The sequence below is a fragment of the Periplaneta americana genome, chromosome 6, assembly GCF_040183065.1.
Source record: "Periplaneta americana isolate PAMFEO1 chromosome 6, P.americana_PAMFEO1_priV1, whole genome shotgun sequence".
In the NCBI taxonomy this organism is placed as follows: domain Eukaryota; kingdom Metazoa; phylum Arthropoda; class Insecta; order Blattodea; family Blattidae; genus Periplaneta; species Periplaneta americana.
The window spans coordinates 164,684,171-164,828,349 of NC_091122.1; the positions used below are offsets into that span (position 1 = coordinate 164,684,171).

The 144,179-nt window shown below is 34.1% G+C and overlaps 1 protein-coding gene across 2 annotated transcripts; it reads right to left on the reverse strand.

The window, feature by feature from the left end:
- Window positions 1-11,128: 11,128 nt before the first annotated feature.
- On the reverse strand, window positions 11,129-92,879 carry inaE (inactivation no afterpotential E). Of its 2 annotated transcripts, XM_069829478.1 has the most exons (14): window positions 92,673-92,879; window positions 82,232-82,333; window positions 72,082-72,259; window positions 69,848-69,932; window positions 67,579-67,713; window positions 66,646-66,848; window positions 63,721-63,946; window positions 60,804-60,881; window positions 57,213-57,436; window positions 53,983-54,124; window positions 48,494-48,726; window positions 43,174-43,197; window positions 39,743-39,875; window positions 11,129-20,699 (listed from the first exon to the last, which is right to left on the reverse strand). In XM_069829478.1, the coding sequence occupies exons 1-14, from the start codon at window positions 92,863-92,865 to the stop codon at window positions 18,708-18,710; spliced, it is 3,948 nt and encodes a 1,315-aa protein (XP_069685579.1). In that variant the 5' UTR covers window positions 92,866-92,879; the 3' UTR covers window positions 11,129-18,707. The 2 variants fall into 2 exon arrangements, with proteins under 2 accessions (XP_069685579.1, XP_069685580.1); XM_069829479.1 differs by lacking the exon at window positions 43,174-43,197.
- Window positions 92,880-144,179: the final 51,300 nt, after the last annotated feature.

Here is a 144,179-nt window from a genome sequence, read left to right on the forward strand (position 1 = left end):
ACGATCTTCGCACAAAATAATGTACGATACACGAGCGGTATGTTTGTTTTCATGTTCTCGGAAATTAAAAAAGCTCAACTACGTTTCTTTTCCTCGAACATGAAAACGTCAACATACCGCTCTTGTAACGCATATTACTATTATCACGAGCCGCCACTGGTTAATACAATGCAATATAAGTACTCGTATGTAGGTAAGAGAAATTCCATTTCCACTGCGTAACTCAAAAGCAGATCATAACGCAATAACATAGACGGTCTTAAATCTCGTATATCAAAACTCATCGTCGAAATGTTTTGACGTTAAAAATTACTATGCAAAAACAGAAATCTCGTTGACCCGCGTCTGAGTCCGTAATCCTGGAAGCAGAACAGTTCACTTAACGACTTGTAACAGGATGGGGACGGCTGTCAGGCTTCATTCAGCACAACAAGTCCAATTAAAATTTGGGCTCATATGTATAAAACCTCTTTTTGTAGCGGCATGTCACGAGTAGCTGGGCCGGCAGCAGAGTTGAACGACACCTCCCGAACGTTACCCACGTATTCCAGGGCTGCCCTAGGGGCCTTCCACGACCGCCCAAAGAGTCGGTCCCGGAGGTATGGGTCTGCGGACGTTCCAGCGCTCGGATAAACTACACTAAAGTATTAATCACTCAGGACTGTCCAATTATAAATTACCACAAATTCCCGCGCCCCTTCCCACGACCGACGTAAATATTTCTGTATTTAGCGGAACGGTTTCTTTGTCCGTGGTTTTCCTAAGGCGTAAGACAAATGTCGGGATGAGCCCTATAAGAAATGGGCCACGGACCTATATGCCCTTCCCCATATATATTCCCCTTTATAAACGACGTATGCCCTAGTTCAGAACCTATAAATTGTCTATTAAATATACGAGGTCACTCAATTAGTCGCAATTTGAAAGGACAGGGACCTCTCAAATTGCAGATTTAGATTTCACGGCGCTTCTTCCGAAGACCTTCACATGCTTTGTCGTCGAACAACAGATGACAGCGTCTTGCTATCCTAACGGCAAACACCAGCCATCTCCTCCTCGCCCCGTTCCGTGATCACTTGATCAAATCTCAGTCCCCCTCGCGTATGTGGTACCTAAGAGATTAGTCCAATTTCGGCTTCCCCTTCAAAATTTTTTAGAGCTCCTTCAGTGGAGCAGCGTAACCCGGAGTGAGACTAGTGGACAACAGGCTTGGAGCTCACATATTTAGTTTTGTAAAGCCCCCAACCCCTTGATAGGACGCGTTTTGCGTACCTTTTAAATTTATCCTCCCAATTCTCTTTCGATTTTCTTCTGTCACTTCCTAACAAAGTGTCTCTTCCACCTTTCTCCGGGTAACTCCTGTTAGATTGATTCATGAAGAACTATAAATTTCGACAATTCAAGAATATATTTCAAATCAAGCCTTCTGCACGTACACCAAGTCGTACAGCAGCACAAACCCACTAATTTCTACACTAGGAAATTACAACCCTGCATTAGACAAACATAAAAGACCTAAGAGCGTACTCCACCCTCTAGCTTGGAACGACAACGTACAAGACGAATATCAACTTGAACACTAAATAACCACTTGACTCTACACATAGACAAGTCTATTAATGCACTAATAATGTTATTTCTCTGTTTCAGGGTCATCACGTTATTAGCAGCATAGATGCATTGTTCTTATTGTAAACAATTTTTATGTACCTTTAATGTATTTGTACTTTGAATAATGATTAAACCAAAACCTCCCACCTGAACATATTCCGACCCCACTATAGCCAATTGGCTTGTCGTCAGCACGACATCTTATCCTGATCAAGGTTTTTCCATGGTTTCCCTTGAGCAATAAGACAAATGTCAGGATGAGCTCTAAAAGAAATGGGCCACGGACCACTTCCCTCCCCCCACTCTTTCTCTTCTACTATCACAAAGAACTTGCTAATTTCTTACATAACAACTCTATATTATGATAATAGAGGAAAATAAATATACTGTAAGTTCACAGGGCTAACGGCTTCGAAGCTGGGTACCTGGTTCTAATGAAGTGCACTGGTAGCAATATAAAACATGGGGGCATGAGATAGTTACTCTGCCTGCCATTAAAATTCACTTCAACTAAATCCCCAAGGTAAAAAAAAAACACCTTTCTCCGGTCTTTCTTAAGCTTTCCTTCCCTCCTTTTCATACTTCGCCTTTATTTTTCTCTTTCCTTCTGTCTTCTTTCTCCTAGCTTCTACTTCTTCGGTTTGTTCTCTCATTTTGCCTCCATACTTCTCCTTCCCCCCCCCCTTCCCCCTTTAGGCCCGTAACACACTTGCAGAGTTTTCACCAGCGAGAAAAGTGTTGCGAGAAAATTAAAAAATTTATAACATGGATTCAAATGGACGTCCACACACTGGAAGAGATTCTCGCTCAAGGCAAAAACCTCGCGCGAGTTTCTCGCTGGAATCGGTACCTCAACGAATTTTCTTGACACATTTATCAAAGATTTTTCACATTTATACACTTTATGACGATTGAATGTAGAAAAAGATATCACAGGTGGCGATGAATTGTATTGTTTTTATTTAAAATGAAGAAAGATGGCTGATAATTGCAGTCTGAAACTTATCGAACTTGTACGATGTCACCCGTAGGGCTATTTATGATACACGGGATGAAAACTATAAAAACACGAAACTTAAAGAAGAAATCTGGAGACAAATATCAGATTATCTGAAAATAAACAGGGCTATATTTTATTTTGATGAGATTTTATAGTATTAATTAAACATTTTAAATAATGTATCTATATGTCTTAACAGTTTATATAATTTTAATCACAACATAGCAAAGAATCCTCTTATCATATCATGAATGGCAAAAAACTGAGGTCCATTCAACCTGGAATAACGCCTAAACGTATCATCATTCAAATCGAAACCAGTGTCAAAAACTCGTCCTTATATTCGTGAGATACAATGTGATTTTTAGATATTTCTGGCTTTAATGTTAGGCCTACTTTTTCTTTTCATTAACAAAATATGTTCATGTAACTCCATTTCCTCATCATCTGAATACTCAGATTCAACACAGCGTTCGTACATAATTTGTAACGTATGACAATATCCTTACAGGTTATATATTTAAGTAAGACAATATACGTAAATACATAACCTATAATATTTCCCCCAACGAGTGATTACTATAATCAGAAAAATGCTTTCCGCATGACGGCAGTGTATAGATGATCATAGCGAGGTGTGATCTGTGATAGTGAGAACTCGCCATGTGTGTGGAGGAAGGCTCTTCGCCTCTTTCTCGCAACACATTTCTCGCTAGCGAAAACTCTGCAAGTGTGTTACGGGCCTTATTCTTCATCTGCTTCTCACTTCTCCATTCTCTAATTTTCTTTCCTCTTATTCGTGTTTCATTATCTTTTTCCTTACTCCTATTATCATTTCTCGTCTATTTGTTACTTCTTCTTTTCCTTCTCTCTTCTGCTTATCTTTCTGTTTGGTCGTTTCTACTCTTTTTGTTCTCTTCTGTCTCACCTTCTTTTCGTCCTCTCTTCATTCTTCTCTCTTCTTGTCTTTTACTCTTTTCCATCTTTCGTCATTCTTCGTGTTCTAAATTTCTCCTTTGTCTTTCTTCTCCGCTTATTTTCCCTTCTTCCCTTTTCTCTTTACTTTTATTTCTCTTCTTTTCTCCTCCTTCCGCCATTTTCTTTTTTCTCTCCTTTCTTTCATTGCCTTTTCTCCTATTTCTCTCCTCTTCATTATCCTTTTTCTCCATCTTTCATTTACTCTACTCTTCTTCTCTTTATCCTTCTTTCTTCTTCCCTGCTTTTTCGCCTTTCTTCTCCGTATATCTCTTCCCTCTTTTCTTCTTTATCTTTTATTCTTCTTTATTTCTTATTCCTCTTCCTTTATATTCCTTTTCTTCTCCTTTCTCTTTCTATCTCCTTTTCATAATTTCTTCTTGTTTTTTTTCTCTCCTTTTCGCTGTTTCTCACTCTTCTTCCTTCCTTTTCTTTCTTTCTCGTTGTTTCCCGTTCTCTTCTTTTTTCCCCTTCTACCGTCTTTTTATTTGTCTTTCTCTCTCCTTTTCATCTTCTTTCCTTCTCTTTTACTCCTTTTCGCCATTCTCTCTTTATTCCTTTGTCTTTTCTCTCCTTCCTCATTCCTGTCTTCTTTTCCTCTTGTCACTATTTCTCTACCTCTTTCTCCTTCTTTCTCTATCTACTCTTTTCTATCTTTCTCCTCGCTCTTCCTTAACTTTCTTCTCTTTAGATCTTCTTTTCCTCTTCTTTCTTCTCCTTGTTCTTCCTTCTCGACCTCCTTTCATCCCATTCTTCCATCTTTTGTTTTTTTTTCCTTTGCTCCTCTTTTACTTCAACGTGCTCATAATTTGTGTGTACGTTTTGTAAGCAATGCTCGTAAATATGATTATATTACCCCATCCCTGGAAGCAATAGGTTGGCTTAAACTAGATAAGAAAAGAAATTTACATTCACTTCTCCTTCTCTTCGAAATCTTGAACTCTTCTATTCCTTCGTACCTGTCGTCTCGCTTCACTTACCTTTCTTCCCACCACAATCTGAACACACGCTCTCGTCATGAAACAATACTAACAATACCATCCCATCGCACCTCCTCATACTCATCCTCTTTCACAATAGCCCTGCTAAGACTCTGGAATTCGCTACCTCCTAGCATCAGGGACTGTCGAAATAAAATTGAATTCAAACGCAAACTTACTAGGCACTTGGTCAGTAATTGAGACTCGTTCAGACATGGTTTCTTGTAAATAGTTCTCTTATTCTAGCACAAAATATTTCAATATCCGGTAATTTCATCGCTATATAATTTTATTAACCTAGGTTTAATTTGTAATTCAGTAAACATAAAATATTCTTTATTCTTCTATGATAAATTATCTAGCTTTCCTTAGTCAGGTATAATCTTTTCGTACTTTGATTTTTATTGTAATTGTAATTTTATTCTTCATATTATAGTTGTAATTCCCTGGTAGAGGGGCAGAGAAGGCCTTATGGCCTTATCTCTACCAGGTTAAATAAATAAATACTAATACTAATACTTTCCCCTTCTCCTTCATATTTTTACTCGTATGATGTCTCCTCCATCTTCCTACGTCTTCTACACGTCATACTATTATCTTTGAGGCTTTTATCGTAACATAGGCTATATCCTGCCCTCTCTTCACTTGAAGCATCCACGGCCTTCTTTTTTCAATGCTTGGAAAGATGTTTATTTTTATTTTTTTAACTTTATTTATACACGCTTTAACATATGTGGTCATATCGCGTGTTTAGGATATGTGGGTATACCAGTAGGCCGTTGTTACTACTGTTGAGTTCCTGTTTCTATTGTGTATTGTTGACAGCTTGTGTTCATGTAACTGATTTTAGATTTTGATTAATGTTTATGATACTGGTGATTGAGGCAGTGATGAATCATGATATGTAAATTTCCAATTCGGCATTTGCCTTTGTGACTGAGAAAAAACATGGAAAACTCCAGCCAAATTGGCTACCATGGGGTTTGAACCCGGGATCTCCTGAATGCGAGTTTCAAACACTACAGATTGATCCAACTTGTTCGGGTGAAAGATGTTTATTGTACGAATATTTTCATAGCATTAATACACGCCAAAAAAAATGACTTTCATACTCCATCGGCAAGTCTATCGTGCTACCAAAAAGGAGTGCGTTATATGACAGTAAAAATTTTTAATAGTCTCCCTATCGATATAAAAAAATGAAACTCAAAACATAAGATTATTTAGGGCCAAATTAAAGAAGTACCTAATTTCTCACGCCTTCTATCCTGTAGGTGAATTCATGACATTCAATAACACTTCATGAAATTGATACTAAAACTATGTGTTGTACTAGTAGACTATATTGTAAATCTGGTCTGTATATACTTCATCTAGACTGTGACTATAAATTAAGACTTTATAATAGTATTAAGTTTTTTGACTTGTTCCATATTCTAGCTGTAAAGCAATGTATGAATACCATGGAATGTTAATAAATACAATACAGTATAATACAATACAATAAAATACAATACAATTATTATTATTATTACTTACTTACTTACTTACTTACTTACTTACTTACTGGCTTTTAAGGAACCCGGAGGTTCATTGCCGCCCTCACATAAGCCCGCCATTGGTCCCTATCCTGAGCAAGATTAATCCATTCTCTATCATCATATCCCACCTCCCTCAAATCCATTTTAATATTATCTTCCCATCTACGTCTCGACCTCCCTAAAGGTCTTTTTCCCTCCGGTCTCCCAACTAACACTCTATATGCATTTCTGGATTCGCCCATACGTGCTACATGTCCTGCCCATCTCAAACGTCTGGATTTAATGTTCCTAATTATGTCAGGTGAAGAATACAATGCGTGCAGTTCTGTGTTGTGTAACTTTCTCCATTCTCCTGTAACTTCATCCCTCTTAGTCCCAAATATTTTCCTAAGAACCTTATTCTCAAACACCCTTAACCTATGTTCCTCTCTCAAAGTGGTCCAAGTTTCACAACCATAAAGAACAACCAGTAATATAACTGTTTTATAAATTCTAACTTTCAGATTTTTTGACAGGAGACTGGATGATAAAAGCTTCTCAACCGAATAATAGCAGGCATTTCCCATATTTATTCTGCGTTTAACTTCCCCTCCCGAGTATCATTTATATTTGTTACTGTTGCTCCCAGATATTTGAACTTCTCCACCTCTTCAAAAGATAAATTTCCAATTTTTATATTTCCATTTCGTACAATATTCCCGTCACGAGACATAATCATATACTTTGTCTTTTCGGTTTTTACTTCCAAACCTGTCTCTTTATTTGCTTCCAGTAAAATTCTCGTGTTTTCCTTAATCGTTTGTGGATTTTCTCCTAACATATTCACGTCATCCGCATAGACAAGAAGCTGATGTAACCCGTTCAATTCTAAACCCTCTCTGTTATTATTATTAGTAATATTACTATTAATTGTATTTTTTATTAACTGTGTTTATTATTAATTGCCATTATTGAGTGTAATTAGTTACCACTGCCACCGGGTATATACCCATTTGCAGTGTGAATACATACATACATGAATCATTAACTTTGTTCCAATTGTTTCCGGGTAATTAAAGTCAGTTTTGCGCATGATATACAAGAATTGGTAATTATTAATGACTTCTGTGTTAAAGCAACGATTTGTGATTACAGAATGGAAGAAAGGGAAACTAACACTGATTTTGTTACGCAGTATAATCCAGATTTCTTAACTGTGAAGTGTGTGTGATCTATCTCAAGAGAATGAAACAATCTTTAATCTATATCTGTGTTTGTTTAATCTTCCTTCAAACAGAGTTCACCGATGGCAGAAGAGCAAGAATTGTGAAAGGGAATGCACTTAGAGTCGGAGATTATCCCTACGCTATCTTCATTGTGGGTTATTCGGAACTTGTACTGATTTGCACGGGAACATTGATTTCCAGAAGCTGGGTGCTAACGACGGCACGATGTACTCAAGGAAAGCGCAACAATAGAGACTTACGACCTTACGAATATAAGTTGCATGCCGGTGGAGTCAAATTTGACAAAGCCAAAGTTTACGTACAGACAGTTCAAATTCGGAGAGCTAAAAAACTAGCAAGTCATCCAGATTATCTTTCAATTGAAGCCTACGAAGCTACAACAGCATACAACGATATCGGTCTCATACAGGCACACAGACCATTCCAACTGAATGAATATGTCAACACTGTTAGATTATCGAAAATGAATCCAATTGGCAAACCTTCCATAGGCAACGAAACATGTAAAACGATTGGATTTGGTGATGACGAGCATGGCAGCTGGGGAAATTTGAAGGCGATGGACATAGAATGTAATTATCGATGTAGTGAGATCCCCGATGAGGAAGTTAACAAGTTATTCGGTTCTGACAAATACATCTGCCCATATTCGGGACCTCGCACCTATCTCTCTACTGGAGATGAGGGAGCGCCGTTACTCTGTAGGAATAATAGTCAAATGGGAGTTAACTTTTGGACGAAATTTATATCGATTGCAGCAGGTCGTATATCGATCCATACGAGAATTGATAAGTATATAGACTGGATACAGCGTTACGTGAAAGAGAATTCTGATGAATAAGTAGTATGGATGACTCCAGAAATGTATTTGCACTTTCTCCACAAGTGAATTTGGAAAGAAGAGGTGAGAAAGTTTACAGACTCGTTCTAATTCATTTTGCCCAACTATACGCCACTATTTTTTTTATTTGAAATAAGATTTAACTTGTTTTTCTGGAGCTTTGATTATATTATATACACAGTGAAACCTCTCATTTACGGACATCGAAGGGACATCTACTGGAGATGAGGGAGCGCCGTTACTCTGTAGGAATAATAGTCAAATGGGAGTTAACTTTTGGACGAAATTTATATCGATTGCAGCAGGTCGTATATCGATCCATACGAGAATTGATAAGTATATAGACTGGATACAGCGTTACGTGAAAGAGAATTCTGATGAATAAGTAGTATGGATGGCTCGAGAAATGTATTTGCACTTTCTCCACAAGCGAATTTGGAAAGAAGAGGTGAGAAAGTTTACAGACTCGTTCTAATTCATTTTGCTCAACTATACGCCACTATTTTTTTTTTTATTTGAAATAAGATTTAACTTGTTTTTCTGGAGCTTTGATTATATTATATACACAGTGAAACCTCTCATTTACGGACATCCAAGGGACATCTACTGGAGATGAGGGAGCGCCGTTACTCTGTAGGAATAATAGTCAAATGGGAGTTAACTTTTGGACGAAATTTATATCGATTGCAGCAGGTCGTATATCGATCCATACGAGAATTGATAAGTATATAGACTGATACAGCGTTACGTGAAAGAGAATTCTGATGAATAAGTAGTATGGATGGCTCCAGAAATGTATTTGCACTTTCTCCACAAGCGAATTTGGAAAGAAGGGTGAAAAAGCTTACAGACTCGTTCTAATTCATTTTGCTCAACTACACGCCACTAATTTTTTTTATTTGAAAGAAGATTTAACTTGTATTTCTGGAACTTTGATTATATATACAGTGAAACCTCTCATTTACGGACATCGAAGGAACGTAACAATCTGTCCGCATCTGGGAGGTGTCCTTTATTGGGAGGGAGGCTCCCCAATATAACAGTAAATTTATAATATGCATTATGTACCCCTTCGCGCTTTAAATGAAATGTATTGCTGTAGTTTAATTCTAAATACAGTATACTGTATTACAGTAAATTCTTTGCAACTTTGAACTACAGTAGATAAGACTGAAAAAGGAAAATACAGTACTGTGCCATGCAATTTTATTCTAGGTCTACAGTTATACAGTATTGTAATTTAATCTTTACGTTCAGGTGCCATGTCTCTCGAAACAGAACAACTGATTGAAGTGAAGAGAATAATCCTACTAACCCTATCATGTGTCGAATTTAATTTCATGATCGCGGAAACCTGGACCCATCAGACAGGTTAAATTTTATGACTTTGTTTATCCACCCGCTTCCAGCTAACAACGGTTAGCCGACTGGGCTAGTGGTACCCTACGAGACCCTTATTGTCTTCTTTCATGTTAAGGAATTTCTGTACAGTTCAGAAAACTAAATTTTTCATTTTTATAACACATTTGGTCTTGAAATCCAAGTTCTGTCAGCAATCAGGAGGTAAAGCAAGCTTTAGGACTGTGAAACAGCTGTCCATGTCCGTGCCTGAGAGTGTCCGTAAACGAGAGTTAAATGTATCATTATTTCTATATTATTTAAGTTCGGACATAAAAATCTGTCCCTATATGAGGAGTGTCCGTGTCTTGGAGGTGTCCGTAAGGAGAGGTTTCACTGTATATATAAAGTAATAAATGTCCTAAAATTACGAGCATATATTATTTATTTGGGAGAGAAAAAAATTCATTAATTAAAAAATATATAAATTATATTTTTATATTTTAAATATTAACATAAAAAAATGATACTATAGTGGCCAGTAACGAAATTAAACCAGTCACATTTGCTCTCACAACAAACGAGATTATACATCCTGATTACACAACTTTTAACACTATATCACTTCGGAAAACGTATTATGTGTCCTTTCTCGTGTTAAATTTTATATTACCTCGTTAATAGGCTGAAACATGTTAACCAGGTAATGTAAAATTTAACACGAGAAAGGACACATAATACGTTTTCCAAAACGAGATTAAATAATTGATTAAATGGCGATCTTACTCGTGTTAATTGTATAAGCATGTGCAGCTTACAGCTGTTTCAATTTTATTTATATTCAAGTGTTAAAAGTAGTGTACGGAAGATTCAACATGGAAAACGAGGCATGATAATAGGAGTAAGGAAAAAGATAGTGAAACACGAATAAGAGGAAAGAAAATTAGAGATTACACAACTTTTAACACTATATCACTTCGGAAAAGGTATTATGTGTCCTTTCTCGTGTTAAATTTTACATTACCTCGTTAATAGGCTGAAACATGTTAACGAGGTAATGTAAAATTTAACACGAGAAAGGACACACAATACCTTTTCCAAAACGAGATTAAATAATTGATTAAATGGCGATTTTACTCGTGTTAATTGTATAAGCATTTGCGGCTTACAGCTGTTTCAATTATTTATATTCAAGTGTTAAAAGTAGTGTACGAAAGATTCAACATGGAAAACTAGATTGTTTCAGTTACAGATAATTTTGTGGTGTGACAATTTCTTTGGAAATCAAGGAAATTTAATAAGATAATTTTATAATTAGTGCAGTTACAGAGCAAAAAGCAGGAAAAAGTAGAAGATAAAAGAAAAGAATGTGAAGCATGAAAAATGAAAGAAGAAAGGATCAGAACAGAGGTTCCATACTTGCCCAACCTGTCTCTGAAACAGAATGAGCAGTCTGCATCATGGCCACTCTAGTCTTGAAGTTTTTATCAAAGAGAAAAACTGCTTTCCTTCTTCTGGAATGAAAATCACAACCTTCCAGCCCAAAATCATTTGCACACTCTATTGACATCTTAGATCCTAGAGAAAAATGACAGAATTAAAATATTCAGAAAGTGTAATTTTCAAGCATGTATTTTATTTCAAATAAATATATAGATTAATTTTGTAACTATGTTACATCATCCAGTATTTTTATAACCCTGGTGTTCTGCTAATATGCTTTTCTTTAAGTAACAATAGAAGGATGAACATTTTTAATGAAATTGTATTGCAATGTATAATAAATTTCTTTTGTTTCATTTAATGCTTTTTTTTTTTCTGAATTGCTGCCGCTCGAGTTTCATTTACACTCAAGATGGATCAGATCAGTGGTTCCCAAACTGTGGTGTGTGGAGGCAGTGCAGAGGTACATGAGCTATTTTCAATATCATTAAACTGGATCTTAATACTGTTTGTTATTATTGCATATTCGTTTTTATATCCTTAAACACGTTGTGGAAAAAGTGAAAACTAGTAATAAATTATGTATTTATACAAATCGGTGGAAAATCGAATTACAAAATGAAACAATGATAAAAGTAACAAAGTATATTCTTAATCCTAGAACTGTTGGGAACCACTGGAGTAGTTGGAAAACAATGATAAAAATGTACTGTTAAGGTAAATGTGGCATATCACCAACTATAAATCCATACTCAAGTAACGTAGGGCCATATTTATCTTTAGATCAACTAAGACATAGCATGTAAGTTAACATTTCTTTGTAAAAGTTTTCCTACAAGCATAATCCTAAACTTTTCAGCAATAATTAATTGCTTGTGCTGCATCCAGTGTGAAAAAAATGTAGTATGGAATAAATATAAGACTTTCTCGTGTTAATGAACTAGTCAACTAAGGTAACTTTAAACCTAGTTCATTAACACGAGAAAGTAATAGATATGTAAATACTTTATATTCCTCAGTGATATAGTGTTAAAAACTGTGTAATCAAAATGTATAAAATTTAATATTTTAAAGAAAATAATCTGAATAAATAAATTCGCAAATATCTGACAATATTTTCTAAGAGAGACTTACATAAATTATTATATCAAATGAATTTCATATTCACTCCTTCATTTAGCTTTAAAATTCATTAAATGAAAATATTACTTATCAACAAGACACGATATTAAGGTGAACAAATTCTATGACTAGTACCGATATACTGTTAGATTTTCGCAAGAAAATCTTCAAACTAAATACAAGATTTTGTTTCTTATCTTTTTGCTAACAACGGCTTCATGCAAGGCAATAATACTCTTGTTAGGAGATATTAAACGAGCTGTGCCTGAATCTATATTTTCAATTTCTAAGAATGAATGATTCAATTACTGACTTAATATGTAATATTTTATTCCAATTTAAGGAAGCAAAGTAAACAGCATACTTTCACAAAGAGTCAATCTTGGGGATTGAAACCCAATTATTCTTGTGATAGAGCAATGTCCGTTATGTCTCTAGTACTAAAGATGGCCCTTTACACGAGTGTTGGTACAGTACAAATGACTGTGTGTTTATTTGGTCTCATACAGCTGTAGAAAAATGCCACTTCTTCAGTTTATCATTCCCCTGCACTCCAAGGAAACTTATCACTTGCAATGATCTGTAACAGTTGTATATATATAGTTGCTGTTCAAAGTAACAATACAATATAAATACTTAATATCCACCGCAGTGTTCAAACATTGGCACTTCTGTCAAAAGACCTCTGAATAAACCATTTCATTTAATTTTTCAACATCAACCAATACATATTATTTCTTTTTTTTACAGAAATACTTTATATTGTATTTCAAAATCTTCCTTTTCATATAATTTATTTTTACAAGTTCCAGACAAACCAGTAATATGGGAAACCAACACTGACATGATGTGCCCTGAGTCTTGAATAACCTTACTGTTCTCAACATAGATTACCAGTACGGTACAATCAATAATTAAAATCTGTAAATTTTATTTTTGTGCATGAGTTAGAGATTTATGGACTAACTTCATCTATCTTAAAATAAATCAATTTCAGATGCGAATGACGATATTTGAATTGTTTCATTTGTGTAGACAGCCATGCTTGAAATGTTATTAATTTATTTCCAAATTAAGTAATGATGATTTTAGGAAATAAAAGTGTGATCATAATTTAAATGAACAGCTTTCTTAATTACAGATCTTATGTAAGATTATTGTAATTTTAAGAGTAAAAGAAATATGGTAGATATTCTGTGAAGGCATACATGGGCACAATTTTCGGTTACGTGAGGCACTCGATTTGAAATAGTTTGTTTACTAGGAGAGGAGACTGCAGAGTAGGATGGGAAATATAAACTGCTGTGACCTGCGTCACCTTATCGTAATCGCTAAGGCGGTCAGTGGCGAATTATTAGGAAAGCGCTTGGTTAACGTGAGAGACTCGAAAATTTTTATTAAATTTGGCAAATTAATTCGGCAGCTTCAATCATAAACCTCTTTACTATTTCTCCATCATTGAATTGATTTAAATCACAGGCGAGAAATTGCGTAACTAGCCAATAGTATTCCATCACGTTGTCTACGTTTATTTTCTTGAATATTCTGGCGTTTATCAAGATTACTTAATAGATTTGCACGTTCTCGATCTAAAATAATTTCATATTTCGTTTTCTACGCACATTTGATATTTTTTTTATAAATTTATTTTGGAAATAATACGTACAAACAGCATTTAATTCCTCGTACCTTTTAATGCAGCGTGTTTAAGGTATACTGTCGTATTTAGTATACTATGCAAATGTTAAGATCATAAATTTTCTTCGTAATAGTACGAAAAATAACATTTAATTTGTCTTACCTTCTAATTGAGCATGTTCTTTATGACATAAGGAGTAATGTCGTTGTATATTAAATTTATTAATGCCTAATAGGATTTTCTAGCATAACATGCATCGTATGTTCTCCCTTTCTAAACAGCAAAAAAACTCTTCCTCCCATTTCTCATGAAATAATCGTTTTCTAACGCGTACACACTGCTTTGATAATGCCATTATGCCACCACTGACATTGCTTATGAAACTGATATAGAACCTGCCCACACTTAGGAGATGCATGAGGGAGAAACGAGGACTGTGAAGATGATGTCACTCAGAGTGATAAGCTCTGTGAAGGTCAGTGAAGCATTATTTCTCAAGTGAGGCACGACGCCCATCCATGTGTGAAGGTAAGTATAACCTATTTCTTTTTCGGATGTAGCCTAAATATTTCCTGATTATTTTATTCCTTTGTTTTGATCACCGAAATCACATATGGATTTTTTTTTATCATCAAGAAGATAGTATTACATGTTAGTATTGTCTGAATTCTTGCTCTGCTTAATTTCTTCCAGAAGTTTCAGATAAGTACCGTAGAAAAAAATGTCACTGAGATAGTTTTAGCATATGATTAGCATACTATTAAAACTCTGTAACAATGAACTGTATTTAGAAAATTAATCATAAAAAATTAATAACTATTAATAGCAGAACATAATTTTTTAACAAATTTTATGGCACTGTTTACTTTCTTCTGATTCTAATTCTTTAGAATTATGAAAATTTAGAATCTTTTCAGTATTTCAATGTAAATGAAGAAGAAAAGATTAGCAAGAATACTTCCTGAAGTACTTTAAGAATAAGAAAATCACTTTATATTATTATATAAATAATAACAAACAAATCGATTAGATTTCCATTGCTTAAATACAGAAAATATTATATCATCATCTGATTATCCTGCCAAATGTGATTACTTAAGCAATGTCATGTAGATGAAGTTTCTTTAAAGGTTACAACAGCTGCAGAATCAAAGTATAAATTATGATAAGTAAAAAGATACCGGTAGATATAGAGAGAAAAGTCCAGCACATCAAAATAATTGTGCATGTAAATTATATCAAAGTTATTTTAATTGTATCTCCTTCCTCAAGATGGCATTATAAGACAACGGTACTGACAACAAATTAGAATCTCTGTCTGTCGTGTCATAAGAAATCAGAAGTATAGCTTTATTCATTGAGGAAATAAAATGCAATTTTTCCAGGAACAATGAACGGATTTTCATTGTTGAGAATTATTATTGTCAGTCATTTTTAGAACTTTTGCAGACGATTTTCATCGGAAATATTCTGATTCTTCAGTCCCTAACAATTGAACTTTTTACCAGAATAATTGAAGGATTTCAAACCAGACACAACCAATCAATAAATGAGATAGTTTCAGAGATATTCAAGGTCGAAGTTCAACTGTGAATGTCCATATGCTGCCAAACATAATCTCATAATTCTCGCGTGAGCAGGCAAAAGAGTTTAAGTCATTACTTTTTGTAATATAAAGAAAATCATGAAATAGCCGGAACATATCTCTTTTCGGATTTACAGCAGTTGTTTAAATCTTTGAAAATTCCTCCTGTAAATTTTGCATAGAGTGACTTAAATTCTTTTGCCTGCCCACCAGAGAATTGTAGCCAACAGTAGTTACGGAAACAGTTATTCATGCTTACCAAAAAGTAGATCGAGATAAGTTGTGATTAAAATAAGAAACTTAATTTTTGTGATATTGTGGGATAGTTACGTCTTGGATTGAAACCCTTCAATTAAGTGTTTTAGGGAATGTGGTTCAATAAATTGCAGAAGGAAAAGGTCTAGGAAACCGGCCATTTTGACAATATTGCTAAACTGTTACCTGCATATAAATATATATTTTTTTCCTTTAGAAGTATCTCAAAGAAAATATCTATAAAAATAAAAAATATACACACACACACACACACATACACACATACATACAAACACGCACACAGGCATCAAACATGATAAAAGAGCTAGCATATTAACTCATGAACAATGAAGCCATTTTGAAATATGGTATGTTGCAGATTGTGTTTTTCTTATATAGCCTATTATGAACTTTATCAGTAGCCGTTATATTTTGAGTATTTATACATTAACCAAGCAAAACATAATTGTTTACTGTGATGTACATCACTGTTATGTTTTTAGGTTCATGATAATTTTTCTGTTACGGTATCACAATATTATTAGAACTCTTTAAACTTTATTCGTGCGACATTAATACAGTCAAATGTCGTTTTAACGAATGCCAGTTAACGAATTTGTCAGCATAACAAAAAAAAATTATATTCCCCTTCCTTAACTGTGTCAGGTTCCATGTTAAATTATTTCAATTGTTGTTGTTTTCTAATGCCAGGCGTTTGACAATAAAGTCATTTGACCTCTTGCACTCCAATATTTTTCAAAGATATTATCATGACCAGCCAATGAAGCACAGATTTTGAGGTGTTCCGAATCCATTTCTTGGTTTGAGTTGCACAATGGGCAGTTAGGGGACTGATATATTCCAATTCTATGCAGGTGTTTGGCCAAACAATCATGGCCTGTTGCCAATCTAAATGCAGCTACAGACGATTTTCGTGGTAAATCGGAAACTAACTGTGGATTTTGATGCAGAGAGTTCCATTTTTTCCCTTGGGATCGTGTTATCAAATTTTGTTTGTTGAATTGTTTATTTCAATCGTTTGAATGTCAATATAACGAAAATTTCACTACAACGAAAACAAAAATTTCCCTTTCTTGATACATATGATCATTACAATGAAGATATGTGAGAAGATTAACACACCTACAGACGTGAAACCAGAAGATTTCATTGTTATCGACAGTGCAGTGACTGTTGAAACGGAGGTTACAGAAGAGGGCATTGCCAGTAATGTAATCCAAAATGAAGGTGGTGTGAGTGAAAGTGATGGAGAATCTGTATGTAGGGACAATGATAGTGAAAAAAAATGTCTCTTGCCGAAGCTGTAAATGTTATTATGATTTATGGCCATTTTTGGATGGACAAAAAAAAAATTTACCAGACGTTGTGACAAAAAGTGCAAGTGTTATTGTAAATTACCTAGAAGAATCACTTGTAAAATATTCAGTTCAGAAAAAAAAATACAGACTTTTTCTCAAAGTAAAACATACAGTTATGACATTTGTGTAAAAAAGTAGTATTGATCAATTTTATAGTATAACAAACTTTCAGTCTATAACGAAAATGTTGACAGACACTCTAGAAATTCATCAAAACGACATTTGACTGTATTTAGTTTAGGTACTTTAATAGTTTATCACTTACAGAATCTCTCTTATGGATATGTCTTCATTAAGCACCACAAACACTATTTATTAAGGCAGTTTTATGCAGAATTTCTTTCACGAAGCATATATTAGCATATACCAGATGCATTTATTATCATACTCTTTTTATTGCGGATTTTATTTAATTTTCGTATTTATTTTCTTCTTTTTTATTATTATTTTATTACATTCCATTTTGTTATATATTCTTCCTTACGTTTTCCATATCTAAAATACTAAATTAGTTGCTTTTATTATATTCCAATGTATTTTACTTTCCTTTTTGTATTATGGTATTATTTTCATGTTGTTTAGTGTCGATTTTGTTATGCTATTATTATTTTTTTTATAATATGTTAGTACTCTGTTCTTTAACTTTTTGTTAAATTTTCACTGCTTGTATACTTTGTGACCTGGTAGAGTATAAGAGATGGCCCTGTGGCCTTAATTCTGCCAGTATAAATAAATAAATAAATTATTATTATTATTATTATTATTATTATTATTATTATTATTATTATTATTATTATTATCAGCGCTTTTTTTCAGCCGGAACAGTCCGGAACGCGTTCTGGTAAATTTTTTGCCATTACAAATTCCAACGAGATATATTTTATAACCGAAATTGAAAATTAAAATTGCCGCCACTGCCGAATCCAAGAGTTTACATTTTCTCATTATTATCGTTGGTACAAAAGTAACTCATGCAATCTAGTGCTGCCATCTTCCGTTATTGATCCTGAAACTATAGCTCGAAATCGCAAAATTTCCGTTATGCTTAAAATCGATAAGCTCCTTTTGGAACTTATTGTAATGGTATGTAGGCCTAATATTTTTAAACCTACGTTATTGTTGTATAATGTGATCGAGTGATAGAGTTCTGGTAAACTTTTTTTCCAGAAAAAAAGCACTGATTATTATTATTATTATTATTATTATTATTATTATTATTATTATTATTATTATTATTATTATTATTATTATTATTATACCTTAACATTTTCATATTTTTCCTTTCCATTCGTGCTATTTATTGAATATGTTTGTAGCTACAATATGAACAATGACAATGTCAAACTCTCTATACTGTAATTGTAAACAAATGTATATAAAAAAGAAAATAATACGTCGTGAATCAACTGTGGAATATTTTATTGTCCATTCTTTCATTTTCCTACCAGTTCCTCCATTTTACCTTCATTAAAACAGATTCACACTTTCTGTTATTCCCATAGCATGCATCATTAACTCAGAGTAACAGAGAGTATTTTCTTTCGCATAAAAGAAAGAAAGTTTATATCAATATTTCGAACACAAATGAAAAATTCTTCAAACAGACAAATGTCGTAGCCATTAATTCTCTAACCATGCACAGTTTATGTATTGGTAATTAGTGAAATGAATAATCGTGAACTTTTATCAACTAACAAGTTTTAGATAATGATTTCAATTTTTAAATTATATTCCTTGTAACTTAATCTGTAGATCAGAATTTTGTAATAGACTCATACACTGCTTTCCCCCTTACCAACGGAGGTAATGGGATATACATATTTTTTCCGAGCATAAGCTGCTTTATCGTGAACCTCCCCAATGTTTGACAAAAGTGGGAGAGATTCCATTGCCTGAAGATGGCCTGTAGTCATATCATGCCCTGGAATGTTTCTTTTAGAACCCGCTACTCCAGACGAACTGGAATCTCTTACGTGTCTCAATGTTTTACCTTGTTCTCTGGATGGGGAAGACATAATGTCACCATTCTGTTTCTTAAACACAATGTTTTCATTACTGGCAGCAGGAAGCTGAAAATCTCTTATATTATTATTTCCAGTACTGCTGCTACAGAAACTGTTGTCGTCTGTTACCGGACTTGTGTCGGCAGAAGAAAAACTCGGCCTAAGAGCATCAATGCTATCGTCAAAATACATAATGTTCTTATTCACTATTTCCGCACCTTTCTGTACATCCTCTTCTAATGGGACTTCTGGAAGGGTCTGCCGGTTGTTGGCAGCTTTCCTTCCAGCAGCTGCTCTGCCACTATAAAGTTCTTCAGAAGGAACGTCTTCGGACGATCTACCTAGGCGCAAGACCATTACACCTTCTAGACTAGCTGTAGGATCATCATTTCCAGGTAGAAATGTCCTACTGTCCTCGACAACCGATCTCTTAGATAAAACTAACATGGTGTCTGGTTGGCAGCCAGGTGTGTCTGGTGCTTCTGCTCCAGATTCGTCACTCGTGGAATTTTGTGGCGTTAGGAATTTCACTTGTTTTGGTGATGAACTGATTACCACCATAGAGGCGTCCGGTGGGGAGAGAACGTTGGTCAGGGACGAAGGCTGTAGGAACCGTATGGAACTGCAATGCTGAGGTCGAGGAAGAGGTGAAGAAGCAGGTTTGACCTGAGAGTGAGACTTCTCATCCTGGTGAACGTCTACATTGACAGTAACTGAGTCCGCAGATGAAAACGGCGTTCCCTTAACACTTACAAAAACTTCACTATTCGAATTGTTACCGTTATCAGGAGTGGAGTTCCCGTCATCACTAGAAATATGCTGCTGGGCAGACTCGAAGCTGAGGTCCTCATCTCCAGACGAGGAATTAGCCTGTCTCGCACAAGTAGCATCCACACCCGACTTCACAGCTCTGGAATTAATGCTCACTAGACCACTCACGCCATTTGAAGTTCTTCTCAAGAACCTTGGCGATTTCGAGTTCAGGTAAGAAACACCGCCATACGCCGACGATGGGGAGGAAAGTCCCCCACTACCGTCTACTAATCTAGAGCCGACATAAGATGGCAAACATCCCCTGTGGTGACCGAACATGTCTTTCAGAGTTCTATCAATGTTCAGCATCAGACTGCTGGCTCGTGAACTAATACTAGAAACTTCAGACAGTGATTCTGGTGTTGCTAGCGGAGCTAGGCCAAACCAATCATCGTGAATTAAATCGACTTTCGTTTTTTGCGAGTCCGTCAATCCTCCATTTGCACCAAATATATTAGACGAATATGGACCACTACTAGCACCACCACCACCACAGATGTTGTTACTGTTGTGAAAGCTTGCAAGTAGCTGCTCTTCCAGAAGTGATGCATATTCCCACGACAGGACTGGATGAAGTGCGAATGGAGAAGTGATGTGAGGATGTCCGTTATTGAATGACTTAGCCAAGACTCGCCCGTTAGTCGTTCCCACGGTGTTGTAGACGTTCTGGCTACATGTCGAAGAGTTGAGGCTGGGATTCTGATGAACATCAGAGGATGGACTCTGCAGGGACGTGAAGCTGGTTTCCAGACACAGTTTGTGGGGCGGAGTAGCTGCCTTTGGAGATCCTGGCACGGCAGTGTTTGTGGTGGCTGTGGTTGTGGTGGTACAGTTAGTTGCTAGCAAATGGCATCGCTCGGAATCCAGGTGTTCAGCAGATGTAACTGTTGAGTTATTGTTAGATGACACAGCACGCTGAGGTTTCGCAGGGCCAATAGTTGTTATAACCTAAAAACAGACGCATATGTGTAAATAAATTACAACCTACTGCTATTGAAATACATGAATCTTTACAAATACTAAACTACAGCAAGGAATCTTACATCATAATTCATAATTATACTGAGATCAGTCAGAAATAGGCCTATACTTACAACACCCATTACTTTAAAAGTGTCACTGATTTCTGCGACAATTTAATTAGGCCGTGTCTCAAAGCTACATTTTCAGCTGAAGTGAACTAGATTGTTGACTAAATAGCCGGAGTGACATCAGAAGTTACGATCCAAAGCTACGTAATGAATAGCAATCAAGTCCGTAGTAGCTAGTTAAAGAAAATGCTTGCTTGATTGTTGACTTGTATACTAAACAAACATGGATACCTCATTAACAATTGGAGGTTATGAAATCTAATGATGCTTTGAAAATAAAATGTGAGTTCAATGTAGAATAACACGTTAACTTGGAACATTGACATTGTTGGTAGCTGCGTTACATTTTTTTAATATTGTAATATTTCAGGCCCTTACTTTTCCACATTTATTTCGATTGTTGATAGCCAAACGTAATTTTCATAGATATGTTTTGAACATCTTTTACAATTCTACATCTTTCTAAGTTTCTTTTCCAGTGTCTCAGAAAATTACTATTTAGGCCTGTCTCAAAGCTATAATTTCAGTTGAAGTGAACTAGATTGTTGACTAAATAACCGGATGTGACGTCAGAAGTTACGATCCAAAGCTAAATAGTGCATAGCAATCAAGTCCGTAGTAGCTAGTAAACGAAAATGCTTGCTCGATTGGTGACTTGTTCACTAAACAAACATGGATACCTCATCAGCAATTGGGGTTATGAAAAATGAAAATGCTTTGGAAGTGAAATAATGTAAATATAATGTAGAATAACACGTTAACTTTGAACACTGACATTGTTAGTACCTTCTGTACAATGTTTTAAACATTATTGTAATATATTAAGCTCTAATCTTTTTCACAGAATTCGTAATGAAACTGCATTAGGACACTACCTTCTTAATTCAGTGCTGCACCGTGATGTCGTGGTTTTTAGAGAAATAGTCTATGAAGAAGGCCATGTTTCAAGCATACATTTCCAAAGCTCCCTAGTGTATAGTTTACAAGTCACCTAGTTGCTAGTCACTAGTGTATAATATGGACTTGAGCTTTGAGACACGGCCTCAGTTCATAAACCTGAGAATTAAGTTTCTTGAACTGTTTACTGGAAAACTGTTTATAAACAAAGAGTTCGAATTTCCAAAAAATATCAGCTGATAACTCGTAATTAAACTGCATTGGGACACTGCCTCCTTAATTTAGTGCTATACCGTAATTTCATGCCTTTGAGAAAAATAGTCTATGAAAAAGGCCATGATTCCAGCATACATGTTCAAAGCTCCCTAGTGTGTAGTTTACAAGTCAGCTAGTTGCTAGTTCTTAGCATGTAGTATAGACTTGAGCGTTGAGACACGACCTTAGCTAACGATATGTTTCCTTTCAGCGATGGCGTCAATTTTTTTAATGCTCTTGTTTCCTACTAACATACGGTATTCCCTAAAATCAAATCCATAGCTTTTCGCCTGGTATGATCATAAGACATTGCGATAAAAAAAAACTCGTAACTGTCACTATTATAGCCTACCTGTAGCTATCTTCACTAGACAACTACAATCTGTCATAGTCAAGAAATTAATAAAGATGTAAATTCACAGAGATGTTAAACTCAGAATCTAACCATGAGCAATATATCAGTTTATACAATATACATGATACCAGAAACCATAAAAACTTCCATCTTTTCAATGTTTAAAATGTAAGAGCTACAAGAAATTGAAATTGTATTACTTCAACATTCAACAAAATTTATAGTTCGTATTACGACTGTAAAAAATGAAATATCTTAAGAATAGTTTTGATGAGTAGTTTAAAATAATTGCAAAACCAGGTTCAACTTTACATATATATTTTGAATTTCTCATTCATAGAAATTAGCATTGTATAAATGTTTTTGCCTTCTATATTTTATGTTTACTGTATAAATTTTTACAAACTGAAAATATTTATTTAAATATTAAAATGTAGGTATATATTTTTATATATTATATTACTGATAACAGTTATGTACTTCTCTCATATTTTTATAAGAAATTTAGACTTAAAATATTTATCTTAAAATTCATTATAGCCTACTGGTATTTTTCCGATGCGTTTACTGTATATTATAATACTTGATCAATTAAATATGTATTTCAGTCTAATGACTTATCTGAGTTTTACAAAACAAATATTATTAATATAATAATTTGTTATTGTATTCTATATCAAATTCTGGAAGGTCCGGGGTTCGATCCCAGGTGGCGACAGGATTTTTTCTCGTTGCCAAACTTTCAGAATGGCCCCGAGGTTCACTCAGCCTCCTATAAAATTGAGTACCGGGTCTTTCCCGGGGGTAAAAGGCGGTCAGAGCGTGGTGCCGACCACACCACCTCATTCTAGTGCCGAGGTCATGGAAAGCATGGGGCTCTACCTCCATGCTCCCCCAAGTGCCTTCATGGCATGTTACGGGGATACCTTTACCTTTACCTTTAATCTATATCAAATTGGAAAATTTACAATACTGTAAATTGGCATCTTGTAAATTATGCCTGAAGACGCCAATCGGCGAAAACGTTTACACACGATATAGAATGCAATAACAAATTATTATATGTTATGATATTTGTTTTGAAAACTTAGATAAGTCATTAGACGGACATACATATTTAATTGATCAAGTATTAAAATATTTAGTTACGAGCTAATTGATATCTTTATAATAGATATTTTCAAGTAAATAGCTGAATAACTATTTCTACCAATTTAGTTACCATATTAAAAATATTAAAATATTAGATATATTGCACATGATAATAAAATATATAAAACTCATTTTACCTTTATACATTACAGCCAAAATATTCCCATTCCTTCTGTAATTTGAAATTTTTCCTTAATAAAGGTTGATACCACAAAGTGTAAGTAGCCTATTTTTGTTCTTATACTATTCTAATTCTGTTATCAATAATTTATATATAATTTCAACAAGCTAGATCTGCAACTATACACAGGGCTTGAGGTTGGGCAGAATTTCAAATTTCAAATTCAAATTTATTTACAATTTACATTTGAATTGAATACATATGAATAGATTACATTAGATTCCCGAAATGAGCATATGTTCGTGCTCGGGTACAGTCCAGTAGTCTACATAAATTTTACAGGGTTCAAATACTAATGCTGATGATATGGCATCCCAATTCCTTTTGAAATTATTTAAAACCATCCTGTTACTTAGCACTTTTTAGTATATGATGTATGTGTGACTATATTAATGCATGCTATTTAAACTACTGTAACATGTTGGTAGGTCTAGGTGAAACACAGATTACATCACATGGTTTATTTTCATAACTCATGTCTAAGAATTAAAAGTGGGAAACCATCCCGGATCTTTATTTATTCAATCTCAAGCATGACAATACATCTACACTAAAATTGAAATCAATCTAAAGAATTTCAATTAATTAGAAGGTACCGGTAAGGTAGGTTATTACTTGGGTGAATTTAAGATACTAGAAAACAGTTACTCACATTTTCCCTATAATTCAATAATTCAAATAATATGTTTTTTACAGTTTCACTGTATAATCTAGAATAAGGTTATATTATCTTAGGTATCAAAATCACATGACATGAAAACCAGTGGACTTCAAAATACAATGTTTATTCAACTGCACTATCACTTTTTTCCACCTACAAGACAGCAATAGAATCTCGGTCAGTCAGAAATTAATTGTGAAAAGCAGAAACGTAAACAGAGACAGTTTATCTTTGTTATGTATCTAATTAATTCCATTTGGTTCTTTGCACAATATATAAACATACAAAAATGTGACAGAGGATTCACAGGATCCTAATTGCGTGAATACAATTTTTGTGTTTTTTTATCATTAGGGATATGGTTTTTTATTGTTTAATAGTTTTCTTATATCTATCTTTGGTTATTAAAGATATGATTGATTTGCTTATTGCATAATTCCCATTACTTATTCATTAGCAAGTAAATTACACACCACTCAACAGATGGCAGCATGCATATGCTTTGGCATGTGCAGCATCTAGCAGAGACTTGTTGAACTACGTGTTACGCTAAAAATGTGGCACTGTCTCATCAATTGAACCAAGAACAAAGATGTAATCACCTCTCTCAACCCTAATTTAAAAAGAATGAGGCCTTGCAAACGCTAATGGTGACTCTGAGATGACTGTGGTTCAGATTTAGTTCCTGCTGATGAGTGAAATATTTGTTGTGAGGAAGATCGAAGAATTAGAGTTTTCCCAGAATTCTCGAATTCCTCTCAACTTCACAAATTTCATTCCACCAACATTCTGAATCTGACTTTACTCTTCTCTTCATTTCAACTCTATCATAAAAGAACATTGTGCTGGGTGGAGTAAGAGCTTCGGAAATACCAGATGGATATGTCCAGACAGATACAGTTTTCTCTGTTTCACATTCACGACCATGGACCAATATCAGTCAAGGACACCAACAGCAAGATAACTAAGAGACCATGTTATGGAAATAACTATATTCCATTGTTAAAATATCTCAGCAAGGAGGTTTGGCAGACTGCAAAAAAATCAGCAGTTAAAAGGTTAAACAAATTGCGGATGTAGTCTTAGTATTTTATTTCAATTTTTAACAGGAAAAAATGAGTATAATTCCCTTCCCTGGGCCTAGTCTTCATATGTGGTATGGACTGCAGTCTGGATGACCAAATGTAGGATCACTCACTGCCAGCTATACTAACCAGTAGGCCTAATTTTAGTGTAAAAATTCACATATGTTAAAGAATGTACTGGAAGAATTTATTTTCATTCATTACAAATCTTTAGCACTTAAAATAATATTTCATCATTATTCGAAGAAATGAAACAGGTATATACACAACTTAAATATCTGAAGGAGAATATCTGACAGGAAGTCTGAAGTATGCAGAAAGTATAGAGAGTTCTAGTATAGCCCAAACGTCCAATTAATACCCAAGCGGAAGGCTTTGTGTTGGATATCTTTTTCGCATGCATCAATACTTGTAATGTCAAGCGGTGTTGTCACATTACACTGCAAAGATATTCCTGGTTACAATTATTTTATACCTATAACAATACATTGATTTCTACCACCACCATACACAGAGAATAAATGTTAAGCTATATGATTACTTTTAATTGAAATTGAAATTAAAATTACTAACCTTTTCAATTGTCCTCAATCAACTCCAGATATGACAACACTGGTTTTTACTCCACGTGGAGTAGATACGAGGACGTCAATTATAATTGCTAATGCATCATTGGTAGACATATGTTACCGCTCCTTGTTCTTGGAGCGGCATCTGAAAAGCTCTAATCAATAAACTCTTATCTTATCTCTTCAAAAAACAAAAAGATCACTTTGACATCACCTGGGTATTAAATGAACGCTCAGACTATACCTTAAATGTCAACAATTCTGCATCATTATTGTTAATCTTTTCAGGGGTCTCTTACCCCTGGCTTGATATTGTGTGAGTATCTACCTAGTGTGTCATTCTTTAAATATGCTGTATCCAATTTGTTTCGTATTTTTCAATTTTATTTAGAACAGGTGTAATTTATAAGTCCTGTAGTCCACACCTGTGGAGTAACGGTCAGCACGTCTGGCCGCGAAACCAGGTGGCCCAGGTTCGAATCCAGGTCGGGGAAAATTACCTGATTGAGGTTTTTTCCCGGAATTTTCCCTCAACCCAATACGAGCAAATGCTAGGTAACTTTCGGTGCTGGACCCCGGACTCATTTCACCGGCATTTCACCTTCATTTCATTCAGGTGCTAAATAACCTGAGATGTTGATACAGCATCGTAAAATAACCCAATAAAATAAATAAAATAAGTCGTGTAGTGTAACTTCATTTATTTATGGTCCATTAAAGTAAATTCCGTTGTTTTCCTGAGGAATTTCATTTATACTGTGGATAATATTTCTATTCTGTTTTCGAATTATTCAAATTTCACTTCCATATTGTATATTGTTTGAAACTCCCATCACATCGCGTTGTTGATTCAATCTGGTTGTTTGTTTTACTAGACTGGATCTCAAAATATTATTTAATAAAAACTGTGATTATGAGAAATTTTGCAATTCTGTCTTGAATATCTTTTTATCCTTCATTATGATAAGTTGATTTTGTCTTATAAAGTAATTATTAAGTATGTTTGACATACAACCCAATTCTCAGTGACTGTGCATACAGGTATAGCCAATTCTTAGTGACTGTACATACAGATATATGTCTGATAGACAGTAGATCCGCATATCAATCAATCAATCAATCAATCAATCAATCAATCAATCAATCAATCAATCAATCAATCAATCAATCAATCAATCTTCTTAATGTATTCAGCTGTTTGCTGACAACATAAAGTCCACTATAGTCCACTGTAGTCTATTCAGTTGTTGTTTTTCAGGAGAAACGAGGGGTATTTTGATCGGTGTTCATTATAGATCCCTGTTGCTAGTAGCCAGAATTGGGGTGTAGTCAATATATACAGTAATAAGCAGTGAAAAATATAGTGGGACTGTGTTGGAGTTAATGCAGCTTATGTGGATAGATCCGCATATAACTGAATATCCTCTAGTGAAGAGTGTTTAGGCTACATGAAGACTTCAAGGTAAAAAAGGTAAAGGTATCCCCGTAACATGCCATGAAGGCACTTGGGAGGCATGGAGGTAGAGCCCCATGCTTTCCATGACCTCGGCACTAGAATGAGGTGGTGTGGTCGGCACCACGCTCTGACCGCCTTTTACCCCCGGGAAAGACCCGGTACTCAATTTTATAGGAGGCTGAGTGAACCTCGGGGCCGTTCTGAAAGCTTGGCAACGAGAAAAAATCCTGTCACCACCTGGGATCGAACCCCGGACCTTCCAGTCCGTAGCCAGCTGCTCTACCAACTGAGCTACCCGGCCGCCCGAAGACTTCAAGTAGTTACATAATTATATTTATTTTAGTTTGATGTCTTCGACATTATGAAGTATAATGGAAAAAAATTACCTACAGAGAGACCTATTCCACAAAGGTATGGTGCTGTACATTACAAGTAAATTCTCTAGTAAGTAGTAAAAATACTAGAGTACCTGTTCCACAAAAGACTTTTCTACAGTAGTACTTTACAACTCCATACTTACAAATTACCAGGGAACGGATTTATATGGACTAAAAATATATGAAATATGTAAATATATATGTAGTTATTTTTACCAAAATATGGAATTAAATATGGATTTTTACCAAAATATGGAATTAAATATGGACTTAAAATTATAAAAAAATGACTATGTACGTTAAATATTGGTACATTTTAATCAAACTAAACAAAAAATATAATGGACGTACCTTATCTTCCAATGTAGTTTCAACAAAACACAATTTTTATTGTCTGTTACCATAACAATAGGTTACAAACATTTCTTTCAAGTGCTGAAAAGTGAATCTTCTTCTATTGTCTCTGAGGATAGATTTATACTGACTAAAAGAGCGTTCGACGTCACAAGAAGTAACTGGTACATAATTCAATTTCACAATGTCTGCTGGGGATAAGTCCAAGTTAATCTTCACTGTTGATTCACCACTCATCACAGCAACAACCTTTTGTAGTTCTTCATATCCAGGGTTTTTTGAAAGTACAGTGTCCACCTTAGCTCTTACTGCATCTGCAACTTTACCTCTACCACGATTCAGTTGTTCCACAGTACTATTTATAATTTCAAAACTTTCAGATAGTGAAAGGTGCCTATTTTGGAGACTTTTGAGCGTTTTTATGATGCATGAAAATGTATGCTGAATGTGAGCTAAGTCATTCTTCACACTTATGTCACAGGTAACTGTTTTCGCAGTATCAATTGAGACTGCATCTTCAGAGTCCAATGCAAGGAGAACATTGTTAATAGAGTCTATATGTTCGGCATAATATTCAACTGCTTCTAGCCATGTACCCCATCTAGTTAAAATTGGCTTTGGTGGCAATGGAATTTCAGGGTACATTTCTTTCAACACGTTAACTCTACTGGGAGCTTTGAGAAATACTTTTTTCACTGATGAAATCAACAAATCTACTTTAGGGAAATTGTCTCTGACCACTTCTGCCACACGATGAAATGCATGCGCCACACAAGTAAAATGAGTCAATTTAGGATATACAACAGATAATGCTTGTCCAGCTTTGACCATATAAGGGGCAGCATCGCTAATAAAGAATAACACATTATCGTACATAATACCCTTTGGCCACAGGATACCCATAGCTTCGTTGAACAGTTTAACTATAGTTTTGTTATTGCACTTTTCTAGAACATCACAATGTAAAAGAATTCGTTCAGAATATTGTTCACTTAACAAACCGATAACTACATTACCAACAAGTCTACCTTCTTTGTCGGGAGTCTCATCAATGGAAACCCAAATTGAACTATCTTTAATTTCATCTCTTATCTTCTGTATTGTCTCATCGTATATGGATGGAGCATACGTCTTCCTAAGTGTTGACTCATCCGGGATTGTATGTTGAGTATATTTTTCAAGGAATTCCCTGAAGACCTTATTCTTTAATTTGTAGAGAGGAATATCAGCAGAGATGAGAGAACGGCACAGGTCGATGTTAAACTCAGATCTTACATTCGATGTTGTTGGTTGTGTTAAAAACAATTGTCTCTGCTTGGAATTTAGTTGTTTGTTGGCCTGATGTTTACTAGTTGTAATGTGTTGTTGCACCAGGAACTTTTGTGTAGATGATACTGCACACTGACACAAATTACAAAATAATATTTTATTGTCAGTTGATAAACCATCTTCTTTAAATTCTGAAATGTAACTTGTTAGTTTTGATTTTAAATTGACTGAATGACGTACTTTTGGCATATTTACCGTCTTTATAGTATGATTTACAAAACTGAACCTATGTGTACTCTGACTGGCATTTAACTGTTGAGCTGCACAACTGAAGTCTGTTAAAAATTTTAAATTAAATTAATACAGTTTTGTAACTTACTTTCCCATTGTTGATAGGACTGCTAATTTTCAAATAACTCTGATGTTAAAGGGATTACTGAACATGTGTTTAAATCTCTATTGTTGAAATGTATTTTTAAAAGTTAATGGAATTTTGTTTTGTTTTATTGTTAAACCTAATATAATATGGACTGTTTTATATGAAATATGGAAAATATATGGAAATTAACGAAAATATGTACTAAACTCTAAAATATGGAAAAATATGGAAAATAAAAGTAGGATTTTTCAACCCTACACATTGTGAAACATAAAGATAATGCAAAATATAAATTATATTAGCTTTATAAGTAAATATGTATTTACATATAAATCCTTTCCCTGCAAATTACCAATGAAGTTTCATGATTGTGTTCCACAAAAGTACTAGTGTTTGTAACTTACTAGTGAAGTGTCTGATATTCTCTATCACTGAAAGGAGACTAATACATACATGTACTAATGCGGTTTAAGTATATTTATTTCATAATATTAAGATGTATTTTGATGAATATGTGCTATAGATTCTGCAGGATATCTTTTCTTGCTTCTACTTCCTTCAAAAGAAATTATTTCATCTCCTTTGACACCATTTCAATAATTTTGTACCGGTAGTTTTTGTAATTTAGTAACAATTAAGTTTGGAAGTGAAGATTGTTATTAGTGGCATCTGTTGGCTAATATGGGAAACTATCAAGAAGCATTATGCGAGGATCTGGAAGAACATGATGATAATAATGAAGTAAATTTTTCGTTATTAAAGAAGTAAACTAAAATAAATATAATTAATTGATGAACTAGTGGACTTACTCGTGTTAAATTATTATATTAAAGTGTTAAAAGTGGTGTACGCAAGATTCAAAATGGATTAAAATAAATAACATTGCAGGGTTACAAAATTCATAGAATCTACGAAACTTTGCTATATAACCTACCTTAAAATACATTAGCTACGATTAAAGAAACAAACATAACTACATTAGATGTATGAATTACGAAAATAACCAGCTGCTTCATGTTATGATGTAGTATGTTATTGATATATCACTTGTAGCGATTCACTGGTAATGTATAATACACTATAATTCTTTCGTTGGAACAGAAAGATACAACTCCATACTTTACAACAACTTTCATCAGTAATTTGTAATGTACAACCCCATATTTTTGTGGAATAGATAAATAAGATAGATAAATTTTATTGTCAGAGGCAAATATTCATAGACATTGCCAATAAAATACACCAATACATTAAAATTACAATAAGCCAAAAATAAAATACATTATGCAAGAGTTCAAAGACCCCCACATGTGCATCCTCTAGACCAGAGGTCTCCAAAAAGTGTATCGTCATTCGTGCTCTCGATGCTGCCTGCCAAACACAGTGTGCTGTAAGGCTAGAGAAGGGGAAGAGACTCGTACCTCAACAGATGGGAGCGATCAGAGGGGGATCGTGGCAACGGTGTGCTTATGTTTACAAATTTAATAATGTCATCAAAATAATAAGAAATATCATACGTTTGTATATTATTTTGACATACTATGAAGCTGGAGCCCTGTCTGTTGCTATAGACACAAGCCATTGCAAATTCAACCTCTTCTGTTCTATGGTGCCTTTCAGTGCCTGGAAAAGATCTTCTCCAGTTGTATTTTGTAATTACATCTAGAAGACATTCAGACACAGTAAAATGTTCATTAACTCCTCGGATGAAAATGGCTAGGCAAGCTTTGTCATTTCTATCTGTGTTTTCGTCCAATGCAAGTGAGTAAGCTACAAACTGGTTAATTGTGGTTTCGACTTCAGATTTAATTACATTTACAATCTTGAAATTCCTTCTCTGAACTGTAATTGGAAACAATTTAATTTTCTTAAACTTTGACTTTGTTTTGGACACAGTATTTTAATAACGTCCTATATGCACTATTTTACAAATGATGCTTCTGTAACGGGCTTCATTGATTTTCCAATATTCCAAGCTAGAACATAGCTAGCAAGAAGCTTTTTCTGTTTCAGACTGAGGACACGTGTGTGATTTGTGTTTGTATTTTCTTGTTTTATATTTATCAAAATATTTGTGGGCCTATGCATTACACCCAAAATGAAACGAAAAACATATGTTTGTCATGCGGAACTGAGTGTAAACGTATTGTAATATACTGATTATTATGTATAACCAACAATTATACAGATAGCCCCAAAATAAATTATTTTCACATGTCCAACATGCCTGTAATTGTATGATATTCTTTCTGAAGAGTCGAGTATTGTCGTTGCATATTGAATTTTAACACACGCTTAAGAATTTTCGAACAAATTAAGCATTTCACATTCTCCCCATTAACACAAAAAATTTCTCTTCCTATTCATCCTTGAATGTACTATGTCCATGATTAGAAGACATTGTGAAACGGTGCAACACTCCGACCGACACAATGATAATGGCAGTCCGCCACTGCTCTTCTTTTGCGTATAACATTGAGTACAGTACAGGTGGGGATGGGTGAGGCAGAGCGCGCTCATTACGTACTGGCTTCGGTTCCGTTCAGGGGCTTACTCGCGAGTAGGCTTTTGGAGACGTCTGCTCTAGACTGTAAGGACGCAAATGTATTAATTTATTTTTTATATACTACCTGAATTTAAGAGTATTATTTGTATATTTAATATCCTCAGGCAAGCTAGTGTAAATTTTAATACCAGAAACCATATAAGTTCTGCTAATATTTGTAAGGTGGAGTACCAGAATACTTAAACTAAACGAGGCTCCCGACTTCGTGAATCTCTAAAGAAGTATGAAATAAATAATGTATTTCTGTGTAAAATACACTTAATGACATATATACAACAGTTTTATAGAGACAATATAAACTATGAGTCGCTCAATTCTTGTATTTGTGAAGTTATACATAAAACAAGGAGTAAATAGACACAACAAGTTGAAAATGTTTACTCTAACATTAATGCTTGTTAGACGCCATGTTTGTTCAATATGTTTTTATTATTGCTAAATGAACTGAAAACAATTACATGCAAATCACAGAAGAAATTAGATAATCTACTTGTAACAAAGATTAAGGAAGCAGCTAATACAAACAGAGAAAAGAAAGCAACAGGAGTACATTCAGAAAGTTAGAGTGGAATTTCTTTTCACAGTTAGAGGCAATTTTCAGCATAGCCCACTTATAATACAGGAAATTTTAGTAATTGAGCAAGTAAGGTTACTGAAGAGTACTCATAAAGATAGCATAACCTTATTTCTAACACCTACATTACAAATGGGCTTTGCTGCACTGAGAAAGGAATGCCGGTGTGGTCGTACCTTGTGTCATAGTAACAGGAATTATTTGCTTCACTATGAACGTAAGGCTTCACTACCTCGGCATTGAAACGCTTCGAATGAGATACGACCTACAGAGCAACAAACGAAAAAGAGCAAACAAAACCATATCATCCAGAAGTCAATATCAACCAATCACACAATAACAATGTTAGAAATAAACAGTAAAAGCAAAAGAAACCATAGAAAAAATTGCATATTAAAAGCAAGTAAGCAAAATAATTCCTTATTTTTTAGATATAAGCATAGAGTACACATTTAATGTTTTTTCATCTTAAGAGAGACAAGAAACCACACTATTAGAATGAAGTATTAAGTAGAAAGAAAGCATCTGCTTTTCTTTAGTGTTTTCACTTCCAGTTTATTAAATTTCCGTATTGGTCCGAATCTAGTACGATGTTTATTTTATATAGTAGCCACGTAAAAACTGTACTCGTGTTATAATCACAACCTAGCTCTTTTCTGTTGTAAATGAAGTATACTTTACAGGATGTGCCACTGTAAGTAATTCTGAAATAGAAAACCTTCTAAACAACACATATCCTCTGTGTTACGAGAACAGGAGAAGGGCTGTTCATTGAAGAATTGGGGGCTGATTGGCTTAAGGGGGATGATAAAAAAAATTATATTTTTCAATTTATTTCTTTCTTTATAGAATACACATTTTTTATTTCTCATGCTGAACAAATTTCTTTGATATCTCTAATAGTGTCCGAGATATGCCCTTGAACATTTGAACATATCAGTTTACCTGTCCCTTTAAATGTATCCTTTGTTGCTATATACTTAAAATTTTACAACAGTTTTCCCCGGTACCTCAAAAGTTTTTGAGTTATTTTAATTAATCTTTGCATGCCTTATGTATTTTTTTTACATCTTAACAACATGGGAAAATTCAAATACCTTGGAGTAACAGTAACAAACATAAATGACACTCAAGAGGAAATTAAATGCAGAATAAATATGGGAAATGCCTGCTATTATTCGGTTGAGAAGCTTTTGTTATCCAGTCTGCTTTCAAAAATACTGAAACTTAGAATTTATAAAACAGATAAAACAGTTGTATTACCAGTTGTTCTTTATGGTTGTGAAACTTGGACTCTCACTTTGAGAGAGGAACAGAGATTAATGGTGTTCGAGAATAAGGTGCTTAGGAAAAATATTTGGGGCTAAGAGAGATGAAGTTACAGGAGAATGGAGAAAGTTACACAATACAGAACTACACGCATTGTATTCTTCACCTGACATAATTAGAAACATTAAATCCAGACATTTGAGATGGGCAGGGCATGTAGCACGTATGGGTAAATCCAGAAATGCAATAGAGTGTTAGTTGAAAGACCTGAGGGAAAAAGACCTTTGGGGAGGTCAAGACGTAGATGGGAGGATAACATTAAAATGGATTTGAGGGAAGTGGAATATGATGGTAGGGATTGGATTAATCTTGCTCAGGATAGGGACCGATGGCAGGCTTATGTGAGGGCATGAAATTCCGAGTTCTTTAAAGCTATTTGTAAGTAAGTAAACAAGTAACAATATAAACTAAATTCTTAGCTATAGTATTTATTTAATTTGTTTAAATAATATGTATCATAAAAATATTGTAGTATTAATGACTGTATAAATATATAAATATTGTATTGCACTGTATTTTGTTAAGATAATTAATTAAGATTAACTTTTATATAAAGTTTTATATTAAATATATATTTTGGCTTTGACATTTCAACTTCTGTGCCTTTATATTTTAATATTTATATTGTATATCATTAGATTTGTTTTTGTCTCCATTTATTGTACCGGTACATCTGACATACATTTATTGAATGTATATTTTTATATTTATAAATCTGTGACATTTTATAAATTTATAAATATACATTTGTAAAACGTTTTTGTAGTAAATAATTAATATTGTTGTAAACATGAACGCTATAATTGGGTTATTCTGTAAATGTTCATATCTTGAAATGAATGATTATGCAGATATGGAAAGAATACAAAAATAAACCAAGAAAAGAACTTGTGGCCATATTTTGCCTTACCGCTAGGAATGACTATTAGCAGCCCATCTACAAAGAGTGAATTAACATCTTTACGTCTACCAGATGCACTATAATGATTTAGAATTCATCATAAATACTGCTCACCTGAAAGTGCGCAGAAAACTTACCTTCAGCCAAAATAAAAAAAAAAAAGATATTGTTCAATTATACTGGGAAACCAGGAGACTAATGGATTAAACCCAATGGATAGTTCGCCATTATAAACAGCAGCATCTAAAAACTTGGGGCTGTATCCGAGATCATACTAGATTTGGACCAATACGGTACATAAGTGATCTCATTCCATTAATAGTTACTAAAAGAACAGTGGCGCCAACTTTTGAAAAACTTTGGGTGGGCTCAAACAGTTCAGTTAAAAGTTCACTAAACATTCTCATACATCCTCCCCTTCGTGTATCATATAAATTTTCATAATACTGATGTAATTACGGATAGTAGGCTATATAACCAAAGATATAACATAGAATGCTAAAAGTAATAAAATGGAAATCTCAGAACGATTTTGAAATGTACCGGTATGAGATTAATATAAAGTTCAGGGTTTATGTTCTATTTACTTGTAAGTAACACACTTCTGTATTTTTTGTAAATACCACACCAATTCCTACTATCAATAAAGCTTCTTCCCCATATTAGTAACTATAATTCTGTGGTCGGGAGGAAGAAGGTCTTAAGTCAATTTTTGTGAAAATGAGATTTTTATATATTCTGAAAGCGGAAACAATTGACATGGGAAAGGTCGTAACTGCCAATTTTTTCATTGAGAAGGTAGTAAATGGCCATGACAATGGCACAGAGAAGGCAGTATGTCCGTATGTAATGAAACGAAGTTGGAAACGTAGTCACTAGATGTTGTAAGTTGTATGTGCACAGCTGTTGGCGCAGAGAAGGTAGTAACTCCTTTTACAACATCAGAGTGTGTCTAGACAAATATAGGCTGATAACTGTGCAGGGCAGAATAAGAATTGAGTGATTCTAATGGTCCTGATTTACATTATTGCCAAGAAACATTTTGATTCAGTGGACTTGAAATTCCTGGTTTCAGAACATTCCTACATGCCATGTGATAGGGAATTTGGCATCATAGAGAAAATAAAAAAAAAGATGCAAGACCATGGTTCCAGAAGAGGTAAGGCCTAATAATGTAATAATGATGAAGGATGAGGATTTCTTCGACTTTTCTGCAGAATGTGACAAGTTTTTGAATACAATTCCTATCAAAATCAGCACCCTCAACTGGATTAGACTCTCAAGAGCTGATTTTCCTCTAATAAAAACAAGACAGTCATTTAATGACCTTGAAATGTGGACAGAGCACAGGATTTTTAAGAAATGACAGTCCTTAACGTCAATCACTAACTTGCAGTGCTTGCAACGCCTTGAAAGAAGACCAGTCGTCCCTGATGCCAAAAAGAGAGACTTGTTATCTATGTTAGACTTCCTCGATGAAAAGTATCATGCTTTTTACCGAAAAATTTGTTCATAATGTATAAATTACGTTAATTCTCAGTTTGGCTAAGGAGTGATTTCAATGTTGTATTTTCATAAAATAGGATTTCACAGATAAATCTGTGCTGTACTTTTCAAATTTCATATGTAACACAAACATGTGTGTATGCCTTTCATTTAAAGCAATTTCTGTAATAATGTAAGTGAGAAAGTGTTCATAAATTTGTTTTTTGCTTCCCCTGAAAAATTTTGTTTTTGGCAGTTACTACCTTTCCTCTGTCAGCGCCTCAATTCTCTACAATATGGTAAAACGGTTAAAGTCAAATAAGACTCCTGACTAGATTTATAGAGCATTACCAAATGTCCTAAGTACTTTTTGACTCGAGCACACACAGAATAAAGGACTTAAGAATATTTAATACTTTATTCCTTACAAACATCACATGTTTACTTTCCATGCTTCACTATTAAAAAGGTCTAATATGTATTTTAGCTATTTTATCACATACTGATACCCTTTCCTTTTAAAACTTTAAGCACCAGGTAAACAGTCCTATATTGTTCAAGACCTATTTTGCATTCCTAATAATTTAAATTTCCCATTTATTTTGACATGAAAAAGGTCTTATGTTTAAATAGTCCCTTCTTCTCAGTATGAGTTGTACTCTTAAAAGGGCTTAAGTGCGGCTATTTTTTGAAATAATCAAGAAAATTGTTAAATGAGCAACATTACCTATTTAAGAATAAATATAAACAAATAATATCCAGGAAAAACCTCTTAATTAAAAGAACTCTGTAATTGACACAAATTTCAATCTTTCTACTGTTCTCCTGAAAAGTATAAAATTATTACTTAAGACTTTTTTCCTCCCGGCCACAGAATTATATACAAAACAATCTCAGCATAATCTTGTGAATGATTATCCAGTTATAGTAATTAAATAGAACATTGTAATTATATAAACTTTTTTTTTTAATTTGGGGAATTCACTTCTTTTGTAAATAACAACGTTGTCTCACTATTATGTAGTGTTGCAAATACGTCTATCCTAACTGCACTTTCCCGCACTATAAATTCGTCATAATCATCTTCTAAATTGAACTCTTTAGCACTATTCTTAGGTCTATATGGTACCGATTAGTGTAGGACTGGTACGAGAGACAAATGAAGTACACACGAGCAATGCATCCTTACTATTTTTAAAATTTTTTTTATTGATTTCAGTAGCCAGTCCACCACAAATCACGATAACGGATAATAATAATAATAATAATAATAATAATAATAATAATAATAATTAATATGATAAATTATTGGATGGGTCCATATAAGTTGGCGCCAGTGTAAAAGAATACCACAAAAAGTGTTTAATTACAGATCAAAGAGTAGGAGATAAACGGGAGAACCATATAAAAGACGGAGCGAATAGTTTAAAGTGAAGTGTTGAAGACAGAACAGGCCTTGAAGAGCCTAGTCTTTGTTGAAATGATGACCTCACGCTAATAGATCTGAGTGTTGTGTACATACACATGTAGGTAGAATTTCAACACTTCCATTTTAAGAAGTACCTTGACTTTGTCAACAATTATTTGTAAATTATATATCGGTACACAGCTTTATACTAAAAATAATTTATTTAGAAATTAGCTTTGTAAAATATTAATTTATGATATGAAAAACGTGTATGTTTGTAATGTTTATGTTGTTTTTTTTTGATAATATATAGGCCTATACATACATATTCAAATTCAACAACATGATAACGTTTTAGAAGAAGAGGTTAAGTTCATAATAGGTATTTCCATTGTTGATGAATTATAGAAAACACAATATTTAAAAGATTATGGTGGTCTCTACATGAAAAGAGGAGAGAATGTAATAGAATCCTATATGCTGAGCCATTTGAAATGTGTAAATCCGGTGTCAATCAAGTAGAGTTATTTTCAGGTCAAGACGAAGGTAGATTAAATCTTCAAAACTTTGTGTTATCAATAATTCAACAGCAATGTAAGAAATTCTACGTAAATCTCGTCTCCTGAACAAGCAAATGTTATTTCCTTCTTCATTTAAATCAATGAAGACGCTGGCATCTTGTTAAAAAGGGAGAAATCAAATATTGGTAAGTGTTCACTGTCAGAGTTAAAGATGACAATATTATATTTTAGAATGAAATGGCAGCACATATGTTATTAGATTAGTCAATTTCTTCATTTAAACTACATTTGTTAAATTTAAATATTTAAAAACACGTCATTTTATAAATAGAGAGACAAATGCAGTTTCATCTCTATGATAGTAAATTTTATTAATTAAATATTCCATGTTGAATCTTTCGTACACTACTTTTAACACTTGAATATAAATAATTGATTAAATGGCGATCTTACTCGTGTTAATTATGTAAGCATGTGCGGCTTACAGCTGTTTCGGTGCTACTTGACACCATCCTCAGAGCCTACAAGATCTTGGCGCTATCTCATACATATGCCGAACACATAACTAATGCTAACCACACATACAATAACATTAATACAGACATGGAAATCCTACACATACAACCAAAAACCAAAAACTCAACACACTAGAACAATATGAAATATACAGACACACTAAAACACACCCTAATCAAATTCTCAACACACAGATCAATTTCAGAACACACACACTATTTGACACAACTCTTCATCACACGAACGCACCCACACAACAGGCAGCGAGTTGAGATAGTGCCGAGATCTAGTAGGCTCTGAGGACGATGTCAAGTAGCACCGAAACAGCTGTAAGCTGCACATGCTTACATAATTAACACGAGTAAGATCGCCATTTAATCAATTATTTAATTAAATATTATTTGTATAACTTTCAGATATTTAAAAACACTGTGTCATTCTATAAATAGAAAAATGCAAATATTTTAGACAGTCATTTGTCCCTTTAGTTATTGAATGACCCATGTATTCACTATCCACAAAAATAAAATTGTCACATATACATTCTTTCACTTTTTTAAAAAATCATCCTAAAAATATATTTTAAAGTTGCTTTAACTTTCTGCATTACCTTATTAAGTGCGTTGAGAACGTTGTCGGGCATATGATCTTGAATCATAACTGGTGAGATGAGAACCTCGTCGAAATCTGTATTGTTTGCCCACACTGCTTGGTATACTGGCTCGTGTTTATTTAAGACTTGCCTGCCGATAACAGAAAATAATAAGAATTATTAGTTACTAGCTACCACAGTAACAATGAAATTACAAATTCTAAATATCAGCTAATAAGTCCTCATTTGTTTCAAGTATGTAACCATTTATATTTTCACACTTGTACAGAATTAGCTTGGACTCATTCCCAGTTTCGTGGTGAAACAAAAAATGGCAGAATTTCAAATGCTTATGGCAATAATACTAAGAACCACAGCCGAATTCTAATGCTATTAGCAGTTATGCCATGAACCAATGCAATTTGTGTGACTATGCTTAAACACGCTACCTTCCGTCACATGGGCATAAGAGCTAATATCTCGGCATCGAGAGCAACTAAACATTTGCGACCACTTGTTTGATTTGTAATCGCGAGTTCTACAATATGTTGTTATAATTTATATGAGGTTGCAGTTAACTCATATCAATAAATTTTAAATTCTGAAAACAGTCTTAAAACCATGCAACACAGATTGAACCTCTACAAAAAGAAATATGCAACGAAATATAAGGAAAGGGTTCCTTTTTACAATGAAATTATTAATAAAACATACCACATTAATATTAATTGTATTTATAATTGTAATTGTATTCTTAATATTGCAGTTGTAATCCCCTGGTAGAGGAGAAGAGAAGGCCTGATGTCCTTATCTTTACCAGGTTAAATAAATAAATAAATAAATATAACTAATAAATAAATAAGTAAATAAATAAATAAGTAAGTAAATAAGTAAGTAAATAAATAAGTAAGTAAATAAGTAAGAAAGTAAATAAGTAAGTAAATAAGTAACTAAGTAAATAAATAAGTAGATAAATAAGTAAGTAAATAAGTAAGTAAATGAGTAAGTAAATAAGTAAGTAAATAAGTAAGTAAGTAAATGAGTAAGTAAATAAGTAAGTAAATAAGTAAGTAAATAAGTAAATAAATAAATAAATAAGTAAATAAATAACATGTCCAGGACCATCTGTTAATTAGGCTGCTCACTGACTGCCACCATAATTCACAATATAGAGCTTAATGGCTCTATTTATGAAATTGCTCCACTAGATGAGCATGTATGAGAAACAAGTGAAAATTGTGATTGTTAGCTGCATGACAGAGCAATCATCACACTTCAGTACCTCACTGGACTGAATGGAAATGGAAACAAATATTGTGTTGCAGTTAAAAAAATTGTTGCTCAAAGAATGAATTGAAATGATATTGGGAGAAGTAGCAATTCAATTTTGTTTCAATTAAAAGAATATAAATGAAGATGTGATTACGCAAACCTACAACCCGGGCAGAAACCATATAATCAATTGCTTAGCAGTTTGTAGAAAGTACCAAACCATTTAATTAAGGATAATGAGATTACAATATATTATAAAATAAATAGACAGTAAGTTAATTACATTTTTTTAAGGATTCAATATTAAGTTCGAGTATACCACTATACAAAGCTTCATAACCACCACAGCAGTGACAGCAATACACTCCATGCTACTAAGTGGTGTACCCTAGCTTAACTTTCTTCTTTTAAGATGTAGGAAAAAGGAAATAAGAGGCAGAAAAATTGTAAAAAAAAAAAACTAAACCTTTCTTTTTGCAAACAACTGTCACCAAAACACAATTTTCCAACTGAAATTACATGAATCACACTATTTTCATAACATCAAAAGGCAAAACATATTACACTTATTGGGAAATAATCTTGAAAACTGTAAAAATGCAATTCTTCAAGCCAATGTAGGCCACTGGGCACAAGTTTAGCTTAGGTATTTTCTTCTTCCCATTCAAATCACAACATGGTTATGGGATAAGATTTACGGGGAATATATACATTACTGTACAATGTGAACATAGCATGAAAACTGCAGTACCTTGGACACAATCAGTAACCTGCAATGGCATACACAATATTTCTGCATGCTGGAAAAGAAAACTTTCACAGCAAAACATGGGCCGATGTCACATACAGCCAGTCATGCAGGATCACTACGTTGCACGATGCTGGAACTACTACAATAACTTTTGTTATGATAAGGTTGCACAACTTGATCTCCACGTGACCTGGTTCCACTTCAATAAATCACTCATTGTGTTCTACTGAATAATATAAACAAAAAAAAAAAAAAACATATTCTCGATGAATTTACTATAATGTTTCTATTTTATTTTGTATTCTATTTAACAATATTAGGCTATTATCTGTTCTGTTTAATTCTGTGAAATCTCCGAGTAAATTTTGTTGTCCATGGAGAATTACCAGTTCCTTGCATATATGATTTTTTGTTCAGATACCCATCCTTCAGGTGGGTTGCCTTCGTATGGACCTAGGAATCTCACTTATTCCATTTCATATTCTTTCAGAAGCAGGTTAGCTAAATACAGTATTGTCTCAATATAGTGAATTTAATCGATCAATCAATCAATCAATCTTATTAATGTATCCAGCTGTTTGCTGACAACATAAGGTTCACTATAGTCTTTTCAGTTCTTGTTTAGCGAATTTAAGTGTAAGTACTTTTCAGTTTTAGGTAGCCTACATATTTTAAATTCTCCACTAATATTCCATACATTATAATGCAAAGATATTTCATTTTTACATTATAATTACTTGTAAGCATTTCATTATTACATACGAAAATGTTACAAATCTTTTATCCAAGAAATTTGTTATGTAAATATTAAATCAATCTTCTTAATGTATCCAGCTGTTTGCTGACAACATAAAGTCCACTATAGTCTACTGTAGTCTATTCAGTTGTTGTTTTTCACGAGAAATGAGGGGTATTTTGATCGGTGTTCATTATAGATGCCTGTTGCTAGTAGCCAGAGGTGGGGTGTAGTCAATATATACTGCAGGGCTGTGTCTTCTGCAACTGGTACTGATGATTTTAATTTACTTCTTTTGTGGTTTATGGATGGACAGTATAGAAGAATGTGTTCCAGATCTTCATCATGATTATTACACCACAGACAAGTAGGATTATCAGAAATGTGAAATCGGTGTAGGTACAATTGAGTGACAATGTGACCTGTTCTGGCTCTTGTTAAAATGTTTGAACATGTCTGGGCAAGTTTTTGTACATTTCCAGGTCATTTGGTTTCTTTTGTACAGACTGTAAAATTTGTTCTTTGTCAGAATGTAAATATTTAAAAGGAACATAAAACAAAATGGAAGATCTTGTCAGGTGGAGATCAAATAACAGATCAAATGCCTACTCAGGTAAGGCTTATGCATATCCTTCTTCTGAAATACCAACATCACAACACCAAGATTATACATTTCAACTGCCTACATACCTCCATCTTTTCTCGTATTTCTGCCTACAAGAGAAAAAAATGAATAATCTCTTGTAAAAGATGTACTTTAATAATACCTTACCAATGTTTTTCCGAATATAAGAGAATTTAATTCCTATCTCTCTAAATTATTTTTACTCATAATTCATAGTTCTTACAGTACGACATAGTAATACTAAAAAATGTACCATTACTTAGGAGTATTAAATTCTGTGCAATGATTAATCCTGTCCTATAGGACCACTATAGATAAACAGGCAACTTTTTTTATACAAGAGATCGCATTTCACAACAAGGAAAAGAAAATAAACCAATAGTAACAATTATTGCTTTATTATAAATGCTAACACAAAAAAGGAATTCTGTCAAAAGAAACTGAACCATTCAAACGTGTATATACAGTGTATTCAACTTTTCTGGCAATGAGAAAAACATTTCTTCTGTCATTGGTTGAGGAGGCTACATTCCGGAACTTACAGTGGGCCTATTAGTCTGACACTCAACAAATCTTTTATCACTGTCATACTGACATTTGCTGTGTGGATAGTAGCGGAATCCTTCTAAAAATTACTACTTGCCTTTCTTCTTCGGTAAGTGCGTCAGAAAATGAGTTTAATATTTGCTCAATATAGAGGTCGGATATAAAGGTATGCATAAAAAAATTATGGGAAAAATTATTCTCTTTAAATTTATTATACTCCAAATATTAATGTTCTCATTCTTATTGTAGTTCACTTTATAACATTTAATAAAATACAAAAACTTGAAACTTTAAAAGTGTTAAAATTGTTTTTTAAGGGAAGAAGATGGCATTTTTTGGTGAAAAATGAGTAAATTTTCAAAAAAAAATTTTTTTCTTTAAAATACTCTGTGATATGTGTGGAATGCATAGCATAATATTTTGTGGGTATTTGTGCCCTTATCAGATGTTGAGACGCCATTTTTAAATTTCCTGCGTTATGGATTTTTAAATCACTCGCCCCCTTTTATTGTTGTTTCCGGTAAATTGAATTTAAAAAAAAAAAAATTTTTTTTTTAAATACTCTTTGATATGTGTGGAATGCATTGCATAACATTTCGTGGGTATTTGTGCCCTTATCGGATGTTGAGACGCCATTTTTAAACTTCCTGCGCTATGGATTTTTAAATCACTCGTCCCCATTTATCGGTTTATGGTAACTTCATTTTTTTGCTACATTGCCAGACAAAAATGGATATAATTTCAGAACTATTAAAGATACACGCATGAAATTTAGAACACACATTCTCTATAACAGAATTTTGTTATTGGATTTCATTTTAAAACTACGTCCGTTTGTTTGCAAGAAAGGAATTCAGAAAAGTGTTATTATATTTTAATTGTTTATTTTACAAACGTAGGGACTAATATCAAAATTCTGTTACAGACAGTTTGCAGAGCATGCTTTTGCAAGTACATTGCAAAAACTGGATCAATCTACCTTTAAAAATGGTTTAGATATATTGGTTTTAGTAAAATCCTGCATTTGGTATATATTTTTTTTTCAAATCTGGGCCTCCAAATAATTTTTTTCAAAATATTTATTTTTGATTGAGTTGCTATGGTTATGAACTCTCTACATGGAAAAAAGTTAATATTTAAACCAAATAGGAAAAAAGTTTTAAAAAATACCATCCTCTCCCCTTAATAAAGATAATGTACCTTAGATTGCTGTACAGTCCTGTTTCAGAGAGGTGATCGTCTTCGTCAGTGATTAGCAAGTACATCATTTCAAAATGGGACCATATGGTAACTCAAGGTACATCACCTTTTTTTTTAAAACAAAGTTTCAAGTTTTATAGGTCAAATGAAATTTCATTCATTATCTAGGAGTTTTCTGCAGTCCAAAATTAACTGTAATGTGAATCCATATATCCATGTAAAGAAATTTTTATAAAAAAATAACATCAATTATTCTGGGTCTCTTGCAACATTATGTATCTGTCTCAAAAAGTGGCTGCAATAATATACTAGCTCAGCAGAATCATGTTATCTATTGTAAGAACATGTCAAAGCTTTTTTTTTTTATTCAATTCCCATCGATTCAAAACTGCTCACGCATTGATAAAGTCTTTCTTCTCAGTATAGATTTCTCCAGATATACTCTTCAGCATTTCTGTCGCACTTTTCAATTCTAATAGATATTATAAATAAGCACTCGTTTTTACACAGCCTTTAACTAACCTCAACTGGTCTTCACACAATCACTACGGATCTATGACATGATATTGCCAACCATGACAGAGAAATTTCCTAGCACTTGGCAATAGTCTGCTATGCACCCAACTAATGACAGTTGCCAGAAATGTTGAATGTACTTATAATAATTATGAAGCATGGTTAATTATTATAATCAATTAATTGCTATATACAGTATTTTTTTTATATATTTTTAAAATTAAATAGTATGCTGACTGTAAGACAAACACTTGATATTCCTAAAAAATTTGTTATTATTGATAGATAACAGAACTAAAGTTATCCTACTTAAAATAGCAATATAGTACAAGAGAGTGAAAATTAGATTTTATGCACGAGTGAAAAGTTTAGTGTCTGATATGAAGACGAGGGTGATAATTCCCATAAGCACATAAAATCTATTTACTGTTTTCTATACATTATTTTATCCATTACTAGGATCTACATTTAATTTTAAATTGTAGGACTTTTCTTTGTGATGTATTGTTTGTGAAGAAATTATAAATGATTGTAGGGATTTTATTGTTGCTAATGTGATGGTTGTAATGGAGAGAGTATCTAAAAAAAAATTTAATTCGCTTCAGTGAGTTAAAAGCTTTTAATTCCAGTAACTATCTTTACTGATGAATGATTGAGTTATTTATATTAAATAAATAACAACTCATGTTGTTAATATTTAAATTATATTTTTTACATGCTTTAACATCTTTGGTCATATCACGTGTTTAGGATCTATGGATATACCAGTCAGCTGTTTTCGCTATTATTGAGTTAGTTCCTGTTTTTATTGCATTCTGTAGGTGGTTTGTGTTCATATATAAATTTTGATTAATGTTTAAGATTAGGAAAGTGATTTCTAGGTGCTAGAAAAGAGAGATTTACTACTTCATAAAATCCAATTAAGGACTTTTAGGAGTATGATTAAGAAACGGATTTCTAGGTGCTGTGCCAAAAAAGAGAACACCCTTAGCCTTTGTTTCTTAAAGTGAGAGTCCAAGTTTCACAAGCATACAGAACAACCAGTAATATAACTGTTTTATAAATTCTAATTTTCTGCTTTTTCGAGAGCAGACTGATGATAAAAGCTTCCCAACCGAATAATAGCAGGCATTTCCCATATTTACTCTGCGTTTAATTTTCTCTCAAATGTCATTTATATTACTGTTGCTCCAAGCTATTTCAATTTTCAACTCTTCCAAAAGATAAATTTCCAATTTTTATATTTCCATTTCGTACTATGTTCAGGTTACGAGACATAATCATATATATATTTTTTTTTTGTCGAGATTTACTTACAAACCTATCTTCTTACCTAATCATTTGTTGTTTTTTTCCTAACATATTTACGTCATCTACATAAACAAGCAGCCGATGTAACCCATTCAATTCAAAATCCTTTCTGTTTTCCTTCACTTTCCTAACGGCATATTCTAGGGCAAAGTTAAAAAGTAAGGGTGATAGTGCATCTCCTTGCTTTAACCCACAGTGAATTGGAACTGGCCTATGTAGACTCTCTGAGACACATTTTAATTAATTGAACCAGCTTCTTGGGAATACCAAATTCAGTAAGAATAGGCTAATATATAAAAATTATCTTTTAATCGGGTCATATGCCTTTTCAAATCTATGAATAACTGATGTATTGTATCCATATACTCCCATTTTTTCTCCAATATCTGTTGAATACAAAAAATTTGGTCAGTAGCTTACACTGTTTATCATTATTTCTTACGTAAAGACCAGCCTCATGGTCTAGTGGTCAGAGCTTCTGGCTATAGTTCATGAGGTCCCGGGTTCGATTCCCGGTGAGAGCACAGGAATGTTTCCTTAAAGGGGATTATTCCTGTGTTCGTCCATTGTCTGAAATTTAGATTAAGTTTAGATTTAAGACCTCTCCTGGCACCACATTATCATAATCATCCCATCACATCATCGGGGTAATGTAACTCCGCCTTCCAGGCGCCCCAACCTCAGAAGTGGGTTACAATTAAGCCACGGCCAGGAGAGAAGACCAGAAATGTCGAAAAGACAACCTGGTGGCATTGGATAAAAAAAAAAAATTGTTTACGTAAATGTTATGTTACTGAATTAACTTCATTTTATGCTTTCACTTATTATTTTATTTACATTATGTTGAAATAACAAACGGCAATCACATTTCTTAAAGTAAGAATTCCTTTTAAGAATTAATTGATGAACTAGTGGACTTACTCGTGTTAAATATGAAATATCTGTCCGGCTTACAGCTGTTTCAGTGCTTCACGCACCATCATCAGAGCCTACTAGATCGCGGCGTCATCTCGAACTTCTCTGCCTGTTAGGAGGGTGTGTTTTGTTGTTGGAAGGTGTTGAATTGTGGAGTCGAATAGTGTGTGTGTACTGAAATTGATCTGTGTGTTGAGGATTTGATCAGGGTGTGTTTTAGTGTGTTTGTATATTTCGTATTGTTCCAGTGTGTTGAGTTTTTGGTTCTTGGGTTGTGTGTGTAGGATTTCCATGTCCGTATTTATGTTATTGTATGTATGGTTAGTATTGGTTATGTGATCGGCGTATGTAGATGTATTGTGTCCTCTGGTTATAGCTTTAATGTGTTCTTTGTAGCGTGTTTGGAATGATCTGCCTGTCTGTCCTATGTAGAACTTGTCGCAACTATTACATTTGAGTTTGTATACACCTGTGTGGTCGTATTTATTTGTTTGTGTTTTTTGTGTGTTGAGATGTCTTTGTAGTGTGTTTTCTGTTCTGTATGTTATGTTGTATTTCTGTTTCCCGAGTAAGTCCACTAGTTCATCAATTAATTATATTCAAGTGTTAAAAGTGGTGTACGCAAGATTCAAAATGGAGTCCTTTTAAGAATTATATTTAGGTCTTATTTATCAGTTACAAGTTTTTTTGCATTAAGTTAAAGAACAACACTGCTAAAAACTCGAAATTAAAATCCTGTAAATGCATTTATTGAGAGAAAAACATATTAATACACATATATATTTAAGATATCTGAGAATTTAGTATCAGAATTAAGAAAATGAACCCATTGGATCAGTACATTTATTGTTATAAATGAAATATTACTGTAAACGGGTCTAGACAGTATTTACTTACTCTCCTTTGGTGGGGTGGTGCCTAACGATGTGTATGATGCGGCCAGGGGGGTAGAGGGGCTGGTGCAACGTGAGTGCAATGCTGGAATCAGACGGGTGGACAGCTACCTCACGCGCTACACCTTTCGCTTTCAGGTACTCGGTCATCTGGCTCTCCTCAGCTTTCAGTTCGGCAGCTGAAGTCGGCAGAGATGCACAGCCACAACACACAACACTGCATACTATTGTCTTCCACTGAAAACAAACATTGTCGTCATTAAATATTAATCAAAATTCGATGAAAGAGTAATGGAACGGAGAAAAATTCTCTCCGGAGCTGGGATTTGAATCCGGGTTTTCAGCTCTACGTGCTGACGCTTTATCCACTAAGCCACACCGGATTCCACCCCGGCGTCGGAAGAATCGTCTCAGTATTAAGTTCCAACTCTTGGATTCCCTCTAGTGGCCGCCCTCTGCACTACGTCATAGATATCTGTTGTTGTTGTTTTCTAATGCCAGGCGTTTGACAATAAAGTCATTTGACCTCTTGCACTCCAATATTTTTCAAAGATATTATCATGACCAGCCACTGAAGCACAGATTTTGAGGTGTTCCGAATCCATTTCTTGGTTTGAGTTGCACAATGGACAGTAAGGGGACTGATATATTCCAATTCTATGCAGGTGTTTGGCCAAACAATCATGGCCTGTTGCCAATCTAAATGCAGCTACAGACGATTTTCGTGGTAAATCGGGAATTAACTGTGGATTTTGATGCAGAGAGTTCCATTTTTTCCCATGGGATTGTGTTATCAAATTTTGTTTGTTGAAGTCTAAGTATGTAGATTTAATAAATCTTTTCACAGAGTAATACGTAGATTTAGTAACAGGTCTGTAAGTAGCAGTGCTGCCCTTCTTTGCTAAAGCATCCGCATTCTCGTTTCCTAGGATTCCACAATGGGATGGTATCCATTGGAATACAATTCTTTTATTGAGTGATATTAATTGAGAGAGCATTTTAGTTATTTCTGCTGTTTGAGATGAAGGTGTGTATTTAGAGACTATTGATAGAATAGCTGCTTTGGAGTCTGACAATATAACTGCATTTTTAAATTTACTGATGTGGCATAGAAGATTCCTGAGACTTTCACTTATTGCAATGATTTCTCCATCAAAACTTGTTGTTCCATACCCAAGAGATCTATAAAGTGAGAAGAGACAGCACGTAACATCTGCACCGGCACCTTGTTCTCTGGAGATCAAGGATCCGTCAGTGTATAAATGAAGCCAGTTTTGTGGAGGGTATCTAATATTAATTGTCTCTAAAGACAATTGTTTTAGTATTTCAGTGTTTACTTCTGATTTCAGTATTTCTTCTGTTAAATTTAGATTATATTCCATATTTAATAGAGTTAAAGGGTTTGGTTTAATTTGTAGGTTTTCTTTTAAATTCGGGATATTGATTTTCTGTTTTAATTCTTGAACAATGGATATGAAACTTTTTTGAGTTTTCAATCTACAGAGAAAACTGTATGAATGCCAATTGTTTCCTGGTAATCTAATAAGTTTTTCATATTGAATCAGTGCTTTTTCTTCTATTGTCATTTAAGACGGCGCTTATTCCGTCGGCCAACTAGTCACTCATTACGAGTGCACCTCAGCACATGTGTGGACTTCGGTCCTAGATTCATAGATATCTATGACGTAGTGCAGAGGGCGGCCACTAGAGGGAACTCAAGAGTTGGAACTTAATACTGAGACGATTCTTCCGACGTCGGGGTGGAATCCGGTGTGGCTTAGTGGATAAAGCGTCAGCACGTAGAGCTGAAAACCCGGGTTCAAATCCCGGCGCCAGAGAGAATTTTTCTCCGTTCCATTACTCTTTCATCGTATGATGACGCAGAATATCTGCATGGAAATATCATATGTACTTCGGTACATTAAAATAAAAATAATATATATTAATCAAAATTGTTAAGATATACAGGTCTCCCCAGTTTCATATGAAATTGACCTAAGAGAGACAAATGTAGCTATAGTATTCAGGAAGTAAACTCCTTATATCTGTTATTAGCAATCGAAGGAAAATAGTGAACAGCAGCCGGGGGTCATTCCGAAGAGAGTGAAGGAACTAAGAACCAAATCGAGGCTGTCCAAAAGTAAGGTGATGGAGGTAGGAGATAGAGCAGAGAGCAGTGATGAAGGAAGAGGGGAAACCAGGGGAGAAATCATTACTGGTATGACTTAAGGAAATGGTGTGGAGGTGAAATAAATCGAGAGAAAAGAAAATTAAGACCTAAAATAAAGTAGAAATGTGAAAAAGTTAGCAGTGAGGTCTAAAAGTGCAAATAGACGGAGATGTGAAGAGAGGGGGAAATGTGCCATTGAGGAGGGAAGTAAAGTTACTTACTTACTTACTTACAAATGGCTTTTAAGGAACCCGAAGGTTCATTGCTGCCCTCACATAAGCCCGCCAGCGGTCCCTATCCTGTGCAAGATTAATCCAGTCTCTATCATCATATCCCACCTCCCTCAAATCCATTTTAATATTATCCTCCCATCTACGTCTCGGCCTCCCTAAAGGTCTTTTTCCCTCCTGTCTCCCAACTAACACTCTATATGCATTTCTGGATTCGCCCATACGTGCTACATGCCCTGCCCATCTCAAACGTCTGGATTTAATGTTCCTAATTATGTCAGGTGAAGAATACAATGCATGCAGTTCTGTGTTGTGTAACTTTCTCCATTCTCCTGTAAATTCATCCCGCTTAGCCCCAAATATTTTCCTAAGCACCTTATTCTCAAACACCCTTAACCTATGTTCCTCTCTCAGAGTGAGAGTCCAAGTTTCACAACCATACAGAAGAACCGGTAATATAACTGTTTTATAAATTCTAACTTTCAGATTTTTGGACAGCAGACTGGATGATAAGAGCTTCTCAACCGAATAATAACACGCATTTCCCATATTTATTCTGCGTTTAATTTCCTCCTGACTGTCATTTATATTTGTTACTGTTGCTCCAAGATATTTGAATTTTTCCACCTCTTCGAAGGATAAATCTCCAATTTTTATATTTCCATTTTGTACAATATTCTGGTCACGAGACATAATCATATACTTTGTCTTTTCAGGATTTACTTCCAAACCGATAGCTTTACTTGCTTCCAGTAAAATTTCCGTGTTTTCCCTAATTGTTTGTGTATTTTCTCCTAACATATTCACGTCATCCGCATAGACAAAAAGCTGATGTAACCCGTTGAATTCCAAACCCTGCCTGTTATCCTGAACTTTCCTAATGGCATATTCTAGAGCGAAGTTAAAAAGTAAAGGTGACAGTGCATCTCCCTGCTTTAGCCCGCAGTGAATTGGAAAAGCATCAGATAGAAACTGACCTATACGGACTCTGCTGTATGTTTCACTGAGACACATTTTAATTAATCGAACTAGTTTCTTGAGAATACCAAATTCAATAAGAATATCATATAATACTTCCCTCTTAACCGAGTCATATGCCTTTTTTAAATCTATGAATAACTGATGCAGTGTACCCTTATACTCCCATTTTTTCTCCATTATCTGTCGAATACAAGTTAATGGAAAAAATCATGACGGACAAGAAAAGCCAGAGTGGAAGAAATGTAATAATAAATTAAAACAATTAATGACCTAATGACTTGTACAAGAGGCGTTGTAAAACGGGGAGACGGCACTGTATACTAATTGTGAAGTGTCACCTCATCAAAAAGATATTGTTTAATGGCAAATATATTCATTCACTCATATATCTGTTATTAATTATATTAATGGTTTAAGTCAGTGATTCTCAAAGTGGGTCCATGGATCCCTAGGGGTTCCCGAAGCTCATTCTGGAGGTCCGCGAATATTCTAGAAGGGACAATTTTTTCTCCCTTCAGAAGGATTATTACTTTTTTTAAGCGGCAATAATGTAGAAAGGTCTTTGCTGATACAACTTATAAATTCGTTCAATTGTTATTCACCTCTGATTGAAGTTCTGGCTGATATGTACATCTATTATCAGGCAGTACATCTCACTTGACAATATGTGTTAGAGGAAGAACAATTGAGGACAGTTTTTGCAAAACTTGCTAACTGAAAAAACTAAATTTTACAGGAGAGACAAAACATTATAGCAAGCAAGTTTTGTTGTATATCTCACTTATAGCAGAAAGCAAGTTTTGAAAAAACGATCACACTTTGACACACTACAATGAAGAGAAATAACCCAGTTTTACTAAGACGCTTTGAACATCATGTAGGGGTCTGCCTTATGTTAACGAATCCATCAAAATCTCAATTTTGAAAATTTTGCAGTTAGCAAGTTTTGCAAAAACGGTCCCCAATTGTTTGTATACATCTGAAGTCTGACTAGTGTAATGTGTAATATGTAGCTAGTTAGCGATATACGCAATGGAGGGGGAAAGGAACTGGCCACTCTATCCCATTATCTCCTGGCCTAGTTGCCTCATAAATGGTAAACACAATATAATATTTGTTACTCAGTCAAATGACAAATCAATGTAAAATAATGACTTATATTATATGGTCATTAAGTTTTATATACATGAGCTACAAATTGCAAACGTTTTCTCCCCTTCAGGCATCTTCAGGCACAATTATACAATATCTCAATATCAAACTATGTAGCTATTACATTGGTGGTAGATAAACTGTTTAAGATTAATGGTGTACAAAACATCTCCATAATTAAAATGTAATATTACAAGTCATAAATTAAAATAATGTTAGAAACCACGTAGTGTTGTAATTAAACTTCATAATATTCTGTGGAACTCTTGTACGTGGTTTTTAACATATTGTTTTATAGTGATCTATACAGTTGCCACATTCAAACGACGTGAGTACTTTTACTTAACCAATCCAATTCCGATTACACTTTTACGTTTGATAATTTCATATTTCTATTTCGTATTTATTTATATATTTCAGACATAATTCATCACTCATTGGACTCTACTGAACAAGAGTTCCACAGAATATTATGAAGTTTAATTACAACACTACGTGGTTTTTAACATTATTTTAATTTATGACTTGTAATATTACATTTTAATTATGGAGATGTTTTGTACACCATTAATCTTAAACAGTTTATCTACCACCAATGTAATAGCTACATAGTTTGATATTGAGATATTGTATAATTGTGCCTGAAGATGCCTGAATGGGCGAAAACGTTTGCAATTTGTAGCTCATGTATATACAACTTAATGACCATATAATATAAGTCATTATTTTACATTGATTTGTCATTTGACTGAGTAACAAATATTATATTGTGTTTATCTATATTAATTGACAATCTGAATATTTCCAACATGCTTTCTAACTCATAAATGGTGCCTTGTTGGTATCAATTGTTAGGTTCAGATCTGTCTTCAGATAGTTGACTAAACAACAACAAAACTGTACACTTCCTCTGGCAATATTTCGTAACGAATCACACACGAAGATCTGACTCTTACTTACCTTGGGGTCTTTACTTCTCTTAATGGTGTTAATGAGATCAGCCCTCAGTGACTCCAACTGGTGCAGCCCGATGCGAGGAACTACATCCTTCCCAACAACCACAGATGTTATGAAGGATTTCGTGTACTCCACAGCTGGCATGCTGCAATAAGTAATAGTAAAAGGTAAGGTTTGCAGAAGCCGACATAATAGAACAGGTTTTCCACTTTCACTACTCTTCTTAGTTACATTACTTCATAAGCGAAGTTTAAGTCGTACCTGGAACACATTTACCCTGAGCGTTCAGGTCATACATTGTCCAATATGACAAAAATGTAACAAGGTATTCATCGAATCTCTATAATTGAGTGAAACGTTTGTACTGTTCGTGATTGTTATTGTCAGCATGGTTGGAATTGTGAAGATATTTGGGATTTGAAATAAAAGTTTAATATATATATACATATATATTTGTTTTTTTAAATTTCTGTTCTCATATTCCCTGCACTTAAATTTAACAAGACATGAGGCCTAATCTCGAGACAACAATGCAATTGACAGTCGAAACAATTCACATATAAATATAATGTCAATGAGTTGTTTGAAATTGTAATTATAGCCTAAATAATATATCATTACCAGTGGCGTAGCAAGAAATTTTGAGCAGGGGAAGCTAACTCAAGTTGTCTTTCATGCAATATGAGAAAATGTATTACAAAAATACAGTCTTAAAATAAATAGTAGTCAATTTCAAGTCAGCAGTCAAAGATTGGTTGGAACATCGTAAGTAACATCAATAAGGCATGACCTCAAATGATACGTAGTAAAATATGATTTCACAGTTTACACATATCTCTTAACAAATAGACACGTATATGTATAACATTAGCTCACTTCCTGTCATACTTAGAGAAATCACAATATTAACGGTCAATAGATACAGTATTACTATCATTACGTAAGTATGCGTCTGTATTTTGAGTATGTCCTTCATTGACAGCAAGGGAGTCGGTCATTTGTTTTTTAAATCACACTTTTGTTCGTAAGTCAGTCTTGATAATACAGTTGTTCTAAAAAAATTCAAGTAAATTAATGTCAGGAACTGTTATTTCGCTCATTATTTATTATATCAGCCACAATGCACACTAACACTTCATCTGAACACAACTGACGAAAAGGGATAACTCGGAAACTACTTATTTTAAATGTTAAAGCTAGCTTCTTGCTAGCCTTGCGACTAGTGTAGTTTAGTTAGAAAGGGGTGGAAAATCTGCGGGGTGGATTACACAGAAGAAACCAGTCTGCTTGGAAGCTGGTGTGTGCAGGCTTCTTATTTACTGCTGCATCACAAATCATCCTGAGCTGCCGCATCACAATATTTAACGCGTAAATATAAATTCTATTAAAATTAATAAATAATTTTCTCCATAAACTGCAGGTTTATTATGAAATTATTATTAACTGGGGAAGCTAAGCTTTTTAGCTTACATTGACGCTACACCACTGATCTTTACAAAGAAATTGGATTCATTTGGAAATTAATATAACAGTTGAGTACTTTAGAATTAGATTATGTTAAATTAGATATTTATCTCTTCACACATACTCCCCACATTTATTAATCAACCCCATTTGTGTACGAATAATAGGATAATTTTTTATTAAATTAAAATTAAGTGTGATTTTTCGTTAAGCTCCTATACATCGAAAAATATTTCATGTATATGTTACCAGATCCATTTGCATAGGTCAGTATTCCATTTCACCAAATTTCTAGTTTCAGAAAATGCTGCAATGCAAATAATCCCTTAAAATATGAAACAAACGTGGATGAATCTGCCAACATAATAAGTATAAGCTGCGATGCACATAGGCCTAACTTCTTAGAATATGAAAGCAAATAAGAATGGATTGCAGATATATTATGTAGAGCCCGAACAAATATCCCATTGCTTACAATATGTGCGCGTTGCAAGTATAGCTTGTTTAGGATAAGTGGTGGAGGATGCAATCCAGGAAAATGGAACTGTAAGCAATGGGGACAGGGGTGTGTAAGTAGCTAAGTATATTACAGTGCAAGTATTAACTAGTGATGAGAAACAAATTTATAATATAGACTACAGTAAATAAATGTAGTTTACATTTTAATAATCATTACTTCTGTACATCTGAAAACAAAACAAATTACAACATATGAATATACCTAGTAAATAGAAATAGTTTGATCAATGTAAAATATACTAGAAATTCGTTTATTGTCATCTTTGTTCGCCAACGAAACAACTCCATAACCAGTACGCACAAACAATCTTTATTTTACTAAACATCTTCATATATGAAACATCTGATGAAATATAATTTAAGGGACTATTGGTGTAAGTATAACGTTGTTTGATATTTTATGCTCGACCATGCCGAAATGTAGTAATTATACACCTGGTAGCAGCCCTTTAATGGACCTCATTAAAGTACACCTATTCATTAAAGTTCAGGTTTTCCACCAATCAGAAAGCAATATGAAAGCGAAAGTATCGATTATTCTCGGATATGCAATCGAAAGACAACTAGTGAAACGTCACGGAGGCTGAAAATCCAATACTGTCGCAGAAGGTTATGTTCTGTTACTATAATAATTAGCGTTAATTGTAAATAATATTCAAATAAATTCAATTTGTCATCTCGTTTTTTAATATCTAAATCAATTTCCAGGTTATAATCAAGATTAATGTTCATTTTACTCTCTAGATTATATCAAGGTCAATGATATTTGTTCCTCGGAAAAAATCAATACTTGCACTGCGTCTGTGCACATCTCACAATTTACGAGATTGCACAAGGTCACTTCCGCTCCCAGTCAGATAAGAATAATATGAATACTTATGAATAATTTCAAGTTAGAAATATGGTCGAGCATAAAAAGTCGTATGAAACTTGCCTATAATGGTAATTAAGACGCTTGTATGAAAATTATGAAACTAGCTTGTGCTCGTTTCATAAACATACTCGCGTCTTAATTACTACCATTATAGGCTCGTTGCATAATGTACTATTAAATAGGCTACAGGAGAAAAGTTCACACTTTTTTTTTTTTACTTTTATAAGTTTAAATGTCAAAAAATCTACTTAGGCCATTGTTGCTTATAACCCCGCATATTATTTCATTGCTAAGTTCTTTATGTATAGTGGGCTAGTTACAAGAAATTTCTTTATGCACTCTCAACATTTTTGATGTGCTGTGAGGTTTGGCTTACCTTAAAGATCCTCCTGGAGGTGAATAAGCAAAGCACTCCAGCGTAGGGTAGTCCTGACGTAGCAGGATTGCAAGAATGGACGCTGTTCCAGCACCAAGTGAATGTCCCACCAGAACTAGCTCAAACTCGTGTGTGCTCCTTTCTTCGTTGTGGTTGAATGCTCTCGCCAGTATTGCTTCTTCTTCGAGTTTATCTCGAATATATTCAGCTGCCTGAACCATACCCTGAAATGTCAAACAACATTGTTAGTTTTTTGTTATGATACATTCAAGATAAAAATGGACCAAATGAATAAAGGTTTTAAGCAAAGTACAAGCAATTTGTAACTAATTCAACAGTTCCTAGCGTAAATACACGTCAAAAAAATGACTTTCATACTCCATCGGCAAGTCTATCGTGCTATCAAAAAGGAGTGCGCTATATGGCAGTAAAAATTTTTAATAGCCTCCCTATTGATATAAAAAATGAAACTCAAAACATAAGATTATTTAGGGCCAAATTAAAGAAGTACCTAATTTCTCACGCCTTCTATTCTGTAGGTGAATTCATGACATTCAATAACACTTCATAAAATTGATACTAAAACGTTGTGTTGTATTAGTAGACTATATTGTAAATTTCTTCTGTATATATTTCATCTAGACTGTGACTATAAATTAAGACTTTATAATAGTATTAAGTTTTTTGACTTGTTCAATATTCTAGCTGTGAAGCAATGTATGAATACAATGGAATGTTAATAAATACAATACAATACAAACCAAAAGGCAAATGCCGGGTAATATTTTAGCGAATCCTCGGACCTCACCTCATCTCACTACATCTCGCCAAAATATTGTAAAAAATTGCACAAAATTGTAAAAATTGTAGAAAATTACTAAATTGTAAAACTATAAAAATTTGTAAAAATTGTAATTGTAATATTGTAAAATTTTGACTTGTTCCACATTTTAAAGCTTCATTGCTCATATAAGATCTATGGAATAAAATGAATGAATGAATGAATGAATGAATGAATGAATGAATGAATGAATGAATGAATGAATGAATGAATACAATACAATTGAAATCAGACTTTAACAGAAGGAATTACAGGTATAGTTAGGGCCGGAAATGATGGAAAACCTGAAAGTAAAATAGCCTATTTAATATCACTAATTCAGTAGAAAAGTTTTGAATAGATTTTTAAAAAGAAAGGAAAAAATAAATATCTTGAGAGGAAATGCGGGGGGGGGGGGGGAGGCAGTGAGCAGCTGTAGAAATTGGAAAGAAATTAAAATAAATGAGAAAGTACATTAGAGAAAGAGGGTTTGTTTAAAGACGACTCACAACATGAAAACTACCAGTATGGTACTTGTCATCTTGCTATGCTATGTTTTCAATCATTTAAGTTCTTAGTTAAACTTTGATTCAGCATAGAATTGGAATATATCAGTCCCCTAACTGTCCATTGTGTAACTCAAACCAAGAAATGGATTTGGAACACCTCAAAATCTGTGCTTCAGTGGCTGACCATGATAATATCTTTGAAAAATATTGGAGTGCAAGAGGTCAAATGACTTTATTGTCAAACGCCTGGCATTAGCAAACAACAACAGCAACAGCAACAGCAACAGCAACAACTTTGATTCAGCTACATACAACAAACAAGAGCAAAATAAGAGTAGTTAATTCCAACGAGCACAGAATGCATAGAGTAGTTATGAACAGCTTGGAGGTGATGCCGCTTTTGTAGACCGTCGCCATTATGATGCTACCAAAACATTGGGCTCCCGGTTAGCACATGGGCAGTTGATTGTGATGTTGCATCGTTGTTTTAATTAATAAATGAAGTAATTTCAATATGCTTACATGTACTGCGTATGGTTGCACAAACAGGTTTTAAAAAAAATCCTGGAATAACTTTTCACAGGTAAATATGCATGTGTGAAATGTACTTATTACCGGTAGATAATGAATGATTTAGCCTAGGTTAGTCGGTTAGATTCGTATTGTTCACGTATTTGTTGATTAAGAGAAAGGATTAGTGTATTCATATTATTGTAATTAATTTTTATAATCACTAAATCAGACACGCTTTGTAAACTTAGCATTTACGAGCGAAGCTAACCTAACAACCCAAGTTGGAAGTTTGTCGTGTGCTATAGAAAATGGGTGTACCGAGGTTTCTCTTCAACCGAATGCACGTATTCGTTTGATGAAAAAGAAATAGTGTATTAATATTATTGTAATTAATTTTTATAATCACGAAATCAGACTTTTGTTCGCCGTTATAATCTAATTATATACTATAAACGAAGAGCCTATCAAATATTATATGGTTAAGAGCATTCCACTTTTTCTCTAAACAAAATCGGGACATCTATACGAAATACTGGCAAAAGGAAGAGAATGATAATTTGCGTTAAGAAACAAGTTGCATTATTAAATCGAAACAAATGGATCAACCTATAAAAGTAATTATTATAGGGTACATTTTTATTGGACTAGTAGCAAAATAAGGTCAAACTGTTATCTTCCTTTTTTATCATCATTGTTTGTTTAGCCTTCCAGATTACCTATTAAATACCATACTGCAATTTGAAGAGCTGTCAATTTAAATAACCTGTATATATGTGATTTATCGATGACCGTTTTGTAATTTTTGCTAAAAATACGTGCCTAGCGATTCTGTATTACGAAAAAAACAGAAAGCATTAGTCCTCCAGGCAATTAGGAACATATGGAATTCTTATTATCATAAGATCTTCTATAACGTAATAGCTATTTTGCAATGTTTTGGTAGCAACAAGATGGCGTCAGGTCCATCAAACCGGCTTCACTCCGTCCAATGGTATTAAGATGCTAGTGTCTACTCTATTGTATTCTGTGCTCGTTGGTTAATTCATTGAAAATAACCTCAAAATTGTAGTACACCACTCTAAAAACAAGATGTGAGACTGTGAAAGCTATAAACCCACCACAAATACCTTCGTTTATCATGCATAGCCCTATGATTTCCTCAGGCATTTTCACACAAAATCACTACATAACCCAGTAGTATCATTATGTTGCACTATGTCGGAAAGCATTTTTTTCTTCTGTTCAGGGTAAATCTATTTGTGTATCTACCTACCAAAAAAGCGTATAGGCCTATGCAAGGTATACCAAAAGCCTGAACAAACCAAACCTAATCTGTCACTAATCCTCGTACTTACAAAAACTCGCTTATTTATTTTTCCAGATATATGAATGTTTGGAAAAATTTATAGGCTACCATCTCTCAATTTAATTTCATCACACCAAAATCGGAACAATAATTTTAGAAAATTCTACATTTCATTTAACTCTTTGCAAACTGTAACTTATTAGGTACGAAAAGAAGCGAAAAGCCTACTCCAAATGCCCCCTCCAAACATCTTCCTACCTTAAACTAATTATTCCTCGGAGAAAAATGAGTTTAATTAGTACAAAAAATATATTTATGTTAAAATGAACGAAGGATATTGTTTCATAACCTCAACCAAAAACTTTACAGATAAAAGGAATAAAATAAACATGGGAAGTAAAACAAAAAGTAAAAACATTTAAGTTCACTTGTTTATTTCTAACCTTATGTCCTAACCAATCTTCTCTTGGTGGGTTTAAAGGCAGTGGCTCCCCTTCTGCATTCAAGTCTGTTATCACATCCTGAAAATATAAACATTAATATTACTAAGTCATTTCAAGGATCACCTTATTCTGAAATTTTTCAGGAAACATTCATATCTTTACCTTTACTTAAGACTTTCATATATCCCAGTTTTACTTGTAGATTAAATACGGTACAGAATTATGTTACGGAAATAGGATGATTTAAAATATGTGGTTATGATACTAAGTAGGTCTATGTCTATAATCCTATTCACTTTAGAATTAGTGCTGGTTGGCCTAGGCCTATAAATAATTTTACAAAATACAGTGACATCAAAAACTTTTTCTTACATTTTTATTGTACCTCGTTTTTTTTTTTCTTTTACTATACCAAGCAGGCTTTGCTTTTAGTTGCCATGGTAATATTTTACATTGGATAGGTATAATCAGGACACGGTTAAAAATGCAAGGAAAAAGTTTTTGATATCACTTTATAAAACTTAAACAAGTAAACTCTTCAAATGTTCTATACGGTACCAGTACCATACTTAATGTTCCCTTTAAAATACAGAGCCTACTAAAAGACAAGTCATGATTAGGCAATGGTGGAGCAATGGCAGAATGAAGATCATACTGAAAATTTAAGAATTCTGATAAAACTTCTCCTACAGGTTACCAGTACTTTCTCAGCACAAATTACATGATCTGCCATCTGCCATGGATGAATCCCACTCTCTTTAAGAAACCTATTTTCAATTTTATATTTAATAGCTACAGTGGATTGGTATTTTGTGGTTTTGTTCTCAATCTTTAGCTCTCTCTCGCTCTTTTAATTAAATTCTTGATTATACATCTTAATTACACAACTTTTAACACTGTATCACTCCGGAATATGCATGATAAAAACTTTCTTGTGTTAAATTTTAACGTAAATTCTTGTTTACTGAAACTAATATTCATTCAAATAGATTTACAAAAGGATTATCTGGTTTAACATTTTTAAGAATGCAAGAATTGCAATGCTTTATTTTTATCAGTAATATAAAGTACTTTTTTTGTGACAAGCTACAACTTTTTCTAAATTTTTTTGCCTTTCTAACACTTTAACATGACGTGCCTCTCTGATCATGTGGTTAGCACAAAGCAGAGTCACGTAGAACATGACAGAACAAAGTAACACAAGATGTGGGGCAAACACCCAGTCCCGTGAAATGGAGATAAATATCTGCCCAAGCCAGGAATCGAATGATGGACCACTTGGCTGGGAGTGCACATGCTATCCACTGAGCCATAGAGGCCCCACTAGCATCACAAAGTTGATCAAACACTGCTGTCTCTTGGGTTGATTTCTAGTTTATATGTATTTAGAGATCATTATGGATTCTGATTTGTTTTGGAGAAGAAAATTAACAGTTTAAATCAAAGTTGACTAATTACAATAACAGTACTGGTACTACACTATCGTACTGTTTGGTACATCAACACTGTCAATACTTTAGTTTTAGTTAAAATTGTTTTAAGTATATTTATATGAAATGCATTCCCACAGTGAGTTTATTTTACCTGTTATAAACATTAAATGAAATGATCAGCTAAACAGATCTTCAACTGATGTAAAAAAAAACAGTTTTGCACATATTTAAATTACAATGAATGCTGCAAAGCTTTTTATAAAACAGTACTCTCTAATAAGGAAGGGATGAGAGTTGCATACTCAATTGGAAAGTATTAACTCGTAGTTAGATTCGTGTTGAGTATATTTCCATCAAAGGAAAAATATTAATGTAACTTAATAGTTTCAATATAAAAAATCACAAGTAACATAAGAATATGTTCCAATATGGAAATTAGAAGATAACAACAGTAAGTCAGTTATTTACCTGCTTATTCATTGTGGTGTCAAAAGTTCAATGTCAATACATTTGTTTCTATTTCTCCTTCCTGAAATCTGGCAACCCTAATATAACCGAACATTTAACAACCCAGACATACAGTACAGTTTCAAACGCATGGTTTAAGGGGTTAGGTACAGCCTACAGCAGTAAAATTTTGGAAAAATTCAACATTTTTTTCATCCATTACTGTATCTTGTACAATAATGAAAATTAGTACGTGTAAAACACTGTCCTTCTTCTATATGAAAAAAATATTTTTACGATTTAAAAAAAAAATTATTTACTTTTTTTTTTTTCTTTTCTTTCAAAATTCAGTTCACTGTGCAGTGATAAAGCGTTTCCCACATAACTAAAAACTATCTAACATTCTTTGATGAAATTTTTTGTGTGTATTTATGCATATCATATCTACAATATGATGCAAGATCACTCCTCTACTTTTGATAGCTTGTCTGATAAAAAATAAATTCATTAACAAAAATGGTCAAATATCAGTATTTTCTTATAAAACAAAATAAAAAAAAATATTATTTATTAAGGAATGTAGTTGAAAGAGCATGATATTGTAAACATGAGTTTCAACAATAAAATAAAAGAGAGAGAACATAAAAAAGTTAACAAGTTTATGAATTATGAGGGAAACGCTTCATCGTATAAATCATTTTTTTAAATCGTAAAAATTTTTTTTTTTTCATATAGCAGAAGGACAGTGTTTTACACCTACTAATTTTCATTATTGTATGGAGGAAAAAAATGTCGAATATTTCAAAAAAATTTACTGCTATAAGCTGTACCTAACCCCTTAATAGTGATTTAAATTTTTGTGTGAAATTAAAATATTAAAAAATTGTAATAAAAAAATAAAATGTTGGTTATGATGTCTGTTTCGACATAGAAATACATATGGAGACGTTTCAGACACGTGAAAACACTGAAAACATCAATGTAAACTACATCATAATCTTAACACTTATAGAAAATTAGAAGGACTTTTATCAAACCTTCATAGAAAGTGTGCCCCGAATGCTGATAACAATTTTTCGACGAGTGTAATCAACAGCCACAAAGAATGGCGTCTCCCCAACATCCACATGGTATGTTGCGTAGATAACTTCCACTTCTCCAATTTCTACCATCCGGCGCAGAGCTGCATAATTGCAGTGACAACAGTTGTCCGACACTATAGTTGCACTGTCCTGACCACCGATGCAGGGAAAACACATGCACCTGTTAACAGCCACACATGATTGCTGTGAGCACAAAGTAACGCCAAGAAAATAAGACATTTCGAAAATATGAATTAAGAAAATAAGTGTAGCAATAAGACAAATGAATAACTTAGAGTATGAAAACAATAAAACATTAATAAAATTATAATTTACAAATGTATAGTGAAAAGTACTAGGGCATATGGGTCGCAAAGTTGGGACAATAAACTTTTGTGTATAATTTGTTGATTGAAGGAAATAAACAAAGTTAGAAATATGGATGTAAGTAAAGAGATTCGAATTGATACTGGAATAACTGAAATGAAAGGATTGAAAATAAGTAATTGATTAATTAGCGGACTTACTCGTGTTAATTATGCAAGTCTGTGCGGCTTACAGCTGTTTCGGTGCTTCATCACACCATCCTCAGAGCCCCCACCGAAGCACCGAAACAGCTGTAAGCAGCACAGACTTACATAATTAATACGAATAAGTCCGCTAATTAATCAATTACTTATATTCAAGTGTTAAAAGTAGTGTACGCAAGATTCAAAATGAAAGGATTGAATTGGCATATGTAAATGGGAATGGATTTCACTAGTAGAATAAAAAAGGGAAAACCTAGATATTTCTGAAGGTAGCATGGGAAAAAGATATTAATCATTGAAGAATAACAGAAGAAAATGATCAGGACAGAAGAAAGATGGATAGTAGGGTAAAAGAATGTGGGAGACGCATGTAATAATATTGATCACTAATATTGCTGCTGTCCACACTTCACAGGAACGGGTGCCATTCTGCTGGTTAGAGCAAAGACCGTTACTCTAGAAATCAGAAGCATACGCAAGGGAGGGGGTTTACCCCTCCCCTTGAACTTAAAAAAAATGACATATTTAGATTTGAGTATTTTCTTTTTGTATTCATAATCGTTTATTGTAAGATTTCATAACAAGCTGCTTTTTATAGTGATGGGTAAGTAATTAAGTATTCATAATCGTTTACCTATTATACAGAAATAACAGTTGACTAAATATATATTATATGATTATTGTGTAAGTGTAATAATGACACAAACATTTTTTATTATACAAAATTAAACAGAAGTTAAAATTTGTTAAAAACTGGATGGCTATAACAAATTATGTTTCGAAGATTTTATAAGGATACCGGTATTCATGAATATTACATTAGTTACAATTGGCTTTTAGAGAACACTGAGGTTCTTACATAAGGTCACCCTCACATAAGGTAATCATCTATCCCTATCCTGAGCAAGATTAATCCAGTCCCTATCATCATATCCCACTTCCCTCAAATCCATTTTAATATTATCCTTCCATCTACGTCTCGGCCTCCCCAAAGGTCTTTTTCCCTTCAGCCTTCCAACTAATACTCTATATGCATTTTTCAATTCATCCATACGTGCTACATGCCCTGTCCATCTCAAACGTCTGGATTTCATGTTCCTAATTATGTTAGGTGAAGAATACAATGCGTGCAGTTCTGCATTGTGTAACTATCTCCATTATATTGTAACGTCATCCATATAAGCCCCACATATTTTCCTAAGCACCTTATTCTCAAACATCCTTAGCCTCTGATCCTCTCTCAAAGTGAGAATCAAAGTTTCACAACCATACAGAACAACCGGTAATATAACTGTTTTATAAATTCTAATTTTCAGTTTTTTAAACCAGACTATATGACAAAAGCTTTTCAACTGAGTAATAGCAAGCATTTCCCATATTTATTCTGCGTTTAATTTCCTCCTGAGTGTCACCTTTCTTAAATATCTGCATGCCCTAATATAAATGTCTAATGTTTTTATTCTTACTATTTGTTTCTACCTCATTCAGTTTTTCCTTCAAGTAATCTCTCTTTTTGTTCCTAAATGTACGACTTTCATCCTGTCTTTCATTGAAATAATTATCTCTATTCGCCTGGACTGGATCCTGCAAGAATTTCAATTTTACCTGCATTCTTCTTTCTACTACCGTACTATGGAACAATCTTCATCAAAACACAGTTTCTTTTTCTTAGTTTCATAATAACCTATGCTCTGCTCGGCTGCAATTTATAATATAATATTGTTGTTGTTTTCTAATGCCAGACGTTTGACAATAAAGTCATTTGACCTCTTGCACTCCAATATTTTTCAAATATATTATCATGGCCAGCCACTGAAGCACAGATTTTGTGGTGTTCCGAATCCATTTCTTGGTTTGAGTTGCACAATGGGCAATATACCGTAAAATAATAATAATAATAATAATATTAATAATAATAATAATAATAATAATAATAATAATAACAATAATAACAATAACAACAACAATAATAATAATAATAATAATAATAATAATAATAATAATAATAATAGTAGTAATAATAATGATTGTCTGTAGATTTACATACATACTCTCTCTTTTGGACCACCGGTATGAAGAAAGAATTAAATGGGTGCAACTTGCTTGATTCAAGTGATACTGATGATAGAGTTCTATAAAATTTTAAAACTGCACTAACTCTTGATATACTAATCATCTTTTGCTATTACGATGACATACGTAAACTGAAAATTATGAAAGAATTAAGTTCAGAATTTATTGAAGAAGAAGAGAACAAACTGAGAGCAGAGTTGCTGGGTTTCAATCTATCAAGTTCATTTCTGAAGTCGCAATCTTTTCCATGTGGTATTGTTGGTATAGGCTACATTACCTGAGTCGGGTGCACAACTGACAAACTCCGGTGCCACTATGCGTCATGAGGAACATGGGCCAGCCATACGCTCCCAGAGCAAAGTGCATGTAGTGGATCACAGATTGGAAGTGTTCGAAGTGCTCTGGATCATTCAGAGCCAGGAACTGGGTCTGTGACGTCACCGCCACCCCCGACAGGTACTCGTATGTGTCATTTTTACGCTGAAACAAACCAAACATAAGTATGATCCAGTTGAGTTAATGTGTTCCAGCAAGAATTAATATTAGCCTAACCCTAGAACTTATACCTTTACAGGGATAATTGTTGTATTAGATATGTCACATTACGTACTTTATTCAATAGCTCAGAGAACACTTGTAAAACATGTGAATATAATACCAGAAAGAATGTAAATACATTATATATGTAATATAAGGGCATACCGGATTTTTTTGAAAGTAGACCCATTAATATTCGGAGCCAAACTTCACAACAGAACTCAGATTATGAAAAAGCTAATTGAGGGGTGCTCTGCAATAACAAGGTATATGTAAGAAGTGGGTGTTTGGCAGTAGGTAAAAGTAACATTGTTTTCTTTAACAAAAAATGCCTTTGCAAATCTGAGATTTTGAATTAGTATTTTTGATAGTTTATATGTATAAGTTTCATGTATTATTCGTCAAAATCTCGTTACTGAATTTATTTTGATACATTAACTGTGGCGACTATACCGAGGTATGTGTACATATATCTAATTCACCACCAAGGCATTGCTATTAGATGAAAAGAAATTTGGTTTCTAGTGTACTGACACTTGAACATATTTTTTCATTCAACTAAGGGCATCTCATCAGTTACTGATGTCAGACGAATTATAAGGCCTTTAATGTTAACAGTTGAGTTTACCATTAAGGTCGTTCAGCCACAAATGTAGATACATTTTTAACTCACCTGTTTAACTATGGCTTCTCTTTCAATTTTCTGAAATTTTCGCAGCAGGACCAAGCCTGCTACTACATCTGATGGGACTACATCCAAATCCCTGAAGAAATCAGACAGGAGCCTTGCAATATCTGTGAATGAGTTCTGAAACAAAATAAAATGACAAGTTTAAGTACCTGTATCAAATACATACATTTGAACAATGAATAAACACAAGAGAAAGAACAAAGAAAAGGTCAAATAGGGTAAATAATATAATGTGGTAAGATGGAGGGGAAATATAATATACAGGGACATCACTTTATTTTTACCAACATTTTTAATATTAACCTGGCTATACTCGGAAACACTGTTGCCTCCTTCCATTACAGGAGTTTGATGTTACTAGTGCAATATGTAAACAAATCATTTTACTAAGTATAGGAGGAGAGAAAAGTAGTGTGTCCATTTATGTTGTAGGGAAATACGATATTACGATTTTCAGTTTGATCATCACTTTTATGGAATTTATCAAAATACAGTAGAGTAGTAACATTTTTTTTCAAAAACTCAACTTTTCAGGCGGCTATGTTCATTATGTAATGTCTACTTTATTTAGCATATTAATTATTGATGTTAACATACAATATAGAGAGTGCATTTAAATTGAGGAGTCATAAGTAAAGGGCTGTAAGTGCACTTAAGTTACTTTTGAGAAAATGGGGTTTAAATATTTAAGCTTTCGTAAAATTGGTGAAATTTTTATTTAAATTTTAATGTGTGATGAGATTAAAATATCCCTTTGCCACTAAAATTTTAGATACTTTAGCTTACACTGGATGCACTTAACTCATGTTATTACAAATGTCACTAGCATTCCTTTGCTTCTAGCCACCTCAATTCAAAATAAGCTAATCTGAATTTTTAAACAAGTTGCTGAAAATGGTTGTCGTTCATTACAATGCAGGCTTCAATTCTTTACGCATATTATTAAAAACATTTTGAAGCATATTCTCTGAAATTGAATTTATCATTTCTCGAATATAATTTTTTAGTACTATATTATTAATATAGGTTCTTTCTTCTATAGAAAACGCAACCATATTTCTGAAACACACTATACACTGCAGTGTTTACTTCACTGCTTGAAGACTTTGAATGCAACAGCGGCCGTAAGTTTGTGTGTCTGACGGGAGCAAGGACATTAGTGAAGGGGTGGGAGTGAAGTACATTCAGAAATGCAGGTACAACAAAAATGCAAGTAAAAATAAAATGATGTCCCTGTACATAATTAATGTTGTGGGATTTAATCGATTAATTTAAGTTGTAAGATTAATCGATCAAACATATTTAATCGAATAAGATTCGATTAAAATTATTCGGTTTTAGTTCATATTAATTATTAAAATTCCGACAATATTCCTCTCTCGGAAATTGCTTACTTAAAAGCACAATAGTACTTTTATTTTCTAACTACAAAGCAGGTAGCATAGGGAAAATCTTTGAACAAACACTTCAGAAAGAGATGGAAATATGAGGACAGTGTCCTAGTCTACCTCGATAGATTAATCGATTAAATTCAAATAGTTAATCGATTTAATATTTTGATCGATCAACATGAATAGTACAGTGAAATCTCAGTACAACGTAATCAGAAAATAATAATATTTATACTGTATTTTGAAAAGTAAGTTATAACGAAAAGAGGAAGTTTTATCTAAACAAAGTTGTTCTGATTCTACATTAGATAATGTATAGTTATTCCACAACATATCTTATGTAAAGATTCAACAAACCAAAGAAATCCTCTAAGCCTATACAAAAGTATAAATAATATAGGTACAGATTGCTCAGTTTTAAAATTACAACACAAAGAAATTACTTAGGTTAAAAAAAGATGTTAATATCTACAATAATTATCACATGATACACAGTAATAGTACAATCAATAGAATTTGAAGAAGTTCTTAACTTTAATTTGGTTTGTTTTTCTAATACTTATTTTGTACAAACTGTTGAAGTGGTTCACTTAAGACTTGAAAATCAATAATACATTTGAAGTCTGACTGGTGTAATATGCAGCTATAGTCGACGATATGGAGGAGGAAAGGAACTGGCCACCCTACCCCATTATCCCTGACTTAGTTGCCTCATGAATGTTGCCTTATTGGTGTCACGAAATTAAAACATGATGACTAAACAACAATCCTTTTTTAATTGTCTCATAATACTGAATGTAGTATACATCATTTAATGACACTCATTTTCGTGGTTTTCTTTCATATCTAGAGCTACTCACTCTGTTCCTGTCAGAATTTCTCATACAGCAAAACAAGAGCCGGCATCTATGGTCCCAACTGTCTTGATATGCACGAATTACTTTCCTGAAACACATGAAAGATAAAATTTCAGAAAGAGACTTGAGAAGTCTGAAATGACACCAGATTTTATAAAGAAATAGAGAAATCTAAATATCTTCTATCTTTTCCAAGACAAATTGGCTACATTAGTTTTTGCTGCCTATTGTAAATAAAAGTACATATACTTTTATTGAAATTAAAATTTCTTTATAAGTAAAATCATGTGTGTGTCATTTGTTCGTACCTACGTCATATTAAAGAGTAGGTACAGTTTTGAGTACTGAAAAATTAACTGCATGAAATACTTTTTTCTCTTAGTGTAAGTACATAGACAATACATAGTTGCAAATTAATACACAGAAAACCCTACCTTTCTTCAATATATTGAATTAATTTTCAATTTTCTAACTTGAATTTAAATACATAATTTAATTATTTATCAATTACCGGCTACCGGTACTACCTTTACCAGAATTCAGATTTTCCCTCTCATCTTGACCAATTTCCAACATTACCATGTTCTGTTATTTTCATTTTAAAGCTAAAATATAGCTCTACAAGACTGACCACAACGGGTTTTATAAGTAAATACTGTAAATAATATTTTAAATTTATGTAACACTTTTGAAGGTACCGGGATTTCAGTTTAAAATGATGATGATGATGATGATGATGATGATTATTATTATTATTATTATTATTATTATTATTAATTTTTTTAGACACTGTATGTAACAGAGGAGCTTGATTCTGGTCATTTTTGTAGATAATATGTATATAGCCTATAGGCTACGGTATGTCAACATGCTAAAAAAATGTCATAAAATTCTTTTCATTAGCCTAGTTTAAAAATTATCTTGCATATGGATTTTCAAAACGTAGTTAGCTGGAAAAAGATCGTTAAAGATGTAAAATGAAATGTAGTACCATGTGCAGTATCTTGCATTAAAATTAATAATTTTATAACTAATACAGATATTGAAATAATTGTTTCACCAAAATAAACTTGAATAATTTATGCATATTTTTAACATTATTTTGAAAAATAGACTTTTTTTTAAGGTCTTAAGCTGTATCTACCACCCTAAGAAATAAAAAAAATTAAGAGTTAGTGAGGACTATAATAATTGCAAATTTAGGACTTAATCATACAAATTTACGTTACTTTTAAAATAATTACCATAGAAATTACTTCGTCTACATTTTGTTTTTCCTCTTCTCACCTTCTTTCTTTGTTGAATGGTGTATTTTAAAATAGTGCAACTAATTTATAGTCACTTTCATATATTGCTGCTATTTTTTATATACTAAGTTTTGATTCTTATGGTAGATAGGGTAGAAGTGATATAACTCTGCAGATTGAAGGGGGCAATAGAATACGTTAAAATACGAGTAAATAAGAAACCTATTATGCATTTTTTAATTAAGGCATGGCTAATTAGAAAATTAGACTAAAGTCTGCATGGTTTGGCAACAGTCAGCTTACGTACGAAAGCACATGACTCGGTCTGAACCAACGAGTATTACTAGTATAGCTTATAACTCGTTGGCCTGAACAGCTGATTTCCGACTCTTACTCATTCGAGTAGGGTTGAATTGGTTGCAAGACTTCGTAATGGCAGAAAATAACGATACTTGTTAATGTCTTTATTTAATTTGCAATAAAACCGACCATCTTATCTTTTTTCACGGTAAGATTACAAATCAGAATCGTACGGATAGCACTTACCGAGTAAAATAGTGTTAACGTTTATAGCTTTTTTTTTTTTAAGATGGGACATGACAGTTAAGCGGCCGAGCTTGGAACTACAGTGCTATGTTGCCAATATGGTCTACCACGCTAAGACGAAACGGTAAGTTTGGCAACTCAACCGTTGTTACCATAGCAACAGGCCTACCACGCTATGTGACATTCAGTTGTTTTTCCGATCGCAATGCTCCTGTCATGTCCCATCTTTAAAAAAATAGGTATAGAGGAAGATTATATTTTTCTGAGAAAAGTAGCCTATTCATTTGGGACTAATACGGTATTGATAGGCTATTTTCTGTTTACTCTATTATAGAAATAAACTATTAAAATCTGCACAGTCGTATTATTTTTAATCTGTGTATAACATTATTGCATAAAATAAATAATTAATGGCTTTTAATACCTGAAAGTATCGCAGCTCACCTTTGTCTCCAGTTGCGATGCCTAGTGCCTGATCTTTTGTATTGAAACCTGGATTCGGCTTCTCTCATACTTCGCTGATATTTCTTCATTTTTACCCACGATCGACCAGCGGTATCAAACGTGCACCATACCGTGATGAGGACGCTCAGCATCACACACCAATTACAGATCACAATTCCTGCATACAGAATGTACAGTACCGTATTAGAAACTATTACATGCAGAGTGCAATTTGAAAGGCCGAAAACAACAAAAAGCATAGAGTAGAAAATTTCTGCAAATACTGTAATAATAATAATAATAATAATAATAATAATAATAATAATAATAATAATAATAATAATAATAAAATAACAATAATGATGTACTATTGCATATTATCCCTTATACAGGGTGATTCAAAAGTCGCGCGACATAGGACATCTCCGTTATTAATGTCAGTACAAAAAATAGTTTCAAATACATGTTTTAGATATTGGTACGTGTAGTTCATGTGCAAAATTTAAATAAAATCGTAATAGCCATTTTTGAGAAAATTGCAAGAAACTTGTTCGCGTTTCAAGTAAAGTACCAGTTTGGTTAGGGAAAACGCATCCAAAACTTTGGTGTCACATCTCTGGAGGGTACGAAACTTAAATTAGAAATGTGGTTTGGGTCGCGCGCCGTAATTAATAAATTGTGTTTTTTGTGTAGACAGTTTCTTGCTATTTTCTCAAAAATGGCTCTTACGATTTTCTTTAAACTTTGCACATGAACTAAACGTATCAATATCTAAAACATTTATTTGAAACTATTTTTTTGTACTTACAATAATAACGCAGATGTCCTATGTCGCGCGACTTTTCAATCACCCTGTATTATAATAATAATAATAATAATAATAATAATAACAATAATAATAATAACAGTAATGACAATAATAATAATGTACTATTGTACATTATTCGTACGGACTGAAAGGTCCGGGGTTCGATCCCAGGTGGTGACAGGATTTTTTCTCGTTGCCAAACTTTCAGAACGGCCCCGAGGTTCACTCAGCCTTCTATAAAATTGAGTACCGGGTCTTTCCCGGGGGTAAAAGGCGGTCAGAGCGTGGTGCCGACCACACCACCTCATTCTAGTGCCGAGGTCATGGAAAGCATGGGGCTCTACCTCCATGCCCCCCAAGTGCCTTCATGGCATGTTACGGGGATACCTTTACCTTTTATTATTATTATAACAGTAATGACAATAATAATAATGTACTATTGTACATTATTCATATTATTATTATTATTATTATTACTATTATTATTATTACTATTATTATACATTATGTTATTTATTATCATCACAATTAAATGAGAATGTTATGGTGATATCCAGATGTCTATTGATATGCAATTCAAGGGAAACGAGGAAACAGCAGTTGCAAGATGGCGGCACGTTTGCACGAGTGTACCTTTGGCGACTTCATCCGAGCAATGATGCATGCTTTGTCTTGGGCTGGTAATGATGCACCCAATACTCATCACCTGTAACTATCCGGGTTAGCATATCGTTCCCTTCATCCTGTCTCCTCAGATCAAGTCGCCAACCTTTTCCATACTTGTCCGCCCTTCCGAGAAAATCTGCATTAATTATTGTAGACAGCTTGAGGTGCGAGACATCTTGCCCAGAAAAATCGCACAACAGAGTGCTACTCGACAATGGTACACTCGTGTCGCCATATTGCAACTGTTGCTTCTTTGTTTTTCTTGTGACGTTTGTGCGCACATAGATCACCTTGACACCTACATAATACTGTCATGTAGGGGTGACAGCTTCAAGCTCCTCATTGAAAAATATTGATAGCTAATCAGGTTTCTAACTTACTGATTCGCCTAGTAACATTATAAAAAAAACTGAGCCCTATTATGTGGACTGGTTCAAAATTTGATTACATTGGCTTTAACAAAATAAGTACAAGTTTATTTTGCACTAAACCACTCAAACTTCAGATTTAACACTTATTATAAGTGTTAAGTCCTTATAGGCCAGTTTCTATCTGATGATTTTCCAATTCACTGCGGCCTAAAGCAAGGAGATGCACTATCATATTTACTTTTTTTTTTCGCTCTAGAATATGCCATTAGGAAAGTCCAGGATAACGCAGAGGGTTTGGAATTCAACGGGTTACAACCAACGTCTTTGGTTACAACAGCTGCTTGTCTATGCGATGACGTATATATGGTAGGATAAAATCCACAAACTATTAGGGAAAACACGGGAATTTTGCTCGAAGCAAGTAAAGAGATAGGTTTGGAAGTAAATTCCGAAAAAAAACAAAGTATATGATTATGTCTTGTGACCAGAACATAGTACGAAATGGAAATATAAAAATTGGAAATTTATCTTTTGAAAAGGTAGAAAAGTTCAAATATCTTGGAGCAACAGTAACAAATATAAATGACACTCGGGAGGAAATTAAACACAGAATAAATATGGGAAATGCCTGTTATTATTTGGATGAGAAGCTTTTGTCATCCAGACTGAACTCAATAAAGCTGAAAGTTAGAATTTATAAAGCAGTTATATTACCGGTTGTTCTGTATGGTTTTGAAACTTGGACTGTCACTTTGAGAGAGGAACAGAGGTTAAGGGATTCGAGAATAAGGTGCTTAGGAAAATATTTGGGGCTAAGAAGGATGAAGCTACACGAGAATGGAGAAAGTTACACAACGCAGAACTGCACGCATTGTATTCTTCACACGACAATTAGGAATATTAAATCCAGACGTTTGAGATGGGTAGGGCATATAGCACGTATGGGAGAATCCAGAAATGCATATAGAGTGTTAGTTGGGAGGCCGGAGGGAAAAGTACCTTTGGGGGGACCGAGACGTAGATGGGAGGATAATATTAAAATGGATTTGAGAGAGGCGGGTATGATGGTAGGGACTGGATTAATCTTGCTCAGGATAGGGACCGATGGCGGGCTTATGTGAGGGTGGCAATGAACCTCCGGGTTCCTTAAAAGTCATTTGTAAGTAAGTTGTATTATAAGTGTTCATAAAGAGTTCGTATTATTACTTGTACGATAAGTTAATTTTATTTGATCAAGTTCCTGATATGTAGAGCTGCAAATCAGTTGTTATGTGTAGCAAATAATGGTAAGTTTTCCAACAAACAATAGGTTATAAATTTCTTCATTAATTACTTGATTTGGAAAGAACACATTAAATAGGTCCATATTACTCCAAAATTTTCTTCAACCTGTTATGCTATTAGCTATCTCAATGAAGTATCCTTCTTCTATTAATACACTAAAGTTAATATATTGTGCTTAATTCCAATCTATTATGGAATGTGATTTAATTTTTGGGGTTAATTCGTCGTTCAGGTAAATGATTTTTATTTTACAAAAAGTAAAGTAAGTATTAGATTTCAATGCGATGTCTACTTAATTCCATTGTGTCGCTACTTTTACAATGCCCTGAAAATTCCAGTATGCTAATGTTGAATCTCGGACATGATTTTCACACCACGAGCAGACTCTCACACTCGAGCAAAACATCACTGTTAGATATGAGCAGAAGCATTCACACAGTAAAACGAGAAGTGGGAGACACGGTTAGGTGGATTACCAAATTAATACCTTGATCCCCGTCTGCAGAGTTTCAGCGCGATCTGAAATTCTGTAGGAAAGCAAAATGTTCTATTCCTTTGTTAACATACCAGTTCGTGACGACAAATTTTAATTAGATCTCAACTAAAGCATTAATTTGCCTTCCAAGAAACCTCTATTGCTGGTCGACACTGTCATTATTTCTATACTTTCATTATGTTTATGTTCATCGGTATGTCTGCTCCAAACTACGAAAAAATAAACATTGTTCTACTTAATTTGTGCCAGTGTGACATATTGAAGTGTATTAGGAATAATAACCATTAGAAAGTTGTGTCAGAAACTCCTGTAGATAAATTCATTAAACCCCTACTTAGTAATGTATGGAAGTTCCACACACAGAAAAAGTTTTCCAGTTTTCTTGTTATTTCAAGAGCAAAGAATATAATAAATTAACGAAGAGGAATAAAAAGCTATTAGATTCGCGAAACAAAGTAATATTTTAATCACATATTACAAACATACAGCATAGGGCCTATATCCACAACAACTTCACTTCTTATTGTGTTATAATGAAACCCAATACGTGTATACAAGTTATTCGGGAAATTTCTTGCTAAAAGTAATTAAATTTGCACAAGTTCACAGAAATAGGGCCGACGGTCGAGAGTTTACAGTTTTTGAATTCGATGTACGTAACTGACAAAGACAGAAACAAGCACTTCTGTCGTACAGTCGATAATTTTCAATATTACTCGAATGTCAGATGTTGAAACTAGCTGTGATTATCATGTGGGATATCAGCATGATTTTTGCCCTAAATTTTTTTCCTCGCATATAACACGCAGCCTGAATTTTTAATCCAAACATTGTGGAAAAAGAGCGTCCATCTATTTATTTATTTTGCTAATAATTTTAACATAAAATATAATATAAACAGAAAAAACTTTAGCTCGCCCCTGAAAGAGTAGAACTCGTGCTCAGGGGCGGATTCCTGAATTGAAATTAAGAAATATATAATACAATTTGTCTTATGTCTATTATGCAATAAGAATATGTAAATTCAAATATACAATTTTTCAAGTTTTATAAAATCCATACATAACATTTTAAATTTAATACTGGAACTAATAGAATTGACAAGATTAGGATATTTAAATATAAATTTGTTATATATTCTTGGGCCTAAATTACTACTATGATTAAAGACTGTAGCAGTGTTGCATTTTGGTTCAAAGAATCTTAAAGAATGCATACCTTTTGTTTCATAACTATGAGAATACAATTCAAAATTATTTAGATTTTTATGTATGAAAGTTATTAATACAATATAATAAATTTGTCTTATTTTAAGAACATTAAAGTCTAAAAACAATTTTTGAGATAGAAAATCAATAGGTTTATGAAGACATATTTTAATTATTTTCTTCTGTAATAAATAAAGTAGATTAAAATTGGATTTAAATAAGTTACCCCATCCTATAATTCCGTACATAATTACCGATTGAAATAAAGTTAAGTACAGTATATTGTGCGTAATAAACTTATTAACAAGTAATTCCACTGTATAAGGCAACAATTAGTTATGTAATTTAATACTTAATATAGATGTAGGAAGTTTGTTACATTTTTAAGATAATGAGAATGGAATAATTGCGGTTTTATTTTCGTTGATAGAAAGATAATTTAAATCAAACCATTTTTTTTATTAATTTAAGCCCATTCTTTGAATTATTATATGCATCATACCAGATTTTTCCACCAAAAAGTAAAACTGTGTCATCTGGATAAGAATAATGTACACCATTCTATTGTTGTAAGTCAATTTTTAATAAGTAATTAACATGTATTAAAAATATAATAGGGCCTAGAACTGTGCTTTGGGGAACACCTATAGCCTATTAGTAATTGAAGGTTCATTTGAATAATTGTCAATTTTCGTTATTTGAATTCTGTCGTTGAGATACGATTTTATTAAGTTTAAAGCATTACCTTTGATTCCTAATAAGTCTAATTTCTCAATTAAGATATGTTTCACTGTATCAAATGCTTTTCTTATGACCAGGAAAATAACAATACATCTGTTACCTTGATCAAATTCTCTAACAATTTTTTTAGAAACTTGATATACTCCATTTGAAATTTTTTCGAAAACCAAATTGATTATCACCTAATATATTATGTTTATCGAGATAATTAATTAATCGAACTTTAATATATTTTTATAGTAATTTTGAAATACATGAAAGTAATGATATTGGTCTATAATTGTTCATATTTCTTTCGTCTCCTGTTTTAAAAATAGGTTTCACAATTTAATTTTTTAATTTATTACGCCAGTAAATACGGTAATAAGTTCAACGCTTTTGTCTATGTCTTTCTCTACTATCTAATTCTTAAAAACATCTTCAGACTAATACAATATGTAAGACTCAGTATACAATTTAGGCAACTTCAACTTTTTAGATATGGGAATGAGTGCTGTGTCATTTGGATAATCATTCTTTTGGGTAATTAGTTAGTTGGGTGGGCAGTCTTTCAGGTAGACGGTCAGACAGTTTGTAGTCAGTCATTCTGTCGTTCAGTAGGCCAGACATCTCGTTAGTCTATCTGTACTACCATTTTTTTTGTCAATTGGACCGTAACTATAATTACCAGTGACTTTGTGGTAATTAGTTACAAACAGTAATATCACAAGAACTTCAGAATCTTCACAGCAGTTCATTTATTATGGATCAATTTTAAAAAAGGCTAAAAAAGTCAAGTTTTGACTCAGTCTTTCCCTCTCTCTCTTTTATGGTTCTTGTTAAATACTTTAGTAATTTCCTTCATTAAAAAGTTTGAAAAGACTTCGTTTCCTTCATGTTAACAAGCCAGGATGAAAAACGAGCAGTAAGCATAACGACAAAGCTACTCAAGTGCTCCCAAAACTCTCTGCCTAGTTGTTAAATCCTAACATACGCAGTTTCGAGTGTCCTTTCTTCCAACAGCACTTACAGGATAGTGTGCAATTGCGAAAAATATCTTGGTGCTTAAAAGTCCTCATTTAGATGGTAATAAAACGTTCATTTTCTTTTAAATCTATAGATTAAGTCTACCACTGTGAAGTAACGTCTGGCATGTCTCATTGTGAAATCAGCGGACCCGGGTTCAAATCCTGGTTGCCACAAGTTACCTGGTTTGACATTTTCTTCGATGTTTTCCCGAAACTAACTGAAGCAGAATTGCTTGGCAAATTTCGACGCTGGACCTCGGACTCATTTCTTCACATGCCACTATCACCGTTAATAGGGACCGTATTCTGTCCCAGGCCGTACAGAAATAAGGTTAGTTCTTCATAGACTATATGGACGTGACGTCAAATTTAGCGCGTACCACAGGTATATACTATCAGGGAATTCTTGCATCTTGTTTGTGCTGCAATTTACTTTCTACAGGGACATCATTTTATTTTTACTTCAATTTTTATTGTACCTGAGTTTTTGAATGTACTTCACTCCCACCCCTTCTACTAATGAAGTTCAACCGTCTTCCACACAGATCCAAGACCGCATATACAGTCATAGTAGCCTTACCGTCACAGTACGTTCCGAAAATATGTTCGCGTTTTCCAATGATGAAAGAGCTTTCAATATTGCATCATTTTCGCACAGGTACTGTCGTCCATTTGCCTACGTCGCATTCCGGTTTTCCCCACCAGCTTCTATTCGCCTCTCTGTAAAGGCTAGTGGCTGGGCTGTCTTAGCTTTTTTCTGAGAACATTAATTTCTGTTAGGAATAATTGGACATCTACGTAATATTATACCCATACAACTGTTTAAAATAACTTAAATAAAAGGGCCTCGTTAAGTAATTAACTGTCACGTGATTTTCCTCCTTTCTACGATCCTGCGACATAACCACTTGGACGGACAGTAGATAGCATGTCTGAGTAATTTTATCTTTTCGGATCGAGCAAAAGTGAAGATTGAATTTACAGTACGTACGGTATTCTTTTATAGAGTAGGTACAGAATTATTTCAACATGAGTTACTAGTACGAAGGACGAAACTGGTAATTGGAATTACATAGATTAGAATTGAAGCCTGTATCGAAATGAACCGCCACCATTTTGAAAAATGTGTTTACATATCCATATTATGATTATTTTTCGATTTAACTTCATTCTTTATAGTGTACGCTAATGTGCTATAGACAGTATAATATACACTACATAATGAATACGTCCGTATATGGACAGCTCAGTTCGTGAGTAAAAACACTCATTGTTAATACTGTACTGCATTCCGATTAAACAAAAACCTAATGAAAATTATCAAACTCAAAAGCGTGATATTTCATAATTTACGTAAATGGATGAATTACTTTTCTTCCCTCCTATACCTAGTAAAGTGATTTGTTTGTATATTACGCCATCGAACTCCAGTCGTGGAATGGGATAGTAACCGTTGATTCAAAGGTATAGCCAGGTTAATGTCAGAAATGTTAGTAAAAATAAAATGATGTCCCTGTATTTATGATTCAAAACTATACCTCGCAGACTCTTCACAATGCATTATAGTGATAAAGACTGATATTATGATGAAGTTTCCTACAATTTAAATTATTTATTCACTTATTCGATTGATTTATTTTTACTGGCAGAGATAAGGCCATAAGACTTTCTCTTCCACTCAACGAGTATAAAAATACATACAAAATACAAATAATAGCAATACAAAAAACAAGCAATAAAAATAATAGCAATGTTATTATTATTATTATTATTATTATTATTATTATTATTATTATTATTATTATTATAGTAAGAGCAAAATGTAGATGTGCTTAGTTACATGTAATTCCAAGAGTTAAACAATTACAGTTTAGTGTTAAATAAGATAATTTGGATCGAAGGAATGATTTATATAATGAAGGAAAATTGATACATTAAAAATAATAGTCATATTCTACAAGAAAGATCATATTCTAGAAACGAAAAGCAGTCTTTCTGACAATCGGCTTTTGATAGTTTAGTCAATGTCTGATAGTTTCTTACAGTACATATACTAAAGTAAGTTATTTTTACTATTTACATTATCATAAAGAATATAGGCTTACGTTGATCGAACATATTTACACTATCTTATACTATTTACAAAATAAGTAGGCTGGCTATATAGTATTATTAAATCAAATATCTTTCATCACAATACACAACACTGTACATAATAGTGTAAATAATGTTTGGCAATGTAGACCTACATTCTTTATCATAGTGTATAAGGTAATAAAAATAGCATATTCTCTTTCCAGCTAAAGATTTTAAGTAAATGTAAATAAATGCACGTGGCATAATGGTTCCTGATTGGCTTTTGGACGCACAACGTCTCCAAACTCATGCTTGTCATCTTCTTCCTCACATTAAAATAGTTCCTTCTAAAAAAATAAAATGTATACTAAACATGGAATACGAGTGAATTAAACATGCTTATAAGAACACTTTCTTACGATTTAAACAACATGTTTATATTAGTAGTGTCAGACATTGCGTGTTAAATCATTGTAACGTGTATTATGGCAACGCGTATGCGTAATAGGCATTAAATCCCTCCCAAGGTGACTTGCAGCTTCACAGAGCACATTAGCACAGCTGGTATAACACAGTGCGAGATTCAGTGTTGCCAGCCTCAAATAAATTTCTGTAGAATTAAATAAATTCTCCACTGTTCAAAAAATAACATTTAATCACGAATCTACAGAAAATGAAAATCCACTATTCCCAGTAGAGAATTAATAAATATTAACCCTCTGTGAGCATTTTACGGGTTAGTTCAATGAATGTGTTGAAATGTCTGCAATATATCAGACGGTGGCTGCACTGCGTGCTCATTTGCTGAAAATAATGCGCCCTGGTGGCTGCTTTGGTAGCTAGCTTGCGATTGCGGAGTAATACATTTCGGTTTTGTTTACGTCTACTTCAATCTTTAGTTGGAAATAGTGTAGTGTACATAGAGAAAATAATTGAAATTGTAAATATTAGTGTAATTGTTAAAGTGCTCCATGTTTTGTTCTGCGCAACTTGACCAAACAGGAGTCGCGTGAGCAGCCAATACTTAGCTTGCTAAATTCATGCGCAAAATCTCCAGTAATACCTAATTTTGTAGCCTCGTGACGATCCCTAACCATTACCAAAGCCAAGATTAAGTTCACGGTGCAGCGTACTGTATATGTACAACAGCGCGACCGTTCGGCTACAAATATCATTCACAGAACAAGAGCGGTAAGGAAGTAAGTAAGAGCCTCAGACTGCGTTGCAAGGCTTCGGGCTTCCATTCATAAAAAGAAAAAAATGAAAATGAAGAAATGGATTAGGTCTAGACAATCCATGTTTCAATTCATATTTTGGAGAGAGCATAATAAAATATTGTTGTTATTTTATCGCCGGGGGTCATAACTGATGTAAAATAAGTTTTTGAAATGGCATAGGTTCTGAGCAAAAATGTCACAAGGGACTAAACACAAAGTTAAGATTAGTGGTTAAAAGATTAATTTAAGTAAGATGTTGTAGTTCTTGTTTCTTACCCAAGATGGCTTCTTTGGCGCCCTCCACCGGACAGTCATGGTAGTGGTAGGTCAACCACATCACTCCTAGTACCAGCCAAACCAGCTCCACCATCATAATTCCTGCAATTATGAAATCACTTGATATTATTACAGCACGCTTATCAGCGATTGGTGAAGAACACAATAATTGGGTTGCAACTACCTTGCAAAGTCGTCTCCAAGACGGTCATACAACATAATAAGCCTTCGGGCTGCGGTGCTTCGGAACATACAATATGTCAAGTAATCCACGGCCAGTCCTCGATTTCATCTCTCCAAATACCATGTCGCTATCACAAATTACATCAGGCATGGGAAATATGTTCCCGCGCGGCCAGTGTTTGTACCACTACTTCATTTCTTCCTTCACAGATATTCCCTCTGTCTGCGTGTACGTACAGTAAGCAAAGGTTGAACCCGGTACCGTAGCGTTCTAATCAGGTGCTTGTAAATTGGTGGAATATGGCGAATAAATTACAGTTTTCGTTTTAATTTCCAAGAAGCGTTAATTCAGTAGCCCACGAACATTGCGTGCACGTATTTATTTATTTATTTAAATATTTATTTAGTTAAATATTTATTTATTTACTTATTTACTTACTTATTTACTTATTTATTTAGTTATTTACTTGTTATTTACTTATTTACTTACCTAACCTAACCTAACCTAACCTTATTTTTCTTATTTACTTACTTTATTTACTTATTTACTTACTTATTTACTTACTTATTTACTTACTTATTTACTTATTTATTTAATTATTTACTTACTTATTTATTTACTTATTTACTTACTTATTTACTTATTCACTCACTAATTTATTTATTTATTTACTTATTTATTTATGTCTATAACAGGATAAAGCTCCAATTACAATAGACGGTACAAATATTTGCTTAGAACGTAAAATTGGAGATAATATGAAAAAAGAGATAAAACAGGTAGAAATGCAAGATACAAGTGAAAATCCAAATGAAAATAAAAAGAACAGACACATACTACGTGACTAAAAGACACAGATACAGAAATAAATGAAAAAAAAAAAACAAAATAAGAAGGAATGAAGAATAGATAAATATAGATATTATAACCAAAAGATGTAAAATGTAGCTATATATGGCAAATTACAGAGTAATAAATAGATAGCAATACTATTTAAAATCAACTACCTTCAGTATATTAATAAGAAAATGTTTATATTTCATGCAAAAAATGCTGAATTATCCCTGCATCATCAGTAGATGAACTGTCTCTTTTCTTTAACATATGAACTTTTTTTATCTAAGCTTTGAATTGTAGCAAGGAGAAATATTCACTTCGTTCGCTACGAGTATTACCTTTGAAACGAATTTTAAGAAGCTCACATGCTTCACTTTGTACATTGCTGGATGCCTACGCAATAAGGCAAGGTTTGTAGTACCCTCTCTTGGTTTCCTCTCCCAAGTTCGAACATTACACAACGATAATAGTCACGAAGCAGACTCCAAACGCCTGCAATTTCGAATGCAGACTATCCGTGATACTCATATGACGGAGAAGTTGCCTACCGCTTGTGAGTCCCAAACAAGACTAAATAAATGGAATTTAATTTGAGGAAACTCGAGTGTCCTACCATAAGGGTTCAAATCCAGCCGTTTGCGATATATTTTAATTCCTCCGGGGGAAATTAAGCTGGAATGCCCGTGTCTAACATTTACGACACACAAAAGAACCCACTTTCTGAGAGAGAGAGAGCTCTGAGCAAGATATGTCAGCAATTTCACGCCTGTTTCAATGAATAACTTAAAACGTTGCTAAATAAAATGCTGCTATTACATACGTAAGGTGTAGCGAAAGACCTGTTAGATATATCACTTCAGATAAAGCTGCTGGGGTTCTTAGATGTTTAGAAATACTGTATACATTGTACATGTGTATGTAATACTAGTCTACAGGGTGAATGAGAAGTCGCTCCCTATTTTTAAACACCTATTTCTCAAAAGCTTTGCAACGGTTGGCCTCCATTTACTTTGAACAGTTGGTATAAGTAATAAGTAAACAATACTGAAACAATTAAGTATTACCCTGCCGTCGAAAGGTATGATAGGGTCGACTGTCTCTTTGGTGAGGTGGTACAAAGAAAACACTCCATATAAATCATCAACTCTCTCTGTTCACATTTATTAATAACACTATAGAAAAATGGAAATGAACCAAGGTCTCCATAAAAATACAATCACTGATAATTCACCAACGCATCGACACTAGCTTGCCACTAAAGGTCACTGAACTGGCATTCACCATTACACAAACTAGTAACGCCATCTGTTCTCACAGATTGTAATTATAAGTAGCTTGCTAGACAAGTCCCAACTTGTCTGATATGGCCGAAAGGCAAACACAACCAATGTAAAATCCCTTGACGAATGCCAGCTTATTCATGTATAATCTCATCCTCCATATGAAATCAACATCTTTCTACTAATCATAATAAACTTAACCTTACTGACATATAAAAACCTGTTATGATTCCTGGTAGGCCAGTCTCGAAACCAACTCAACAATGGTCTCTCTTCAACACTCACGCCTCCATAATCACACAGCATACTTCGCCGCAGCTCGGCTACGTTTCTGCCTGTAGTAAGTCACAAACCCTGTTAGATCCCAGACTACAGTAGTCCACGTCCCTCCCGAACTGGGTTATCCGTGATCCCATCACGGATAGCCGTTACACCAACCCACAGCTCTCCACAGCTGTCGTCCAACCTTACTCCACGAGAGTCTCCCCCAAAACGATCGTGTCGAAATTCTCCCCCAAGAAAACCGATACTAAAGAAATAATTAAAGCAAAATGGCCAATGAAAAATCAAAGCCCCTGTCACGTGATAACTTTAATTCGCTCCTTATACGTGAGAAAAAAGAGACCAAGAATGACGGAAATAAAACAAGCTATCTATAGGAGAAAGAAAGACTAAAAATAGAGGAGAAGGAAGCCACCTATGAAAAGTAAGGGTAACTAATAATAAAAAGAATATAACAAGAATAAAGAAGAAAAAAAGAAGGAAAGAAAGAAAGGAAGATAGTGTGCCGAAACTAAAACGGCACAGCTTTACACCAGCGGTGACCAAAGCGGGTGTCGTGATTACATCGTGTAATCACAGACATTCAAAACGGTACGAGGAGTTTAATTTACATTGCTGTGTGTTTCATTCACGTGCTGGAGACAAGCAGTGGCGGTATCATGTCGCTCTAGAAACTCTGTCTCCACAAGCAGTAAGAGGTGGTTTCGTAAAGAATGAGAAGGAGAATTTTTTTTGTTGTTCTGTCGGACAAAATGTAATATGTTTACTTTGCTCAACGGTTCAATTAGGAGTATATAGAAACATTATTTGCCACGCTGAATAATGTATTATTATTATTATTATTATTATTATTATTATTATTAATATTATTATTATTATTATTATTACTGTCCAATAAATATGTGTTTCTATAATTCTCCTGTACGTGATGAATATTAATATTTTTAAATCTCCTCCCTAGAAGGATAAAATTATTAGGTTTTATCTCAATTTTAATCTTCTTAATCTTTAGATGAGGGTAACTATTTATTAGTTATTCATTTAATAACAACATTGTAGAAAAACTGATTTAATATTACGTGCCAACGAACTGTTAAACGCCAGGAACTGACAAATCTTAAATCATAGCCAGGAAGAGAAATATGAGATAAATAAATGTAAGGGGTTTGAAATATCTCGTGCTCTAAAGCCTTTTAATAGAACAGAATTTCTCAAAAGAGTAATGATTAAAATAGCTTAAATAACTTGTCCATAAGAATTTAAAGAAATAAATATCAAAGGTCCTTCAATAACTGTATATTCGAATACAAAATATTACATTAGGTTACATGAACGTATCTTTGACTAGCGCTTTCGCTATTATAATAGCATCTTCAGGTCAGACTTGCGTGATATTAAGCTTTTCATATAAAGACATAGATGGACAAGTAACATCGAAATATATTAAGGTACATCTTTGTAATTTTTTATATTCTCACGTCATGTACCTTAATATATTTCGATGTTACTTGTCCATCTACGTCTTTACATGAAAAGCTTAATATCACGCAAGTCAGACCTGAAGATGCTATTATAATAGCGAAAGCGCTAGTCAAAGACACGTTCATGTAACCTATGTAATATTTTGTATTTTGAATAGACAGTTATTGAAGGACTTTTGATATTTATTTCCTTAAATTTGTTAACTTGTCGGACCAACATGTATTTCAAATATTGTCCATAAGAAGCTTTTAATTTTCAAAAAGTATGAATTTCTCGTCCAAGTATTGAGAGAAGAATTTAGAAAATTCCTGATTATACCCAAGAGGAAGGTTAAAAAAAAAGAAACAAGAAAAATCGTATATTATTCACTGGCTCTTGATGACAGTAGTAACATTACTGATACAGCAAAGCTTGAGATTTTTATCCGCAGGATTGATCAAGATGTTAGTACAGGAACCACCACTGGTTGTAGTTTTCATGTCAACTACCTTTCCTCCGTCTCCTTACTTCATAGGCTGTCTGTCGCATGTAATCACTGCAGCTCGAGTTTTTCTCACCGCTGGTTTACACAATAGAAACCCCCATTTTTGCTCACACACTGCTCACACATTGTCATTGCATGTGCGAAAGTCATAACTTAATACGTGCTCCAGCATTTTCAAGACATTTCCTCAAACGGACAGGTACATGTTCCACTACTTTTCTTAGATAATCGGAGGGGAGTAGCAGTCATGACTTCACCGATCCTATCTTCAAGCTCATCAAGAGGTTTGCTCCGAAACACTTCTTCATTGGCCCATCCCCATAAAAACAAGTCACATGTGGTCAGGTCTGGACTTCTTGCTGGCCATTCTGTTGGTCCCCGACGGCCAATCCACCGTCCTGGGAAGTGTCCAATGAGTCCAAGCAACCAAGGCAAAATGCGGAGGAGCACCGTTTTGCATAAGTAGCAGTTCATGTGCTTCGTCCCATGCAGAAATTGTAAGCCAAACAGAATGTTGTAACATTGCCAAGCAACGTTCACCATTCATGATGTCTCGCAACAGATATGGTTCAACAACACGAAGTCCAGACCTGACCCCATGTGACTTCTTTTTATGAGGATGGGCCAAAGAAGAAGTTTTTCGGAGCAAACTTCAAACTGCAAATCAAGCTTTAAGGTATAACTCTCTGTAAAGTTGATTTGAATAATTTCGAGGGAAAAATTGTTCCGGGACCGGATATGGAACCCGGGACCTTTGGTTAAACGTACCAACGCTCTAGTAACTGAGCTACCCGGGAACTCTACCAGACACCCGGCTCCGGAACAAGTTTTCCCTCGAAATTATTCAAATCAACTTTACAGGGAGTTATACCTGAAAGTTTGATTTGCATAATACATGTCACTGTTCGTTAACAGAAAACCACAATTTAAGTCACACAGAGTTACAGACGTGGACAAATTATTAGACTAAAACTTTTTCTTGGAAACATAATATAATTCGTCATATCAACTATCAGTATAATTCACAGAGTCTCTATTGTTGTAAATATGATTGTTTACATCTTGTGGTATATTTTTCTAATGGTTAAGTATAATTTTTCTGGCTATGTTGGTACTACTGGTGTTTTAATTATATACTGCAGAAGATATTCTCCCATGGCCTGCAAGAAGACCGGACATGAACGAAATTGAAAATCTGTGATCTATACTGAAGAAGAAAGTGAACAAAAAGAGGCTTACAACAAAACATGGACTCATTTAAGCACTGTCTGATATCTGGCTAAATGATGCTGATATTCAAAGAAAGTGTCAAACTTTGGTTTCCAGCATCCCTGACAAAATCAACGTATTAATAAAGAATAAGGGAATGTTCACAAAATATTAGTAACCTCCAGACTCAATTTTCTGTTCATTATAACTGTGCAAAATACATTTTTGTTCATTATTTCTACCGATAAATACAGCTTCGTTGCACATATAATTAATTTAGTTTAATAATTTGTCTACGTCTGTAGTGTGCATCAATGTTGGTTGCTTGACGGTTGTCAGTCCACTTTGAGGTCTGTGGATATAGCGGGAAAAATTGGATCCGTGTCTGGTAGAGTTCACGGGTAGCTCAGTTGGTAGAGCGTTGGTACATTTAACCAAAGGTCCCGGGTTCGATACCCGGCTCCGGAACAATTTTTCTCTCGAAATTATGCAAACCTCAAACTCTTGAAGAGCTCGAAGATAGGATCCGTGAAGTCATGACTGCTACTACCGCCGAATAACTGAGAAAAGTTGTGGAAAATGTACCTGTCCGTTTGTGGAAAATCTTGAAAATGCTGGGGCACGTATTGAGTTGTGACATTCGCACATTTGCAATGGCAATGTGTGAGGAGTCTGTGAGCAAAAATGGGGATTTCTATTGTGTAAACCTTTTAAGAAATAGGTGTTTAAAAATAGTGAGTAACTTCTCACCCACCCTGTAGTTGGACACTTGTAGCTTGTGAGGGACTGTACCGCTCAAGAGCATTCACAGCTGCACAATGCCGCTGCTTGAATTGGCGCCGTCTCTTGCAAGAAGTGCTTACTTGTGAAACAATGGCTTTGTAGTAAAAGCCGCGAGGAAACAGGTGATGCGAAGCTGGCAAGAGAGAACGGGAATTGGAAAATGTTGTTTTCAGTATATAATTATCGGATGTCCGAGAAATTTGCAGGAAGAGAAACACTTTGAAGCAAAATACATACATATTGTACAGAGACATAATTTTATTTTACTTCAATTTTTACTGTACCTGAGTTTTTTAATGTACTTCACTCCCACTCCCTCTACTAGTGAACTTCCAACTATTCTCCTCACAGAACCAAGCGTCTACAGTCAAAGTCGCCTTAAGGTCGTAGTAAACACAAACAGTATTGAGTTAGTGAGTATAGTACGTTCCAGAAATATATTCGCGTTTTCCAGTGACGAAAGATCTTTCAATATTGAATCATATTTTCGCACAGGTACTGTCGTCCGTTTGGCTACGTCGCATCCCGATTTCCCCCACCCGCAACTGTTTAAAATAACTTAAATAAAAGTAAATAAATGCCACGTGATTTCTCCCCTTTCTACGACCTTGCTACATACCCACTTGGACGGACAGTTGATAGCATGTCTGAGTAATGTTATCTGTGCGGTTCGGGCAGAAGTGAAGATTGAATTTACAGTACGTAAGGTATTCTTTTATATAATAGGTACAGAATTATTTCAACATGAGTTACTAGTACGAAGGACGAAACTGGTAATTGGAATTAGATGCAATAGTCTATAGTGCGATAATATGCACAAAAGAACTGAAGCCTGTGTCTAAATGAACGGCCACCATTTTCAAAAATGTTTAAATATCCATATTATGATTAATTTTCTATTTAACTTCGTTCTCTATATTGTACGCTAATGTGCTGTAGACAGTGTAATATATACTGCATAATGAATACGTTCGCATGGATAACTCAGTTCGTGAATAAAAACACTTATTGTTAATACTCTAATGTATTTTGATTAAACAAAAACCTAATGAAAATTATCAAATTCAAAATTACGATATCTCCTAGTTTACGTAAATGGATGAACTACTTTTCTTCCCTCCTATACCTAGTAAAGTGATTTGTTTGTATTTTACGCCAGTATCATTGAACTTCGATCGTGGAAGGGGGTAGCAAACGGTGTTTCCGGCTCTGAACCATTAATCCAAAGGTATAGCCAGGGTGATATTAAACATGTTAGTAAAAATAAAATGATGTCCCTGTACAATACTGCTAAGATTTCTTTACAGGAATGGATAACAATAATATAATTCAGCTCAAATTAAAACAAAAACCATAAAAAATTGGCATCAAGTTTTGTAGGATTAGGCGACAAACGAGTCGCAACTTCACTTTTAAGTGACAAACGATGTAACGTTTCCAGATAGTCTAATGGCAGAGCATCGGTGAAGCGAAGGAAGGGAACTATGCGAATGGAAAGTGGATTTGGAAAGTACTAGTTGTGATCTGTTTTTACATTTTTGTGACTTTTGCCCATAGTCACAGCGAGAGAGAGAGAGAGAGAGAGAGAGAGAGAGAGAGAGAGAGAGAGAGAGACCAACAGCAGACTGGGTTAGAGAGAGATATGCGGAGGGAAAGAGATAGAATAAGACAGTGAGCGAAGGAGAGAGGTATAAAGGGGAAAAAAGAAGATAGTGAGAGAAGAACAGATAATGACATAGAGAGGTAAGGAGAGACAGTGAGATATGGAGACTGAAAGAGATAGAGAAGATACAAAATACAGATTTCTCCTTGTCTTTCTCGTATTTTTCTCATATTCCCCTTGTTCTCCTTGTCTTACCGATGTTCTCTTTGACCTTCCTTTGTCCTCCTTTTGTTTCTTGTTATACTTGTATTACCATTATTCTCTTTGTCTTCCCCCTTTCCTCCTTTTCTTTCGCTTGAACTCTTTATCTTCCTCTCATTTTTCTTGTTTTTCAATTTTTCTTCTTGTAATTTCCTTGTTACCTTTCTAATCTCTTTGTTATCCTTGTCTTTCCCTTACTATCTTTATATTTCCCTTGCTAACCTTGTACATTAGGAATTAAGTACCGAATTTCTTTTGGGATGATGGGTTGCTCCTAGATGATTATGTTTTGCATGGAAACATGGTGTTCGCGATGACCCATTCTCTCGCTATGCAATGTCAACATGCTGTATATCTGCCTGGAAGTTAGGTAGCCGGCATTGAAAAGAGCATCTTTCATTTTTTGTTTACACTGCTTCGTCACCTTTCAACTACGTAGTGCTATGTAGTGTATTTGCTGACTGCTCTCCAGTTAGTGTTGTGTTTCTCATCTCGATCGGTGGTGGGCCGGTTCATTGGCCAGCACGGTCACCTGACCTCACGCCTCTTGATTTTTATTTGTGGGCACACATGAAGGCTTTGGTATATCAGAACCCGGTAGACACTGAGGAAGACCTAGTGTCACTAATTGCCGCTGCTATAGGCGAATTTCGCGATAATGCATATAATGTCCAATGGTCCTTGGTCCGACGAATGGAATTGTGTCGTCAGGGCAACGGCGGAAACTTTGAACACCTTCTGTGAGTTCCGTTCAAGTAAATGTAAACTGAATAAAACTGAGCTTCACCTCTCATGTCTTCTCTTCTTAACAAAGTAGACATCCTGTGCTTCGAAACCCATACCATTGTGGGATGTTAAAAAGTAGTCTACTCTGTACGTATTGTTCCCTCTTTCATTTCAAAGCACCTCTGGCTGCCTATCTCTCAGGGTACGCTATGTCAACTTCGGCATCACGCAGAATAAAAGCGACTCATTAGGGACACCAGATTCCTGTCTTTAAAATAAATAAGCAGACCCAACCTATCGTCCCTACAAAATTCGGTACTTATTTCTGAAACACCCTGTATAACCATACATACTCTATAACAACATTGGACATAACATTAATGGAAAAAATAAATACAAATATAAATAGGCTTATTCAAATGTTTCAAAAGTAACGCATAATTTCAGTTAAAATTGTGCCTTCACTCCTGTGCCAGGTACTGTGCACTTCTAATTATCAGAAAATAAGCTTCGGAAATTCGAATTAAATGTGCATTTTTGACGTTCGTTTAAATAGAAATTTCAAGAAAAGTAAACATTTATTCGAATTATTATTAAATTAACTTGTCTTTACTATACCTGTGATTGAGGTTCTGGCTGATATGTAATATCTGTTATCAGGCAGTACATCTAACTTGACGATATGTGTCAGAGGAAGAACAATCGTTTTTTATGCATCTGAAGTCTGATTAGTGAAATATGTAGCTAATCGGCGATGTATGTATTGTAGGGGGAAAGGAACTGGCCACCCTACCCCATTATCTCCTGGACTAATTGCTTCATGAGTGATCCCTTATTGGTGTGAGGTCCAAACCTGTCTTCGGACAGTTAACTATACCTGGTAAGGTTTATCTTGTCTCAGTAGCAATAAAACTAAGTCCCTTCAAATGAGGGTGGAGATTATAGGAGGGTTGTAAATTTTCAGGATTCCTTTCAAAACCTTGTTATTGTACAGGCTGCCGGAACTCAGTTTCTTGAAAGACAAGCTCAGTGACGGAACTACACAGTACGAAGAGAGATATTTTGTTATTTTATTTTGCGCTACAGAATGTAGCAACTAGACCCTTCCGCCACTGGATGGATGGACGGCATCGCTCCACTCCCCCATCGCCATAACAACACAGACGAAGTAAGACATATCTACTTTCTCTCTTTTCGCAGTGAGACAAGATACATCACACAGACTTTAAACAGGAACAATAGTCTTTACTGTATTTCGAAAATTATGACATTTTCTAGCAGAGATGATTTGTGTTTGATATGGTACTCACCCAGACGTATGTACAGGAGATACCGCATCGGCGCCCTGGCCTCGGTGTCCAAGATGCTGCCGCGCATGGCGACCACGGAAATGAACAGCTCGACCAGCAGAGAGCCGGTCAGGATGGCGAGGTACCCCAGAATGTGCTCCCACAAGAGGGCCACGCATCGCACGGAGCGGTCGAACTCCACGATGCCCAACATCACGCACAGCACGACGATCCTGGAACAAAGATACCAGAGTCCGTGTTCAATTCTGGATGAGTGCATTTGTTTATTTCAGAGCATCAGCATTTGTATTTGTTAGAGGTGTAATAGCAGGCAAAGGAGAATAGAAAAGAGAAGAAGAAATGAAGTGAAATGAGAAAAGTAAAAAGGAGAAAATAATAAAGTAGGAAGGACAGGTGAAGAAGCAAAGGAAGAGAAAAGGCCATAAGGATAGGGTGAAGAGAAGAGGGGAAGTAACATGAGCTGCAGCCAGGAAGTAAAAAGAAGGATAGCAATGGCCAAGGAAGCTTTTAATAGAAAAGAGAGTAGAATATTGTACGAAATGGAAATATAAAATTTGGAGATTTATCCTTCGAAGAGGTAAAAAAATTCAAATATCTTGAAGCAACAGTAACAAATATAAATAATACTCGGGAGGAAATTAAACGGAGAATAAATATGGGAAATGTCTGTTATTATTCAGTTGAGAAGCTTTTGTCATCTAGTCTGCTGTCAAAAATTCTGAAAGTTGGAATTTATAAAAACAGTTATATTACCGGTCATTCTGTACGGTTGTGAAACTTGGACTCTCACTCTGAAAGAAGAACAGAGATTAAGGGTGTTTGAGAATAAGGTTCTTAGGAAAAAATTTGGGGCTAAGAGGGATGAAGTTACAGGAGAATGGAGAAAGTTACACAACGCAGAACTGCACGCTTTTTATTCTTCACCTGACATAATCAGGCACATTAAATCCAGACATTTGAGATGGGCAGGGCACGTAGCACGTATGGGCGAATCCACAAAATGCATATAGAGTGTTACTTGGGAGGCCAGAAGGAAAATGAATTTTGGGAAGGCCGAAACGTAGATGGGAGGATAATATTAAAATGGATTTGAGGGAGGTGGGATATGATGATAGGGAATGGATTAATTTTGCTCAGGATAGGGACCAATCGCGGGCTTATGTGAGGGCGGCAATGAACCTTCGGGTTCCTTAAAAGCCAGTAAGTAAGTACGTAAGTAAGTAAGTAAGTAAGTAAGTAATAATAATAATAATAATAATAATAATAAATACATAAATGAATGAAACACCATTTAAAGTTAAAGACACAGTTTTTGAAAACATGTTCAAAATATACCCTTCTCAGCTCCTATAACTTCTGTATAATTATAGAATTTTTTCATAAAATTAAAAACAGAAAAGCTACAAACTATTAGGGATAACACAAAAAACTTTACTTGAAGCAAGTAAATCCCGTAAAGACAAAGTATATGATTATGTCTCGTGACCAGAATATTGTACGAAATGGAAACATAAAAATTGGAGATTTTTCCTTCGAAGAGGTGGAAAAATTCAAATATCTTGGAGCAACAGCAACAAATATAAATGACGCAGGGAATTAAAATCAGAATAAATATGGGAAAAGCGTGTTATTATTCAGTTGAGAAGCTTTTGTCCTCTAGTCTGCTATCAAAAAGTCTGAAAGTTAGGATTTATAAAAACAGTTATATTACCGGTTGTTCTGTATGGTTGTGAAACTTGGACTCTTACTCTGAGAGAAGAACAGAGATTAAGGATGTTTGAGAATAAGGTTCTTAGGAAAATATTTTGGGCTAAGAGGGATGAAGTTACAGGACAATGGAGAAAGTTACACAACACAGAACTGCAGGCATTGTATTCTTCACCTGACATAATTAGGAACATTAAATCGAGATGTTTGAGATGAGCAAGGCATGTAGCACGTATGGGCGAATCCAGAAATGCATATAGAGTGTTAGTTGGGAGGCCAGAAGGAAAATGACCTTTGGGGAGGCCGAAACGTAGATGGGAGGATAATATTAAAATGGATTTGAGGGAGGTGGGATATGATGATAGAGAATGGATTAATTTTGCTCAGGCGGGCTTATGTGAGGGCAGCAATGAACCTCCGGGTTCCTTAAAAGCCAATAAGTAAGTAAGTAAGTAAGTAAGTAAGTAAGTAAGTAAGTAAGTAAGTAAGTAAGTAAGTAAGTAAGTAATAATAATAAATACATAAATGAATGAAATACCATTTAAAATTAAAGACACAGTTTTTGAAAACATGTTCAAAATATACCGTTCTCAGCTCCTATAACTTCCGTATAATTATAGAATTTTTTCATAAAATTAAAAACAGAAAAGCTACAAACTATTAGGGATAACACAAAAAACTTTACTTGAAGCAAGTAAACCGGTGGGTTTGGAATTAAATCCCGTAAAGACAAAGTATATGATTATGTCTCGTGACCAGAATATTGTACGAAATGGAAACATAAAAATTGGAGATTTTTCCTTCGAAGAGGTGGAAAAATTCAAATATCTTGGAGCAACAGTAACAAATATAAATGACACTCGGGAGGAAATTCAACGCAGAATAAATACGGGAAATGCCTGTTATTATTCAGTTGAGAAGCTTTTGTCATCTAGTCTGCTATCAAAAAGTCTGAAAGTTAGGATTTATAAAAACAGTTATATTACCGGTTGTTCTGTATGGTTGTGAAACTTGGACTCTTACTCTGAGAGAAGAACAGGTATTAAGGATGTTTGAGAATAAGGTTCTTAGGAAAATATTTGGGGCTAAGAGGGATGAAGTTACAGGAGAATGGAGAAAGTTACACAACACAGAACTGCAGGCATTGTATTCTTCACCTGAAATAATTAGGAACATTAAATCCAGACGTTTGAGATGGGCAGGGCATGTAGCACGTATGGGCGAACCCAGAAATGCATATAGAGTGTTAGTTGGGAGGCCGGAGGGAAAATGACCGAGACGTAGATGGGAGGATAATATTAAAATGGATTTGAGGGTGGTGGGATATGATAGAGACTTGATTAATCTTGCACAGGATAGGCGGCAATGAACCTGCGGGTTCCTTAAAAGCCATAAGTAAGTAAATATTCTTAGGATTATGTATAAAAATGTAAAAAAGAAATTATTCGGAGCATCATGATATCAGCACAGTCGAGTATATACAGTCACGAAGCTCAATACGTAGTAAATATGCATCCACAGATAGTTGCTAACCACTAGGATCGCTAATATCGCCTCATTACAGACAATGCCAAATAGTACCGGCACAGTCAATTGTTCCTAGGACCCTCACAACTCAAGCTTCGTGACTGTATATACTAATAATAATAATAATAATAATAATAATAATAATAATAATAATAAAAATAATAATAATAATAATAATTTATTTATTTAATCTGACAGGATTAAGGCCATAAGGCCTTCTCTTCCATCCTACCAGATAGCACATATAAATACAAAAAAGAAATACAAACACTGATGAAAATAATACAAATTAAGTTAAAGCCCTGTAGAGGGTCAACAGAGTCAAAAGAACACTATAGAGCTCTCTGCCGACACCTGCAAAAAAGTATTCTCATTAATCCACTCGTTTAGACGATTGAAGAATTTTCTACCCTTTTCCATGAAAAAAATGTTAGTGCAAACACTCGTGATGCCCCACTTCGATTACTGTGATATTCTGCTTACTGACCTAAGCGTTACTTCGGCGCAGAGACTACAACGTGTTCATAATATGTGCGTCCGTTTCGTCTGCAATATTCGCCGGGCTGATCACGTAACACCATCCCTCAAAATGTTGTCCTGGCTCCGTCTAGAAGATCGTAGGAAAATCCACTGTCTTTCCCTTCTCTTTCACATATTGCATTTCTCCACTCCTGTCTATCTTGCGTCTCGTTTTCAAAATTTAGCCACCCATCATAACCTAGACACACGATCACAACACTCCTCAATATTATCCATTCCCTCCCACCGAACATCCTCATATTCATCTTCTTTCACTGTGGCTGTTCCTCGACTTTGGAATTCCCTACCGAGTAATGTCAGGGACTGTCAGACATCAAACCAATTTAAGAATAGGCTAACGAAATATTTTTCTAACAATTCTTGTTAACAATAATAGCTGTTTCAGGTTTCTCAATGTTTAATGGTTATATATATCACAGATAAATATCTAAATTATCTCATTATTATTACTATTATTATTATTACTACTACTATTATTATTATTACTATTATTATTATTATAACTATTTCTTGCCAATGTTTATTATTGTCATACTAACAATATTTATCCAATTTTCATTATTTACTTTCATGTTGTTTTATGATCTAGATATTAATGTAATAACTATGTAAGCAATTGTATTCAATTAGAATTAGAGTCTGGCTGGGCGGAAGAGAAGGCCTACTGGCCTTAGCTCTGCCAGATTAAATAAATAAATGATTATTATTATCATCGAGCTAATACAGGAAAAAAGAAAGAAAACAGAGATAGCAATGATGATACTGATAACTGACAATAATAACAATAACAATAATAATAATAATAATAATAATAAATACATTACATATTAATTTTCAATTTTACAACAGCATAGTTACAATATTTACTATATGTCATGGGTTAAGGTGAAGTTGCGCAACCTAACATGTGTTCAACAAGCAATTCCACGAATTAGAATGTGATTTTTTAATTTAAATTTTAATTTTGATATTGTCCGACAGTCTCTGACATGGTCAGGGAGAGAGTTCCAGAGGCGTGGAATAGATATGCTGAAAGATGATGAGTAGAAGGATGTTCTGTGCAGAGGAATAGAGAGAAGGTACATGTTCCGGGTTCGAGGTAGTGAAAGGTAAACAAAACGAGATGCTAGGTAAGAGGGTGTGGAGGTGTGGATGATTTTAAATAGTAATAAGAGAGAGTTGAAGAATCTTCTTTCTTTAAGTGGACTCCAAGACAACAATTCTAGTGACGGTGTTACATGATCGAATTTTCTAATGTTACAAACGAAACGAACGCAGATATTGTGAACACGCTGTAGTCTATGGGTGTGATATAAGACTGAGTCGCAAAAGTGAATCTCGGTATGGTTCACATTTTCTGGTCTCTTTGAAGGAAGTCTTATACAACGTTACTTGAGGAAGACTGGATCAGTTTGAAAATCTCGAGGTAAAGAAGCAGCGTTTCAAACACCGGAGGTTCACGCCCCAGGGCTGTTTAGTGTATGGGGCATTAAATACTTCAGTACGTGGACTACACCACCGCGGCGGGATCTCCGTGGGGGACCATTCCTGGGCCAAAGTAATGAAAAAATGGGATGGATTTATAGAGAAAGTGCAAGGGAGCGGAAGCGGTTCTTTCAGGAAGTGCTCTCCCCGCGAAGGGGGTTGGCAACAGTTCTTCCTTGAGGGCGGAAGTTATATTTCGCGCCGTCCCTCTTAATTACCCCCATCTCGGCCGCGGCGGCCAGGAGAACACATGTCCATGGTTAAAGAAATACAGCCACGGTGCATGGACGGGATTACCAGTCAAGTCTCCGGGATTGTCTACCCACAACCCCGTGAAATGTTGAGGGGAATTCTTTTACACCAATGAGTAGTTTAATTAAACTTCCAGACTACTATCGAATTTATGTTAAGACTTCTATTTTTAATGTTCACTGTAAATACAAGTTAACACGTCTCTCCATATACAGGGTGATTCAGTACCTCTGCGACAAAGTCTGGGGATCGATAGATCTCGTAATAAGGACCATTTTTCATGAAACAACCCTTGGTCTCCGATGCCTCGTTTAGGAGCTACGCGACATCGAAAAAAATACAGGTTTTAGTGACATTAACAATTAATTATAAAGTTATTAATTATAATTACTCATTTACTCTTAAAATAACTTTGCGGACAGGTTACAAGTGAATGGTGAATTTGCAAAACGACTTAAGTCCACATTTTGGGAGTTCTGAGTTGAGAGCATGATTATGTTGCTGTGTGCAAGGGACATCGTTTAGTAGCAGAATGACTTTAATCCACGACTTTTGTATAGTTTTCCTTAGCAGCAGAATTATTGGTTAAGGGGTAAAACGACTTTAGTCCTGGACTTAAGTTCTTTGCCTGTCAAGTACTGAAGAAACTTAAATAATATGTAATTTTGATCATACAGTCATCTGACAAAATGTTTTTTGTCTGTTGTCATTGGTAATTCTTTAGTTGTAAAAAATGTATTACGTTTGAAGAACATAGCATGAAAATGAAAAGCAATATATTCAGTAATTGTGCTAAACTTGTAGCTGAAGTAAAAAGTATTGCAAAATGGAGCCAAGTTTAGCATCGAGAAAGAGGATTTTCTTGCTGTCACATTTTACTACATGAAAAACGTATGCTTGCCTAAACACCAGTTCAGGATATGTACTACTATCGCCAGCTTACCGTCCCAGCTTTCTCTGTGCACAACATGAAAACTAGTGAAATGTCCTTTTGTGTCTACCATGAGGGACAGGCCAAGAAAAGTCTTAATAAGGTATGTAATTTTCTCCTGCACACTACTTCAATAACTGTGTCCCATCTAGTATAATAAGAACTGTGGTTGTTTTGCGACAGTTGTCCGGGACAAAATAAGAACAACACACTAATCAAATTCTTAATGGTAATAAGTGCTCAGAAACATTTCTTCAACATCATACTTTTCTCCATCAGTGGTCTGTGCTCTTGTGATTAACAAATTGTTCAAAACAATGTTGTTCAACAATTGCAATAAGGTTGTTTTATGATTTTTGTATAAATACATTCAGTTAAACATGTTTATGTGTCGGTAACATAATAATTATGACGCATGGTTTAAAGTTAATTTGCAGAACAACTTATGTCCTGAAGATAATTAAATTTTTTACGACCTGAAGAAGAGTACAAAAGTATGAATTTCTACACTACTTACTTACTTACTGGCTTTTAAGGAACCCGGAGGTTCATTGCTGCCCTCACATAAGCCCGCCATTGGTACCTATCCTGAGCAAGATTAATCCAGTCTCTACCATCATATCCCACCTCCCTCAAATCCATTTTAATATTATCTTCCCATCTACGTCTCGGCCTCCCCAAAGGTCTTTTTCCCTCCGGCCTCCCAACTAACACTCTATATGCATTTCTGAATTCGCCCATACGTGCTACATGTCCTGCCCATCTCAAACGTCTGGATTTTATGTTCCTAATTATGTCAGGTAAAGAATACAATGCGTGCAGCTCTGCGTTGTGTAACTTTCTCCATTCTCCTGTAACTTCATCCCTCTTAGCCCCAAATATTTTCCTAAGAACCTTATTCTCAAACACCCTTAATCTCTGTTCATCTCTCAAAGTGAGAGTCCAAGTTTCACAACCATACAGAACAACCGGTAATATAACTGTTTTATAAATTCTAACTTTCAGATTTTTTGACAGAAGACTAGATGACAAAAGCTTCTCAACCGAATAATAACACGCATTTCCCATATTTATTCTGCGTTTAATTTCCTCCCGAGTGTCATTTATATTTGTTACTGTTGCTCCAAGATATTTGAATTTTTCCACCTCTTCGAAAGATAAATCTCCAATTTTTATAGTTCCATTTCGTACAATATTCTGGTCACGAGACATAATCATTTTTATACTAAAACTATTTGTCCTGCATATTTCTTACACATAAAAATTATATTGTAACAATATATATTGTTCAGCGAGGCCAAAAACAGTTTTCTTTAATTTTCTCGAAACTACTTATAGGAACTTAAATCGTTTTGCAAATTCACCATTCAAGTGTCCTGTCATTTTGCTGCCCTGTCAGAATGGAGCATCCTTCGGAACATGAATGGCACATGGTAACGGCCATCCAGACAGGAGAGATGTCACGTTGCAGTGTGACTATAGTACTGCAGAGTGCAACATTGAAGGACTGAGCTGGTTCTTACCACTGGCAACACTGTATTGTAAATAAATGCACTCCTGTGATCGTAGCTCAAGGTATTTTTATTTCACTCTAGAAATTCTGTACTCGTGTGTTACATTATATTTCCTCATAATTTCGTAATAAATTATTGTTTATCATATTTATTGTCATTTTACTGCGTGTTAACTACAGTGACAAAAACAGTAAACTTTACATTACAGTAGACTACTAAGACATTCTATGTCGTGCGGTGTTGCCACATTGTGAAAATAAAAAAAAATTCGGATGAAATTCTGTCATTACCATTTGCTCTTCATTTTCATCCCGGATTGACACGATGTACCCCGTGACCGCGAATTTGAGGACACTCTGTATATGATGCGAAATGGCGTAGAATCGATGGAATAGAAATATAAACAATTTAATTACCTGGAGGAAACCATCCAAATGTCCTCCACAAACCTTGCAGGATCTGCTCTAAATTTACCTACTCACCCACGCATTCATCTCTCTATACTGTACGTTCCCTGTCTAACTAGCTATTCAATACCCATTCACTAAAATGTTATAGTAGAACACATTTTCTGTCTCACTTTAACTGCACAGAACCACACATACTTACGCGTATGTTTACAACTATGGCGCAAAGTTATGTGTCGGACTTGCTGGTATAAAACACAAAAATCTAGCTATCTTAAAATGGTCTCATTTATTCTTCACCGTAAAGAATATACATATAGTGCATCAGTTTGTTATTTATTATAAAGAGTGTTAATTACTATGTGGTAAGTCTTTGGGGAATGGACAGAGTTTCTAAAAGAACAATTGAAAAAGTTCATATAAATAAAGAGAATCACTTCATTAATTAAAGTTTACTGTCTGGCGTCACAGGTAATCATAAAAGGTCCAGAAAATACCATAGAAATAGATTTGAACAAGGCATGTATCATTACACCCTCTGCAACGCACGCTACAATTCGACAGTGTTTGGGTAAATGGAGATAAGTAATAAAAATGATTTTCCAGATGAATTAAAATTAAACTTCTGATCCTTATTGCAAATAATTTTCTACATAAATAAAACACACCAAATGCTATTATTATTATTATTATTATTATTATTATTATTATTATTATTATTATTATTATTATTATTATTTTTTGCATTCATTTGTAAAATTTAACTTGTGTATTCACCTGGGGAACAAAACTCCATTTGCACAAAAAACGACAACCCCCTTTATACGAACACCATCGAATTTACGAGTATCCACTTCTACGGAGTAGGCTATACTCTGTTTTTAATACAGAGGGAAATTTCCCGCTGAAATTTCAAACAGTCTGACCAGCTCCTTTTCGGCCGGGCTAATGTATAGGACGTTTCAGAACTAAGTTTACAAAAACAAATTCAACTAAATGAATATGTGAACGCAAAATACGTAACTAGAGGTCTACATTTAAAAAAAATCATCTAAAAATATTATACAGCTATTTATAATTCCCTCAATTTTCTCGTTGTCCTTAAAAATTCGTTGCAACGGGCAACAATGCCGTCACGTTGCATGAAATATTTCTTATTGTACTTTTCTGCTGTACTAGAATCCAATAGACGACGCATATATCAGATCACTTATCTGTGGCACGCTAAGTATACCTATTCATAGAACATCTTGTTATTCATCATCTTTTACAGTATCCACCTCGCGTCAATGGAATTCCTTGTCACAAAGTATTAGGGGCTGCAAGACAATAAACACCTTTAAAAACAGCTTAAAAGATAACCTTATTAGCATTTCACTCTAATCTTACTGATTTAAACTATCACTGACTACATTGTTACTTCATTCTTTAGACATCATCCTGATAGTGCTGTATTTTCAAAATTGTCTCATAATAATCTCTTTCTATTATCTACTATTATTTGAAATATATTAACATTCTATGTATTTTAGCTTAATTCTGCTACACAGTTTATTTCAGTGTCTAATTAATAGTTCATAGTATTTTGTTGTTTAATTCGTATATAACTCATGTAACTCTCACTTAATCAAATTGTTGAATTTTTTGTAAGTTCATCCATATGTATATACACTTTTTGCTGGTTGAGTGGAAGAGAAGGTCTTACGGCCTTAACTCTGCCAGCTAAAATAAATAATAATAATAATAATAATAATAATAATAATAATAATAATTATTATTATTATTATTATTATTATTATTATTATTATTATTATTATTATTATTATTATTATTATTATAGCTTTTAGTGCTTTCTGCAATGAAGAACGTGAAATTTTATTTTTTAGTTTTTCGTATTTTGCAAAATATCATCTAAACTGAGGATAAAGCCTTCTTTATATAAACCAAGTACTGTCCGTTTTAAAGCTTTCTGATTAAATTAATATATCCTATGTTGTAACAGGAGAGTTGCGATTACGCTTTTAAGACTTTCTCCTGATTTATTTTCTTTCACACAACCGTCGCAGTTTTAAACACGCCCGTCGCTTTGAGTGTTCTCTCCAAAACATGACTAACGGAAATTGATTGTCCTCCATTTCCTGCATTGTTATATTCGCTCCGAAAATACAAATAAACACGCCACACGACTTCCTTGGTATCAGAGGATACGTAATGAACACTCTAAATAGAAAGTAATTACTAAGCACAGCAACATCAGTACAGAAATCACAATATCCACCATCTTAAATGAAAAGTAATTGTAAATGACAACTTGGCTAGATTACAAGCAGGCCTAGACTGAGGGAGGATAACAAAAAACGTTAATGTGTTGTAGGAACATCCTGTCAAACAGGTATATGGTAGTAAGTAGCACATCTTCAACCCCTCTTGTTCTTAGTTGGTAAAGTTCGATTTAACATTTAAACTCAACGGCGGGAAGTTTCCTTCTGTATACTAAACAGAGTATAGCATAGGAATGACGTTTGCGTTCGTCATTTATGAGAATAATAAAAAGAAAATAACGAAATTATTGCGACGATAAAGAAGTTAGATATCGCTTTGAAGAGATAGCGGGGAAGATTCCCCTATTGCACGTATAAACAGACGACACATCTTTCTTTACATACAGGGTTTGTGAAATCTACTTTGAATTTCAAATGTGATCTCATTTCTTTGTTTTCTTAAAAGCTTCTTTTACGTTTACTTTTATAATCTAAACCTTCTCTCGCGTGTGTCAGCAATTTCAGGAATTACATGACGACACTCCATGCATTCGCACCCAGATTCAGCTCCATGCTGGAATAAATCCGGGATAATTCCTTTAGCAATATTCTGTTTCATCGAAATGCTTTCACTCTAGAACCCCTCGGGGCTTACATATCAATGTGAAGTGATTTGGTTTTACTTCCCTTATGCAGCCCTATGACATTTTTTGTATATGTAGAAGTAAATCTATACTAATAATAAATCTGTAGCCGAAATTTTTCTGGTAATTTTCGATTTTCCAAAATTAATTGGTCCTAACATATATAATTAACCACCCTGAAACCGAAAATCGCTTTTTTTTTTAATTTTTGTTTGTATGTCTGTCTGTCTGTCTGTCTGTATGTTTGTTACCTTTTCACGCGATAATGGCTGAACGGATTTCGATGAAAATTGGAATATAAATTGAGTTCGTTGTAACTTAGATTCATAGGCTATATGGCATTCAAAATACATTATTTAAAAGGGGGGTTATAAGGAGGCCTGAATTAAATAAATCGAAATATCTCGCTTATTATTGATTTTTATGAAAAATGTTACATAACAAAAATTTCTTTAAAATCATTTCCGATAAGTTTAGGCTTTGAAACATTTTGATAGGACTGATATTTAATGAGATAAATGAGTTTTAAAATTAAAATAACTGCCATCTAAGGCCGTGTAATGAAATAAACAAATGACTTCGTCTATAAGGGGCCTTGGTCAACAACAATCGAAAGCTATGAATCATAGCCTACAGAAAATGTTTCTGTGTTCGAATGAAGCAATATCGGAAGCTAAATTAACCGATTTGTATAATTAATTATTATTTCACCATTGGAAAGTGTAGTTTCTCTGTATGGACATAATGCTATAATGTTATTACAGTAACTTCGGAGTGAATTGAGGACAGGTAAGATTAAAATAGCTTCTTATGCACAGAAAACTTGATAGGCTATTCTGTGTATTCGTTTCCTGTATTTCTTAAAATAATGTTTATCTCAGAGAATTAACGACCAACGAGAGTGTATTGATTTAGTATGCAGTAATAATACGTAGCTTAGCATTTCATTATTTTATAATCCAAATTTTAACTATGCTCAATTGAATCGAGCTAAAATACATAAAATACATATGCATTAAATGCAATGCAAAAAATTTGGGTAATGAGCCAAGCAGATTATGTTGCCCTGTTGTAAAATAAAATTTGTTCCTCCTGAGATTCAAGAGCCCCATAACAAATTGAAAACTTACTTATCGGGGTATATCCGTTATCAACACACTTTTTATATAATATAATATAATATAATATAATATAATATAATATAATATAATATAATATAATATAATATAATATAATATAATATAATATAATATAATATAATATAATTTAAGTTATTTAAGTTATTTGAAGGGTTCAGAACCATAGTGGACCAAGCGCATTTACTGAATAACGTAGAAAACAATAGTTAAAATTAAGTTATTACCATAATTCAATGGAAACATATAACAAGTAAAATAAAGTATACACATTAAATGTAAATGATGTCAATGTTCATTGAACTATGGATGCATGTAATAAAAATTAAGAAACATGTTAAAGGAATTGTCATTGCACCAAATGAGTGCTCTGTGGACCAAAATGATTCCATTTTAATTATTTAAATATAATTTAAATTAAGTAACATATTAAACGATTTATCCTTCTATCAAACACGAATAGTCCCTGGATCAAATGTCCTATTTTAATTATGTAATTACTTTATATTTATTTCTAACGGGTGCAGCGGAGCGCACGGGTACGGCTAGTTACATATAAAATTAAAACATAATGGAAACATCATAAATGTTCAGGGATACCCAGAGGAAAAAAAAAAAAAAGATCGTTTGGAAGACCACCAAGAAAATGGTAGGAGAACGTAACAGGACATTAGACCTAAAACTGGAAAATTGTTATTATTATTATTATTATTATTATTATTATTATTATTATTATTATTATTATTATTATTATTATTACTTCCCTAAAATTTAATTATTCTCTTAGTAATGACATAATTACTAAGAAAGATTGTATTAGAGATCTTGGTGTCTTACTTGATTCTAAACTATATTTCCATGATCATGTGCAATACATTTATACCCATTCATTAAGAATGCTTGGTCTAATTAGATCTATAACTTATTCTTTTTCTACTCCCATGTGTCTATTAATTTTGTACTATACATTGGTTAGATCTAAGCTTGAATATGCACCTGTTGTATGGAACTCCATTACTTCCACTGACTCGGCTAAATTGGAGAATATTAAATACAATTATTTTCTTGTGTTCTTATAGATTTTTTACCCAATTCCGATTAGAAATATGAGATTCATTGCAAATATTTTAATTGCTGCAGTTTATTTACCACACGTCAGGATCTTGATTATTTATTTTTTTGTAAAGTCATTAAGGGTGATATTGATTCTGAATCATTCATAAGCAATACCAGTCTTCGTATTCCTGCTAAGGGTTTAAGTTTTCATAATTTTTTTTATAATAGAAATTATAAATCTCTCTCTCTTTTCCGGTCTGCAGATGTATAAAATATGCTAATTTGCATGGATTGAACTTTTATCCATTTAATGTGTAGTATATACTTTTTGAGTTTTATGTCAGTTGTTATTAATTTATGTCTTTTGTTTAGATATGTATCATAATATTCTCGTCACCTTGCATAGCTTTGTAATACTATTTACATGATTCCATTCTTTATTTATATGATTCCATTAATTCATTTGTAATTATAATTTTATTTAATTGCCATTATTTTAATTATTCCATTGTACTTTTATTGTAATTTATATCATTGCTAATGTTTTTGGTATATTGTCTTTGTGCTGAACTGTAATTGGCCACTGTCTGTTGTACAGCACATTAAATATAAGTAAATAAATTATTATTATTATTGTTATTATTATTATTATTATTATTATTATTATTATTATTATTATTATTATTATTATCATCTTCGGGCCCCTTCGAATGGTTTAAGATTTCAAAAAAAATTTTATACCTACAAGCCGAAATATCTCTCTCCACTTGTCAGATGCATTAAAGCTGCCAATTTACATTGTATTAATTCAGATCCGTTTAAAGTATAGCTTGCTGTTTGGTTATTTTTATATTAAGTATACACATCAAAATCACATTCATTTCAATTTCATTCGTTTGTGTTGTTTTTGAGCTATTCTGTATCATGTAATATGCAGTTATATATTCATTTTGTCATTATTGTTTATTTGTAATTGTCTCTAATTTAAATAATTATTTGCATGCACTGTTTATGTAATTCCTTGCGGATTGTAAATCCTGTGCCAACTTTTATCTTGTGCTGAACTGTTATTGGCCCCAGGCTGTTGTACAGCACAATGAATGCATAAATTAATTAAATGAATGAATTAAATTAAATGAATAATTAAATAAGTTAATTAAATTAATTAATTAGATAAATAAATTAAATAAATAAAATTAATTAGATAAATAAATTAAATAAATGAAATTAATTAATTAATTAATTAAATTAGATAAACAAATTAAATAAATAAATGAAATAAATAAATAAATTAAATAAATAAATAAATTAAATAAATAAAATAAATTAGTTAAATAAATAAATGAATTAAATAAACAAATTAATTAATTAATTAAATTAATTAATTAGATACATAAATTAAATAAATAAATGAAATAAATAAATGAAATAAATAAATAAATAAAATAAATAAATTAAATAAATAAATTAGTTAAATAAATAAATTAATTAAACAAATAAAGTAAATTAATTAATTTAATTAATTAATTAATCAAATTAATTAAATACATATATCAATTTCTTTCTTTCTTTCTTTCCCTTAGTTTAACCTCTCCATTTTAGGTTCATTTACACGACCCACGCCACACGGGCCTTACAGGGCCGCGACCTGTCGGGAGAGGAATTAATCTATGGATTACATACATACTTTTTTGACCACATAAGGACATGGAGGGCCTCCCCGGATGAGGGATCAGCTCAATGCCAGGGCCACCTCTGATACAACACAAACATTTAAGACATTACACAGCATTCACTCACACATATGAAAGGATTAAGGGAAGGATCGCCGTCCATGACCGGACTTTCAAGAGGTACAATCCCGGCATTTGCCTGGAAATAACTGAGGAAACCATGGAAAAGCTCAGTTAGGATTGCCGGCCCCTGGGATCGAACCCCGGACCTCCCGAATGCAAGGCCAGCCCCCTACCACTCCGCTAGCCCGCTCGGTCATATATTAATTAAATACATATGTTAATTAAATTAATTAATTAATAAAATTAATAAATATTATTATTCATTACTTATTTATTAGTGATGCATCAAGAAATAAAGAATTTTATTAGTGCATATTTACTGGCATATTTTAAGACCTTTAAAGGCATATTAGCATGCATATTTAGTAGGTTTTTAGGGCATGAACTTTCTGGCCCTTGTTATGAAATATGAAATTTGTTAACGTTAATATTGCATTCAACAAATCGTGAATCATGAGAGCACATGTTCCCAATACAGGCAGCAGGCATGATTTGGAATACATTTTTTCTGCCACTATTTATTATTATTATTGTTATTATTATTATTATTATTATTATTATTATTATTATTATTATTATTATTATTATTATTATTTCTCCTACGTTCTTAAATTATTCACAAAGATCGGAGGGATGAGAATTTTTTACTCTTGGTTATTTAACAACATTGTATTAACTACTAGGCTACATAGCATTGGTGGAATTGGCGATAGTGATATGATACTTGGCGAGATGAAGCCGAGGATTCGTCATGTTATTGCCTGACATTCGTCTTACAGTTGAAGAAAAAATTCTGAAAAACCGATTTCTGTAATCGTTACGAGCGGGAATTGAATCCAAGCTCGAGCGGAGCTACAGATTAAATGAAAAATAATATAATCGAAAAGTCAGATGACCGAGTGACTGAATGGAATTGTCAATGCGATGTAATGTAATAAACGCATCTAATTTAAGGGTTACAATTTATATTCATTGCTTTCTGATTCAAAACCATTTCCTACATTCTGCGGTTCACTCATCCCAACCAATCCGTGTTTGGTTCAAATATGGGCCTTAATATATTTCTAAGAAACTTACGTTCAGCCATCTCAGTCTCTTTCACCGCTCCTTAAGTGCCTTTACAAATAAATGTACTGTTCACCCGTAAATTGAAGTCTCTCAAAAAGTGTGAGATATCAAATCTTGCACCGAGTGCTAGAGAAGCGACGATTTTCCCCAGGGTAGAAGTTTTCAGAGCGGGCACTCAGTTGGAAGAGTTATTCCTTTATTCTACAAGAGAATTCCATATATTCTTACACTTACGGTCCGCGAATATCTCTGGCAGAGCCAAAATCGCGGAGCCTTAAGTTTACAGCAGTCTCTGGTTGATCATCTTATCTTTCTTCCCCCTTTTTAAAACCCACGACTTTTTCCAGTCGGTGACTTTCATTTAATTAATTTATTTTCAAGGACTCCGGATCGATGGCAGGCTCTCCAGCCTCCAGCGGTCGGAAGCGACTTCAGCTCCAGCTGAACTTCGTTCTGAATTCTATGAGTAGATTTTTATCTTAGATTAATTAATTTAGTTTAAAGATATTCGTCACTAAATTAGTCAAATTAGTGGAAGTAAATCGCTGTCTGACGTCATTACGGTAACTGGAAGAGATAAAATCCGTGTCAACAAAATTATATACAGGATTTTCCTTTTAATACTTATCAATAGGGACCGGATTTTTATGTGCTAAAAAATTTAAATATACAGTATTTATGTTTTATGTGCTAAAAAGTACGAAAATATTTGCTAAAAATAAAAAACATATTTTGTTTAATATGACAAAAATACCTTACTTAGCATGAAAAAAAAAGTTACTAGGTTCTCACCAAACACACTTGAGTGCTAGTAGTTGGCCGAGAATTGCAGTGAACAACAAAGATCATCTCCAAATTCTCCATCACAAATGCATGCCGATTATCTCTGAACAACGACTTATACTGTGAAAACGATCTTTCCACATCACAGGACGTCAGACGTGCATATTTAAAGAGAGGAATGTCACAAACACAAACATCTTCAATTTCACCTACAGGCACACCCTCCAATACTTGAGCAACTTTACACATTTTTTTATATCCACTGTTTTTCCCAAACACATTCTGGAATTTGTCCCTTAGTAATTGTACTTCTGAACCTGGTAGCGAGTCTAGTTTAATTTCCACGGCACGCACCTCCCTGTTTCAGACAACAGGTTTTTGGATGTTTCGAAGTTTTTTATGGTCTCATACAAAAAGCTTAAATTTGCTAATAGGAAAGCCAAATCGTTTTTTAAATAACCATCTTTCAGTATATCTTGAAGGATATCGATTGACGAAGCCCGATAACAGGGAATCACAACAAGATATATTGCCTTACTTGATAGACATGAGCGAGAGGCGAGAGATTTGTTTAAATTAAATAGCCTAATATTTATACAGGAGCTCTTATTTGTTGTGTTTGACAAACAGAGCGTGCAATGAAAACATCTTCAGCAACAATAAACATTCCTAATTATGTGTTACAAGATCTCTCCTCCTTGTCCATGTTAATTTATTCTCTAATAATAACACTGATATGCTGCCTAGCAGTTCTCAGAACTTGAGGCGATACTATTACGAAAATGGATCACGGATATACCACACAGCGCTTAAAACACGAAACAACCAAGAATTCTTAAAAAAGATAACGTACTTCTGAGTGATATAATTGATATAGTTTTAAAATATTTAAAAGTTCTTATAAAAATTATTTAAGTAAAAAAATTCCAAGATTTATGCGTTTATAATAGATTTCCTGAAAATATGTATTTACATAATTTTTTTATGAAAATATGTGTTTTTATGTGAAATAAAATTCGGGTTTTAAACTTGAAACTTCATGTTCGGAATTCTTAACTTTGTTAAATGTGTTTTATCACAAGCAAAAATAATATTTAATTACATAGGAATCGCTTCTTAATTATCAATCTATATAATTGTTTATTTCAATTAAATTTAATTTAAACAAAAAAAAAACATGATGCAGTGTAGCGGAACAAAAAACAATCAAGGTCATTGGAAGAGTCCAAATCTACTGCCAGGGGTTAGATCCTGTTTTACATTGTTGGAGGTACTGTATGTTACATTACTTACTTACAAATGGCTTTTAAGGAACCCGTAGGTTCATTGCCGCCCTCACATAAGCCCGCCATCGGTCCCTATCCTGTGCAAAATTAATCCAGTCTCTATCATCATATCCCACATCCCTCAAATCCATTTTAATACTATCCTCCCATCTACGTCTCGGCCTCCCCAAAGGTCTTTTTCCCTCTGGCCTCCCAACTAACACTCTATATGCATTTCTGGATTCGTCCATACGTGATACATGCCCTGTTCATGTCAAAGTCTGGATTTAATGTTCCTAATTATGAAGGTGAAGAATACAATGCGTGCAGCTCTGCGTTGTGTAACTTTCTCCATTCTCCTATAACTTCATCCTTCTTAGCCCCAATTATTTTCCTAAGAACCTTATTCTGAAACACCCTTAACCTATGTTCCTCTCTCAAAGTCAGAGTCCAAGTTTCACAACCATATAGAACAACCGGTAGTATAACTGTTTTATAAATTCTAACTTTCAGATTTCTTGACAGCAGACTAGATGACAAAAGCTTCTCAACCGAATAATAACAGCATTTCACATATGTATTCTGCGTTTAATTTCCTCTCGATTATCATTTATATTTGAAGAGTCCTCTGCAAGAATGATGGATGTTATTTGGAATACATTTTGCAGGAGAAGCAATTGAAAGTTTGAAATGCTTAGCGCTCAAAGATTATCTGTGATTTTCCGATCATTACTGGACAAAGACTATCAGTGTTAATGTCATATAACTCTCTATGTGCATTCTATATGTCTTAATCTATGCATTGACAGTCTTGGTTCATTTTCGACAAGAAAGTGACATCCACCATTCTTGCAGTGGACTCTTCATTTGTTACTGTTGCTCCAAGATTTTGAATTTTTGCATCTCTTCGAAGAATAACTCTGCAATTTTTATGTTTCCATTTCGTATAATATTCTGGTCACGAACATTATCATATACTTTGTCTTTTCGGGATTTATTTCCAAACCTCGCTTTACTTGCTTCAAATAAAATTTCCGTGTTTTCCCTAATCGTTTGTGGATTTTCTCCTAACATAGTCACGTCATCCGCATAGACAAGAAGCTGATATAACCAGTTGAATTCCAAACCCTGTCTGTTATCCTGAAATTTCCTAATGGCATATTCTAGAGCGAAGTTAAAAAGTAAAGGTGAGAGTGCATCTCCTTGCTTTAGCCTGCAGTGAATTGGAAAAGCATCAGACAGAAGCTGGTGTATACTAATTCTGCTCTAAATTTCATTGAGACACATTTTAATTAATCGAACTGGTTTCTTGGGAATACCAAATTCAATAAGAATGTTATATAAAACTTCTCTCTTAACCGAGTCATATGCCTGTTTGAAATCTATGAATACAAAATTTCAAGATAAACTTTAAGTAAATGACAGTTTTATAGACAAAAGTTTGAGGCCTCTAGTGAGGGACTAACACTGTATAATCCAAATGGAAGAAGAGAGCAAGACTGACCAGTGAAGGAAATGATGGATGAATAAATTGTAAGGCCGGAACAGTCAACTGCGGCCTATATATACGTAGAAGCTTAATGGTGATGAACCGATTATTATTTCGGAGGTAATAATATCGATGATGCTAATGATGATGAATTTGATCAAGTCCGCCAAGTTTTCTCTATAAAATGTGGGTTGGAGATCGAGAAGATTCAGTCTACGTAAGCGGCCAGCTGTGACGAACTTAATGTTGACTGGTGGTGCGGGTGGGATAATTAGGTTGTTACTTCTGCGGTGGCTGAAGTGGGGGTGTGCAGAGGAAAGTCCTGTGCCGGTAATGAGTCTGATCAGCAAGGGCTCCAGTATTGGAAATCCAGAGCAGCACTTCCTGCTCCAAGAAACATTGCTCTGGCTGCAATGCAACAACGACATAAAGATCTGAGAGTCTTCTCTTTGTTTTACTTCCCTTGTTACGCCGTCTCACAAATCCTAGAGAGGGGATTTCGTTTGATCAACATTATACACAGGGTGAAGCGTAAGTAATATCATTAATTTCAAGGGGCTATTCTATGAGACATTTCAAACAAAAGAATTGTAATACAATTTTGTTTGTTTTTGCTTTCTTTTCGAGAAGAAAACTGTTTTATGTGCAACATTTCATAGCGTATTTTGGGAAAGCCATTGATTTGATTCCCAATATACTGAGTCAATTTAAGAAAGCAGTGTATTATGATAATAAATGACTGAAAAATTTTTAATTTTGTCCTTTAAATGGGCAGAAATTTGATCTGAACAAACGTAATATTTAAAAATTCCTTTGCAGAACGAAAAGTCACATTTGTTCGCATCAATTTTCTACACATATGAAGGACAAAACTAAAATTCTGTTCGTCCTATTGTACGTCGTACTACTATACACATATAAAGGAAAAAACTAAAATTCTGTTCGTCCTATTATACGTCGTGCAGCTACACATATGGAGGACAAAACTAAAATTCTGTTCGTTCTATTGTACGTCGTGTAGCTACACATATGAAGGAAAAAACTAAAATTCTGTTCGTCCTATTGTACGTCGTGTAGCTACACATATAAAGGAAAAAACTAAAATTCTGTTCGTCCTATTATACGTCGAGCAGCTATACATATGGAGGACAAAACTAAAATTCTGTTCGTTCTATTGTACGTCGAGCAGCTATACATATTGAGGACAAAACTAAACTTCTGTTCGTCCTATTGTACGTCGTACTACTATACACATATAAAGGAAAAAACTAAAATTCTGTTCGTTCTATTATACGTCGTGCAGCTACACATATGGAGGAAAAAACTAAAATTCTATTCGTCCTATTATACGTCGAGCAGCTATACATATGGAGGACAAAACTAAAATTCTGTTCGTTCTATTGTACGTCGAGCAGCTATACATATGGAGGACAAAACTAAACTTCTGTTCGTCCTATTGTACGTCGTACTACTATACACATATAAAGGAAAAAACTAAAATTCTGTTCGTCCTATTGTACGTCGTGCAGCTACACATATGGAGGAAAAAACTAAAGTTCTGTTCGTCCTATTGTACGTCGTACTACTATACACATATAAAGGAAAAAACTAAAATTGTGTTCGTCCTATTATACGTCGTGCAACTACACATATGAAGGAAAAAACTAAAATTCTGTTCGTCCTATTGTACGTCGAGCAGCTATACATATGGAGGACAAAACTAAAATTCTGTTCGTCCTATTGTACGTCGAGCAACTATACATATGGAGGACAAAACTAAAATTCTGTTCGTCCTATTATACGTCGAGCAGCTGTACATATGGAGGACAAAACTAAAATTCTGTTCGTTCTATTGTACGTCGAGCAGCTATACATATGGAGGACAAAACTAAAATTCTGTTCGTTCTATTGTACGTCGAGCAGCTATACATATGGAGGACAAAACTAAAATTCTGTTCGTCCTATTGTACGTCGTACTACTATACACATATAAAGGAAAAAACTAAAATTCTGTTCGTTCTATTGTACGTCGAGCAGCTATACATATGGAGGACAAAACTAAACTTCTGTTCGTTCTATTGTACGTCGAGCAGCTATACATATGGAGGACAAAACTAAAATTCTGTTCGTCCTATTGTACGTCGTGTAGCTACACATATGAAGGACAAAACTAAAATTCTGTTCGTCCTATTGTACGTCGTGTAGCTACACATATAAAGGAAAAAACTAAAATTCTGTTCGTCCTATTATACGTCGAGCAGCTATACATATGGAGGAAAAAACTAAAATTCTGTTCGTCCTATCGTACGTCGAGCAGCTATACATATGGAGGACAAAACTAAAATTCTGTTCGTTCTATTGTACGTCGAGCAGCTATACATATGGAGGACAAAACTAAAATTCTGTTCGTCCTATTGTACGTCGTACTACTATACACATACAAATGAAAAAACTAAAATTCTGTTCGTCCTATTATACGTCGTGCAGCTACACATATGGAGGGAAAAACTAAAATTCTGTTCGTTCTATTGTACGTCGAGCAGCTATACATATGGAGGACAAAACTAAAATTCTGTTCGTCCTATTGTACGTCGTACTACTGTACACATACAAATGAAAAAACTAAAATTCTGTTCGTCCTATTATACGTCGAGCAGCTATACAAATGGAGGACAAAACTAAAATTCTGTTCGTTTATTGTACGTCGAGCAGCTATACATATGGAGGACAAAACTAAAATTCTGTTCGTCCTATTGTACGTCGTACTACTATACACATATAAATGAAAAAACTAAAAAATTCCGTTCGTCCTATTATACGTCGTGCAGCTACACATATGAAGGAAAAAACTAAAATTCTGTTCGTCCTATTATACGTCGAGCAGCTATACATATGGAGGACAAAACTAAAATTCTGTTCGTTCTATTGTACGTCGAGCAGCTATACATATGGAGGACAAAACTAAAATTCTGTTCGTCCTATTATACGTCGAGTAGCTATACATATGAAGGACAAAAATAAAATTCTGTTCGTCCTATTGTACGGCGTGCAGCAACACATATAAAGGACAAAACTAAAACTTTTAAATATTACGTACTATATATTTTTAAGTAAGTCGCCACGGTGGCTAGGGCGCTGGACTTATAACCCTGTGGACCCGGGTTCGATCCCCGGCGTACCCCCAATTTATAACTTGTGTTGGGCAAGCCCTGGTTAAGTTGAAAAGGAAACGTAGACTTTTTCACCAAATTGGACAAAATTTCACCTCACTGTATACTTACGATGTTTGGAGTTTATGAGCAGAACAGAAAAATACGACTTTTAGTAGAGCCCTTAAGGTAGACATCGATTCTTAGGATGAAAATATACATTTTTTCTTTAATGTATTTCAAATTTTGGTGACGTGATACTTCGGAGCAAACAAAGCAATTTATATAATTGGAACTTGAAAATCAAATTTGGTGTCCCAAAGAATTTTTTGTTTAATTAATACAATTTTGGACCAGTCTAACTCCATTACAAATTGACCTAGAGTAAAACTTGTTTCGGCAAAATGATCCCCTACGTACGTATGAAGAATATCACATATTAATTTTTTTTATCTTGAGCCATTCAAAAGATATGTCACATTATATAAGCACTTCAGAAAAAAAAAATGCATATTTGTATAGTCTATACATTTTTGGGATAAAATAATTATAATCGATTGAAAATAATAATTTTAGTTTACAACATAGCCACATGTTTAAACTTTAATTTGGTACCTCAATGAAGTGTTTTTTGCCAAATGGAAGTCTACTTTTTGTCCGTCGGAAGGATAACAAATGAAGGGTACACGGGAAAAACGAACAATGTCACAATGCTGTTAAGGGTGATGTCATGATCTAATTCACTGTATTACTACAAACTTTAGGATTATTTTACCAAAACTGGTAAAGGAGAATTAAAACCACGGATACATTCATCATTTCCTTCATTTCAAGTAGAAACACCAATAAATTTAGCAGCAATATACCGAAATAGATCAATATCTCAACCCTAATGGAAATGTGACATTGTTCGTTTTTCCCGTGTACCCTTCAAATGTCGGAAAATGTGAAATAAGAGAAAACAGACACTGAAGATGGCATGAGGTATAGAAAGTATAGTGCGCTTATATTGTAAATTCCCAAATAATTATGAAATTATTGAGATAATGGGTACGAGTTATGTATATATTTTTGAAAACTAGAAGAAATGAGTTTCCAGATGAGACCAGAACATTATTTACTAAAATTTTGAAGAAATCTGACATTTTAGAGTCGATATATGGGACCCTTTGCGCGAAAAGGGACCTAAAGTCGTGAAAGGAAGTTTTACAGGAGAACAAAATAACGAATTTGGGGTGTAAAAACTGCATTTCTATGTTTTGACATATTGCGCTACCTGCAGGCCTTTTTTACATACTAAACTAGGACGTAGTTTTACACAGTGCTTCTTAAATACCTAAATCTTCCTTATAGTTGCTAAGAAAACAAACGAAAACTTTAATTGCATTTTTTTCGAAAAATACATAATGTAATACCAACATTTAATAAGTAATATATTAAAAACTATAACACCTAGAACCACGGGTTACATCAGCTGCTTGTCTATGGGGATGACGTGAATATGTTAGGAGAAAATCCACAAACGATTAGGGAAAACACGGGAACTTTACTGGAAGCAAATAAAGAGATAGGTTTGGAAGTAAATCTTGAAAAGACAAAGTATATGATTATGTCTCGTGACCAGAATATTGTACGAAATGGAAATATACAAATTGGAAATTTATCTTTTGAAGAGGTGGAGAAGTTCAAATATCTGGGAGCAACAGTAACAAATATAAATGATACTCGGGAGGAAATTAAGCACAGAATAAATATGAGAAATGCCTGTTATTATTCGGCTGAGAAACTTTTATCATCCAGTCTGCTGTCGAAAAATCTGAAAGTTAGAATTTATAAAACAGTTATATTACCGGTTGTTCTGTATGGTTGTGAAACTTGGACTCTCACTTTGAGAGAGGAACATAGGTTAAGGGTCTTTGAGAATAAGGTGCTTAGGAAGATATTTGAGGCTAAGAGGGATGAAGTTACAGGAGAATGGAGAAAGTTACACAACACAGAACTGCACGCATTGGTATTCTTCACCTGACATAATTAGGAACATTAAATCTAGACGTTTGAGATGGGCAGGGCATGTAGCACGTATGGGCGAATCCAGAAATGCATATAGAGTGCTAGTTGGGAGGCCGGAGGGAAAAAGACCTTTAGGGAGGCCGAGACGTAGATGGGAAGATAATATTAAAATGGATTTGAGGGAGATGGGATATGATGATAGAGAATGGATTAATCTTGCTCAGGATAGGGACCAATGGCGGGCTTATGCGAGGGCGGCAATGAACCTCCGGGTTCCTTAAAAGCCAGGAAGTAAGTATAACACCTAGAACCATGAATTTTTTTGTCATCCTCTTTTTGAAACCGCAAAAAAAAAAAAATGAAAAATCCGACTTTAGGTCCCATTTCCTGCAACTAATCACATAAGGATACTGTACCTTGAACTTGTGAAAGACACTATAGCCTACCATAGTAAAAATTACGGTCTTATATTCACCCAGAGTTGTGAGTAATTTCATGTTGATAATAATGTGCTTGCATTTACAACTTCGATATATAATTTTAGGAACTGATTGTTATCAGGCGAACATTATAACACGCAGAGAAGAGATAGGAAACCAGAAGGATTTTGCGTCAAAATGTGGGATAATTTATAACTGCCGGGGTCGAATTCAATCCTCGCGGGAGGAAACATCAAGGGCTATAGAATGCTGCCATTAATTACAACGTTATCAGAGTGGGATCGCATATCAAAATCATTGCAATCAACATTCATACGTCACGCGAAACTGTTGTAATTAGCAGTATTGCTTTAGGCCCATCTTCCACGCGGCTTCACGTTTCAGCTGATGAAACGGAGCCAACTGCAGACCGCAAAATGCGAAGGGTTTAAAATCTTCACAATTATTTGCTAAGGTAGATTGTTTTGTTAATTTACTTTCTTCGTAATTAGTTGTTCTTCCTGGAAGATGGTTAAAAGAGAGAAAAAAAAAGACTAATGAGGAAGAAGCTCATTTGAAGTAAAACGTAATTTAAGCAATTTTTGCTCAAGGGATTCAAGTATTCCAGTAGGGGAGAGTCGGGTAGTATCGGACATCGGGTAATATCGGACAGTGCGTTTCTTTCATCTACCAACATATGGTAGTACCTGAATGACATGGTTACGTTTCTCTATGCGACATCACAGAAACGTAACCATGTCAATCAGGTACTATCATCGTGTGGTAGATGAAAGAAACTCACTGTCCGATATTACCCGATGTCCGATACTACCCGACTCTCCCCTATTATTTTTGGAAGATGACTCGTGTTTCTTGAGTAAACTTCTTGATGCATACTAGGCTGTTTTTTTTTTTATTTATCTAAACGATAACAACTCCCTGTATTAACAGGCTGCCACAAAGACAGAGCATATTGAGCAATAGGCAGTTGGAAGTATAAATAATATACATATGTTTAAGTTGAAGGGAGTCTTACAACAATGACAAGAAATGACTGAATAAATAAGTAGCTACTAATTAATTAGTTGAAGATCACTGTTGACCGTAGAGATGGTTGCGGAGTCTCAGAGCTGCAAGAACGATGTCATCAATTGCCTTCCTCTGTAGGCCGAAACGTTGCCAGGTCTGGAAGAAGAAACCGGGAATAGTTCCGCGCGCTCCAACCATAAGGCCTATTACTTCAATTTGTTGTAGACCGTATTTGTCCATGAAATATGGAACAGTACGTACATAGATGTCGTTTTTTTCCCTATTTACATCTTCAGGTTGGTTTTGTTTTTTCAAATCTAACGGTGGGATCGATGATGTAGCCATTGTTGTTATTTGGTGGGATGGCAATCATGTCTATTCTTCTTGTACTGCCATTGTCTGCCAGTCCGTGAACTTCTTCGAACACTTGAAAATTTATTGATCTAAACTGTTCGGCGATCATCGAACGAATTCTATGGCGTCGTGAGTTACGGAGTACTTCACCGTGCGGACAAGAGCCCAGGACATGTGCAAGTGTTTCTGGCTCTCTGTGGCATCGCCGACAGAGGATATTGTCCCGAGTCCTGCCCGGAAGGGAACGTACGGAAGACACGTGTGCACTCATAATTAATTACTAACTACTATGATTGAATTCTTAATGTACCTTATACTTTTAGGTTAAACATATTAAGTACCCGTACTTGAATCTTTATACACTGCTTCGTCTATTTAGTAGAATGCGTTTCAGTCTAAAGAAAGCAGAAAGCAGTACAACGTGGTCTATCGTTGTGACGAGAATCCAAACCCCCGCATATCGGTAAGCCATCGTGTCACAAAAGTTCATGCCTAAGTACTTTTAACAACGTAATCATTAATTTCAAAGGCATGTTGGGTCCGATACAACGTAATAATTATTCAACGCCTAGAAAACGGCGCAAATATCCAGGATAATGCTGGAGAGTTTAAGGTAATTTTTATTTATTTACTTACATATTTATGTACTTATTTATTTGTGTATTTATCTATTTATGTATTTATCTATTCATTCATTCACGCACTTACTTACTTATGGTTTTACGTATTTGTTTGTTTACTTATTTATTCATTTATTTATGTACGTACTTATTTACTTATTCTTTATTTATGAAGTTATGTATTTATTCATTTATCTATTCATTCATTCACTCACTTATGTATTTAGGGGAGAGTCGGGTAGTATCGGACATCGGGTAGTATCGGACAGTGCGTTTCTTTCATCTACCACCATATGGTAGTACCTGAATGACATGGTTACGTTTCTCTATGCGACATCACAGAAACATAATCATGTCAATCAGGTACTATCATCGTGTGGTAGATGAAAGAAACTCACTGTCCGATATTACCCGATGTCCGATACTACCCGACTCTCCCTTCGTATTTGCTTTTTTGTTTATTTATTTATTTACCTATGTATTTATGTACCTATTTACTTATTATTTATTTTGTCACTTATTTGTCTATTTATCTGTTTATTCATTTATCTATTTATTCACTTGTCTATTTATTTATTTATTCATTCACTCATTTAGTTATTCATTCACTCATTTACTTATTTATTCATTCACTCATTTATTCATTTACTTATTTATTTATTTATTTACTTACTTATTTACTTACTTTATTTATTTATTTATTTATTTACTCAATTGTATATTTATGTATTTGTTAATTAATTAATTTATTAATTAATTTATTTATTTAATTACTTATTTACTTACTTTGTTTATTTATTTATTTACTTAATTGTATATTTATGTATTTGTTTATTAATTTATTTATTTACTTTCTTATTTATTTATTTATTTATTTATTTATTTATTTATTTATTTATTTATTTATTTATTTTATAGATGGTATTCTTGGAAATAAAATTAATTTGTATTAACGCTATATCAGATTCTTACAGGAGAACAGAGAAAGTTATATAACACAGAACTATATTGCGTTATATTCTTCACCTAACATAATTAGGAACTTTAAATCCAGATGTTTGAGATGGGCAGGGCATGAAGCACGTATGGATGAATCCAGAAAAGCATATAGAGTGTTAGTTGAAAGACCCGAGGAAAAAGACCTTTGGGGAGGTCGAGACGTAGATAGGAGGATAATATTAAATGGTTTTGAGGGAGGTGGGATATGATTGTAGATACTGGATTAATCTTGCTCAGGATAGGGACCGATGGCGGGCTTATGTAAGGGCGGCAATGAACTACTGGGTTCCTTAAAAGCCATAAGTAAGTAAATTAATTATAGCTATAATTTAATTTCTGCTTATAATTATGGGAGTTAGGAAGCTAAGGTGTCATGTTGCAATAATTGTATTGGGATTCTAAATAGTTCTACTTAGAATTCATCTCTTAGGGACAAGCGTCCGTCTGGAGTCGAAGTTCGATCATTGTCAGTGAGGAACCGCAGCGATCCCAGCTTGTAGACTGACTTTAATCCTTGGAGTCCTGACAGGAGCATTTAAACTTGGTGAACTAATCAAGTGACATAATGTATTTTATAATTAAATTTTCTCCCAGAGGACAATGAAGCCACGAGGCAAAGGGAGCTTGGTACAGCGGAGCGCCGGGGACAAGGATTCATATCGGATGAGCGAATACTCCCCCGCCATAACGAGGCCGACAGTCAAGATGGCGATCATGCGGAATTGAAACAACTTCCGGTCATTGAAGCCGCCGGGCAAGCACGACTTTCCACCAACGTATTAATTTCTAAATGACGCCCACTGTGGAGAGCGGAGTGGATGGGGAGGAAGAGCTCGCCATTCTATTTGGAGGCAGGCAGGCAGGGAGTAGCCACCTGTTCCTCGTGCACGATACGTGTAGGGCAAACTCGGCTAATTTCGTCATGTTAAGGTTTTGGTGCAAAAATAAGGTTCAACTTAAATGTGTTTTTAATGTAAGTACATTGTTATGCTTCAGGGAGTTAGATATCAGCATTTTTACCTCAAATTTATGCACTAATGACAAACAAGTAACCAGCGGCGGTTCCTCTATATGAGCACAGGAGCACGTGAACACCTTAAAAACCAACAATAATCATACGTATTACTGTATTAATATTATTACCGGTACATCTATTACTTTCCAATGCACAATGACGTTCCTACATTTTTCGTCTTGAGAGAATGTCCCGTTCGTGTGTCGTGTGTCTTTAAATCTCCATTAGACAGGTTGAGGTTGACAGTAGCTCGCACAATTTTTCTGTAGCAGGGTGAAATAGCCTGAGGCGAGAATATTTTCTGGTTTGTTACAATGGTTACAACAGCTCTGGCTCGCACAAGTCTTAACGTGCTAGTGACAGAGAAAGAGAGATGCTCCATCTCTCTTGGGTCTGGCATCCTATTCCTTTCTCCCTCTTTCCTCATTCTCTCTCTTTACTTTTTCTTTTCAAAATACCATTATGCGCGGGGGCTGATTCTGTTGTCTTTTCTTCAGCAAAGTAAGGAAAATACAAGCTGTATTGGTGCGTATTGAGAGTTGAAACGGTATATAACATTTCAAGTTTGGAAACGGACGTGTGTGAAAATGTGAGTGTGTTAAATTAAAAGAGGATTAAAACATTCCTCCGTAACACCATGACAGAAGACCGATTAAGTACATTGGCTATGTTGGCAGTGGAAAAAAAAAAAAAAAAAAAAAAAAAAACTTGTTAACAAGATTAGAGACTTCAGTAATAAAGTTATTGATAAGTTCGCATCTCTCAAAACTAGGCGCATGGAGTTTCTCTACAAATAAATCTTGATCTTCAACACCATCTACAACAGCAGTGAAGATGAGTCCTATGAATTAATTTTACTCTACTCTTGTTTAATGGTTTTAATTTTGGTTTCATATGCGTAGATTTGTTGCATGGATATTAGAACTCGTTTATCTCTGACGTGTGATTCAGCTATACGAGAATATATCAGTGTGTTCATTACTCATATTTTTTTGTGAACACCCATTCAAGAAAGGCACGAGCCGCCACTGCAAGTAACACAAATAAACAAAAAAATTAGCACTCTTAGAGCAGGCCTGCACAAGGTTTGCGCTCTCCGAGCCGGCTCACAGCTCATGAGCGGAATGCAGGTATTAGCTGCGCTGTGTATAAGGGTGGAATGGAAGAAGGGGTGATCTCGTACAAAATGTACAAAAAATGGAAGTACTATTACGACTTGTTTATGAAATGAATTCCCGTTCAGTGTTTGCAAAACTACCTTGGACTATTATATTATTAATCTATACTAATAATAAATCTGTAGCCGAAATTTTTCTTGTAGTTTTCGATTTTCCAAAAATAATTGGTCCTAACTTATATAATTAATCACTCTGAAACCGAAAATCGCTTTTTTGAAATTTTTGTTTGTATATCTGTCTGTCTGTCTGTATGTTTGTTACCTTTTCACGCGATAATGGATGAACGGATTTCGATGAAAATTGGAATATAAATTATATTCGTTGTAACTTAGATTTTAGGCTATATGGCATTCAAAATACATTATTTAAAAGGGGGGTTATAAGGGGGCCTGAATTAAATAAATCGAAATATCTCGCTTATTGTTGATTCTTGTGAAAAATGTTACATAACAAAAGTTCCTTTAAAAATAATTTGCGATAAGTTTTATTCCTTGAACAATTTTGATAGGACTGATATTTAATGAGATAAATGAGTTTTAAAATTAAAGTAACTGCCATCTAAGGCCGTATAATGAAATAAAAAACAAATGACTTCGTCTATAAGGGGCCTTGGACAGCAACAATCGAAAGCTATGAAAGATAGCCTACAGAGACTGTTTCTGTGTTTGTATGAAGTTATATCGGAAGCTAAATTAACCGATTTGTATAATTAATTATTATTTCACCATTGGAAAGTGTAGTTTCTCTAGATGGACATAATGCTATAATGTTATTACAGTAACTTCTGATATAATATAATATAATATAATATAATGTAATATAATATAATATAATATAATATAATATAATATAATATATGTAATGTAATACTGTATTATATAATATAATTTAAGTTATTTGAAGGGTTGAGAACCATAGTGGGCCAAACGCCATTTACTGAATACGTAGAAAACAAGGGTTAAAATTAAGTTATTTCCATAATTCAATGGAAACCTATAACAAGTAAAATAAAGTATACACATTAAATCTAAATGATGTCAATGTTCATTAAACTATGGTTGCATGTAATAAAAATTAGAAACATGTTAAAGGAATTGTCATTGCACCAATGAGTGGTCTCTGGACCAAAATGATCGCATTTTAAATATTTGGATGCAATTTAAATTAAGTAACATATTAAACGTTTTATCCTTCTATCAAACACGAATGTTCCCTGGATCAAATGTCCTATTTTAATTATGTAATTACTTTATATTTATTTCTAACGGGTGCAGCGGAGCGCACGGGTACGGCTAGTTAATTAATATTTATTTTACAGAAATAATAGAAGTGCTATAGCTACTTAAACGTACAATATCATTTTGTTATATTTTTATTTGTCAGTACGGTCTATTCCCCGTGGTGACCGAGATTTTCTTTTACATCCACTTCATACAGTCTTCCAATACATTGAACGTCATAAAGAACAAGCCTAGTCTTCAGTTTTATATATAATAATTTTAAACGATTTTAATTTCATAATTCAGGCACACTGCATGCCTCTCAGTATATTGTATTATACTTATGTTCATTGGAAGGCTTTCTGTCTGTATGTCAATTTTAATTTTAAGACTATGTACGCCATTCAACCATTTTATGTAAAGTATGCATGGTCAGACTATTTACCAGTGTTTTATAAATCTGTTTAAATAATATTTTCACCTACTTCAAATGTTTGTTTGTTAGAAAACTATTACCTGAAGATGACTTGAAAGTAAGTCGAAAATATTCGTGACGTATATTAACATTGTATATTGATGTAACAGAATCCATTTCTGCCATCTTAACATGATAAGTGATTGACTGAAAAATAAAAAAAAAAACTAATTTATATGATATAATTTCGTCATGTTAAGGTTTTGGTGCAAAATAAGGTTCAAATTAAAAAAAAATGTAGTGTCAGGAAGTTACATGTGAGCATTTTTATCTCAAATAAATTTATGCATTAATTACAAACAAGTGACATAAATAAACAAAAAAATTAGCACTCTAGAAGTGTTGGTATAATTTCGTGATAGTAGGCTACAAGGGTATTTGTGCGAGATCGTGCGTATTTGCTTGTTTTCCGCACAGAACCAATACGCGGTAAGTGTGAAATACCACATTCAGTATTCCCAACGCAACACACATAACAATTTCCCTCTTCTTACCGCTTAAGCGCGACATTCATTTTACTGCTTTAGGCTTTTAACATATTATTTTTAGAGACGTTTAACATAGTACAGTAATAATTATAAATTGGAAACTTACCACTGCAATTTCACCTAAATTGCAATGTTAATTATTGTTTTTAAACATTTGCAAAAATTAAGTAAAGTCTACTACTCCACGAAACTTATTGCATTCCTGATACAAGTAACATTAAGGAAGCCGTGAAAAAATCAACTAGATTACAGATGGCGATGTTATTACTGCAATATGTTATATAAATAATATTGTTAAAATATTAAAATGAAAAATAAATCATTACATAACATTACCGTTTGTTTTAAGTTCGCATTTATAGACTGGGGGAAAAAAAAGACAGACGTATATCACGGCCTGCTGGAGTATAGTAAACATAGAAAACATTTTACAGCAACAATGTTGAAGAAAGATATTTTGGTGTTTCGAAGTTGGCGTCATTAAACAGAAACCAACATGGAGATTTCATTGCAACTAATTAGAAATTCCTCTTTCAGGTATGGAATAAACGATCTTCGCACAGAATAATGTACGATACACGAGCGGTATGTTTGTTTTGATGTTCTCGGAAATTAAAAAAGCTCAACTACGTTTCGCTTTTTCAATCTTTTCCTCGAACATGAAAACATCAACATACCGCTCTTGTAACGCATATTACTATTACATCCCTTCAATATAATCACCGTCGTGTTCCTGTATCTTCTGCCAAATCCGTGGTAATGCCGTTAGCGAGGTTGTTTCTGTTTATCTCTCTTATGGACTGCCCTACTGCATGAAGCACTGATGCAGTATCTGCGAGGTACAGATGTCAAAAACAGCGGATAATGGCCGAAGATAAAGTTAAAATGTTCGCTTTTGCTGAGAGTGTCCTGGCAAAACTGAGGAAGACATCTCGTACTTGGATCATATGCGTTTCTCTGACGAGGGAAATTTGTTTCTGCTAAACAAAAACATACGAGATTTTGTCTGAAGCGTCCACGTGGCTGTAGTTTTATACAGAGTTAATTAAAAGTCCCGCACCACCTAAATAACTTTTGAAACATGTGGTTCAGTGACATGAAACTTGGTGTGTGGGGATAACGATATACTAAGAAGTCAATAATGGTATTACCCTCAGGGTTCGGTATTAGGTCCATTGCTTTTCTGTCTCTATATTAACAATATCGCCAAGTCATTTAAATATTGCAGATATCATATCTATGCAGATGGCGTTCAATTATACATTTCCGCCAGTCCTGATAGACTAAGTGACTATATTAATAGACTCAATAAAGATCTCGAAACCGTTTCATCTTGGTCTCAACAATTCGGATTTAACTTAAATACAGATAAATCACAGGCTATCTTATTTTCGAATAAAATATTAATCCCTGATATTAATAAGCTGAACCTTCCTCCTGTGACTCTGAATGAAGCGATCATTCCATTCAGTTCAACTGTGAAAAACCTGGGAGTTCATTTTGAATCTAACCTTACCTGGGACACGCATATCAAACACACATGCAAGAAAGTATTTTCCACTCTTCACTCATTAAAAAGATTGTACCACTATCCAGCTAAATTAAAGCAGACGCTTGTACAGACTCTTCATTTCGATTATTGTGACGCTTTATTCAGTGATCTGAGGGTGGATTTATCCCAGAAACTGCAACGTGTTCATGATGCGTGTGTTCGTTTCATTTGTAATGTCCGCTACTACGACCACATTTCGCCTTCTTTCGATAAATTATTGTGGCTCAGGTTAAATGAGAGGAGAAAGTTACATTCCGTTTCTCTCTTATACCGAATTTTGCACACCTCTACTCCCTCTTACTTATCTGTCCGATTCCACAGTCTTTCTCGGTATCATAACTTAAATACTCGGTCATAATATGATAACATCCTAGAAATACCACTGCACACATCATCTCTTTATTCTTCATCTTTCACTGTTGCTACTTCTCGTCACTGGAATTCTCTGCCGCCTGAAGTCAAGGGCTGCCGAACTTTAATTTCCTTTAAATGTAAATTAGAAAAATATCTTATGATGAGTTGCCAGACCTAACGTGTTGCAAATGTGTTCCACTGTATTTATTTTAATTTTATTATTTTTTTGTTTCTTATTTTTATTATTTAAATCGTGTTTATTTATCACATAATGCCAATATGTATCCCACTATGTTGTTGTTTTTTATTATTAATCTATTTTTTGTGTACATTTTATTCAATTGTCGGTATCTGGTTTAATTATGTAAATCCTACTTAATTGTAATCTAATACTAATATGTATAGTAATGTGTTTATTTTTATTTTTACTGTGTACAGTACATTTTTCTGTTTTTTTTATTTGAATTATCGGCTTCTGTTTTTATGTGATTCGTATTTGATTCTAACAAATTAATATGTATTTCACTATGTTTATTTTTATTTTATGAGGTAAATTTTATGTAACTACCTCTTTTGATCTCATTATGTATCAGTATGTAATTACTTAATTCCGATCAAGTTTTATGTTCAACTGTGTAAACAAGTTTTAATCCTGGTTGAGTGTAAGAGAAGGCCTTACGGCCTTAACTCTGCCAGGTTAAATAAAGCCATTATTATTATTATTATTATTATTATTATTATTATTATTATTATTATTATTATTAAATGATTCTGATTAATAATATGCGCATAAAGCAATGGCGACAAATCGCGAAATATAGTTCTAATAGCGAAATATGAACAGATTCGCGAATTTCATATTGTGAGTTTTTTCGGATTTTTTTTTTTTCACTTGAATTTGTTATATACCCAAGCAAGCTACATTACATGGTATTCCAATGTTCTGATTACATTAGTAAACTCAAAAGACGAAAAATTCAACATTTCACTAATAATTTGAAAGTGTTAATTTGAGGGCTGCAAGTTTTTTTCGTTTTTAATGAATGTGTGTTAAATACAGTCTCAATTAACAAATACTGTCTATTGGCCATACCGCACCTTTACCAGAATCCAAGGAATCTTTAATGTTAATTATTTGGAAAGTAATATTCATACTGAGTTAATACTCCAATTCCAAAATAATTGTATTTTCATAAATTTCCATCAATCTCCACCAAGAGTACAAATCAATCTCCAACAATCTCCGCCGACTCCAATATTAAAAAACACAAATTATAAACTTAATCTCCATAAATACCTGTCCCTGAATATCTGTAAACCTCTCTAAGTGGTCGTGTTATTTTTCGGACTTTATTTTTAATATTTTTTTTTTTTTATTCTCATAAGATAATAAACATCCTAAATAGTTAAAATAAGTTGGTTTGCTCAATGATTTTATTATTGATAACTATTGATAACTTTCTTCTCGTTTCTCTTATCTATACTCCAACCATGACGTAAATACCAGATCACTTATCTGTGGCACGCTAATAATAAATTTCTAAATTAGAGACATCAGCTCAAAGAATTTTGAGTAACCACAAGGGTCCTGAATACAATAAACACTTACAATATAATGTGATGTGATACATAAAAAAAAGAAAGTTAATTGTTGAAGGCAAATATAAGTTGATTAATTGAAATACCTCTTCATAGAACATCTTGTTATTCAACATCTTTTACAGTATCCACCTCGCGTCAACGGAATTCCTTGTCACAAAGTATTAGGGGCTGCAAGACAATAAACACCTTTAAAAACAGCTTAAAAGATAACCTTATTAGCATTTCACTCCAATCATACTGATTTAAACTATCACTGACTACATTGTTACTTCTTTCTTTAGACATCATCCTGATTGTGCTGTATTTTCAAAATTGTCTCATAATAATCTCTTTGTATTATCTAACATTATTTGAAATATATTAACATTCTATGTACTTTAGCTTAATTCTGCTACATAGTTTGTATTTCAGTGTTTAATTCATAGTTCATAGTATTTTGTTGTTTAATTGGTAAATAACTCTTGTATACATGTAACTCTCATCTAAATCAAATTGTTGAATTCTTTGTAAGTTCATGCATATGTATGTATACTTTTTGCTGGTTGAATGGAAGAGAAGGCCTTACGGCCTTAACTCTGCCAGCTAAAATAAATTATTATTATTATTATTATTATTATTATTATTATTATTATTATTATTATTATTATTATTATTATTATTATTATTTTACTTCTTACTGGATCTTGACTTATGAATGCCATTGTTTTTTATTTTTAGGTTGAAATTGTCATCCCACAACCTCGTATAACTTTAGTCAGTTTATGCATTGCTATTTGTAATTTATATTTGTTATCCGATATCATCACTTGGTCATCAGAAAATAGTAGCGTTTTTAATTCTTTAAGCATATATTTAAAAGTGTTGGTGAAATGCTGCATTCTTGACGAACTCCTTTATTGATTTGTCCATTTTCAGAAATTATTATTATTATTATTATTATTATTATTATTATTATTATTATTATTATTATTATTATTATTATCATTCATCATTGGCTCGACAACCCATTGAGGGTCCTAGCCTTCCTCAGTATTTTATTCCAGCCGTCTGTACTTCTGGCCTTGACTGTCCACATTCGTGCACCAATAAAGTTGGCATCTTCGTATACATTATCCTCCCATCTGCGCCTCGGTCTTCCTTTGGATCTGCTTCCTCCAGGATTGGATGTAAAGGCTCTTTTAGCGGGTCTAGTATCGTCCATTCTTACCAGGTGTCCAGGCCACTGCAATCGACCAATTTTAATAACTGTTATAATATCTGGCTCCTTAAACAGGTCGTATATTTCTTTATTATATCTAATTCTCCATTCATTATTTATTTTGACGGGTACATAAATTTCTCTCAGAATTGTCCTCTCGAAGATACTAAGTCTTCTGGTGTCCTGTATGTTCATGGTCCAAGTTTCCGAGGCATACGTCAACACAGCCCTAATAAGCGTCTTATATATTCTTATTTTAGTTGAAATGGTTAAGAATTTCGATTTAACATATTCCAATAATCCAAAGTAACATTTATTTGTTACAGATATTCTTCTCTTCATTTCAAGACTGATGTCGTTGTCATTATTGATCGTGGAGCCAAGTTATATAAAATTTTTTACATATTCAAATTTGTAATTTTCAATTATAAGATAAGTTGGTGCTTTATTAATAATGTTTCTTTTGCTGCCGGAGATCATGTATTTAGTCTTGCTCTCATTAACATTATTATTATTATTATTATTATTATTATTATTATTATTAATCTGCAATTTTCGTCTAGAATTTTAACTTCAAGATAATTTAACTATAATATATCAACTCGCCATTCTTTACATCTCTACTGCCTTTTCATGGCCTAGACCAGCGGTCATCAGCACACTGCACTCTCGGGCTAGCGTCTCTTACAGCGCCAGCGTGCACCAGTGGCTGCTGGCGGGCATGCTGTCTCCCTATCCCTTCTGCACGACGGAGCATACATTGTTGCACTCCTTGCACTCTACCCATTTCAGCGAGTGCCTAGACTTCCGTGATGTGGTCGCAGAAGTCAATATCCATTACAGAGGGTCACTTTCCTGCAAGGCGTGTCAAGCTACCCTCAACTTCTCAACGTTACGTCAGTGGAAAAGTTTCACGTCTTCAAGATGATAAATAATGCAGAGTCCACGAAGGCGACCTCTCCCGCTGCAGGTACGCCACACGCTCCCTCAGCACAGTCCAGACTGGCTACCCTCAACATATGTTACTGTTAGAGGGTGGCTTTCCACGTCTCCAAGGGGCAATTTTCGCAGAATGTACGGTAAGCCTCGACGTATCAATCACTGTGCCTTTACGAGATGGACCCTCCCCAACACATCCCCCCCTCTCTCGTAGAATCTTCGTAATGTTTGATAAATCACTACTTGGGCGTCTTGGGGGGAACTCCAGAGATCCGCAATTTGGATAGTGAGTACAATCAGTTATACAATTATACTGATAAAGAGTGATACTGTGATACGATGATCTTTCCTATAATTTAAATTAATTTGTTCATTTATTTAATCCATTTATTCTTACTGGCAGAGTTAAGGCCATAAGGCAGCGATGTCAAGGTCAAGAGCACGTAGACCAGGGATGAGACGATATTAGCTCCCAATCACAGTAGAAGAGCTCGACCTTGATCACGAGCGCATAGCGCATCCACTGTAACGTAGACAACAGGGATGTACAGCTGTCAAAAGAAAAAGTGGCCGCTCTCCTGAAACAAAGTTCCCTTCGGGTATCTTCGCTACAATTCGGAGACAAGCGATGTTACATGTTGTTGGACCACGTTGCCTGATATCTACAGTTATAATTGAAGTGTACTGTGTGTTATTCGATAGCATAATGGTAGCGTTCAGGGCTCTTATTCATGAGGTCCTGCGTTCGACTACAACCTCGTGCTTTTTATGTCCTTTTTTGTTCTGTTTTTGAGAGAGACAAACTAAACATAATGGCTCCTTTCTCTTTTATGATTATTTTAGTAATTAACATCAGGTTCATTAATATATTATGCCATGACTTTATCATTATCATTATGATATTGTGGCTGCAAATGGAAAGAAAAAAGATTTTATTCTCAACAAAATATCTTTCGTTGCATAAACATAACAAATTTACTGGCGTCGGCCTTAAAACATTCAAACAATTAAGCGTTCAAAAAACAAAACAAAAAGCCACAATTCAATATTTAGTCTATCTTCCTCTTATCTCGATCATCTTGCAGTCGAGTGGGCATGGAATTGACTAGTCTTTGCAAATAGCGACTGTTCTTAGAGACGATATTCCAGGCATTCTGAACATACACACATAAATATTTTGTCCACGGGCAGGACTTTCATTGCAAACCCAGCAATCTCCAATCTTTCCTATTTTCTGCCTTCCTCTTAGTCTCCGCATATGATCCACGTATCCTAATGTCGTCTATTATTCTTTTCAACCAGAGACCCAACCAATTCCTTTTTCCCTTTCTAATCAGTTTCAGCATCATTCTTTCTTCACTCACTTTTTCAAACACAATTTTATTTCTTATTCTGTCTGTCCACTTTACACGCACCATTCTTCTCCACATCCACATTTCAAATGATTCAATTCGTTTCTCTTCATTTCGTCGTAATGTCCATGTTCCTTCCCCATACAATGCCACACTCCACACAAAGCACTTCACTAGTCTCTTCCTTAGTTCTTTTTCCAGAGGTCCGCAGAAGATCCTTCTTCTTCTATTAAAAGCTTCCTTTGTTTATGTTTGCAGTTTTTCTTGGGAAGGATAGGCCTAAATGCGGTAACATCCCGTTGCTTTCCGCACACCACTATCTCTTTCGCATCTTATTAAATTTCAGGGGGCCCAAGCGTGGAGATGAGGAGAATGGATTTGACTAATTGGGCCCTCTGAACTTCACCGAAAGTCACGGCAAGGGTTAAATATTAATTCTATCAGGATGTTTGACCCGGTCAGAGACCGGGAAATCTCAATTAGCCTTTGCCCCCCGCATCCTGGACTAGCTTCTACGAATCATCAGAAAATCTTAGAGTGTGATTGGGCCAATTTTTCCGAAAATGTTTCCACACTTTTGCTCTCGTAGCTCAGCGGACGAACGTCGGAATTTACATGTCAACGTCTCAGGTTCAATTCCTCTTTACTCCTTTTCATTTTATTGTGGTTCAAGATAGTATAATGTAATAATACAAAAAGAAAAACTAATACCAATATTATGCAACTGGATTTTTCCAAACCTAATATTAAATTTATGTTATTTATATCGCTAAAGAACGATTACAATATAAATAACTTGAATATTATTTATACAGTATCACTAAAGAACGATAACAGAATATAAATGATAAATATCGGTTTGTTTAATTAATATTTTGCGAAAGAACAATAACAATATAAATAACTTGAATATTGTTTTATAATGCTAATGAAGGAAAACAGAATATAAATGATAACTTGAATATTATTTAAATCGCTAAAGAACGATAACAATATAAAAAACGTGAATATTATTCATATCGGAATTTCACAGATTTATTACAGATGTATTTAAGAAATTGTAGAAGAATAGTAATTAGTAACATTGTCCTATTTATTCTTCTTGGAGCCAAATTTGTAACTTTGAAAAGTGTGGTTACTATGTTGAAGTGTATGTGTTGTAACGGATGCTTGATTTGTTATGTATGTGAGTCAGTTATGGGATGCTTGATGTCGTCGCAATGTCGTAATTATAATTTGATTGTGTTTATGTGACTATTGTGTATAACTTATGATGTATGGTACGGAAAGCTGCATATTTGTGTTATAGAAGTGTTACGTATGTGTGTTGTTAATGTTTTTGTATGTTTCAAATTGATAACTGATATTTGTTTTGCAATCGCAATGCCTAATTTACGGTCTGTTTATGTTTTGTTTACATCGCGTAAGCTAATTTAATTTTCTTTTCCATTTCTCTTTATGCTTATCTTTTTTGTGTATAAAACTATAGCCCTAACATACATATGTAAAATAGGGCTAACCCCCATTGGAGATACAATAATAATTATTATTCATATCGTTATAATACGATAACAGAATACAAATGATGACCTGAATTTTATTCATATCTCTAAAGAACGATAACAAAATATAAATAACGTGATATCCATAAAGAACGATAACTGGATATAAATGATAATTTGAATATCATTTACATCGCTAAAGAACGATTAAAAAATAAAATGAAAACTTGAAGAAAGCCCGAACCCACGACCTTTGAATCATTAAACAAGCACTCTACCGCTGGTCTACGAGGCGCAGATATGGAACACTTTCATAGTTCCGAAACTGCTTGTACAAGCACATGCATCGTGTAACACCGCCGCGACCCGAAGTGGACTTTGAAAATATTCGCTGTTCACGAGTGCGGCCACTTTTTTTTTTTGACAGCTGTACATGCACATGCAGCGAATAAAGGCAGCAATTATTACAATAACTTGCGTTACTAAATTTCTGGTTATGTAATAGAGCTAATTATTCAGTTATTTAATATACATGTACATGTACAAACAAATCGCAATGGGAAGGGTGTTTTAGGAACAAAAAGAGAAATAGGAAAAGTTAATTGTATGTAAACCATTTTCTTGTTAAAAGCAATTATTTATTATGCAAATACTTCACTTCATTGGTTAGGAGAAACTAATAGGGTCTACCTGATCGACGTGTGTGATCTCTAAGTACTTTTGAGTATCTGTTGAAAAAATAATGACAATATTGATTGTATGATTGTGAAAATGCAGTCCTTACTCTCCAGTCGTGATTATGTAATGAGTTTTCTTAGAGTGATTTGTGAGATGCACGTAACACACAAAAACAAATTGATTAAATTAAGATATTGAGAGCCATCGTAATTTTTGGGGTCAATCATTTAAGGGGATATGTATGACTTTTAAAACTTCCACACTTTTCAACCAAAAATTTGTGAAATTTAAACTATATAAACATATCTATAATAATATCTGTACAAAATTTGGTGCAATTAGGTCTAATAGTTTTGAAATTGTATTTTTAAGTATATTTTATATTGACGTTACTAAAAAAGAAGCTCCTTGCATCAAAGTTTTGAAAATGTTTACTCGTAGTTCATATTTGCTCAAAATCTTGAAAATAATTATTGGAATAAAAGTGAATTGGCTTTTTGAGCTTAGTAATAGTATAAGTTAAAATGCAAACAAAGATAAAATATTATTTCTAAATTAAAGAAACGCGTAGTCTAATGAAAGTAAATATCCAGAAACAAGCAACAAATAAAACATCAACAATACATTTAAAATAAAGAAATAAAAGGAATCTAGTTACAATCTACTGACCCAAATGTAAATTAATTTACCTTCGATGTCGATTCCGAAATCAATTTATTTCTCTCTTCTCCTGAATAATGCCTATATTTTTTTTAATGTTGTGTCTCATAATGCCGTTTTATGTTGTTCTTTTTGCAAATGATATTTTTTTTACACAAACACTGGACTTCATCACCATGTTCGAAGCATAAATATTGTATCTTCCACTCTTCCTTGAAACTTTATTGTATGATCGCTTCCGTTCCGTCATGATGCGCTGTGTTCTAAGATCTGTACATCCTTTAGCAATGTTTGCAGGTAAAAGAGCTCCGCGCGCGCGCTGCGGGCAGAAAATAGCTCTCGCCCGCAAATATTAGTCACCATCGCAAGACTGACGTAGACGGTTCTGCGTGCGATCAGCGCTCACTGGTTGCGATGAATCAATTCTGCAGGCTGCAGCAGTGAATACTAAGGGGTGAGCAAAGTAAACTCTATTGGCGTATCACTGCAAGATGAATTAAACTCTTTTTAAATAATAGATAACGTGTTACATTCATACAAGACAACACGAAATCAGAACATGTTTTGTAGAGTGTACCTCTCTAATAAATGCAATGAATTATAAAATAGTAGGCTACAATAAGTAATAAACATAGCTTCTCCTTATAGGCCTATAGTTTCAGATAATAGCTAGAATATAATTAATTTTTATATAATTATCTAACAATCCAACTAGTATAAAAACAATGTTTTTTCTGTTTTAAACTTACCAATAAAGAAGTGAAAGAAATTACAGAACATTGTGCATACGGAAAAATGAATACTAGGCCTGCAAGAAATAATAAACGTAGTAGACATAGATTTCAAAAAGGCATATGACTCGATTAAGAGAGAAGTTTTATATAATATTCTTATTGAATTTGGTATTCCCAAGAAACTAGTTCTATTAATTAAAATGTATGTCAGTGAAACTTACCGTATAGGCCAGTTTATATCTGATGCTTTTCCAATTCACTGAGGGATAAAGCAAGGAGATACACTATCACCTTTACTTTTTAACTTCTCTCTAGAATATGCCATTAGGAAAGTTCAGGATAACAGAGAGAGTTTGGAATTGAACGGGTTACATCAGCTTCTTGTCTACGCGGATGAAGTGAATATGTTAGGAGAAAATCCACAAACGATTAGGAAAAACACGGAAATTTTACTTTAAGGAAGTAAAGCGATAGGTTTGGAAGTAAATCCCTAAAAGACAAAGTATATGATTATGTCTCGTTACCAGAATATTGTACGAAATGGAAACATAAATTTGGAGATTTATCCTCCGAAGAGGTGAAAAATTTCAAATATCTTGGAGCAAAAGTAACAAATATCAATGACACTCGGGAGGAAATTAAACGCAGAATAAATATGGGACATGCCTGTTATTATTCGGATGAGGAGCTTTAGTCATCTAGTCTGCTGTCAAAAAATCTGAAAGTTAGAATTTATAAAACAGTTATATTACCGGTTGTCCTGTATGGTTGTGACACTTGGACTCTATTTTGAGAGAGGAACAGAGAATAAGGGTGTTTGAGAATAAGGTTCTTAGGAAAATATTTGGGGCTAAAAGGGATGAAGTTACAAGAGAAAGAAGAAAGTTACACAACGTAGAACTTCATGCATTGTATTCTTCACCTGACATAATTAGGAATATTAAATCCAGACGTTTGAGATGGGCAGGGCATGTAGCACATATGGGCGAATCCAGAAATGCATATAGAATGTTAGTTGGGAGACCGGAGAGAAAAAGATCTTTGGGGAGGCCGAGACATATATGGGAGGATAATATTAAAATGGATTTGAGGGAGGTGGGAAATGATGAAAAAGACTGGATTAATCTTGCACAGGATAGGGACTGATGGCGGGCTTACGTGAGGGCGGCAATGAACCTGCGAGTTCCTTAAAAGCCATTTCTAAGTTGTTGTAAGTAAGTATTCTTACTGGCAGAGTTAAGATCATAAGGCCTTCTATTCCACTCAAACCAGTTCAAAAATATAGTACTTACTTACTATATTTCTAATTTCAGGACTGGTCTCCGTTCCTTTACGTCCAAGTTCACTGTAATCGTTACTGATCGAGTAATGACGAAGCACACTTCGTCTCTATGGAGAGGAGAATACGTACTGAACAACACGACACATACCAAGTACTTTGTGTATTAATTCAAGGGGTTTGTTTACTAACTCAAGGAGTGCGCTCCAATACTTTTGTCTTAGCAGAAAGCAATCATGTGAAAGGAATAATAATTTTGTGTCCTATAGGAAAGGAGTTTTAAAATATCCTTATACATTAATGTACAACTGGAAGAGAAGAATACACTTCATAATAAAACAAACAAATACCTCAATGTGTAGTAAAGCATAACTCATTGTCAAAACTCTCAGTATTTATGTTCGCGACGTTTCTCCCAAATAAACATTAACAATAAATTCAAATTATCCAATAATAATTCCTTTCCTCAACCTCCATAAAAGTCTGCCACGAATCAAAGCAACGTGTTTCCCAAATACGCATTAACAATAAATTCAAATTATCCAATAATAACTCCTTTCCATAACTTCCATAAAAGCATGCCAAAAATCAAAGCAAAGTGTTTCCCAAATACGCATTAACAATAAATTCAAATTATCCAAACATAAACCCTTTCCTCAACCTCCATAAAATTCTGCCTAGAATCAAAGCAACGTGTTTCCCAAATACGCATTAACAATAAATTCAAATTATCCAATAATAACTCCTTTCCTCAACCTCCATAAAGGACTGCCAAGAATCAAAGCAATGTGTTCCCCAAATACGCATTAACAATAAATTCAAATTATACAAACATAACTCCTTTCCTCAACCTCCATAAAGGACTGCCAAGAATCAAAGCAATGTGTTCCCCAAATACGCATTAACAATAAATTCAAATTATACAAACATAACTCCTTTCCTCAACCTCCATAAAGGACTGCCAAGAATCAAAGCAATGTGTTCCCCAAATACGCATTAACAATAAATTCAAATTATACAAACATAACTCCTTTCCTCAACCTCCACAAAGGACTGCCAAGAATCAAAGCAATGTGTTCCCCAAATACGCATTAACAATAAATTCAAATTATCCAATAATTACTCCTTTCCTCAACCTCCATAAAGGACTGCCAAGAATCAAAGCAATGTGTTCCCCAAATATGCATTAACAATAAATTCAAATTATACAAACATAACTCTTTTCCTCAACCTCTATAAAGGACTGCCAAGAATCAAAGCAATGTGTTCCCCAAATACGCATTAACAATAAATTCAAATTATCCAATAATAACTCCCTTCCTCAACTCCATAAAGGCCTGCCAAGAATCAAAGCACCGTTTCTCCCAAACACGCATTAACAATAAATTCAAATTATACAAACATAACTCCTTTCCTCAACCTCCATAAAAGTCTGCCAAGAATCAAAGCAACGTTTCTCCCAAATACGCATTAACAATAAATTCAAATTATCCAATAATAACTCCTTTCCTCAACCTCCATAAAAGCCTGGCAAGAATCAAAGCAACGTGTTTCTCAAATACGCATAAACAATAAATTCAAATTATCCAATAATAACTCCTTTCCTCAACCTCCATAAAGGCCTGCCAAGAATCAAAGCAACATTTCTCCCAAATAGACATTAACAATAAATTCAAATTATCAAAACATAACTCCTTTCCTCAACCTCCATAAAGGCCTGCCAAGAATCATAGCAACATTTCTCCCAAATAGGCATTAACAATAAATTCAAATTATCCAAACATAACTCCTTTCCTCAACCTCCATAAAGGCCTGCCAAGAATCAAAGCAACATTTCTCCCAAATACGCATTAACAATAAATTCAAATTATCCAATAATAACTCCTTTCCTCAACCTCCATAAAGGCCTGCCAAGAATCGAAGCAATATTTCTCCCAAATAGGCATTAACAATAAATTCAAATTATCCAAACATAACTCCTTTCCTAAACCTCCATAAAGGCCTGCCAAGAATCAAAGCAACATTTCTCCCAAATACGCATTAACAATAAATTCAAATTATCCAATAATAACTCCTTTCCTCAACCTCCATAAAGGCCTGCCAAGAATCGAAGCAATATTTCTCCCAAATAGGCATTAACAATAAATTCAAATTATCCAAACATAACTCCTTTCCTCAACCTCCATAAAGGCCTGCCAAGAATCAAAGCAACATTTCTCCCAAATATTCATTAACAATAAATTCAAATTATCCAATAATAACTCCTTTCCTCAACCTCCATAAAGGCCTGCCAAGAATCAAAGCAACGTTTCTCCCAAATACGCATTAACAATTAATTCAAATTATCCAAACATAACTCCTTTCCTCAACCTCCATTAAAAAAGCCTGCCAAGAATCAAAGCAATGTGTTCCCCAAATATGCATTAACAATAAATTCAAATTATCACAACGTAACTCCTTTCCTTAGCCTCCATAAAAGCCTGCCAAGAATCAAAGCAACGTGTTTACAAAATACGCATTAACAATAAATTCAAATTATACAAACATAACTCCTTTCCTCAACCTCCATAAAAGCCTGCCAAGAATCAAAGCAACGTGTTTCCCAAATACGCATTAACAATAAATTCAAATTATCAAAGCGTAGGCCTAACTCCTTTCCTCAAGCTCCATAAAAGCCTGCCAAGAATCAAAGCAACGTGTTTCCCAAATACGCATTAACAATAAATTCAAATTATCACAACATAACTGCTTTCCTTAGCCTCCATAAAAGCCTGCCAAGAATCGAAGCAACTTGTTTACCAAATACGCATTAACAATAAATTCAAATTATCACAACATTACTCCTTTCCTTAGCCTCCATAAAAGCCTGCCAAGAATCAAAGCAACGTGTTTACAAAATACGCATTAACAATAAATTCAAATTATACAAACATAACTCCTTTCCTCAACCTCCATAAAAGCCTGCCAAGAATCAAAGCAACGTGTTTCCCAAATACGCATTAACAATAAATTCAAATTATCCAAACGTAGGCCTAACTCCTTTCCTCAACCTCCATAAAAGCCTGCCAAGAATTAAAGCAACGTGTTTACCAAATACGCATTAACAATAAATTCAAATTATCAAAGCGTAGGCCTAACTCCTTTCCTCAACCTCCATAAAAGCCTGCCAAGAATCAAAGCAACGTGTTTACCAAATACGCATTAACAATAAATTCAAATTATCACAACATAACTGCTTTCCTTAGCCTCCATAAAAGCCTGCCAAGAATCGAAGCAACTTGTTTACCAAATACGCATTAACAATAAATTCAAATTATCACAACATTACTCCTTTCCTTAGCCTCCATAAAAGCCTGCCAAGAATCAAAGCAACGTGTTTCCCAAATACGCATTAACAATAAATTCAAATTATCAAAGCATAGGCCTAACTCCTTTCCTCAACCTCCATAAATCCTGTCAAAAATCAAAGGAACATGTTTCCAAAACACGCATCAACAATACATTCATCACTACAACACACCGACTCTCTCCGCTACACTGCTACAGAACCCCCATTTTATACTCATGTTCCACTTCTTTGTTGAAGCGTAGCATTTGCATTTTGGGGAAACATTCTGTCGGAATTTGTAAAACAATCGTGTGACATCACGTAATGAGCGCTGGGAGCACTCGGCAGTGGCAGAAAGAAATTCATGTGAGCAGAATGATAATCGCACAGACTACAATTCAATGGAGTTATGATGCCGTGTTTAGCATTCAGGCTCTGCCGCATCGGAAGCGATAACGACTGCGATCAGCGATTGTCGTCCAGTCATTAGTCATTTTCGTGGAATTCCGCGGTTTTGTCGAGGGCGGGGGAGCTATTCACGAAGCCGCGCTACATGAAGTGCAAGCGGGGAGTTCCTGTTGCACCACTGCACCATGATGCCCCTCATTTGTTCAGCAGTGACAGACCGATTTAATTAAAAGCGTGGTGCACGTCTCTTCCGGCCACACTTCTTCGTGTATTACATTTAAAATGTGATGCATTTTGTAATGAAAATCCTGGAGCAGGTCTACACCACAAATACTCTCTTTTCTATCCATCCTCCCTCCCCTAGAATACCTTTAGGCTACTCATCCTTCGTCCATTCACTTCAGAGTTCCTTCGATTCTTGTTACTTTGCATCTATAGAGGGAAGGAACGGTGTGGACAAAAATAAAAAGAGAGGAAAGGAAAGAGAATAAACGAAAAGGAGACATGGAAGGGAGCGGATAAAGAAAAAGAAGAGAAGAAAAGATAAGAAATAAACAAAAAGGAGAGAAGGAAAGAGAGCAGATTAAGAAAAAGGAGAGGGAAAGAGAACGGATAAAGAAAAAGGAGAGAAGGGAAGAGAGCTGATAAAGAAAAAGGAGAGAAGAAAAAGATTGCTGAAAAGGAGATAAGGAAAGATGGAGATAAAGAAAAAGGAGAGAAGAAAAGGGAACGGATAAAGAAAAAGGAAGTGAAGGGAAAAGAGCTGATAAAGAAAAAGGAGAGAAGAAAAAGATCGCTGAAAAGGAGATAAGGAAAGATGGAGATAAAGAAAAAGGAGAGAAGAAAAGAGAACGGATAAAGAAAAAGGAAGAGAAGGGAAAAGAGCTGATAAAGAAAAAGGAGAGAAGGGAAGAGAGCTGAAAAAGAAAAAGGAGAGAAGAAAAAGATCGCTGAAAAGGAGATAAGGAAAGATGGGGAATAAGGAAAAGGAGAGAAGAAAAGAGAACGGATAAAGAAAAAGGAAGAGAAGGGAAAAGAGCTGATAAAGAAAAAGGAGAGAAGGGAAGAGAGCTGATAAAGAAAAAGGAGAGAAGGGAAGAGAGCTGATAAAGAAAAAGGAGAGAAGAAAAAGACCGCTGAAAAGGAGATAAGGAAAGATGGGGAAAAAGGAAAAGGAGAGAAGAAAAGAGAACGGATAAAGAAAAAGGAGAGAAGGGAAGAGAGCTGATAAAGAAAAAGGAGAGAAGGGAAGAGAGCTGATAAAGAAAAAGGAGAGAAGAAAAAGATCGCTGAAAAGGAGATAAGGAAAGATGGGGATAAAGAAATAGGAGAGAAGAAAAGAGAGCGAATAAATAAAAAGGAGAGAAGTAAATATTAGAGATAAACAAAAAGGACAGAAGGAAAGAGAAGAGATGAAGAAAATGGAGATAAGGAAAGAGAGCAGATTAAGAAAAAGGAGAGAAGGAAAGAGAGCGAATAAATAAAAAGGAGAGCAGTAAAGATTAGAGATAAACAAAAAGGAGAGAAGGAAAGAGAAGAGATGAAGAAAAAGGAGATAAGGAAAGAGAGCGGATTAAGAAAAAGGAGAGGAGGAAAGAGAACGGATAAAGAAAAAGGAGAGAAGGAAAGAGAGCGGGTTAAGAAAAAGGAGAAAAGAAAAGAGCGGATTAAGAATAAGGAGAGATGGAAAGAGAACGAATTAAGAAAAAAGAGAAAAGGAAAGAGGGCTGATTAAGAAAAAGGAGAAAGGAAAGAGAGCGGACAAAGAAAAAGGAAAGAGAGTGGATTAAGAAAAAGGAGAGAAGGAAAGAGAGCGGATTAAGAAAAAGGAGAGAGAGTGGATTAAGAAAAAGGAGAGAAGGAAAGAGAGCGGATTAAGAAAAAGGAGAGAGAGTGGATTAAGAAAAAGGAGAGAAGGAAAGAGAGCGGATTAAGAAAAAGGAGAGAGAGTGGATTAAGAAAAAGGAGAGAAGGAAAGAGAGCGGATTAAGAAAAAGGAGAGAAGGAAAGAGAGGGGATAAAGAAAAAGGAGAGAAGGAAAGAGAGGGGATAAAGAAAAAGGAGAGGAGGAAAGAGAAGGGATAAAGAAAAAGGAGAGAAGGAAAGAGAAGGGATAAAGAAAAAGTAGAGAAGGAAAGAGAGGGGATAAAGAAAAAGGAGAAAAGGAAAGAGAGGGGATAAAGAAAAAGGAGAGAAAAAAAGAGTGGGGATAAAGAAAGAGAAGCAGACAACCAAACAGGAACAAATGTAAAAGGGAAATAAAAGAAGAAAAAACAAAAAGCGATAAGGAAAAATGAGGAGGAAAATTAAAGACTGGTTAAAAAAGGAGAAGATAAGAAACAAGGGGGAATAAAAAAGAGAATGGAAAAATAGGAACAAAGAAAATAGAACGAAGGTAAAGATGTATAGAATAAATCAAAGAAGAAAGAATGGCCAAAGAAAAATAAGAGAAAAGGAGGGGATAACAAAGCAAGAGAGAATACAAAAATAGAGGATAGAGAAAAAATAGAAAATATAAAGCGGGGGTAAGGGAAAAGAGTAAAGGCAAAAGATAAAGAAAGAAAAAATACATATAGGAAATGTAAAGAGTGCATAAATGGAAGGGAGTGAAGAGAAATTATTGATAAAGGAAGAGAGAAAAAGGAAGGAATAACGAAGTAGGAGAGAAAGGGAAAATGGGGGATAAAGAAAAAGTAGAAAATGTAAAGAGTGCAAAAAGGGAAAGGAGAGACAAAATACTAATAATGCAAAAGGAAAGAAAAACGGGAGACAAGGAAGATAAAATAATGGATAAAGTAAAAGTGGAAAGTTTAAAAAGTGGATAAAAGGAAATGAGAGAAGAAAGGAATATTCATAATGAAAATAGAGAGAAAAAAGAGGATATGACAGAACAGAAGAGAAAAGAAGATAAAATAATGGATAAAATAAAGATGGAAAGTGTAAAAAGTGGATAAGGGCAAATGAGAGAAGAAAGGAATATTCATAATGAAAAAAAGAGAGAGAAAAGAGGGTATGACAGAACAGGAGAGAAAAGAAAACTAGGGTATAAAGAAAAACTAGGAAATGTAAAAAGAAGATAAAGGAGTGAAGAAAACGCTCGATAA

Excerpts from the sequence above, each read along its gene's own strand:
- inaE (XM_069829478.1), bottom strand. The coding sequence starts at position 92,865 with ATGTTGGGCATCGTGGAGTTCGACCGCTCCGTGCGATGCGTGGCCCTC. Across the intron at positions 82,334-92,672 it reads TCTCCTGTACATACGTCTGG|GAATTATGATGGTGGAGCTG; the intron begins GTGAGTACCATA and ends TCATAATTGCAG. Across the intron at positions 43,198-48,493 it reads CACCACCCCACCAAAGGAGA|GCAGAAATACGAGAAAAGAT; the intron begins GTAAGTAAATAC and ends TTTCTCTTGTAG.